Genomic DNA, 143,240 nt, shown 5'->3' on the forward strand with positions numbered 1-143,240 from the left:
AGCGAGCCTCAATCCACTGATGAGAGCACAGGCTAAGGCCGGGTGCAATGGCTTCTGTCTGTAATCCCAGCACTTTGAGAGGCCAACATGGGAGGTTTGCTTGAGGCCAGAAGTTGGAGACCAGCCTGGGCAACATAGCAAGACCCCATCTCTACAAAAGAATAAAAATTTAACTGGGTGTGGTGGCATGCACCTGTGGTTCTAGCTACTTAGGAGGCTGAGGTGGGAGGATCACTTGGAAGCCTAGGAGTTCAAGGCTGCAGTGAGCTATGATCCTGCCACTGTGCTCCAGCTTAGGCAACAGAGTGAGACCCTGTCTCTATTTTAAAAAAAAGAAATCAAAGAAATATAAATTGGAAATGAAAAAATAAACTGTCACTATTTGCAGATAACAAGATCGTGTATGTATAGACAGAGCAAAACCCTGTCTTTCAAAAAAAAAAAAAAAAAAAGAATAGAATACCGACCCCTTGGAGGATACCTAGGCACATTCAGTGATGTGTGCTGGTTGCTAAAATTGATTTTCTATCATGAGAAGAATTCTGTTATGAAAGGAAAACATTGAATAAATGATAGGATTGAGCTACAAGGAACCTACTGCCTCATTTTATATATGAAGAAATTTAGGACCAAAAGGAAGAGTGGCTTGGTGAGGGCCCCACAGCCTAAAAGAGGAGATCCCGCCCGAATATATTTCCCAGCCCCAGGCTTTGCCTTGAGTGGTGCTTTGTCATTGTAGGGGCAAACATACTCTATGACTAGCAAACAGAGTTACTGGGCTTGACTTAAGATGGCAAAGCCAGCCGCCTGCTCCATCCAAATCGGGTCCTGTCTGTAGCACTAAGAGTGTTGGGGGGATGGGAGGAAAAGCTGGAAAGTTTTTGCTGGTTTCTTCTCTGAGTTGGGGAGGGATGCTAGTGGAAGGAAAGCGGTATGAACTCAGGGTACCCAGACACCAAAAGAGAAAAATGCGGCTGTCAACAATGACCACAGCCTTTGAGTCCTGATTACGGCCTTGGTGCTATTTGTGGCGGCCGTCGGGGGCATGGGCACCGCTGAAAACTGCCTCTTGGTACTAGTTTTTTCTGTGAAAAGAGAGTTTCTTGCACTCTCAGCTTGAAGCATTTTAAATTGCCTCTCTTACCCCTTTCCCGGCTTTATGGCAATCTGTGGCGATTGCCTAGATGGTCAGGAGCAGGCTGACAGAACTCCCTAAGAAGCTTGGAGAAAGAGGAGAAGCTATCATCCTAGCTTCTTCATGTGCCACGTTCTGTTCTGAGCACTCTTTTAACCCATTTGTCCTACACAAACCCCCTGAGTAAGTGTCACTATCCCCCCTTTACCCATGAGAAAACCCAAACACGGACCAATAAACCTTGTTCCCAAAGTCGCCTATAGAGGAGCCAGGCTTTGAATACAGGGAGCCTGGCAGCAGAACCCAGGCACTTCACCACCACCCCAGGTCCCTGTCGTAAACAGTTCACTGGGGTCACGTTTATGTGTTAGCCCAGCAGTGGTGTGGCAGCTTTATGTTTTCATTGCAGTGAGTCCGTCAAGGTGGGCATGTCATTATGATGGGTTCCGGCCAGGACGACTCTAGAAAACACGGTGTGGTCCCCTGCCCTGGGCACTGCCAGAGTAGAGAGTTTGCCTTCTTCAGGCCAGACAACCCTTGAGCCCAGCCTAAGTTCTGTCTGCAAGAAGCCACCCGGGTTGACACTCCCTGGGTTGCCCATGAAAAGAAATAAACTAAAACCTCTTGCCCTTTTTCGACAGCACTTATCTGCGGGACTCCAGCTTCGCCTCCAGGCTATTCAGAACCATGTGAACCACCACAGCCTAAGGACGCTGCCGGGCTCGGGCCAGAGCAGTGCTGGCCTGGCAGCCCTCCGCAAGTGGTTGCAGTGCACTCAGTTCAAAATGGCCCAGGTGGAGATCCAGTCCTCGGAAGCAGCCTCTCAATTTTATCCTCTATGAGTGGACTCCTCGGCGCTCAGTGTCAACACTCTGGTTTAGCAATAATGGGTTTAAAAACAAACAATTTGATCCAAGCAGGTTGGGGAACATATTGGTACTGTACATTCTCTTTCTAGTTTAGTAAAAGATGTGCAAAGGCCAGAGAGGGCCGAAAATGAAGCTTTCTTGCTACACATATTTCTGATGACTCCTTGGGCTATCTGATTAAGTGTTTCCTTACATTATTTTTTAAAAACCAAATCATTTTTCTTTAACTAACTTCTATTTTTTTTAAGAAAAAAAAATAGACTGGTGGGTACTCACAGAAAAGTTGTATAAGTCCCCCTGTTGCTATTTTTGATGATAGAGAATAAATAGGGTTTTTGAAACCTTTGTAGTGTTTTTTCTTAAAATCCACTCTTGGCAATGCAATAAAAAAAACCGTCACCATAAGCCAGTGACACCTGACTGAAGCTTTTTGTCATTATCCTGGGAAAAGTGGCAGCTTGCAAGGAACATTACAAAGTGCACTTAGAAATTAGGTGGTTAAACTGTGCCAATTGTTTTCGTTGTTTTATAATATCATTTTCCAAAACTGTCCAGTAAGTTTTATTATTTTTAAACCTAGTTTTTCAACTCATTAGTTCTAGGCTGTACTCTCTTGTAAGCTTTATGATAACCACTTTAGTTTTGTGAATAATAAATTTTATTCTTTTGTTAATACTTGTATACAATTTAATTGAAAACTGTAGCTTGCACACCGGACCAGATGAGTCCCTCACTGGCACAGCGCCCTGCACCTGGAGTAATGTTTCATAAAACGGAATTTTAATAGTGTAAGAGCACCAAGATTTCTCCGCACCTACACCCAGCGTTGGACTGTGCATTCCAAATGAAATTTCTCCTCTTTATCCCTGTAATGCACTGACTAACAGAAGACTTACTACACATTTAAACTGTATATTGACATGCTATTAAATGCATTTTTTATTATCTTTGTGAGCCTGGGGTTTTTTAAAACCAGTTTATAGAGCTAGAGTTTAGTTACTGACAACCATTCCTTCTAAAGTTCTACAGCTTCTGACTTCTCTTAAAACTGAAATTTTGAAGAAGAAAAGGCTTTCTTTCAGGCCGTTTGATGAGAAGAATACACAGTTTGTTTGAAGCCCACCTCTAGGAAGGACTCTGAGAGCAAAAGACCTTTTTTCTTTTTAATGTTCATTATTAAGAGGTTTCCTTTTTCTGCTGGGAGCTCTGAGATCTTAATGCTTCTTAGAGGAAAACAAGCCCTCAGATGTTTAAATGTTCATATGAGTTCTAGAAAGAACGATCTTCAAATCTTCATCCTTATACAAATTGCAGGGGACCATTCAGGCTCAGTATGGAGAGTACAGAAATGATCATTCTTCGTATCTGGCTAAGAAACTCTTCTGAAAGGCCTCTCCTTGGTCAGAACCCTTCTCCGTCGCGGTCATGCTTGGCTGAGCTTCCGTGAACATTTTGTCTCATAGTCAAGTTGTGCATTTGTTTATCTCACTTGTAAACGGTGACAGCTTTGAGCATATGTGCTATCTCTGTCTCCTCATGGTTTGGCACACAGTACATGTTTAATTAATGTCTATCAAATGGAAGGGTTCAGTTAAGCAAGAGGCCTTTCTTGAGCTCCCCATGGGCACCATGAGCTTTGCATGTGACATTTTCTTTTTTTGCGTTTCTTCCTGCAGGAGGAGGAGGCTCAGGCTACTTCCCCTGTGAGGGTTTCTACTGACATCCTCATCTGGGCTCAGCTGCAGGCCTGGCTCTTGGCTAGTCCTGAGCCCACCCTGCCTCAGGCAGCCAGGATCTTAGTGGCCCCATCCTACCAGTAGACAAGGTCCGAAGTTACCCACATCTTCTTCTCCCACTCCCTCTTCTTTGCCCAGTTCTTTGAATGGACTTCCGCCTGAACTTTTCTTTGTGTTTGCATCTTCCCCAAGCTGCAGACGAACGCTTAACCTGGCACTCTTGACTGGTGCCGCCATTTAATGCTTCCAACTGTCTGGACCTGTTTCCTTGACCTAGAGTCTTGGTCACTCCCAGGCAAATCTCTCTCCTTGCTCTTGAGAACCAGGACCCTTTTCCCTGTCAAACTGACCCAAATGCTGTCCCTCCTGGCACCCTGCCACTTCACTGGCTGATGGAAACTAGTGAGCTTCCCCCAGCCTATGCTGCACCCACCATTGCCAGTGTCCTTATCTTCTTCCGCAACCTCATGTCCACCATCCAACAAGTCGGGCTCAGGCACTTCAAAGAAAAAAAGGAAGAGAGGGGACAAAAAGCTTCCAAGAAGTTGGGCTCAGGCACTTAGAAGAAAAAAGGAAGAGAGGAGACTTATGGAAGTTTAGCAAGATTGGCACTAATAATAAGTAGGAAGAGAACCCATTCACCTAAGGCAGAGGAGTCAGCACCCTCAGCTCACAGGTCCAATAGAGCCCACGGCCTGTTTTTGTGAAGTTTTAGTGGAAACAGTCACACTCACAATTAGCATATTGTGTAGGGCTGAGTTTGTGCTACAATAGTAGGCAGAGTTGCGACAGAGACTGTATGGCTCAGAACGCCTAAAATATTTACCATCTGGCCCTTTACAGAAAAAGTGTGCTGACCTCTGACCTATGTAAAGGCCCCTGAAAGGCACTGAGCTGGAGCCAGCCCTTCTGTGGATATATTTTCCTTACCACCTCAGGGGCACTGGGATTTCCATATTAGTGTTTCGTCATCTGTAAAATGGGGACAGTGACACACATTCTACCTCAGAGGGTTGTTGAGATGATGAAAGAATGCAAGAAAAGGGCTTAGGGCAACACGTAGCACGTGGTAAGCACTTGTTAAAAGTTACTGATTATTCCTTTTATTCTTATGTTTAAGCCTGGAGAAGTAAAGCTACTTGCCCAAGGTCATGCAGCTAGTAAGAGGCAGAGCCAGGACTTGACCCAGGATATCCGACCCCCGAGGACTGTGCTCCCAGCCGCTGCCCATATGAACTTCTGCCACAGCACACATCATCCGCAGGTGACGGCCGCAAGTACAGAACAGAGGGCAGGGGGATCTCAGCAAAATTTACCTGATCCAGATTTGACCAGCACTAATTATTGGCGTGGAGAACGGCCACAGTACAGACTGTTTTCCTTTCCACATAGCACCCTACTGGTTTCAGTGTGTGAACAGAATACACTGAGATTCCTGAGGGTGGAATCGGCCCAAATCTCCAAATGTGTAGATTCTATTCTTAATGATTTTTCACAATGGGCATGCCTCTTATGAGTTGGGTGACCTTGGACAAGTTACTAAACCTCCCTGGACCTCTGTTTTTCCTTCTCTGTAATATGGAGCTGTCTACCCATCTTCCTGGGGTAATGGAAAGTTCAAATGGGTGGAGAACTGTGATGGTACTTGGGAAACTGCGCTGGAATCTGTGGATCCCTGGGAAGACTTGCTGCCTCCTAAAGAGCACACAGAGGGACAGCTCACAGCTACAGGCTCATTTGGTTTTTTTTCTTCAGCCAGTGCCTCAGGATTAAGACCTACAATACCCAGGAGAGCCCAAACATGGCAGTAGCCAAGAGCATCCAGTCTCCACTGTGTACCATCTCTTAGCAAGCATGTCATTCAGCCTGATACTGGGATGTTTCCAGCAAATCTCTTCCCGAAGAGTCTCATCAGAGGCCAAGTGGTTCCAGCAGATTCGTCTCTGTTTCCAAGCTACAACAGGCCAAATAAGACTGGATTGGATCAGAGAAGATGGGTCCTCCCATCTCTTTCATGAGCTGGGCATCTGGCATTAATTGGACAATGCAGATCATTTATTATACTTCTTTAATAGAACTGATTGGCAAATATGTATATTGGGAAAATTGGTGTTTTGACAGTAATGGTAGGTTCTTAAGAAGAATGAAGGGAGTGGTTGGAACCCAATGGAATAGTACTGAACCGTGTTTTTGTGGAGTTCGAATGCTTTGAGAGATGGCTGATGTGTTATTAGTAAAAGGCTGGCCAGTTCTTCACTGACAGGAACGAGTGGTGAGCCTCAGGTGAAAGGGATACAAGAGAAACAATAATAGCCACCATTTATTGAGCATCTACTAGATACAAAGCACTCTACATACATGATTTTTATTCCTTAGCCCCTTCCCCTGGGTGAGATAAGCCTTATTATTATCCCCACTTTGCAGGTGAGGCAACTGAGGCCCAGCGGTTAAGTGCCTTATCCAAGATTATGCAGCTAGCAGGAGTAGTGTTAGGACTGAAGGCTGTCTGCCTCCAAAGCAGGGCCTCACTCAATATGTGTTCATTTCTATTCCCTGTTTTTGGGGTCTAGGCTCCTTTGGCTAAAATGTGCCAGAAGCATGGGGTAGAGAAATCTGAGGTTTTTTTTTTCTTTGAGGTGGCTCAATGTTATTGGCATCTCTGTTTATCGCTTCATCTGACATAGGTGTTTTTCCCCTTGCTTTGGGAATTCATGTACATGCAAAAAAAATTTGGATTACAAATTAAATCACATTTAGTTTCCCACTTAATATAGTAGTTTTAGGAGAAACAATAATTATGAGTAGAAGATTGTGATGTTAGGGCCAGGCACGGTGGCTCATGCCTGTAATCCCAGCATTTTGGGAGGCCGAGGCAGGCGGATCACCTGAGGTCAGGAGTTCGAGACCAGCCTGGCCAACATGGTGAAAGCCCGCCTCTGCTAAAAATACAAAAATTAGCCAGGCTTGGTGGTGCATGCCTATAGTCCCAGCTACTCAGGAGGCTGAGGCACAAGAATCGCTTGAACCCAGGAGGCGGAGATTGCAGTGAGCCAAACAAGATCGTTCCACCGCACTCCAGCCTGGGTGACAGAGCAAGACTCTGTCTCAAAAAATAAATAAATAAATAAAGATTGTGATGATAAACTCTGCTAGATTTGGGGCCTATTGAGAGTTTACCCAGCCCTAAGGAAACTTGCCCCTAATTACTTATAATCATAGCGACCAGTAGGAGAGCTTGTCATATATAGCAATTTTGATATAGTAACCTCAGTTAATCTTCACAACAGTGGTGTGAGGCAGACACTTCTATTATTAACCCCATATTAGAAACGGGAAAAGGGAGGCATGGAGAGATTAAATAATTGCAGGAATCATTCAGTAAGAGATAGAGCAAAATTTGAATCTGAGTATTTCTGCCTCCAAAGCCCAGGTTCGAGCTATTACATATTACCAATAGCTAAATGATAGGAAGTCCCTTGTTACTCATCTGACCTCCAAGGTAACCCAGAGTCATTTAGAGCACAAGTTACCAGCTGGCAACCTGCCAGCTGGCAACCTGCCGGCTGGCCCTGGCCCAGAGCATATTTTCTTTGCTGAGCTTGAATTTCTAATTTCTTCTTTTGGTCTGGATACCTCTGGTGTAACATGCAGGCTCCAGCTTTGCTCAGTTCCCGCCACTGACCTCAGCGTCCAAAGCAAGAAGAACAACCCACCAGCCCGTGGGCAGAAATCCTGCCGCCTCTGGGCTGGTTTACAAGGACTGGTGTGCTCATTCATTCACCTGCCTGGCCCTGCAGGGCAGTGGTTTTGCTCTCCACTTTAGACTGGCTCTCCCATTTTATGGGCCAAGAGGGGTGGGATGTTCCCAGCGCCACTCAGCCATGCTCTCTGCTCCATGTGGCCCTTCCTTTCCCTGGCATCACTCCTCTGCCCCCACCTGCCCCTCCATATGCCAACCATCAGCCCTGACCCTGTTTCAGGCCAGGGCTGTTCTCTCCAGCCCACGACCATCCTGGATTCCTCTCACTCAGAGAAGCCGAGGTCAGGTGGTTGGGGCAAGGTGAGCCCCTGGCACCAGTTCTTCCCTGCAGGGTGTGCAGGACCTTTGTGGAAGCCACAGATTTGGCTGTTTTAAGAACAAAGAGCTGGCTTTTTAATTATGCAGCCCAGACAGGCTCCCCGCAGGTGGGTGGAGAAGGGAGCTCCCCAGGGCTGCCTGGCAGACGCCCTGATTTCCACTCCTTGAAGTGGCCACTTGGAGAAGAAAGGAACCAGCAAGCAATCAAGCATGAAGGGCAGAAAAACTCTCCAGGTGAGGACAATCACTCAGCCCAGTGGGGATGCAGGGCGTGGGGGGCTCTGCGGACAGTGGGGTGTGCCCAGGGCCTCCAGCTTGCAGTGCAGAAGCTGGGATCCCATGCTGGGCTCGGGTTGGGGAGGCAGGTGGAGAGGAACCCAGACAGGGCTTTGCAGCCAGGTTGGTTCTGAGGATTGGAGTCTGGACTTTCTTGCTAACTTGCTCTCTGACCACAGGCAAGTCATTTAATCTCACTAAGCTTCAATTTCATCAACTGCAAAATGGAGATGATAATTCCTCTTTCCTGGAAGGAGTGAAGGGAATGATGGCTGTCACGTACCCGGCACAGAGTGGGAATCCCAAACAAGAATGGGAGCTAACCTTGATGAGGCACACCCTACTCGATGCATGCCTGGCTCTGTGTTAAACGCCTTGCAGTCACACAGCCATTTATTCTTCAAATTGTAATGCCGTGTGGCAGCTGGTGTTTTGCTGAAATGAAATCACAGCTTGCAATGGGCATTTGGCTCGCATTCTTCTGAGCGTGGTGCTCCCACGCTGCTGGCTTCGTGTGGTGACTCACGGCTCCCCCCACATCTCTGTGTTTGAATGAGCAACCGGGAAATCCTCCTCCTTATGGCGCGTTCTGCCAGCATTTGGACTTCACACGGTGTGAGCGCATGATTGGGTTTGGAATGGGGATAATATTTTGAAAATAACAAATGGATATGTTCTTTATTCTTCTCCAGGAAACCATGTGCCCCTGTCTAGTTCCATGGATTTCATGGGGCAGGAGGAGGCTGGGATGTAGGGGAAGTTCTGGCAGACAGGACGAGGAGGCAGACAGATCACCTCTTCAGGACCGCAGGGGATTGTCAGCAAGAGAAAAAGGGAGACAAAATCAGGGGGGCGCTAGGAGGCCAGGTGGGCATGTCTTCACCTTCCCTCTTAGGGGTGAGGATATTGTAGAGATGCCCAGTTGAGAAGGGCCCAGGGAGCCCTGGAAGATGGTAGCACATAAACCTCGAAGAGAAGCATCCACAGCCCTCCCTGAACCAGGTGAGTGCGCAGAGTTCAGAAGTCTCCGTGGGCGTTCAGGAACACGTGCAGAGGCCGCAGTCAGGAGGAGGAGGCTGCTTCAAGCCTGGACATTTGCAACTGGAGTGGTGGGAGCAGGGGTCACCCTTCGCCTAGAAAAGCCCAGGCACAGCCCCACAGTCACCTGTCCAGGAAGCAGCCCAGGCCAGCCCCTCTGCAGCAGAGACCTGTGAGAACCCAGAAGATGCCATGCCACCTGAGCCCAGCTCCCCTGCACCAGGCTACAGATATCTGCTCGGGGGTACCTGCGGGTGCTTCTTACAGGGAGCAGGCCCAGGAAGATGCCTCAATGACTGAGGGTCTATCTACAAGACCCAGAGTCACCCAAAAGACTCTGGTCAAACCAGAAGAGGCGGCAATGCCATCAATTTGCGAATTCAGGGTTTTTATTCCTTTCCTCCCTCACACCCAGTGAGGCAGGGACTCTGGACAGTTATATGAAATAAAATGCTATTTTTTCCTTTATGCCTGTGTGTACTGTATAAAATGTATAACCCACTGTTAATTAACAAATATTTCCCATGCCCAGCACATTTGGATGTTTGGAGGGCTGGATATTCGATGACAAATAAGGCCCCTGCTCCCACTGTCTTACATTGAAATGGGAGGAGAAAGGCAGGTACACAGATGGGCAATTGTTCTTAGGGGCTGAGCAGTGCTGTACTGAAAATAAACTCAGGTGATAGAATAGAGAATGATGAGACGCGCTCAAAGAGAGCCACAGGTGGTAATCGGAAAAAGAGCCACTGGAGTTTACCTCTCCCAACTTCACAGATGAGAAATCCGAGGCTCAGAAGGAAAGAGCCTTGCAGAAGTCACATATGAAGTGATTTTGTTAGACCCGCGGGTCCCTGACTGCAGCTCCTGTGTGCTTCCCACGGCAGGGGAGATACTTGGCTATAAATCCAGCTGAAATGGACCATTTAAAATCCAAGGGCATGTCTGGGTTGGAAGAGCCTGGAACTAACTTGTAGCGACACAGAGCTAAGTGTGAATTGCAACTCTGTGCCTTAACTGCTTTTTTTTTTTTTTTTTTTTTACCCCTTGGCAAGCCACTTAACCTCAGTTTACTCATCTGCACAATGGGGGTAATCTTCCTGCCTCCTAGGCTTGCAGGGACTATTAAAGAGATAAAGTACATGAAGCCCTGGCAAGCTGGCCCTGAGTGTCCCTTTATCTCCACACTGTTGTCATTGTCGCTGTGCACATTGTGGGGCCATTGCCACCACCAACCTACCCCTGGAGGGCAGGGGCCTTGTCTTGCTTCCCTCTATATCCCCAGGACACAGCACGTGTCCCCAGTCAACACTAGGATATGATTGAGCAGCCGCTATCTAGGGACTGCCAGGCTCAGGCAGCGGAGGATAACCGACTGGAAACATCCGCCAGAGAGGACAGAGAGTCGGAGCTCTGCATGCAGGGCTGTCTGTGCCGCCCAGGAGAGGGGGCATTCCTCCGGCTCTGTGCATGCGTAGGTTTATGATCCATGTGTGTTCAGCGAGGAGGCTACCTCTGAAGGGGACCTGGATAGCAGATGAGTGGTGGCCAGGCAGAAACTGGAGGGAGAGGTGAGCTGGGCAAGGAGAGCAAAGCCCGGCCAAGGGGTGAGCGTGGGAACACGAGGCCGGCAGTGAGTGCGGTTTGCCGGATGATGGGGCGTGGGGTGGGGTGAGCAGTGAGGAGTGGGGCTGGGGAAGCCTCGGGGCCCAGGGCAGCTAGACTAAAGATGGGTCCACAGCAGCCAGCAGGGTGGGCTTGAGTGCTCAGCTGGGCACGCAGCGGTTGCGTGGAGTGAGGAGAAGCCTGAGGCAGGTAGAGAGAGGGAGTAGAAGTAGGGGATGGTATGGGGAGGGGCTGGGTAAGTGGAGGTGGGTTGGAGAGCAGATGGGAGGGCCCAAGTAGGACCCATCAGATTGAAGGAGCTGGGGACCTCTGAGGTTTCCAGCTGGGGCCTTGGGTGGGGGAAGCTGAACTCTGTGATCAGTGCGGTACCTGGCCGGTAGCAGAACCTCTTAAGGATCTGGGGACTGACTGACTGGATGAACATATGGAGAGCAGAAGGAGCCCCAGAGGAGAGCCCGGAGAGGAGAGGAGGACAGGCTGGGAGTGCAGCTCCACCTGCCCCCACAAGCAGGCCCTCACAGAGCTGGATCTCCCAGACAAAGGCAGCCATAGGTGTCTGGAGCGCAGGCTGTGGACACCACTTGTGCCAGGCACGGAGACAGGGCATCCTCCATGTGTCACAGGACTGGTCAGCCACTTCCTAAGTGGGAGGATGGTAGAGGAACAGGAAGCCAGTGACTCAGTGGGGGCTGTCACGAGCCTGGTGATGTGGGTGAGTCTGCCCAAAGGTGAGGCCACAGCGCGGCCACGTTACTGAGCCAGCTGCCACCCGAAGCCAGCGCAGCAGCTCACTCAGGCTCACAGGACCATCTTCTGTGATGTCACACCATAGTATCACGTGCGGGGAAGGCGGGAGGAAGAGCCTTCCTGCCATCACTCGCTGCCACGCATCCAAGACAGTAATTCTGCCGCCCTGCCAGGTGCTAGGCAGGGATGTCCTGTGGGTCCTGCTGCACCTCCCACCTCACGGGCAGCAGCAGGACCCCAGAGCAGGACATGGAGCTGTAAGGTGGCCAGAGCATAGTTTGTCATGTTGGCCATAGGAGCTGTCACCAGTGGCCAAAGTCCCCAAAGGTGTGAGGTGGAGACACTGGGCTGGCCCCTAGGAGGGCTCTGATGCTGCAACTGTGTGCTGATGGCTCCCGGCACCTGTATGCTCAGCCGATCACCACTTCCCTCTGTCAGGCTGGCCCTGGGTCCCCATTCCCAGGCCCCTGCACAAGCAGGCAGAGCATAGCACATAGGCCTGCCACGCCCTGCTGGCCTCCGAGCTTGCTGCTGAGGACACCTGGGCTGGGCGTGCATAGGAGTGGGTGTGAGGCCTGAGATGTCCCACTGAACCCTCACCTGCTTTCAGGCAGGCTCCAGGAGGGGGCCAGTGGACAGAGGAGCCCTCACTATCACACAGGCTGTTTCATTAAGGACAACAGCGACGGTCATTGTAACGATGGCCATCTTCTACTGCGTGTCTACTGTATGCAGGCCAACGGCAGCTCACAGAATCCCAGGTGCGAGGGGCGCTTGTAACAGGAGTGCCTTTAATAACTCCCATGTTCCCTCCACGTCCCTTATGCCTGGGACACAGGCCTTTCCCTGAATTCCTGCACTGAGCTCTGTCCCTTGGGCTGTGAGCCCAGTTAGGGGGATACACCTGCCCACCAGCTCTGGGCACACAGGGCTCTTAGCTGTCCCCCACTGAGCTAACTCTGAAGCCCCAGGGAACCCAGGCGGGGGTGGTGGGGCCCAGCAGCGCCCCAACAGTGGAGAGAGTCTGGGTTGTGGCCCCTCACTTGTGCCCAGTGGCCAGGCCTTGGAGGCACCAGGCTGGGTTCAACCCCCAGCCCCATCCCTGTTTCCTGGTATGTGCTTGACCTTGGCCATCGTGCTCCATCTCTGACCTGTCTCTCACTCCAAACAGGAGGATGAAGATGCTGCAGGGGCAACTTTTTCTCTCTTCCTACACCCCTCCTGGCCCATCACACTGGAAGCTCTTCCCCACGGCTGCTTCCTGTGAGGCTTGCCTGAGGGTGAGGCTGGAGCAGGGAAAACAAAGCAGCAGGGTGGTGGCGGGAGCCTGAGCCTGGGGGGCCCTGTGCCCTTCGGGCCCCTCTGCGTGGGGGTGCAGGGCAAGCCTCCATTCTCCATGCAACTGGCCAGGTAAGGAGGCTCTGCAGAGCAGCCTGTGGGTGCTGAGGTCTACACATGGGGTGGACATCCAGGAGGCCGACCCTGGCCACTGTCACCCTGCTGGTGTGGCCGGCTGATTCCTGCTCCCAGTGATTCCTGTGAGCACTTGTCAACTTAGGGTGACCTTCTTGTCCCATTTTCCCCAGATATCCCCGGTTTTAGCCCTGAAAGTCCCAGGTTCAGGAGAATCTCTCAGTCCCAGGCAAACTGGGAAGGTTGGTCGCCCTATTCTCAATTAAGTCAAGGGTCAAGGCGGTGGGTGGCAGGATGAGGGACAGAATTGGCCTTTGAAATCCCCATAAATACCGACCTTGAGGCATTGGGATAAAACATACAGAAATATCCCACAGAAGATCCCCAGCCCAGCCCTGGGGTATAGCAGGACCCTAGTGAAGGATCCCCCCATCCCTCAGGCCCGCCTTCTCCTTTCCCCCACCCCACAAACGACAACTGGCAGACATCTCTATATTTTTATTGAAAATAAAAAAGTCATGGTGCTTTCTTCCTCATAAGTGGCATATGGACACCCCCAGTGCTGCCGATCTTGCTTCCGGTACAAAAGTCTCAGCAGGAAGCCAACCTTAATGGCTTGTTGGTGGATAAGACAGCATCGACTTGTACATTTGCCCATTGAGACAACTCCCAGGAGCAACCGTCCTCTCTCCAGTACACGCGGCACGTTGCTAAGAAGGCAGATTTCAGGATATTCACATTCATGCATTACGTATCTCACACTACCTGGGCAGTTTAACTCAAACTTTGTACAGATGCAGAGAGTACAGTAGTTATATTTATATATATATGTAGAGATCTCTTTAAATATACATAGATATATATAATATATATGTTTATATTTTTACACCTATTAGTCTTTCTTCCAAAACTTCCTTTAGAAGCTTCTTAGGAACACCTGAAACCTCTGGGAGATCCTATGATCTGAGTTCCAAAGTTGGGGTCAACTCTGAGACGGCTGGAAAAGATCTATTTGAGACAATGAGAAGGGAAGCGCATTTCATTCTTGACCTCAGGGCTCCGACTAGCCTGAGAATTGGTGTGTGTCTAGAGACTGCCGGCTCATTTTAAATAAAAGTTCTAAGCTCAAATACTAGGCCGGCAGGGTTTTAAGTACCTTATGTCTCGTAAGCTCAAAATCTAGTGGGTCTCCCTTGCTGTGCCATAATACTTATTTTTTGAATGGGCGGTCTTGGGCTTGGGGTGGGTATTAAGTGAATCTTTTTTAAAAAACTAGGCTCTTCCCTTGGTTTTTGCTAACTGGGGTGAGAAGAGATTTTACAAGCCCAACTGAGAGGGAATTTATGTGCAGACCAGAGCCCTGGATGGGTCAGTGGCTCAGGGAAGAGGATACAGGCCCCAAAGTGTGGTGATAGCTCAGCTGATTCCTTGCCAGGGAGCCTCACCTGGGGCTGGAAGATTAGGCTAACTGCCAAATCCAGGCCTCCTAGGTTTAAGCCAAGGTAGGGAATGATGGGACCAGGCGAGTGTGTGCAAAGCTGGGCTGTGCCCAGCCCCTTCAGGCTGCCCACCACTCCATGATCCCTTAGCCAGGAACCTCCCCTCTTGCAGAAGGTGCCCTCTGATCACTCCTGAGCTTCTGAACAGCCCAAGGCATGGGCACTTTCTCATGGTTGCAGCACAGGGTGGTGTGTGCTTAGGGCTAGGGTCCTGCCCAGGGGTCTGCTTAGGGCACAGCTTGGGGGTTCAGCAGGCACCAGAAGGCTGAAGGCAGTAGGGGAGAGTGCCCTGGGGTGGGGTCTGCTGGGTTTCCCCCTTTAACCTGCTGCTGGTCCACACCCTCTGGCCTGTTTGTCACCTGGCTCCGCACCTCAAGAGCACTGTGAAGTACCGGCCAGGTCAGGGGCAGGGGGCGGCACTATGCTGATGCCCAGGTGTCCAGGGGAAGCAAAATTCAAATCTAAACCCCAAACAAGTCCTCAAATAGAAGGAAATGAGAAAAGAAGAAAAACCCTTTATGGGAGGGTATGCCCTGGGCCTGTCCTCAGCCTGCACCTGTCCTCAGCCCACACCTGATGACCTGGGCAGGACGATGACACACAGACGGCTCCGTGGGCACTAGGACTCTGGGACAATGGGCTTTTTAAGGTTTGGCCCAAATGGGGACCGGTTTTCAGGTGTGTCTGTTTTCTCTGGACTTCAAAGTCTCACCTGTAGCTTAAACACCTATCAGAGGAGTACACTGGAGGTTTAGGAGGCAAACCAGGTCTCAGAGGGCTCGACAGTGGAACCATTCAATGCATTGGGTTCCTTCTGAGCCATACGTAGGGGCGGTGGGGAGAGCCAGGGGGCCAGGAGTGTCCCACTCATTTTCCAGGAGATGCAAAATCACCCTGTCTCCGTGGGCTTCCTGATGTGGCCCACAGGGAAGGCTGTCACTTGGGAGACAGGCCAACCGGGCAGGGGTTACCAGCCTGGAGGACCCCTCTCCTCCTGTCCCATTTCATCCCTTGATCCTCCAACCACGCTGGAGGGCTCAGCGCTTCTATAGCATGAGACTGTGGAAACAGACATTGATAGGAAGACACTGGAAGAACACCACCTCCTTCTTGGTGAATGGGGCTCGGGGAAGGGTAAAATGGGGAGATGATGGAGGACTCTGGGAGAGGGCCTGAGTACAACAGTCAGGCCTCAGGGGACTGTGGGGGACATCCAGCGCCTGGCCAGCATCAGCCTGGTACAGCATGCCCACAGTGGATTTGGCACAAGTAGTGGCCTCTGCTGACTAAGGCAGGGCCTGGCTCACATAGATGCATCAGTTCCTATGGGGTCAAGTGTGGGGATGAGTCTGAGGACAGGTGCAGTGGCCTCTGCCCTTGCCCAGTGGCCCTGGGCCGCGGGTTCAGTGAGTCGTTTTGCCCCCGGAAAGCCAGACACTGCCCCCCGAGTGTAAACGCACTCCTGTGTCTGCTCAGGAGGGGATTTTGCAGGCTGGACTCACAGCCCTCCATGGCAGGCAGTCAGGAGCCTAGGGTGTGGGGTGTCAGTGGGGATAGGAAGGAGAAGGTAGGCCCTGAAGATTGACAACAACTGCAGATGGGGCGATGAACAGATGTGTGGGAAGCACCTTTGAAAGGGGATGTCTGTCTGCTGGCTGTGCCGATGGCTTCTGTTGAGAATGTGAACAGAGGAGCAGGCAGGCTTCCTGGGAGGAGAAGAGGTTTTCCGGCAGGGAGTGGGCTCCGGACCATCTTTCTTTTGGCTAAAGGGGGAAGCCTCCCTGCCACAGCAAAAAGACAGATCCCTCTGGCTTCGCCAGTGCGCATGCTTTAGACAGCAGCTGGGGGCAGTCGACAGACCAGACACCAGACAGGGAGGAGGATGTGGAGGGCCTGGGGTGGGGACACTGCCCAGGTGCTGCACGCAGCGTGAGCTGGGCTCAGCCTGGTGTCCGAGCTGCCTGGGCCCACAGGCTGACCAGGGGCAAGCCTGGGAAGACAATGGTTTCTCCTTCGGGAGGCTCAGGGCCTGTGAGGCAATGAAGTCCTGGACAAGCTCAGGGTTAGCTCATGTCCACCTGCTTTCCCACGTCCACCAGTGCCACCAAGGTGTCCCTCTGGCCAGCGGGTCCAGGGTCTGCAGACTCACACCACTGCATTGTTCACGTCTACTCCTTTGTTGCTCTGCGAAGCACTCATGGGATACTCAGCAACGCTGGTGCCATTTTCGTCTTTTCTCAGTGGTTTCCTGAAAGTGGGGGGAGGGGACAGGGAAGGCAAAGGAGGGGGAGGCAGGGACACCATTAGTTATCACTGATGGTGGGGTGTAACCTCCAGCTAGCATCCCTGCTCCATGAGAGTGTCAGAAGGAAGCCAATGGCTCTGTTCTCGGTTAGCATCCTTGGGCTGCTAGTCCTTGTGGGGTTATTCAGAAGCTGGACGTGGTCTTAACTCCGGTGTCATGAAAACCAGGGCACAGTTGAGAGGGAAAGAGGGGAGCTATTAATGATGAAGCAGGGACAGCAGGTATGAGTCCGGGCTGTTCTGGACAAACAAGAAAGTATGTTCCGTCTAGCACGGTCAGGCCTTGACTGATCTCTTCGATCAGGGCACAGACAGTTAACAGAAGTGCTAGGGGTTGAATTCTGCAATCTTCCTCAGTGTCGGCAAAGGCAAATGCAAAATGTGATGAAGCAGATGGTGCTAGCGGTGATGCTGGTGGTAACAGTGGTGGTGGTAGTGGTGATGCTGGTGCTAATGGGGTGGTGGTGGTGGCAGTGGTGATGCTGGTGCTAATGGGGTGGTGGAGGTAGTGGTGATGCTGGTGCTAATGGGGTGGTGGAGGTAGTGGTGATGCTGGTGCTAATGGGGTGGTGGAGGTAGTGGTGATGCTGGTGCTAATGGGGTGGTGGAGGTAGTAAAGGTGATGGTGGCAGCAGTGATGATGCTAATAATGGTGGTGATGATAGTGATGGTTAGGGTAATGGTGGTGGTGATGGTTCGGTTGACAATGGTGGTGATGGTGATACTGGTGATGGAGGTGATGGTGGTGGTGAAGGTCAAAATGCTGGTGGTGATAGTGATGGTGGTTATATGGTGGTGGAGGTGATGTGGTGGTGATGGCAGTGGGGTGGTGATGGTGATAGCGGTAATGATGATGGGGTGATGAAGATGGTGATGATGATAGTGATGGTTAGCGTAATGGTGGTGGTGATGGGTTGACGGTGGTGATGATGGAGGTAATGATGGTAGTGAAGGTTGTATTGGTGGTGGTGATAGTGATAATGATGGTGATAATGATGGTGTTGGTGGTGGTGATGTGGTGGTGGGGATGGCAATGGTGGTGGTGATGGTGATAGTGGTAATGATGTGGGTGGCAATGATAGTGATGGTAATGGCAACGGTGGTAGTGATGATGGTGGTGAATGTCTACACTAAATTAGTACACGCCAGTGGTTCTTGAACACTTTAAATTGAGCCATTTGAAGCTCATTCCAGAGGGCCCCTAACCCCAAAAGCGGTTTTTCCTATGCATATAAGGGATCAGGAAGGCTGGGAGGGAGGCTCTGAGAAGGCTCTTGCTCACTTGCTGGGGCTCTGAAATTACGGTGTACTTTTGGGCCTGGCTGAAGTCTCACTTCCTCCCTCCCTCGAGTTGTTCAGGAGGGCTCTGGCCCCCAGCCTGAGTGTCTGTATCCTCCTGATCTAAGCCACATGCTCTCCGTAGCCCAATTCCATGCCACAATTCTGCTATCTCATCCCCACAAGGCTGTAGCCCAGCCCCCTCCAGGGTTCCCAGAGGTGCCAGGGTTGAGCCTGGATCTGCCCTTGCTGGGAGTTGTCCAGGCTGGACATTTATGGTCATTATCATAGGCCCAGGAGTTGATTGCTTCTGCCTTTTCAAATGTGCCCAGAGCCTCCCCAGAGCCACGGTCAGATGGGCTGGTGCCTGGTGACCAGCTCGATGTCTCTGGGATAAAGCCCTGACTGAGTGAGTTCAGAGGAGGCAGGGTCTGTGAGGGGATCATTAGCAGTTCATGGGAAGAATGATCAGGCCTACTCAGAGACTACACACTGAGCTCAGTCCGGTAGCGAACTGTTCCTTTTTCTCCTGCAGCAGAAGTAGCTCAAAACTTCTGCTAAGCAAGCCAAGTGCACTCACTCCAGGTGGTCAAGCCCAGCCACCGTGGCTTCTTCCAGGAATGCAAGAGGTAAACCCACAATTCCTCCCACAGTGCATCATGATTTGTGCAAAGCACTCTCTGTTACAGAGATTTCCTTGTCCCTTCTCTCAGTGGTCACCTGAAGAAGCTAGGCCTGGAGTAAGAGATTCATTTCATGGGGAAACTGAGGCTTAGAGAGGGCTTAATTTGCCCAAGAGCGCTCATCTGGTTTGCGGTGGGGCCTGGACCACCACCCACTAACACTGCATCTTGGCCAGACATCTATCTTCCCATTATTATTATTGTTACTATTGTTTTGGAGATAGGGTCTTGCTCTATTGCCTAGGCTGAAGTGCAGTGGCATCATCACAGCTCACTGCAACCTTGAACTCCTGAGCTCAAGCAATCCTCCAGCTTTAGCCTCCTGAGTAGCTGGGACTACAGGTGTGTGTCACCAAGCCTGGCTAATTTTTAAATTTTTTGTAGAGACAGGGTCTCGCTATGTTGCCCAGGCTGTTCTTGAACTCCTGGCCTCAAGTGATCCTCCCGTCTCGGCCTCCCAAAGTGCCAGCATCTTCCCATTTAATCAGCATTCCCGGCAGGTATTCCCACGAGCTCTGGGATCTCATCAACTCGGGAAAGCCTTCCTCCACCCTCCTCTTAGAGATTCTGCAGAGTCCTCCAAGAAGACTGTCTCCTTTTGCTTTAACTCAGCATATCCCACACGTGAATCTGAGAACACCATTTATGTAGACGCTAACAGATACTCTCTGGAAACTCTGCGTTTACAGGCCTCAGCTGTGCTACCTTGTTTATGTCGGGATCCATGGGAAATGATGGACTCTGCAGCCAAGCTCTGCCCTGGGCCTTTTGCTCCCTCTGTCCCCTTCAACCCCGTTCCTGTCCTACTCACCCCTTTCCAGGAAGCCTTAAGCAGCTCTGATGTTGCTGGGTGTGCCTGGCTTCTGACTCCATGAAATCTGCATGGCCTGGACAATTTGTGGGGGGGGCATTTTCTTACAGTGAGATCCTGTGCTCCCCAGTGAGGCCGCTGATGGACTCAAGTGGGAGAAATATATCATGAATACATGAGGGGAAGAAAGGACATCAGCATCAGGATTCCAGAAAATATTAACAGGCAGAAAAGAGTCTGGACCTAAGCCCACACTGCATTCTCCTTAATACATATTACATATCGGGCTTACGGCTAAAATAAAAACAATTGCAACAGGTCCAGATCATGGGAGATATGGCTTAAGGGCCTTCTAGGGTGGATAATGAAGAAATGAAGGCGGCATGGAGCTCCCTTAGAAATGACTAAGCCTGGAGGGCTCAAGGTTTCCACCCTTTTTCGGGTAAGGTGAGGAGGTCAGTAGGATTTCTATTGGCAGGAGGCAAGGAGAGAGTTCTAAAGGCTTCCTGCCGTCTGTGAGACCCCTTCGTACTCGCAGGCCCTGGGGAAGAGGTGGCTCAGAAGAGATAAGCAGGAAGTGAGCCTGGCAGGAGGACCCTGGAAGGCAGGGTGAGGAGGGGGCCCAGGGCCTTCACAGCTGCTCAGCCAGTTTCCCAGACAGGAAAGCAGGCAGGGGGGCTTGGCAGGGGCTCAGCACATGTGGCAGGTAAGGGCCCCAGACAGGAGCATTCGGGAGCCGCACATGGTGATGGGGGAGGGTGGCAGCCGAGGGCTCTCCTGACAAGTGGTCATGATCTGCTCCCCTCCTGCCACCGGAGCTGAGTCCCCAACCACTCTCCTGCCTGGACTGCTGCTCCCAAAGCCTTTCTGGGATTCACTGGAGCCCCATGGAAGCTGGGTGTTCCCTAAAGCAGAAGACGGCTCCACCTCTGCACCCCCCCAACTCCACCCTTCCACCAAGCACGGCACTTCAGGGTGACGCTGCGGAAGTGCTAAGAGGCAGATGTCAAGGCTCAGTAAACCCCCACCCCACCATTTTCTGGCCGTGTGACTTCAGGCAAGCTACATAGCCTCTCTATGCCTCAGTTTCTTGTCTTTGAAATGAGCACAATAGTGGTGTCCATTTCATAGGCTTATTGGGAGGATTAAACACGTTAGTCCATGTCAAGCACTTAGACAAGTGTCTGGCATACCGTAAGTACTCCATAAATGTTTGTTAGCTCTCAGTACTGCTGGGGAAAAGCTGTCACCAGGTAGCTGGCCCCACTGGCTGGCAGCAGACAAGGTTCTCCATTCCGCACAGACTTCCTACCTAACGTGTGCCCCGTGGGGCTCCGGAAATGCTAGAGAGAGTTGTTAGGACCCAGCCTGGCTCTGCAGCTCTGTGAGTCAGCTGAGGCTGGTCTCACTAAACCAAGAAGAGGCATTTCCACCCTGGTCCAGGCAGAGATGGCCACAGAGTGCTCCCTAAATGGCATGGTTCCTAGAAACCAAGAGAGAGGTTAGTGAGACTTTCCTTGGCAGCACCCAGGATTCCTGCTTGTAGGAGGGTGGGCTCTGCCACCTTGAGACTTCTTGTCCCCTGCCCTGGGCTTGGAGGGCAGCAGGCCCCCACATTCCCTGCTCGGAGTGCCGTGCGGACAGCTCCAGCCGCACATGCCGGCAGCCACGAGGGGCCCCTGCAGAAACCGTGCCTCCACCAGCATCTCTGGCCTGGGCAAGGAGGGCCAGGACCAGGTACCCCTCCTAGGCCCTGCTGATCACGATGTGACAGACTCCCCCTCAGCCTGTTGCTCTGTGGAGATGGAGGAGATGGAGGCAAAGAACAGCTCTGGAAGCCTGAGAAGGGAGGCTCTCCTCCTGCCTCACGCGCCCCTGGGAGAAGTGAAAGTTAAAGGTCCCAGACTCACCTCTTATGAAGGCATTCACCCCCCCAAATGCCCACCCCTGACACCCTCCCACACCCATACATACACATGAACCTGCATAACACACACAGACACATACACACAGACACATGTACATACGCACAAATCCACACACACACACACTATACACATACACACGTATGCAAACACACACATATATAATATACACATAGACACATGTACACATGCACAAATCCACACACACACATACAATATACACATACACACAGACACATGTACATATGCACAAACCCATACAAATATGTACCTACACACACACATATATGCACACACACACAGGCACATACCCATAAATGTACAAATCCACACACACAAACAATATACACATACACGCAGACACATGTACATATGCACAAATCCACACACAATATACACATACACACGTACCTAAACACACACACACAATATACACATACACACATGTCCCTACACACATATGCACACATACATATGAATACACATATGCATACACATACCTATATACATATATCCCCACACTCATATACACACACACTCAGCGTTCCATGATGAGACTCCTCTGTAGACCTCAGACTTCCCCAAACCTGGGTCAAGAAGCCAAAAAAAGCCTTTCTGAGCCTCGAGGGTGTCACCGTGAGAAGCAGCAGCCCCACATCCAGCCTCCATCACCCAGGGGGTGGGAGACAGGCACGAGGCAGACAAGCGTCCTCACAGCCAGTGGGACCCACTGTCTGGACCATCCCCTGGGATCACCTGTTTGGCCGCCTCCGCTGAGCTGTGGCGGAACTGGCGCCTGTGCATTTCTCATGCTTGCATCCTCCCCTGGGAGCTGTGGGCCGAGGGGAGCAGAGAGGGCTCCGCGGGGGGAGGGCCTTCTCACAGGCGTGACTCTCTCTCCCCTTGAGCACTGCTCTGCAGCCTGGGATTTGTTCTAGGGCAGAGCCCTTCCCAGCCCAGAGGCTGAAGAAAGGATTGCGGGGTCATGCACAGAGCCTTGGACAGGGACCTCCAAGCTAGCCCAGGCCTCGGTGACTGTCCTTCAAGCCTCTGAGATGCCAGAATGGTGCTGGGGGATGGAGATCCCTGCTGGGGATTCTGTGTGCAGAAGCGGCCCAGACGGTGTCCGTCTCACTGGGGGTCTGGGCACCTGCCTCCCTGAAACTCCAGGGACAATGCCTCCCTGCCACCCGCCTCTGTGCTGGGGATGAAGGGGCTGGGGAACACCTCTGGGTAGAAGGGCCTTCGGCTGAGGTCTGGTGGGGGTCCTATACAGAACAGGTGGGCACAAGCAGACACATATGGGCATGCCCTTGGACACCAGCCCCAGGTCACGGAACCTCCCTTCACCTTGTCTTCCTGTCACAAAACCTCCCTTCACTTTGTCTTGCTGTCACAAAAGGCCTTCATTGGTAATGGGAATACACAAAGCCATCTGTTCTTCCTAGAGGCTGGGTTTCCAGGAGACACCTGCCCTGAGCTCCTGGGCTGTCATGCCCCACCAGGGCTCCCCTGCATCCTACGCTGCTCAGCTGTCCTGAGCCAGCCCAGCCCAGCCTGGTCACCATGGGTGCTACAGAAATGCCCGGCACTGCTTCGGGGGCTCCTGAAGCAAACAAGGAGGCTGAGGGGGTGTCTCCCCAAGAGAAGCGGCCCATCCCCCTCCCCCGGACTCTCCAACCTCAGGCACAGGGCGCCTCTCTTCACGGGCAAGATTTGTTCCAGGTGGCTCCACCTCCATGGTCCTGTGGGTTCGGCTCATTTGAGTGTGCAAAACGGACTCATATGGCCCAAGGACACTGGCCTCGACCTGGCACCAGGTTGGTAGTCATCTGACCAGCAGTACACAAATGAACAGACTGCAGCAAATTAGGAGAAGAACTAAGACGGCAAAGAACCAGGCGTCGAGGGAGAGAATAGCGGGAGGCCTGGTAGGCTGACAGGTCAGCGAGGTCCAGAGGGTGAGAAGGATCCTGCCATGCAAGGAGCAGGACAGAGCCGGGATGGAGGCCCGTGCAGCTGGAGAGTCCTGAGTGAGGGCAGAGAGGTGGAGAAAAACACCAGCAGGAGCAGTGGGGCAGGAGCCAGCCCCTGTAGGGTGCAGCTGGCCGGGGCAAGGTGTCTGGGTCTTATCCTGACTGCAGTGGGCGTCACCTGAGGACTTCTTAAATGGGGGTTCCCATTTACCCTCACCCTGCCCCGTGACCTTGACCCAGCGTGTCTGGAGAGATGGGTCCAGAGAGGCACGCATTTCTCGAAGACAAAAGAAAAAGGCCCCAAGAAGCAGGGATCCGTCTGGGTCTCCCATCAGCTGGCCCTGAGCACACCCTCAATCTGCTGAGCATTCTGTCCATGACTGTCCACAGTGCACGGAGGCCTGGGCTCCATGCGCCCCACACCGAGGATGCTGGCAGATGAAGTAGGCTCGTCCCTGCTGCCTGCCTCACACAGCAGGATGGGATTTTATCACCCATCATGGAAGACAGGTCTTTATGGGGGACAAATAAGTCCAAAGAAGCATTTCAGCCCAGGGCAGGTCAGGACCTCGTGCTCCTGCCCCTTGCTGGCCTGACCTCTTCCTGGATGGAGGATGTGGGTGTGATGGTGAGGACACTGCAGCTTCTGGGACTCCAAAGAGCCAAGCCCCAGACAGCCTAGAAGGTGGCAGTGAGGCCCAGGGGAAGGCCAAGGAATCAGAAGATCGAGTCTTGATTCTGGACTAAGCACAGGTGCCAGCTCCTTGAATTCAGTCCAGGTTCCAAAGGATGCAGGACGGTCTCTGAGCCACCAAGGCCATGCATCAATGCTCAGCACTTGCCCTAAAGAGGCCCTTCCTTGGAGTACACTAACTTTGACCTGACTCACAGTACAACCAGGTGTGGTGATTCTGGGTTGGGTTTGGGGCAGTGGGGAGGAGGGAGTGTTGCTACAGGCACACATATGAACAGCGGGGAGAGGTGACAGATGGGAACCGCATTGAGACCCCACCTGGCCAAGAGGCTTTGGCCCATGAGATAACCCCCAGTCTCAGGGCCCCAGGAATGCACCAAGATGCATTCAAGGTGAATTTCTTGCTCCTGGAAGTTTGTGGTGAGTTGAGGGTGGATGGAGCAGTTCCACTCCTGTCCTGATTCCTGGTCCTCACTGCTGGCCTCTGGGCCTGGCCTACCTTATCTTCCCCATGCCCTGACTCTGCAGATCAGCTGAAGGCCAGAGCAGGCAACAAGGGAGAGAGGGCTGGGTTGGCCCCTGGCACAGTAGGTGTGTCCTGCGGGGAGGAAGAAGAGGAGGTAGATGGCGGAGCTGCTGCACCGCATTCACAGCCTGGGAGTGTGTCATGCCCAGGTGGGAGAGAGGCTGTGCCATTCCGAAGCTTGGAGAGGGGACCGCTGAGTCAGGGTACATGCACTTGAGCTAGCGTATGGGGAAGGGAGAGAATGGCATGAGGCCTACTGAAGAAATGGGCGTTGAGAGGGAGGGGGCAGGAATGGCAGGGGTCTGGGAAAACTGAAACTGGTGAAGGGGTGAGGCCCAACACTTAAAATTTGGTGCATGTTATTTACACCAAAAGCAGACTATTTCACTCATCCAGATAGAGGAAAAATGAGTTTACTGCAATTCTAAATAGAGTTTGTCAGTTTAAAAGGTGGACTCTGGCAAGTCTGCGGGAACAAGCCTCCATTCACACCACAGAAACCACCACTGGACAGTTACTATGTGCCAGGCATCGTGCCAGGCACTGTCGGGAGAGAGATGAGTAAGATGAGATGACCCATCCCCACCTACTGTGTGTGCACACAACCACGCATTTGCAAGTGTGTGGGCACATGAACACCAACATATACCTACCTACAGCAGAAAGCAGAATTGTAAATTCAGGGAGATCTATGACTCTAGGAGTTGGACAGGGAAGAGAGAGTTCTATACTCGTCCAGGATGACATCTCAGAGGAGGTGGCATTTGAGTTGGGTATGGAGCAGCAAGGACTCAACTGGAAGAAGTGAGGGGAAGGACACTGACCAGAGAGACCTCTGGGAGTGCTCAATGAGCCAGGAGGAGGGCAGGAAACCTCTGGAACCTGAACCATTTCTCTCCCCACCAAGGCCTCAGTTCCCACATCAGTAAAACAAGGGATTGGCCCTTGACCATGAAGGTTCATTCTGGCTCAGACTCCATAGGAAACTCATTTCCACCCCTCCCTGGTATTCCAGGTGCCCCAGGTAACCAGGTCTTCTCTATACGCCACACATTCAGGAAGAACTAACCTTTCTCTGGGCTATCCCAAAGCTCCAGAAAGAGTGTAAATTCTAAAAAGAAAACTAATTTCACTGATTAACTTTCTATTGAGTCTATGATCCAGGAAAGATCTTGGGAAAAATATCTACGAAATAATCAAGCTAAGGAGATGAGAGACTGGAGTTGGAGAGGGAGGGAGAGAGCTGAGGGTAGCAGGTTCCCAGGGAGGAGCTGTGTTGGGATCATCCAGCTTGGAAGGGTGCTGGAGAGGACGACTGTAGGGTGACAACTGTGCAACAGGCTCAGAGACCCACAGTCCACCTGGGAGAGCAGCATGGAGCCCTCAGGACAAAAATGGAACTGATATATTTGACTGTGTTGAGAGGAGGCATTGTTAACCCCAGGAAAGGAAACAGCATAGTACGCTACGTGGCTCAGCTATGCACAATATGTTCTTTGCTACACTAAGGTAAGCCCTGAATAGGCACAGAATCCCATACTGAACCCCATTCTAGGTGGAGAATGAGAAGAGGGGAAGTATGTTGTATGTCTGTACTGCAAGGGTGCTGGCCTTGGTATCTTCCATAGTGGAAAGTAAATAGATGGTGCTTAAAATGGAAAGAAAATTTAAATAGCAGTATACACATCACTTAGCATATGGAGAGAAACATCAGAAGAAACAGCTAACTGTTGAAAGTGGTTGCCTCTCAACAATGAGACTTGGGGGAAAAGACACGGGGCTGCTGTCTTTCTTAAGAGCCTTGGGAGCACATTTGACATTTTAAACTATAGTACGTATATGTATTCCTTTGATAAAAATTAAAACTAAATTAAAAGGAGGTAATAAATGTGCAATGCTCTAGCCGTACTTTCTAATCATTAAGCTGTCTCAAAAGGCATGCACAACACGCCTGACTCTTTGGAGAGGACGCAACCTTCACTCCTTTCTCCTTCTCTTCCCCATTACCCTGTATTTTTTTTCTCTTCATAGTCCTTAAGATCACCTCATTTATTAATTTGCTGGTGTGTGTGCTTAATCTGCCTCCTCCAGCAGGAGGAGAACAGGGACTGTCTTGTTTCTTCTGCATCCCTTGTGCTTAGTCCCCAGCACACAGTAGGTGCTCAATAAATGGATCAACACTGAACAGTCCTGTGCCAGTCAATGGGTTTTCTAAGGCACCATCAAAAAGACTTGAGCATTCAAAAGTGCTCGTTCTACTGAAAGTGGCTCAACCACAAACAGCTGATGAGGGCCAGAGCCTGGCAATAACTGGTGCTTAGGCACAATCACACACACTCAAGCCCACGTCCAGGAAGCAGCAAGCTTGCTTAAGGTCAGCAATTAACGTCTGCTGGGTCAGCCAAACCATCCTGCAACCATGTATTGGTCTTTTTGCCAATTATACCTGTAAGTGAGAGGGAAATGGCTGTTCAGTGGCTTCATGGGAATTGGGAACAGACCCACACCACAGATGGCCAATGGAGGCAAGGTGTTCTTTCTGTGCCGGCGTGGGCGTGTCTCCGTGGAGGGGGTGGGCATCATCTCCCCTCAACACAGGAGCTCTTCTCTGAGTGAAGGGTGTGGCTGTCAGAGAAGCTGTAAATGCCACCCCAGGAAAACAGCCTCATCCCTGCGAGTGCACAGGCCTGTGGGGCTCCCCTAGCTGGGATCTGAGGTCTACCTGGGCAGCGGGTGCCTTGCCCCTTGGAGCTTTATCTTGATGACTCTCTGTGGTCATTGCTTGTTTTAAGTTTGTCTCCTGCCCTGGATGGACCTTCGTGTTATCTCTGCTCTTCTGCCTCTCCTCTGACTGTGATCCACAATTCTTTGCGGGCAGTCTGGTCTGATTGATGCCCACTTCTTCCTCTGAAAAGGTATGTGCAGCATGGGCAGGGACTGTGCCGGTGGTGCCCACTCCTGTAGCCCAGTGCCTGGCAATTGGTCCTGGCACCTGGCCCAGCCCTGGCGGGCACAGTGATCAGCGTTTATACGCCCAAGTGGCTGAATGCCTGAGTGGCGATGGTCCCCAGTGATCCAGGATGGGGACACAAAAGGCTGCTTGGAGATTGTCATTTCAGAGAGGGAAAACGGAGGCCACAGAGGGAAGCGATACCTGCTGAGCCCGCTGAGTCTGGCGGGGTTGGGGCTGGGAAGGGAACAGGCCTGGGGGCTTGACTCCCAGTTCTGGGCTCTTTTAACAAATCAGGCTGTCCTGCTGTCAGAAACATGTGCCCGTCAGGCCTAGGGGTGGGAGGACACCCGGGTGCCAGGCACGGGGGTACCCAGCACCCAAGGGCTCTGGGGCCTGCTCTCCATGTGGCTGTAGATAAAAAGGCTTGTTTACAACAAGCCTGGGGCAATGAAGCCACCAAAATGCATGTTGCATGGGCTCCCTATGGCTGGGAACCCCCTCTGGAGCTTGGGGTCCTTGACAGCGGACTTGGGGGCCACTGCTCGTGCTCATGCAAATTCAAGTAACACCCTCCCCGCCCAGTCCCTTGGCCTGGCTAATGTACCTCTTTAAGAAACCTCCCACCCCACCTGGCTACCAGGTCTGGGCAAGGTGTCCCTCCTCTGAACACGGTCTACCCAGTGCACAGGTGGGACTTGGTGAAGGTTTGCTGAGTCACAGGAGGAAGCGTTAATTCACCTAATCTGCGTCTAGCAAGTGCTACTGAGACTCTTCCTCCTGCCAAGGTCCAGCCCCCTTTCAGCCAGGCCTTGGACACAGATGTGGGGGCCCTGCGGGGTGCGCCTTCCACAACTGCAACTCAGCCCTCGGTGTCCGCCCATCCCTGCCGAGGCCCGTGTCCCAGCAGCTGACACCCCCAGGTGCCAAGGCATCTCCAGGGTCACCTCCTCCCTGACCTACCCGATTCTAGAAACATCCTCTTGGCAACCCGGCTCTGAAAGGCTGTGTTGGGGCCATTTACAAAGATCTCTTGGAAATCTCTAGGACTCGAGGCTATGAGAGTTAAAAAAAAAAAAAAAAAAAAAGAGTAGGGTTTATCACTAAATTTTCCTTTTAATGGTTTTGCAGTGACATGAGATACTTTTATTTCCTGAGAGAAAAGGCATGTTTCAGATGAATTATTGACCAAAAACAATTGGCCGTGAGCAAGAAATCCTCCACTTCGCTGGAGAGAAATGTGGACAGGCAGCTGGCCTGAGTGAGGATGCTATCTCTTACAGCCCCAGCTGAGGTCAGCGCCTGGGGGGGCAGTGGGAAGCACTTTGCTCTGTAGGCGGGGTTGCAGCTTCTGCTGCCTCCTTCTCTCTCCACCAAGGGGTTAGGCCGCCCTCCCCAGCCTCCTTCTAGGTGGGTTTTGGCAGTATTGGGCTCTATTTCTGCCTTCACCCGCAATGAACACAGTGCCCTCTTGTCATTAAATATCTGTCTGCTGCACCAGGGATGCTCCCTCTGGATTATGAAGACCTCGAGGTCAAAGGGCTGGGTCCTATTCCTCGGTGTCCCCAGGTCTTGGTCCGCAGATGGATGCAGAGCCTGGTGCAGGGCAGCAAAGGGGCTGTGCAGCATAGCGTCGGCTTACATCCCAACTGCCTGCCTCACCGGCTTTCTGCCCTGTGCCCCCGGGAGGCCGACCTTACTGACTGTGTGTCCTGATTCCCCTGCTTCTTGGGTTTGGCCAGTGTGAGGCACCCACGGGAAACCTAAGCATGGACAGCTGCTGGGAGCATTTCTTCCCCCTGCCTGCCTGTATTGGGGCTGCTTCTCTGACAGTTCCAACCGCAGCTCCTGCTAGGCGGCCCTTCTCCTAAGTGCGAGTCTCTCACGAGGTTCCCATGGCACTAGTTTCCCGCTTGCCTGTCTTCCTAGAGGTGCTAACCGCCCATTCCGCAAGTCCCTGAGTGCCTCACCTGCCTCACTTGCTCTCTGGGCCTACCTAAAGCGCTGGAATAATCCTCGCCACCTGCTGGAAGAAGCCCCGTCCATGCCCCAGAGGAGCACCACCCACACCCCTGGAAAAAACCCCGCCCACAGCCCGGAAGAAGCCCCGCCCACACTTCTGGAAGAAGCCCGCCCACACCACAGAGGATCCCCGCCCATGCTTCTGGAAGAAGCCCCGCCCACGCCCTGGTGGAGCCCCGCCCATGCCCCTGGAAGAAGCCCACTATCTGAAGTCTGGTCCACTGAGCCATCTGGGATGAGTTCTGTTTTTTCCAGGGTGCTAACAGATCCAGGAGCCAAGAGCTCAGAGAGAGTGGAAGAGGACAGGCAGGAGGCCCCTCTATAGCTGCTCTGATATGACGCCCCTCACATCCTTCCTGCGAGCCCCCCAGCCCAGCCCAGCCGAGACAAATCCCAGCAGGCTACCGCTGAGCAGCACTGCCCTAGTGAGCTATTAATGTTTGTTCTCTTTCCCTCCTCCGGCAGAAGCAGGTAGCACATTTCTTTAGGGGAGGGCAGGGAGGAAGGCAGAAGTGGCTCAGGTGTCTTTTCTAAGAACACGAGTTTATATTAAACAGATTATTCATGTTGCGCCTCTCCCAGGGGAAGTGGGGCGTGTCTGCAAGGAGACTGGCAGCCATGGCCTGGTGGTGCACACTCTTCCCCCAAAAAGTAGCTACCGAAGCTGATCTTCAGTACTTCCTAGTGTCTAGAGTCACAGGCAAAGTCATCACTCAGTCTGGTGACAAAGGCCTCCCCAGTCAGGCTCACGGCTTCCTCCAGCCTCATCTCCTGCGTCGCAGGGGCTTCCTGGTGTCCGGCTGCTCCCCTCACAGGTGCCTTGACCTAGAATGCCTCCTCTGCTCCGCTGCTTAAAACCCTTCCTCCTCCCATTCCAGCAGGCCCTCAGCTCAAATGCTTTATGGTCCAGATCAGAATGCACCGTGACTCCTCCGGGCAGCCACAGCGGGCTGCCAGCAAACCTCGCACAGCCTCATGGAGCAGCCTGTGGGCACAGCCTGGGTCTTACCTGTTTGCATGCCCACCAAGCCTGGCACAAAGGAGGTGCCTACAAAACACGTGGGAATTGGATTAGCTATGTCCCCTGGGAGACTCCAACCATCCACCTTGGTTTTCTTTCTTCCTTTTTTTTTTTGAGGTGCAGTCTGGCTCTGTCACCCAGTCTGGAGTGCAGTTGTGCGCTCTCAGCTCACTGCAACCTCCACCTCCCGAGTTCAAGAGATTCTCCTTCCTCAGCCTCCCGAGTAGCTGGGATTATAGGCATGTGTCACCATGACCTGCTAATTTTTGTATTTTTAGTAGAGACGGGGTTTCACCATGTTGGTCAGGCTGGTCTCAAACTCCTGACCTCAGGTGATCCACCCGCCTCTGCCTCCCAAAATGCTGGGATTACAGGCGTGAGCCACCACGCCTGGCCCCACCTTGGTTTTCAAGACTAGGCCCCTACCCAGAGTTACAGGGTCTTGGAGCATTGAGCCTTTCTGTCTGTATGTCCTTCTGGCCTCAAAGAAGCACAGACAGACCTCACCAAACCCCGAGTATCCCCTCTCCCGCATCCCTGAGGAAGGGCAGGCAGGAATACCGAGGTCTGTTCTTAGCCCGACACTGGAGTCGAACTCGTCAATAACCCTGAAACACGGTGTGTAGTCAGGGCTGGGCTTCGGAGTCTTTTTGTTCTGGGTTCAATTTCTGACTCCATTGCTCGCCAGTTGTGCCACCCCGGGCAGCTCTCTAATTCCTTAGAACCTCAACCTCCTCTGCAAAATGGAGCTGATTGGGAAAAGGTAGGTGGAGATGAACTAAGAGAATGTTGGTGAGGAGAACCCGGTGTCCGGCTGAGGTATTGCTGATTACAGTTATGCCTGTGTTATTTATCAGTGTTTTTGGAGACTGCCCCACAGCATGTGCATTTTGGGCAGAGGGGGCTCTGAGTTTGGGTTCTCGGCTGGGTGGCAGATGCCCAGGGCATGGCCTGTCCTGTATGGAGCCGCCATGCCCGGACCGTGCCGCCAGGTGTCCTCCCTCCTGTGCCCCGTTACCAGGATGCTCCTGGTCTATTGGCTTTCTGTGGTCCCCCATCCTGTGTGCCTGACTTGTTTTAAGACTTTTACCTTGATATTTTACTTTCTGCTTTTGAATTACTAAAGTAAAATCACATAGAACAACCAACTTAAAGAGTAAACTTAAATATTTTAGATGTTAGGAATGTTCTTAATGTGGGCCCTCTAATTTTGGGAGTCAGCAAATGTTTAAAAAACTTCCTTACAAATATTATATTGTTAACAACTCCTATGACGCTTTGGTGTTTTGCAACATTTTTGTATTTTTCACGTTGCACTGGGCCTGACATATAATTGGTGCTAATCAATTGCTTGTGGAATCAAACTGTCTAAAGTGACAGAGACATTATTTCTGAGATCAACTTTAAAATATTTCGGCAATGAAAAAGATCAAAGGAAAAATAAAATAGATACAGCAAATATAGCAAAGTCTTGATGAACTGTTGAATCAGGGTGAGGGTAGATGGAAGGTCACTGTATATTCTTTCTGCTTCTTATATGCTTAACAACTTTTATAATTTAAAATAATGATACGGGATGTGTGTAGGAGCCCCAAGCCCAGCTGGGGTTCCCTTCGGCTTGGAGCTGGGTGCAGTGGGTGAGCACTCACCTTTTTATGGCTTTGTAACAAATGATGACAAGTACAGTCAGAAACACCAGGGAGGCACAGCATACGGCAATGATGATCACCAGCCCCGACCACCAGCTTTCCTCAGTGGGGCAAGAGGTAGAGTTGGGAGCTGAAAGAGACAGGAGCAGCCTGAGTGTTACCTGGATGAGCTGGTCATGGCCAGTGACAGAGGTGGGACCATCATGGGTGACACCAACAGAGGCGTGGGGAAGTCTCTGGCGGGACCATCGTGGGTGACAGCAGCAGAGGCACGGGGAGGTCACTGGCATCTATCACCTGGATGAAGGCTCCCTGACCTTTCCTGCCATCCCTGCCCCCACCCTGCGGCAGGTGACATCATGGCTGTCCCCCAGCCAGGCTGGCCTCTGAGCGCCTCCATCCCTGCCCCGGCGTGCTCAGAGCAGGGGCTAAGTGCCACGCCCCAGGCCATCCATCCTCCCTCGGCATGAGCTAACTGACAGCAGGGTCAGGTCTAATTTCCCATGAAAAATAACAGAGCATCTCATTCTCTCAGCTGAGGCACTAAATCTGGTTCCTCTGCAGGCGGGGGTGGGGAGCAGGGCTCACAGGGGACGCTGAGGGAGGAAGGAAAGAAAGGGAGGACTGCCAATATCCATTTCTTAAGCTAATTTCTTGCAAGATGCAGACTTTCTCCGTTCTTGGATTCAGCCCGTGGGGTGGGTATTTGCCCCTGTCTCAGTTTGTATGGGGGTGGTCAAAATTTGGAAAAGTGTCATTAACAAGGCACCGGACACTGGTGCTACAGGGCCCTCTCTTAGTTACTCAATCCATGGAGTCCTTGGGGTGAACCCGTCCTCCCTCCCTTGGCACAGGCTGTCTTGGGGTGGACCTGAAGGACTTGTGTCAGTGAGGCCGTTCACTTTCCTCTGAGAAAAGCAAAGACATCACACAGCCTCATCCCAGGGCTTCTGGGAAGACTCAGACACAACTGGAAGGGAGTGCCCAGAATTGCAAAAGGAATGGGAGGGAGAAAGGAAGGAAGTGAGAGGGAAAAGAGAAAAAAGGAGGAAGGGGGATGATGAGAGAGGAAGGAAGGGATGGATGGATGGATAGAGAGACAGTATTAACTTTGGACAGGTCTCCAAGACATGAATATATGCAAAAGAATCAGAAATACACCCCAGACTTGGTGTCCACTCTATAATAGATACTTTGAGGGGTGCAACAGTAAGTGGGGAACCAGGGGATGACTTCCCTAAGGGTAATATGGATGGCTTCATTATTATGATTCTTATCAAAGTGTAATTTACATCTAGTGAAATGCACCCCCCATCTTAAAAGTACCATTCTCTGAGCTTTGACAAATGCATGCACCAGTGGAAGCCGCACCTCCAGCATGACAAAGAATATTTCCAACAGCCCAGAAAGTGTCCCTGTGCCTCTTTCTAATCAATCCCACCCTGGGGGCAACCACTATTCTGATTTCTAAAATCACTGATTAGATTTGCTTGGTTTTGACATTCACATACATGGAATCATGCAATGTGTATTTTTTTTTGTTCCTTTAGTTAGCACAGTGTTTTTGAAATTCATCCATGTTATTGTGTATTTCAGCAGCTCCTTCCTTTATTGCCGAATAGTATTTCTTTATATGAACATATCACAATTTGTTGTTGTTTTTTCTTTCTTTTTTCTTTTCTTTTTTTTTTTTTTTGAGATGGAGTTTCGCTCTTGTTGCCCAGGCTGGAGTGCAGTGGCACGATCTCAGCTCACCGCAACCTCTGCCTCCTGGGTTCAAGCGATTCTCCTGCCTCAGCCTCCCAAGTAGCTGGGATTACAGATATGTGCCACCATGCCCAGCTAATTTTGTATTTTTAGTAGAGACGGGGTTTCTCCATGTTGGTCAGGCTGGTCCCGAACTCCCGACCTCAGGTGATCTGCCCACCTCGGTCTCCCAAAGTGCTGGGATTACAGGCGTGAGCCACCGCGCCTGGCCACAATTTGTTTATCCATTCACCTGATGACCAACACCTAGGTTGTTTCCAGTTCTGACTATCTTGAATAGAACTGCTATAAGCATTTGTGTACAAGTCTTTGTACAGACAGATTTTCCTATTTCTCTTGGATAAATATCTAGGAGTGGAACTGCTGGATTGTGTGGTGTGTGTATGATAAACTTTAGAAGGACATGCCAAGCTGTTTTTCCTGAATGCTTCTACCTTTGTACATTCTGTGCAGCATGAAGAAAGGTGGAAAGAAGAAAGAAGATGGGAAGAAGGGAGCAGTTACTGATTTGTTGCAGCTGGATTAGGAGATCCAGGGAGTCACTATGTGCTTCCCAGTGAACCAGCACCGAAACCCCACAACAAATGCAAGGTGCCCAGGAGTGAGCCTCAGGTGTCACAGAGACCAAGTCGAATCAGAAATTCTTCCGGATGGTGGTTCATGCCTGTAATCCCAGCACTTTGGGAGGCCGAGGAAGGTGGATCACCTGATGTCAGGAGTTTGAGACCAGCCTGACCAACATGGTGAAACCCCGTCTCTACTAAAAATACAAAAATTAGCTGGGCGTGGTGGCAGGCACCTGTAATCCCAGCTACTCAGGAGGCTGAGGCAGAAGAATCACTTGAACCGGGAGGTGGGGGTTGCAGTGAGCTAAGATTGTGCCATTGCACTCCAGCCTGGCTGACAGAGTGAGACTTCAGCTAAAAAAAAAATCAATCAATAAAATAAAATAAAATAAAAAGAAAGAAATGCTTCCTGAGAGATGGCTGATAGGAGGATGCCACTGGGCCTCTCAGTTAGGGCAGGACCAGGCCTTTAGAAACCTCAACACTGAAAAGATACAGAATATAGCATTGAAAATAGGAATGAACTCTAAAATAAGAAAAAGGAGACCCAAGGGGATTCTCATTTTCCCCATGATGAACTTGTTCAATGCTTTCTTGGTGAAATATCAAACAAAAAATCCTTCCCTCCAATTCCTCACTTTGGGGTATCCCTGAGTTGGCTGTGTCTTCCTGGGGTGATGCCCCCACCTTCCCTACACTCTGGGAAGTCAGAAGTCACTGCTGGAGAGTCAGAAATATAGCCAGATCATCCAAGGCTGATCTGTCTACACTGCACCCCTAAGCCTCAAAGGTCTACCTCCTCATTTTCACCACAAAGGGAAGCAATTTTGGTTTCCATGGCTCTACTTCAAGCTGTGACACCTCTGGGAGAGACCCCAGGGCCATGCCTGCCACCAATGGTCCAGGACCACACATGGTCACACCGACACTCCTGTGGCTGAGGAGAGATCTACCGGTGTGTGGTCTCAGCCAGGGGCTGCCGCACCCCCTCCAGTAAGCACTTGGAAATATCGGAGTGGGTGCTGTCTTTGGTTGTTGCAATGTGTGATCCCAGCAGCTATGGATGTTAATGACAATGAACTGGATACTCTCACACAAGGTAGAATTGTCCCTTGAAAAATACCAACAGGGCCCCTGTTGAGAAATTTCATCCACTTGATTGATTATAATCCTCATAGGGAATTTGGCACTAAATTTCACAGTGCCTCTCTTCTTTACATTCTCTGTTAGTTAGGTGGGAATTTTCTTTTGCTATTCCTTTTCAAACATAACTGATACTGAAAGCAGTAAGCCCATGGCTCACAGCATCCTGCACAGGGTCCCCTCTAATATTCTGCAAGAACACTCATCACTGCATGTGTATGAGAAAACCACCCGAGGCAAAAACACTAACGGCTATGAAAAGAGGGAGGCATTTTTTGAAACCTAGTGAAGGCATATATCTTGGATTTTGCTCAGAAAACCAGCTGTTGTGTTCAAAGAATGCATCCTTATTTATCCTTGCTTGAGTCAATTAGAGAATGTTGGAGCTGGAGGAAGTCTAGGAGGTGTTATTTCAGAAAAGAGAATACAATATGGAGTCCCAGGATCAAGAAGCAACTTTCCCAAGGGCCAGGTTGGGACCCTGATCTTTGGGCTACAGTTGGGTCTATCCCTGCCTGAACTTCCCTCCTATGGGGTGTGGCCAGCACCTCTTTCTGGAGGTGCTAAGACAGCTTACATGTGCACAGACTGATGGTTCATATTCGAGAAGATAGCATCATGAAGGTGCTCATTCAGTCATTTGTTCATCCAGCAAACTGAGCACCCTCGGTGCCTGGCACCGTGCTGGGATCTGGGAGTACAAAGATAAATCAGACGTAAACTGTGCTTTTACCAGGGCTGGCGCTAGCCGCCCCATGAATTATTAATTACAAAGCTAAGACCTGATCATCTTGCTCAGGAGTCTCCGGGGGAAGAGGCATGCATGAATTGCTAATACAGAAGGTGAAGGTTATTTCAGGGGTGCGGGTGATGCTTTGTGAGAGACAGGTGGTCAGACAGGGAGGCTGAGACAATCAGAGAGTGCCAAGTTCCAGGACTGAGGCTACCTGGGCTCTCTGCCTCCTCTGTCACCCCCTCTACCTCCCAGCCAAGATTCTGCAAACACAACAGAAAGGCAGGAGCTGTCCTGACATCTCAGGGGTCGCAACACCTTGTCTTCTCCGGGGCTCAGTGAGGCTTTGTCCGCTGCATTCATTTAACAACTCCTGACGCCTGTAAAGATGATGAAGCTGGCAACCAGAGAGAGCAATTGCAAGCTGCCCAGGCTCAGTTTTGCTTCATCAGAGGAGCAGCTGTCTTCTCATTATGAGATGCATCGTTAAAAGCTTTGGACTTCTGTTTCCAGCCAAGATGGAGTAACAGGGGCCAGATCTGCCCTCCTGTCCGAAACATCCAAAAACCACACCAAAGATTTGAAACAGTGGTTTTTAAAAGAGGCAACCAAAGACACTGATTCCCAAGAGACGATGAAGCAAATGAGGTGAGTCCTACTACAGGCCCAGCTCACTGCCTTGAGAGAGTTTCCAAAACAGCAGTGCAGGAAGGGAGAATCCACAGGGCCTGGCCAGCTCCATAAACTGGAGAGATTCAGCTGAGAGTCCAGAGAGTGAACAACACAGATGAGGTCTCTCCCCAGGGGAACTTTGAGAAGAGTAGAAGAAGCCAGTGGTAAGCAAATACACCAATAAATATATAATGGCACATCGTGGCAAGTACTGGGAAATAAATAGAAAAGAGAGGTCCCATGGATGTTTGCAGAAGAAGTAGGTGGGGTGGGTAGCTTTGGATGTGCCCACCTGTATGGGGTCCAGAGAGGCTAAGGAGACCAAGGAGACCAGAAAATTCCCTTGGGCAGGGTGGGGGAGGTGGGCTTGTGGACCCATCCAAGGTCCAATGCATGAAAGAAGTGTGTGGGGTCAGACAAGCCCTCCAGGTACTCTTGGTGGCAAATGCCTCCCCTATCGTCCTCATAGGGTTTTTGTGACTATCAGAGGAGATGATGGAGGCAGGCTTTTGGTGGGTACCAGGAGTAGGAAAGACCTCAGGGCACTACTAGGCACAATGGCGCATAGCTCAGTTATATTCCCCTTTCAGAAGTGGAGAAACTGAGATCACACAGTCAGGGGCCTTGTGACGGTACTCACGGCTAACTCAATACATACTAATGTATGACCCGGGCAAACAGCTGTCCCCGTCAGAGCCAGCTGTTGGAGAGAAGCTGCACACAGGAGGTGCTGGACTGACAGGAGGGAACAGAGCCAGGGGTGAATGAATCAAACAGATAGCGAGTAGGTTGGAAACAATCTCAGTTTTGTGAGATATCTTTAAACAGGAATGCCGTCTGAGCCTAGAAGAGGGGAGTGAGAGCCACGTTCTTGGTTTTAGAATTGCTTCTCCACTGTGAGACGGAGGCTTTATCCGCGCTGCGCCTCTTGACCCTGTGAGTGGCAGCCCACTCGCCCCCATGGCGCCCTGGTTCCGGAGCACAGCCTGAGTACCAGACATTGCTGGTGACACCATGGGCATGCTGGGGGCCACACCATGGGCATGCTGGGGGCCTCTGGGCCTCAGAGGCATCGTTAGATGGCTCTCCTAACTTTCCAAGTCTCTGGGGACTCAAGTCCTGGGCTGCCTGAGTGGCTTCCTGACTGTTCCCCAGGAGCCGAAAGGGCCTGGCGCTTCACTGGCCTTGATTGTAGTCAGGTGGGAGCTGTCACTGCAGTTGCTGTCTCTGCTTCTGGCTTCCTGAGCAGCCCAGCTCCGGGCCCATCAGGCGGGTCACAACCGCTGACAATGCAGTCTAGTGCCACTTGTCTAGGGCCCCCCTGCGCCGTAGAGATCAACCTCCGTCTCCCTCAAGGAGCCAATATCGGTGAATGTGCTTCCCAAGCCTCTGAGGATAAGTTCAGCCTTTGCTGTGGGAAACCGAAGGCAGAAGCACCTGGGCTGGGAGTTGTTTCTCTGTCTTAAAACGCGTGTGGGCCTGGTGACTCGGCCATGGGGAGCAGAGGCGAAAGGAGTCACAGCCCTGCTCCAGGGACAGTCTCATGGCACCGCTGGTCCTCAGAGTGTGCAGGGGTACCCTTTGGCACCGCTCCCTCCCGCCCACCAAAGGGTCTTGAGGAAACTGTCCAGAATGTCACGGAAAAGTGCAAAGGCACGGGACTCGGCGCGCACTGAAAGGGGGCGGGATGCTGAAAAGCACTTAGGAACGTGCGTCCTCTTTGGCCCTGCCTCAGCCAGCTTGCTGAAGCCCCCGCTAGTTTTGTCTGTCTCACAAGGACAGTGTGGGGGCCGGAGCTTTGCTAAAGATTTGTGTGATGCAGAATCTGTTTTGTAGACCCTTTGGACAGAGGCGGAAACTGAGGTTCAGAAAGGGGAGGAGCCTGCCCGAGGCCACACAGGGACCAGACCCAGGTCCTCCGGTCTCTCAGCCTCATTTATGAACTGCCCCACAAGCACCACAAAGGACACGGTTTCTCAGAGGTCTCTTCTGGGCTGACCACCCTTTCCCTGCCTCAGGGCCCCCAGCCCCAAGGTCACTGAGGAAGGAGTGGCGTGGGGGTGGGGCCGGCCACTCTTCTGTGGTGCCTGCCCCCACACAGGGTCCCATTGTCTCAGGGACACAAGGGGCCGCCTCTCAGGCCGCTGCTCTCCATTCCTGGGCACAGGGTGCCCTCGGGGAGGCCTGTGCCAGGGCGTCCACCTCCTATGGTGGCTGGGGGAGGTCTGGAGAGCCAGCCTGGGTGCGGGGCTGCTCACTCACTCCTCACCCCAAAGGTACCAGAGCACGTGGGCTGCACTTGAAAACCACAAATACAAAATCAGACCTTGATGTCTTGGCTAACCTCTGCAACGAGCCCCTGTTTCTACAGAGAAATGAGAAATCTCCTTTGGGGTGGAACTGGATGAACACAGTGCCCTTGTGCGCCTGCAATTCAGGGGCCCCCCACGCCTTCTCTGCCAGTGGGAATTTGGCTCAGGCTTCTGGGTTTAGCATGGAGACCCCCTGTTTCATAAGTCTCCCCAATTCCTCCCTCCAATCACGGATTCCTACAGCAGGAAGCTCCTGGCTGCCCATAACCACAGGTGAGAGGCACCTGTGCCTGGCCCATGCTTAACAGAAAGCCAGGGAGGCGCATCTCCTGGGGGTGCCTCAGTGGCCTGCCTTTTCCAAAACTAAGGGACACACACTTCTCTACTGTGCAGGAGGGAAGCAGTTTGTGGGCACTGCAGCCTAAATGGGGCTCCTGCCCTGCAACGTGTAGCCCGGGGCGGGGGTGGGAGGGGAGTGTCCCAGGGAAGTGATGCTGGCTTGGACTGTTTCGGGGCAGTCTGTCTCTTGCTCACCTCCCCCATACTGCCTCCTGCATGCCAACCATGCCCCTTCCTGCCCCAGGAAGCTGGGCTTTGGTGGCCGGTAGCACTGAGCACGCCTCCCCTCACCCACCACAGACGGGAACAGTGGGCCTGTGGATATGCATAACGCCTTGGTCAGCCTGTGGTGGGTGGTTTGGCAGGAAGTCAGACCTCAATGTGCCACCAGGACGGTCTCAGGGCTCCAGAGCAGCCCAAGCCGCAAGGGTGGGCCAGGCTGGACTCTTTGCTGAGCTTCATGTGGAGAGTTGTCAGAGCCCCGGGTCCCACCCTCACTGCTGTACGAGTGGCCCTGAAAACATCCTCTCTGCCCTCAACCTCTTCTCAGCAACTGCTTTGTGTGTGCAGCGCCTTTCAGGCCCCCAGCCCCAGCCTGGTGGGCCCCCTGTGCTGGAGGCATCCAGCAGGGAGTGGGGCCTCCTTGCCCCGCGCTCCTCAATACCGCTGGGGCAGTGCCTTCCTGCAGGCTCATGCCCCCACCTGGGCATTCCCTCTGCCCTCTGAGTGGCCACATCCTGCGGCTGCTCCCTCCAACCCCCTCTCCACCTTCTCCCTGACTCCAGCCCTGTGCTGGGTCTTGCTGGGTTATCACGGTTGTTCCATCCCCCCACCAGCCCCTCCTTCCTGGGGTATCATATCAGCTGCCCAGTTCAGCACAGTGGTTATCCACACAGGCTTTGAATCAGAAGTACCAGGAGTTAAAATCCAGATCCTGACTTTGGGCAAGTCATTGACTCTGTTAGATTTAATCTCAGTTTCTTCCACTGTAAGTCGGGGGAAGGCAACAGAACCGCCTCCTCAGGGCTGGTGCAAAGACGACGTGAGAGACACGATCAGAGAGCCAGCAGCAGACACCCCTCTGCCGCCGCCCACATCTTTCCCCTTCTCCCTGCAGAACTCTGATTCCCCTCCTATATCCCTCACCCTCCAGAGGGCCTAGGCTTTGGGAGAGGCGGGCTCAGCCTAGGAGGTCGGTTTTCAGGGGTTGCAGCCAGGCCTGGTTGTTTCAGTACTTATGCCCCTAATTGGTTTAGGGGTCATAGAGTTCCAGCAAGGACGGGAGAGGAAAAGTCTGCTGGGGGCTCCTGGGAATGGTTTCCTGGCTCTTAAGGGAGAAGCAGAGGAGGTGGCTTCTCCTCCGACACACTGATGTGTCCTTTACTCCAAAGCTGAGCAGCTTATGGGGGCTGAGGGTGCTGGGGTGCAGGGTTGGGGGGGGTCTCAGTGTGACGCAGGGTGGTGGGGGTCAGTCTCCAGAGGAGACACTGGAGCAAAGACTGGAATTCGGCAGGGGGTTCATCATGCAGGTACCTGGGGGAAGGAATGGCTGGAGTGCAGGCCCTGAGGTGAGTGCAGGCCTGGCAGTTCTGGGGAGCAGAAAGGCGGCCAGTGTGGCCTAGAGGGAGTGGTGAGGGGCGACTAGAAGGAGATGGGACCACACGGGGCCATGGGGAAGCCGTAAGGAGGCCACGGGGAGGACTAAAGAGAGGGTGGTGAATTCTGACCTACAGGTCAGCACAGTCCCTCTGTGTTCAAACTGGGTGTGTGGTGTGGGGGAAGGGCGGGAGGCTGCGGGGCTACTGCCGATAACCTAGCAGCGGAGATGGCGGGGCTCAGACTCAGGGTTCTCAGCAGAGGCGGTGAGGAAAGGTCAGAGTCTGGAAATGCTTTCGAGGTAGATTTCATGGAAATGTGGATGTGGGCAGCAGACACAGAGAGGAGCTAAGGATGACTCCAAGGGTTCGGGGCTGCGCTTGTGGTAGGGGGAAGCTGTCACCAACTGATGGGAAAGATTTCTGGGTCCGTGCAGCTTTGGGACGGGTGAAGTCGGAAATTGTCACACACCACGGGAGACGGTGAGAAAGCAGCTGGGGCCGGACTCTGCATTCAGAATCGAGGGCTGGAGGCAGGCATTTGGCAGGGGTCAGCACCCAGCCCCGAGACTGGAGGGGGTTGTCAAGTGGGACAGGGTAGGCAGAGGGGAGAAGAGGGCCAAGGCCTGGCCCTGGGGCACCTCAACATGAGGAGGTGCAGAGGAAGGTGACAGGGGAGGCTAGTGAGGAAGGTGGCCCAGGCCATCCGGTCCTGCAGCCACGTCAGGAAGGGACGTCCAGGAGGAGGGGAGGTCAACTGTGTCCACCACAGCTGATGGTCAAGTACAGCGAGGCTGGGAGCCAGCCACGGGATGAAGCCACGTAGCAGTTGCTGCTGGCCGCTGAAAAGTGGTTTGGCGGGAGTGGAGGGAGGAAGCCCGATTCGGGGAGTCAAAGAGAGAATGAGAGAGAGGAAATGGAAATGGTGGGGATGCACAACTCGCGGTTCGAGTTTTGCTGCAAAAGGTAGTGGCATCGTGGAGCCGTATCTGGGGGGAGAAGTCATGAGAAGGATTTCAAGGCAGGAGGTGGAGTGTGTGAGTGTGTGAGAGTGCGGGAGAGTGAGTGTGGGGGAGTGTGAGTGTGGGGGAGTATGTGTGTATGAGTGTGTGAGAGTGAGTGTGTGACAGAGTACATGGGAGTGCGTGTGTGTGTAAGTGAGTGTATGAGTGTGTATATGAGTGTGTGAGTGGGGCGTGTGTGGGAGTGCAAGTGTGTGGGAGAGTGTGTGTATGAGTGTGTGAGAGTGTAAGGCAGACTGAGTATGTGGGAGTGATTGTGTGTGTGTGAGAGTGTATGAGTGTGTGTATGAGTGTGTATGAGTGGGGACTGAGTGGGAGAGAGTGTGTGTGTATGAGTGTGTGAGAGTGGGGGACTGAGTGTGTGAGAGTGTGACTGTGTGTGTGTGAGAGCGTATGAGTGTGTGTATAAGTGTGTGAGTGTGAGTGGGGACTGAGTGTGTGGGAGTGTGACTGTGTGAGTGTGTGTGTGTATGTATGTGAGAGTGTGTGAATGTGTATGTGTGTGAGTGCATATGAGTGTGTGAATGTGTATGTGTGTGAACGAGTGTGCATGAGTGTGAGAGACTGAGTGTGTGAGTGCTGATGGCTGTGGCCCAGGAGAGAGGGAAGAGCTGAGCCCAAGGGGGCCTGTGCCCGGTGTGTACGATAAAGTGAGAGCAGGGAGAGGGGGTGAGGGGCCCACAGGGAGCAAGGACAATGCTTGGCCAGATGAGGAAACTGAGATTGAACCCAGACAGTCTGGCCCCAGGGCCAACCTGTGACGGCTGCATAGACACAAAGGAGGCAAGTCCCCGCATGTGACAAACGGCCAGGAAAGACGCTTTGGAGGAGACCGGAAGACTGGAGGGAGCAATGCAGTGTGTGGAAAGGGGCGATGGGGCCACCCTGGGCATCAGGAAAGCCTCTCTGAGGAAGCGACGTTCAAGCTGAGCCCGACAGGGTGCAGGGGCAGTCCTGTGAGAAGGTGCCAGCAAGGGAAGGAACGGGGGACACAGGCAGCGGCACTAGGAGCCTCTCTGCCCCCCTGGCTTGTGGCTGAGACCTTTCCTGAGCCCTGGGTTAGGGGCTCTGTGCCCTTCCATCTATGGCTCCTAATCTGTAGCCTGTGCTCTGCGGGCCACTTGCTCCCCTGGCGTATTTATTTCTGCCTGGTGCTCTGTGCGTGGAGCCCAGTGTGGTGGCAGATTGGCTGCTTATCATCAAGGGCACTGTTCTCAGGCTTGGCTCCTGAGGCAACATTAAAAAAAAAACCCAATACATTATTAATAATTGTCTCCATCATTCCTGTGCCTAATTAGGAAAGGAAAATTATGAATCGGGCTTATGTCTCTTGGTGGGGGCAGCCTCAGCTTTTCCCGGTGCAAGGGAGAGTCTGGGTGGAGGCTGGGGCAGAAGCCGAGAACAGCAGGTCATTGCCTGATAGAATTAATTACGCTTCTGGTAGCGACTGGAGAACACGTCCCCCTTGTTTTTGCCCAAATAGCCCTCTTTGTTAGACTCCTTAAGGCAAGGCCTTGTTACTCAACAGCATCTACTCTCTTTTAGTAGCTGCATTCCACCCTTTTTCTGTCCTGGCCCTTGGTCCCCTCCCTAGATCTGCCAGGCCTTCTGTTCCCACCAGGGCTGCAGACGCACGGCTGCGCAGAAGGTCCACATACTTGCCAGCTTTAGAATAGCCCAGTGCCTTTGAGAAGCGACGAGAGGCGGCCACATTCAGAACTGTGGCCACCCACCCTCGTTGCCTTGATGACTCCTCCTCATTCAGCTGCTAATCCACTCACTGATTCACTCAATACACATCTGTTAAGAGCCCGCCGTGTGCCATGCACCACGCTAGCACTGGGGACAGGATGGACCCTGTCCTCATGACGCTTATAATCTACTGGAAATTGGACATTCATTAAATCATCACCAAGTAAATGCAGACTGATTCCCAGCTCACCGAGACACTTAACTGCATGTGACTTTGGTAACAACAACAGGAAGCTGACAAACAAAAATGAGAATGACTTGACATGGAAAGCCAGTGTGAGTTGACTGAACGTAATGAGCTCATCTTTGCTTGTGAGAGCTCGTGACCTTGGGAAGGGAGAATGCTCCCAATGGTATATATTAAACGCCCAGCAGAGCCCCAGCACCTAGTTGATGCTCAATAGACTGCTTTCTCTCATGGGGGGCACTTAATTAACAGGTGATGAGGCTGAGTGCAGTGGCTCACACCTGTAATCCCAGCACTTTGGGAGGCCAAGGCAGGAGGATAGCTTGAGCCCAGGAGTCTGTGACCAGCCTGGGCAACATAGCAAGACAAAAAGTTAAAAAATTAGCTGGGATAAGTAAGCTGGGTGCAGTGGCTCGTGCCTGTAATCCCAGCACTTTGGGAGGCCTAGGCGGGCAGATCACCCGAGGTCAGGAGTTCGAGACCAGCCTAGCTAATATGATGAAACCCCGTCTCTACTAAAAACACAAAAAAGTAGCCAGGTATGGTGTCACATGCCTGTAGTCCCTGCTACTTGGGAGGCTGAGGCAGGAGAATCAGAATCGCTTGAGCCCGGGAGGCAGAGGTTGCAGTGTGCCGAGATCGTGCCACTGCACCGTAGCCTGGGAGACACAGTGAGACTCCGTCTAAAAAAAAAAAATTTGCTGGGATAGTGAGACAAAAAATGGTGTGACAAAAAATTTTAAAATTATCTGGGCATGGTGCTGCACACCGGTAGTCCCAGCTACTTGGGACTTGCACTGGGAGGCTGAGGCAAGAGGATGGCTTGAGCCCAGGAGTTTGAGGCTGCAGTGAGCTATGATGATGCCACTGCATTCTAGCCTGGGTGACAGAGCAAGACCCTGTCTCAAAACAAACATGATGGGGCCCTCATGAATGCTTCATCAGGTAGAATGTGCTCTGTCTAATTTGTTGTCATCACTTTGCAGAGGGGTTCAGGGTCAATTTAGACCAGTGGTTGACACTGATCTGAAGGCCAAATCTGGTCCACCACCTGTTTTATAAATAAAGTTTTATTGAAACACAGACACACCTATTTGTTTACACCTTGTCCATGGAAGTCTGTATGGCCTGCAGAGCCTAAGATACACTATCTTGCCTTTTACAGAAAGTTTTTTTACCCCTAATTTAGAGGAATCTTAACCTGAGATTCTTAGACGAGCTTAGAAGAGTGGTCTCAAAGTGTCCTGAAATTATACCACAAATTTGTATTTTGCAAGTAAACAATCCACTCCTTCCATATGATTTTTAGAAAGGCCCTTTACCCCAAATGTCACACCAAGGCCTGGGTGGGAGTCTCTGGGCATGGGGCACAGGGCTCCATCTTGCCTGGGAGTTTTCATGGTGATAATGTGGTAAGAAAGCAAAGCACAGCAGAGAGACAGGCACAAATTTGGATCCTGACTTGGCCACACCATACCCACTAAGATACCCCCAGACGAAGCACTTACATTTTACAAGCCTCAGTTTCCCATCGTCAAAGAGTGACAACATTCCCTGGAAGGCTCGGGGGAGCTGCTTCCCACCTGCTGGCCAGGACGCAGAGACTCTGCTCTGGAGGCAGAAAAGTATCACCTGAAGCTACAAGTCTGACTTTCTGGGCACCTGCAGCCCTTCTTCAGGGTCTGCACTAGGGCTGCCAGGGTGGCTATGCACAAGGTGGGGAGCCCAGGAAGTGAAGTCCCATGCCCTGCAGAGCATCCTCCACCAGCAACTGACAGGTGCTAAGTGTGACAGCCTGGCTGGGGACAACTATAGGCTGAAATTGCCTTTGCAGGACTTGGCCTGAGATGGTGCTTTCACTCAGCTTCCCCCCTGCTCCATCCTACCACCTCTGTTGCCTCCTCGGTCTCTCCTGGGGAGCACTTCATTTAAAAATTCTTGCGTTAGGGTCTAAGGACAGGTTCCACATCAGGAACCCCAGACATGAGGTTACCAAGATGCTGAAAGCTCCTGGCCTCCTTCTAAAGCATCAAACAAGAGATGAAATTATATCCCAATGAGATGCATGTGAACTTTCCACATTCTAGATGACTCCTTCCCAGGACCACCCTTTGCTAGTTCTCTGGACAGAGCCTAAGTCCTGTTTAAAAGGGTCCTGTAGGGTTAAACTAAGAATGATTTGAGTCCAAGTTGGGACCAAAAAGGGATGATGACACAGCTGAGAAGAATCACTGCTGCTCAGTTGGTCTTTGTTAAAAAAGGAATAAACCTGAAATGTCTGTGGCTCCAGGACAAAACCATACGTAGTATTGAAGAAAACAATATTCATACTGACAGTCCAGAGCTGTGTTGTCTAATACAGTAGCCATCAGCCACATGTGGCTACTTAAATTTAAATTCCTTAAAATTAGATACATCAAGAATTCAGTTCCTCTGTTGCACTGGCCATATTTTAAGTGCTTAATAGCTACACATGGTTTTGCACAGCACAGACCTAGATCATTTTCAGCATCGCAGAAAGTGTATTGGGCCGTCCAGAGTGTTGGGAGGTGGGATGTTCTGCTTCTTCTCTTTCCAGAAAGACAGCCAGGAGCCGTTTTCTTACCCTACTGAAAGCAAATGGAGACAGCCACCTCCTGCCAGTGCTATCTACTTTCAAAGCACATTTTTCTTAGATTCTTTTATTTGATTCTCAGATCCCTCCCCCTCAAACAGGCAAGGCAGGGATCATTAGAACTATTTATAGATAAGGAAACTGAGGGTTCCGAAGGTCAGAGAAGCAAAGTCACAGAGCTGCGAGTAAAATGACAGTCAGGGCTTGGGAGACCGCAGGAGGGAGACCCCCCCCGCCCCCGGCAAGCCAACGGTCTGCTGAGCTGGAAACATGCCAGGGCATATTCTAACCCCACGCGGGGTCCCTCACTCCCTCTCTCTTTCAGCAGCCACGTGGCTTGGTGAGTGGAACACCTGAATCTAAAAAGTACTAAGTACTCACTATATCTTCCTGAAAATAACAAGCAGAGGGCTGCCCCGGCTCCAGCCTCCTCAATGGGCAGTTGGGCCACTGTGGTGAAACAGGGTCAGGCCCCAGGCCCATGAGAACTCCACCAGTGCAATATCCAACGACAATTTCTGTGACACTGGCTTGTCCAAGGATAGGGCACACCGAGACCTGGGCAGGTTTGGCAGCCAGCTCCTGCCTGGAAATTGAGTTCTCTGTCTGGACAAGCAGCCCAGTCTGAAGATCTGGGGCATACAACCTGGGTTATGGCACTGTCATCGAAGCCCTTTGGACATCTGCAAGTCACTTCACCTCTCTGGACATCAAATGCCCATCTGTCCAATGGGAGTGGTGACCTTGGGCTAGGGCAGGGGTCCTCAACATCGACATCGTGGACAATTTGGACTGGATAGTTCTTTATGGTCGGGGCTGTCCTGTGCACCGTAGGGTGCCTCGCAGCATCCCTGGCCTCTACCCATCACATGCCAGTGGTACCCCTCCCCCAGCTGTGATGACCAGATGTCCCCTGGGAAACTAAGAGAGCCACAGGGCTGGAAGATGCCCAGGGCTCTTTCCTGGCTTCTGCACTTGGTGGAGACTGATGTGTCCAACACAGGGACAGCCAACAGTGCCTGACTCGGCCTCCCAAGTGCACTGCACCAATCCCAGCCAATTGAAGGAGTTAAAGTGGATGGCCTTCCAGCTGGGACATTCTGAGATTCCAAGCCAACTGCCTTCAGGATGACCCCTGGCTACTCAGAGGCTGTGCAGTGGAACTGTCTGTAACAGGGTCCAAGAAGAAGCCAAGGCATTATTTCCAAGGCATCCATAATTCTCTCTGCCAAGTTCAGAGACAATGGGCCTTTGCCACCCACGGTCCAGTTCATTCTAAATCTGAGAACAAGGAACCCATTCACTCTTGGGAGGGGCAGATGGTACAGGGATAGGGGGTGGGCCAACATCTCTTCCAGGAAATGGTGGCCTCTGGCCTTCTCTGATTGCTGGCAGGGATAACACAGAAACTTAGGAGCAGGGAGCAGGCACTGCTTCTATGGCCTTATTTTTCTCTGGTGGAAGCAGGGGGCAAAAACCAATGGATGTTGCTCACTGACCCAGCTAGCACAACCTTGCCATCTTTCCCAGGCAGAAGGCCCAACAACAGAGCTTTCCAAAGGCCACTGGAGACCCACCCTTGCCTAAATGGAGAGATGATGCCGCCCCCTTTGTGGAGAGGACTCCTTTGATAACGGAAGGAAGGTGTAGGTGAGCAGGGCAACTTTGACCTATTCCAGGCAGAACAGCTCCCAGTTAAAGTGCACGCTGCCAAACCCCAGGAAACACGAAATCCCACAATGTGAACCAGGAACAGCCTTTCCTTTCATAACAGATGCTATGATGGCGATTTACACAGAGTCATGGGCACCATTGCTTATGTTCATGCAAAAGGCCACCCCTCTGGGCTGGGCCTGCTGGGCTGTCTCTGAGTCTTCGCTACGGTTTGTTTGTTACTTGCCATCTGCTGGCAAATGAGCAAATGCTTAAGGTTTCAGAAAATTTTATGGAGGAAAATATTTATATTAAAGAATGTTCAATTGCTTAATAAAAATGTGACGATAAGAGTTGCTAAGCACTTGTCATGCACCTTGCCCAGGTGACATCTGATTTAAGTCTCCTGATCCATCAGGAGATGGGGGTGTCACTGTCCCCATTTACTGAAGTGAGAACAAGCTCAATGAAGAGAGGTCAATTGTGGAGTTGGGATTCTGGGACAATCTGACCCCAAAGTCCATCTTCTTTCTATCACGTCCCACTGCAAACCAGGCAGAGACCACTGCTATTAGATTTTTTAGCAGCAGCGCCTTGGTCCAGCATGAGAACAGATTTTAACATTGCCTAGGGGGGCCATGGGGGGCCTTGACTTCTGTCCTCTGGTCCCCGTCTTCTCCAGCCCTCTATCCATCCCTCCCAAGGGCAGACAGCAAGACTAAACTCAACCAAAGAGACTGTGATAGGTGAGCAAGACCAGAGAGGGCAAAGTTGGCCACACCCACACCTTGGATCATAGGAGAGAGGGAAAAGGGAACCAAACTTCTCGGCAAGGGAGAAATGTATATCATTTTCAGGACGAGTTCTTCCCCTTTAATTCCTTACAGTCACGAGCTCCCTGAGCACATTATTTCAAAATCCAGTGGGCATCGAGCCCCTCAAGAACCCAGTCACTGCCATCCACTCTTTATTTTTCATGACAGCCGGCCACACAGGTCACCATAATGGACTGTTCCATCACCTTCCTTTGACAGGGACATGAATGGGGTCTCAGAGGTGAGGGCTGCCTCATACAGACAGGGTGACGCTTCAGAAACCAGCCACATCCACCTGCTTTAGAAAACCAAAGTTACCAGAAGCAAGTGCCACAGCAGCTGAGGCCTTTGGGAAGGCACGGCTGGCTTGGCTCTTCACCAGGAAGTGAGGTGGGGTCTCGAAAGCTCTCTGGGAACTGACATTCCCAATTCTGGACTCTCCTGAACCATAAAATATAACCAATAACCTGGAAGGTTCTAGAAACATCCAGAAGCTGGTCAGTGGGAAAAAAAACCCCAAGGCCTAAGGGTTAGCTCAGGTGCTCCCTCCCCAGAGGCAACCATTGGAAGAGGTAACCGATTCCCATGTATCTTTCAAGATGATATGTGTGTGTATATATATATACGTATCCCAAGTGCGAGCACCCTGCACACACCGGGATGCTATGACTGTGAGATGCAGTGCATTCCACTTGTTACATGTGGCAACGCTTTCACATCGGTGTGATGGGGGCCACCTTTCTTTTTTTTAAGAGCTGAATGGATGTACCACAATTTATCTCACCAGTTCAGGAGAGGCTGTTTTTCAGATGTAGGACTCCAACCCTTTATTGGTAATTTCCTAACCCAAAAGGCAGTTTGATGCCAAAACTAACTGAGTAGGAAAACCAGAGCCGAGGGAATGGGGTTCTTTGTGGTCTTGGTTCATCTCACTTAGTGTGAATGGCCACATATTTCACTAGAGAAATATCGTTGGGCGCTGGACTGCCTGGTGGTGTTACTTCATCTATGGTCTATACATGGTACTACTTTGCTAAAATTTGAAATATTCCAATTTCCACAACACATCCAGACAAGGCATGTACAGACCTTTTCCATTACTTCTGGTAGCTGGGGACATGGAAAACCAGACATGATGGGCTCCTGTGGCCTTGGACCTTGGCCCAAATCCACTGTGGAGACGATTCAGCATCCCTCCCACCTCCCAGAGCCAACCCACAAGGGTAATGAGAACCCAGCATTGTACCCACGAGTGCCTGGCGAGCTGAGGAAGGGCTCTCCATGCACGCCAGAGAGCAGAGATTACTCCAGCACTTCCGTGGCCCCACTCTTCCCCACCCGAAGCTCTTCTCCCACATGCAGCCGCCTCTTCTCTCCTTCTCTCTGTCCCTAGCCCCGTGCTGTCTGCAATCCAGCTTGAGAGCCCTGTGAGATGCCAATTTTTAAAAGACAATAGAGAAATCTGGATTTTTTTTTAAGTCTGGGTCTTGCTATGTTGTCCAGGCTGGTCAACTCCTGGCCTCAAGCGATCCTCCAGCCTTGGCCACCCAAAGCATTGAGATTCCAGGTGTGAGCCACCTTGCCTGGCCTAAAATAAGAAATATCTTTGATGTTAAATACCATTTCTTTTATTTTTTTAAACACTGGGCATGGCTCATTAGTGCAGTATCTAATGGCTGGCACTGCTGGACTTCTGAGGGGCAGTGACCCAGGCCATGGCCTCAGACATGGATTGGTTTTAATCTGTCTTTCTGGGAATAAAGGAGGGAAATGAAGCTGTCATCCTAAAAAATGGAAAGTAAAAAATAAATGCAGCCTTCTTAGGTCCTGGGGCTGTCCTCTGCCTCTCCCTGGCTTGCCCGGGCATCCTACCCGAGGGTGGACAGGAGGAAAGGCCCTACAGCTCCCGGCCCTGAACCCCGCCCCCGCCCCGGCCCTATCTATGCTCTTCCCCACAAATCAATCAGTCCCATGCCTTCAAGTCCCAGCCAGATGCCAACTACTCTCATGTGTACAGCATCGGCCCCAGTACGTCCCCCAGCCCCCTGACTTCCATATCCAGCTGCGACTCAGCGTCTCCACTGGGGTGGTCCACAGGCTGGCTCTGGGTTTCCCTGTCTAAAACCAAACTTCATCCTTCCCCTGCCCCGCTCCTCCCCCAATCCTCCATTCACCCAGCTAGCTGCTCAGTTCAGGAACCTGGGTCTTTTGGATAAGCCTTCCCTTAGCCCTCCCTCTGTTCAATCCGGCAGCAAGTCCCCTTCAAACGTGTCCTCCACAGCAGCCTCCGTGCTAGTCTCTCTGCCTGGCCCCCACGGTACCCAGGGGGTTCTTTGTAAAGTGAAGTGAGATCCTATTACATTCACGCTCAGTGTCTTTCAAAGGCTTCTTACCAGAGGTAGAAGAAAACCCAACCTTTTTATCATGGCCTTTGTGAAATATTTCTCCCATTTGGGTCACTCAGGTCTAAACCCTTGTAGGGAAGAATCTAGAAAGTTTCCAAGCAGTGACAGAACTGTCAGAGCCAGCACACAGTGGGAACACTTCCAAGTGGGGATGGAGAAATTGTGAGACGTGGGTTTAAAAAAAGGAAGGAAGGAAGGAAGGAAAGGAGTCCTCTTACTTAATGGCTGCCCCTCTGATACGGCCGCACTTGAGAACCGTCAGCCACCACCACCAGCTCGAGCTCACACTCCCGCCGATCCGTTCCCTTCTCTATGGACATGTCAGAGCCGGCTAATCCCACAGGGTTTAAGTGGCCCACAGAAAGCATCTCAGATTAGTTGAATAAAAAGATAAACTGCTTTGCTGCTTATAAGGCCCAGAATGTTCTCAGAGATGAGAAAAAAATCCTTCATGTATTTCTGACTGTGAAGGAGTCCAGGGTTCCGGCCTGGGGTGGGGGCTGGAGGGAGGGGGCTTCGCCCAGCAATTGGTCTGTGGTTGTGACAGCTGGCCTCTTCCTTGCGTGGAGTCATTCAAGCTCTCTTGAGTCTGTGCAGTGGGCTGAGCGGTGGGCTTTGTCTTGGTGGGAACATAAGTTTAGTGGAAATGGGGAAAAAAGGAATGAAGGGGGAGGAAACAGAGGGAAATATTTTAAAATCTCAAAAGCAGGAAGATAAACCTGGTAGCTCTTAATGCCATTCGATTCTGCTATGTTTAGGCCAAGAACTTGAAGAGAACCTTGTGTGTGAAGGAGGGGAGCCTCTCCTCATTTCTAAGAGGAACACATGACGGACACTGTTGGTGTCCACCCTCAGGTTCCCTTCGTGGGGAGCTGATGATGCTTTGATGGGGGGCCTAGGAGGCTGCTCTTGGCCTCAAGGTGGAACTTCCTGTGTAAGGCTACTCACTCCAGAGCTCCCGTGGGCTCCCATGGAACATTCCAGCTGAAACCATGCCCTGGCTCGCTCCTTCACTTTCCCGTCCTGCCTCCCTTGCTTCCTTACAGCTTCCTCCTGGGTGCACCCCTGTCTCAGCTCAGCTTACTCGGCTCTGCCACTAGAGAACCAACCAAAGACAGGACGGCCAATGAAGTCTTGACAAACATCAAGTCTTTAAAGACACCGCCTAAATATGAGCAGCTGACCACATAAGATTACAAAAAAGTTCCAGTGAAATATTGACATTTGGCCGGGTGCGGTGGCTCAGGCCTGTAATCCTAGCACTTTGGGAGGCCGAGGCAAGCAGATCACTCGAGGTCAGGAGTTCAAGACCAGCCTGGACAACATGGCAAAACCCCATCTCTACTAAAAATACAAAAATTATTTTTAATTTTTGTATTTAAATGGTGGTGCGCACCTGTAATCCCAGCTACTTGGGAGGCTGAGGCAGGAAAATTGCTTGAACCTGGGAGGTGGAGGTTGCAGTGAGCCAAGATTGTGCCACTGCACTCCAGCTTGGGCAACAGAGCAAGACTCTCAAAAAAAAAAAAAAAAAAAAAAAAAGAAAGAAAGAAATAATTGACATTCAAAAGCAAAGAGTAGAACAAAAGCCCTGATGAAGGACACAGACACTCTTGTCTTCCAGCCACTTAGAATGTCAGTAGCCACCAATGTGGAGTCCCTGGATCAATTCAATGTGCCACCAATTTCGTAAGTGTACCACGAACAAACCATTGTGCAATGGACTCTGTGGGGTGGGTTCAGGGATGACAGGGGCCCACTGTCTACCCTCCAGGGGCCTGCATGTTGGTGGGGTCATCAAAGACCACCAAAGACAATCGGCAATGCTACCTGCCCGCTCTCTGTGGGCTTGGCCTGGGTTTCGAATATTTTGCATCTCTCTGTTGTTGGCAAGTAGTAGGTGTTCAGTAAATGGTTCACAAATGAATCTGGAATAGCCCAAAACTATCATACAGCAGTGAAACAGAACCATCAAAACAGACAGCTGTCGCTTTCCACGATAGCAACGGGGGTCACTGAATTTTCCAAAAATGGAAAGAATCAACTCTCCGCAGGGCAGGAGGTTAGGACTTGAAGTCTGGCTGCTTGGAAAGAAGGCTTGAGGGCAAAGCAGTTTCTCAGCGGGTCTCTATTGGCTTATGGGGAGGAACTATTCTCTGTTGTATGAAACTGTCCCTGCAGTTGCATGACATTTCTCATCCCTGGCTCCTGCCCAGTAAATGCCAGTAGTGCTTACTCCCTAGACACTGTGGCAACCCAAACCTAGACACCCCCATTTCCAAATGCATCCTAGGGGGTGTTTCTACCCCTGACTGAAAACCACTGGTGGGATAAAATCAGCTCAAGGTGAGAAAGGGAAGGAGAGCGAAGGGCGCCGCGGAGGGCAGTCCATGCATATACGTGTGTGCATGTGCGTGTGTGTGTGTGCATGTGTGCATGTGCCTGTGCATGTGTGCGTGTGTGCACGTGTGTGCGCATGTGCATGTGTGTGCACGTGCGTGTGTGCCTGTGCATGTGTGTGCGTGTGTGCGTGTGTGTGCGTGTGCGCGTGTGTGTGCATGTGCGTGTGTGTGTATGTGTATGTGCGTGTGTGTGTATGTGTGCACGTGTGTGCCTGTGCATGTGTGTGCGTGTGTGCGTGTGTGCGTGCATGTGCGTGTGTGTGCGCATGTGTGTATGTGCGTGTGTGTGTCCATGTGCGTGTGGGTGTGTGTGCATGTGCGTGTGTGTGCACATGTGTGTATGTGCGTGTGTGTGTCCATGTGCGTGTGGGTGTGTGTGCATGTGCGTGTGTGTGCGTGTGTCCATGTGCGTGTGTGTGCATGTGCGTGCACGCGCCTGTGCATGTGTGTGCGTGTGTGTGTGCGTGTGTGCATGGGCATGTGTGTGCGTGTGTGCATGTGCGTGTGTGCGTGTGTGCATGTGTATGTGTGTGTGCATGCACGTGGGAGGATTCACGTCAACTTGCAAAAAAGGCAGCATGAGGGAGAGGGCTAGAGAGGGAGAGGAGGGAGAGGAGAAAGAACACCTGTGATGAGAAGCCTCCCTGAGTGTTCCAGGACGCTTTGCATTTCCAGCACAGACAGAGCTTAGAATCTCCTCAGCCCAGCCATTCTCCTGGTGGAATGAGAAGGCAAGTGGCAGCTCTGTCCCCGGGAGCCCCACAGACCAGCGAGAGCAACCAGTGGGGAGGGGGAGGTGTCCCTGGCAGAGGAGCTTCTAGGAAGGACGTGGTGTTCACCACCCTGCCCTGCTTGGCAGAGGCCCCGGCCTGGACATCACAGTCTGGAAGCTTCCCAGACAGGCTGGCCCGAGATACTTGAACCTTTACTGGGCGCCTCCTCCAGGGGCCAAAGGGCAGCACAGATGCCACAGCCAGGTCACAGCCAGTGCTGACAAGCTGCAGGAAGGCCCTTGCCACAGGGCAACAGCCGCCGTCCCCGAGGGCTGCCTGACCATATTTAGACAGGAGCAGACGGAGAGGCAGCATAAATCAAGCCCCACAGCCTGGGCTGCCAGGGGGAACAAAACAAGGCAACGTCTTGGCACAATGTTTGAAATCAGTGGTTGCCACAGTGAGGAACCGAACACAGACACAGACATGAGCGGGGAACTCGGCCTCCTTCCCGTCTCCGTGAGATTCATCGTCCTACCTCGACTAACTCAGCTGCTCAAAAACCTTTAGATCTTCCAGAATCACAGTGATACTCCTCTGCCCATCCACCCTGAGACAGTTCCCACTCCTGTTACCTCCCCTAAGTGGGACTGTACTGAGGTTCCCCAAAACCTCCTATACCACCCGCCTTTGTGAATGCCATTTCTCCTACCTGAAGCATCTCCTCCACCCACCCTTCCACCCCTCCCTACACTGCTCTTCAGAGTCCTAACTTTCTCGGAGGCAGAGTTTAGTGCCACCTCCTCCAGGCAGCCATCCCTGATGGCTCACCGCCCATCTATAGCACTTGGTGCCCATTGAATTCCCTGCTGGCTGACAGCTTCTTATCCCCTCTCCCCTGGCTGGTGAGCTCCACCAGAGCAGGGAGCAGCTCTCACTCATCCCTCGGCTGCCCCACCCAGCACCTGGTACACAGGAGGTGCTCAGTACACACTAGCTGGGTCAATCAATGGCCTTGCTGACAGATGGCCCCAGGGCCACCAAACTCTTAGCAGACACTTGTTAGCATCAATTTCTCATCTTCCTTCACACTACATCTGGCACCTATCACCTCTCTTCCCCTCCATTGCTGCCCCAGTCCAGCCCACCACTTCTATCGCCTTGACAACATCTATAGCTTCTTGACTGGTGTGTTCCCAGCCCTCTTACTACCCCCACCCCAATCTATTCTCCAGTCAAGATGCCAATGATTGTCTTAAGAAGCAAATCTGTAAGTGTCATCCGTATGGTCACAATCTCTTCAACAGTTTTCCATAGCACCTGAAAAAAAAAAAACCCATCTCTGACTGGGCGCAGTGGCTCACGCCTATAATCCCAGAACTTTGGGATGCCAAGGCGGGTGGATCACTTGAGGCTAGGAGTTCAACATCAGTCTGGCCAACATGGCGAAACCCTGTCTCTACTAAAAATACAAAAAAAAAAAAATTAGCTGGGCATGGTGGCACGCACCTGTAATCTCACCTATTCTGGAGGCTGAGGCATGAGAATTGATTGAACCCAGGAGGCAGAAGTTGCAGTGAGCGGAGATTGCACCACTGCAGTCCAGCTTGGGCAACAGAGCGAGACTCTGTCTCAAAAACAAAAACAAAAAACCCACCTCTGTCCTGTGTAAGCTATGGTTTATAAAGCCCTGCATGATTTTGGGACTAACCTCCCCAGTCTCATTTATACCACTGTCCCTCGTGGTCACTGTGCCCAGCTGTATGACCTTCTCTGGGTTTCTCAGACCCGGATGGTCTGGGAAACCACAGGGCCTTTGTATGTGCTGTTCCCTCTGCCTGGAATGCTCTTCCTCGTCTTCATGGGGCTAATTCCTTCTCCTCCTTCCAATATCAGCCAGCTCAAAGAGAGACCTTCCTGGACATGCCTTCTCTATGGAAGGTAGGGCCCTCTCTGTAGTCTCTCTTCCTGCCCCAGAATCATCCCTATATCCCCAGCTCCCCACCCTCTCCCACAGTATCTGGCCCATAGTCGGTGTTCAACAGATGTTCACTGAGTGAATGAATGATTGAACGGACCTCATGACCACCTGCAGTGACCTCCCGCTGGACACCCAGATTCCATTTCTTGGTTCTTAACTATGAAAATTAGAAGAGCTTTGGGCTGTGCACTTTTTTAGCAGAAACCAAGAGTGGCTCTTGCCTCCCAGCATATTTCACCTCTTTCTGATTTTCTGTTTCATTTGTCAGCACTGATTTCCTTAGGAGACCCCTCTCACAGTATTGCTTACAGACTCTCACTGTTGTTCTGTATCCACAGAAACAACCTCCCTCGATGGTCAGAGGGGCCTTGCCCTGGGCCAGGGCTTGGGTGGTAATGTGGAAGCCCAAGAGGCGGCTTGGGGACATGCCAGTCCTGGGACCCTGTGGGAAGCAGGTGGGGCTGGCCCAGCCTTCCCAGCCCAATCCAGCACTTCCTGACAGTGACGAAGCACTCTCGACTTCGCACCAAGAAGCCCTGATGTGATAGAGCTCATCTCCCACCTGGCAGATGCATAAACTATTCCCCTCCCCTTTTAATTGCACCAGTAGCCAGTCATTTACAGGCAGCCTCATCAAATCCCTGCTGGGATTGGAGCTGTTGCTCAGTGGGCTGGCTGGGAGATGAAATCAGATGGCCTCGTCCTGGCTCCAGCACAGCCCCCACCCCCCAATCCCAGGCCCACTCCAGGGAAAAGGGTCCAGCTATCTTCTCTGTGCCCTGTCCTGGTCCCCCGGGACACCACCCATCAGAACCAGGCTGACTCAGAAGTACAGTAGGCTCCCATCTGGAACCCAACCATTCTCATGTCCCCCCTGGTGCCACCTGGTCCTGGTGGCTGTCACCTGTCCCCCAAGTCACTGTGGCAGGCTTGTAATTGGTCTCCCTGCTCCTGCCCTGACCCCCACAGTCTCATCTCAGCACAGAGCCAGAGTGTCCAATGAGGAGTGAGTCAGATCGTTCCTGTCCTCAGCCCTACCTTACACGGGTTCCCCACTTCACACCGAGTCAAGAAACACCCTCCGTGGGCCTGTAGGCCCCACTCCATCTGCTTCTTCCACCCTTGTCTCCTGTCCCTGCGCCCAACTTCACTCCAGCCACACAGGCCTCTTGCTGCTCCTCCACCCCAGGCCTCAGCCCTGGCTGTCCTCTCTGCTGGGACAGTCTCCTCAGGTGCCAGCCTGCATTGGTCCTCAACTCCGCCAACCTCCACTCAGATGCCACCCTCTCTTCAGATTGCCACCTGGCCCGACCCCAGCTTGTTCTGCTGCATGCTTTCTTTTTCCCATAGCACTTGCTGCCTCCAGCACACTGGCTAGCTCGCGGGGCGAGCATATCCATGGCTTTCTGATCCCTCTGCCCCCTGCCAGCATATGAGCTCAGGATCTATTTTGTTCCATAGTGTATTGCAGGCTCCTAGGATACAGAAATGCTCAAGAAATGTTTGATTGAATAAAAGTCTGCCCCCCCAGCATTGCCCCCTTCCTCCCGAGCCTCAGCTTCCAGCATCCTGGGGACTCTGCCTCTAAACCCCCCATCAGCACACACACCTTTGACAGCACTGGGGTTCCCTGGTCATCTCTGGCCACACCCATGCTGCTCCCTGACCTTTGCTCATGCCATTGCCCACCCTGGGAGGCTAGCTCACCCTTCTGAGGCTGAGCTCATCTCTCCCCACCTTCCAGGCCTGCAGTGAGCTCTGCCTCCTCCCTGAAGCCTCCCTGGACTATTGAAGCTCACACCACCGATTGTCTTCCATAGCCCCCAGCCGAAGCAGCCATTTGTTTCAGAGCTGGCTGCTCCCTCCTCCTTCCTTCCACTCCACTCTGCAGCTTGCAGGCGCCAGGCCTAGAGGAGGGTCGAGGGAGGAGCGGGTAAAGGGGTAGTGGGGGTGGGGGTGGGGTGGATCCGTGCCCCATCTGCTAATCAGTGAGCACTTCCAGTCCTCAGCTCCTTCCCTTGGCTCACAAGGTCCAAGCACAGTTTTTGGCTCTTCTCCTTCCCTCTGGGCCTCTGCTGGCTCAGTCCCCACTGTCTCTTCTCCCGCCCCATGTTCTCCCCAGTGATCTCTGATGGCTTTGGAGCCATAGCACTGGTGCCTCCACCCCACATCCTTAGGGCTAGCCCGGGCCTCTGCCCTCAACTGCAGAGGCACCAGCCAATGCCTCCTCTGCTGTCTCATGGCACCTCCAACGCCTTGTGACAAAGCCTGGGACTCGGGATCTCCGTGTGTCACATTCTTCCTCAGAGAGAGGCATCCGATCAGACACTGGCACCCAGCGGTCCTCCTCCCTCATCCCATGTCTGGTCCGTCACTTAGTCCTGAAGGTTCTCAAACTCCCACCTTTCTAACCCCCCAGCCACTGCCTGGCCCAAGCCGCCGTTCCCTGCGTGGAGACTGCGTCCAGAATCTGCAGGCTGCCGGGCTCAGCCCATCCTCACCCCTCTGGCTCATCTCTCAGAGGGCAGACCAAGCTCTCTGGCCTCTAACCTGCAGGTCCCTCTGTGGAAGCACCGCCTGTCTTCCCCTCCCTGACCCCCACCTTCAGCTGAAGAATCGTCTCCCATCCTAGCCCAGCCAGCACCTCCTCCAGGACCCCTGCCCTGGTTGGACACCTCTCCTCTCAGTCAACCCCTCCCTGGGGATTGTTTAGCCTGCAATTCCTGCATGTTCTGCCCCCCCGCCCCGAAAGCTGTCCACAGGCATCTCAAACTCCATATGAGAAAAAACAGAACCCTAATCTTCCCCCGTGAACTCTCCCTGCGGGTTCACCACGTCTTCTCCACTGCGTCATCCTCAGTCTGTGACCACAATGTAGTGCTTGGCACACTCAGTGCTCTATAAATATTTGTTGAATGAATAAATGTTTGTGAGTGATTTACTGCTCCTTAAATATATAATTTAGGTCTCCCTATGATAGGAGAACCCTTGCTGAAATGCTGATGCACTTTTTTGAGCAGGAGAGAGAGGTGTGGACTCCTAGCTAGAGCTGCAGAGGGGAGAGAGGCATCCAGGGTGAGCAGGTGTCAGGTCACCCATGGCAGTCACAGCGGAAAAAGGCGATCGCCCGTAGCAGATGCTGCTGGTGCCTTCCAGCCACATATCTCTGCCTAGGAAAGTGACTCTCACGTTTCCTGGACCAGCTCTTAACTGTTCCTGGTGGGAGGCAGTGCATATATGCCCTGGCTCCTGCAAGATGGGGTAACTCTCAGGCATGTATGCACCATTTCCCAGAGCTCCTGGGGGAATTGAGCTGGGGTTATTGGCTTGACATAACACCCTTTACTGGCTACTGTACCTTCCCTGTTGAGTCCACCCCACCCCCCTTTTGGTGTTTTCTGGGATCACCTCTTAAATAAGCACTAGTACTTAAATCCTTGTCTCAGCATCTGTTCCTGGAGAAACGAAAACCGAGACATGGCCCCAAATGCTCCCAGGCAAATGGCAGACTCTTACAAAATGTAAGCTCCCTCCCTACTTCCTTTCTCTTCCAGAGTTGATCTTTCATCATTGTCATCCAGCCATGCATGCATTCATTTATGCAAACACTCAGCATGCACTTTCCATGTGTCCAGCCCTGTGCTGCCGCTGAGGACACAGAGGCATAAACAGTTCCTGTCCTCAGGGATCGGATCAGACACTTAATAGGTCAGACTGGTTGCTTTGTCCTGGACACAAGTGGGGCATCCTAGATGAATTTCATAATAACACGAGCTAACTAACCTTGGCAGAGTGGCCACCCTGTACTGGACACTATTGTAAGCACTGAACATATTATTCCTTTTGACCCTCTCATCAGCCCGAGGAGGAAAAGGAGGTCTACACGAGGGCAAAGCTCCTTTCTGAGGCCACACAGCTACAGCATGGCACCTGGGTTCCAAATCACTCGAATTTGGGGAAAGAAAGTGCAGGTGTTAGCTGCTGAATCAGGACCGTGGGAATAAGCTTACAAGTGAAAGTATCCTTGCTTCAAATTATGTCCCTTAGACATTCTTCCTCTCCCTCGTAATGATCAGTCACTTTGGGGAAACCAAGTCAACACTGAAGATCTCCAATCCTACCACCCCCAGTTCTCAGGACCCTCGTGCTCCATCCCTGCAGCCCCCTAAAGGCCAGCTGAAAGTTCTCTTCCCCAGAAATTATGCCTTCTAAGTAATTTATTTTACTTGATGATTTTCTAATTTGCCTTAATCGATAATATATAAAATGAGGGTAGTGACCTAAAACTGAACCCAACATGAAGCTGCTAAGAAAAGAAGAAGCCAAAAGTCCCTTGCACACAGGGCCACACATTTTTCTCCACCTTTCCAGGTAGCATCCAAGAGGGAGCCAGGCCACTTACACAAGGCACAGTGGCTGTAGATTTTTTTAAAGACCAGTTTTTCAGAAGATGCTCATCTACTCTTGACACTAAGGTAGTAAACCAGTGCCTCCTCATGGTTCAATGAAATGAACAGGTCCTCAAAGCACCCTTGCCTGAGACATGGCTCAGGGCATCTATTGTGCTTGGGTAACAGCAGAGACAAAGAAAACAAGACCCAGATTCCAAAGACCTGGGTCTGGGTCCCAGAGCCTTCCCTTGGTGGTGGCCTTGAGCAAGTCATTTGGCCCTTCTGAGTGTGAGTCGCCTCAGGGTCAGGTGTGCTGGGAGAGATGGATGATTGGATGACAAGAAGCCAGCCTCTAGCCTCCAGGAGCCAGCATCAGGTGATACCCAAGGAATTCTTGGTTCCCCTCAAGGCCAGCATCTCTCCCACCCAAGTGAGTTTGCCACTGCCCGCTGCAGACACATCCATGATTTCAACCACGGGACAGAGCTGGGTGCAGCAATGGCAGGAGCCTCAATCTAGTCATCACTGCATCCTGGGGCCTCACATGCAGCATGACACAGAGAATTCAACAAACCTTTGATAAACAAATTGCAGATGCTCCTCAGCCCTGAAGGTGAATGAATCCACTTATATCCCCACACCCAGCAAAGACCCCTTGCAGACATCCACTTTAATATTTTCCCATGAACAGCAAAACCAAAACAATCAAAACCAGTGACTGGGTTTCATGCCCTCAGTGTGCATGGCCAAGTCAAGTTCTGCAACTCAAGAAGAAGAAATGAAGAAGGAAAATAAGATACAAGCTGATTAACTGATAAGGACCATATCTTCTTTATTTTCATCTCTACCCAGTGCCTGGGACACAGCGGAAGGATTGAATGAAGGAATGAACAAATGAACAAATGACACGGCATCAAGTCCTGGAGCCCACTGATGGGCAGAGTGGCCTACAAGACTTGAACCAACCTCATGTCGCCATGACCAACATCTGCAATAATTGACAAGATCCTTTGGGCAGAGAAAGTTGTGCCAAAGAGAGAGGAAGGCCTTGAAGGGGGTGGGCAGACCAAGAAGGTGATACTGATCAGAAATCGCAAACATCACAACAGCTACATTTATTAAGAACGATGTATGCCAAGCCCTGGGCTAACTAACTAATATCTCTATCTCAGTGAATATTCAAAACAACCCTACTGAGTAAGTGGTGGGCTGACTCCCATTTTACAGATCAGGAAGTTGAGGTTAGTCAAGTTAAGAGGCTTTCCCAAGGTCACAAGGTTCTAACTAGGTGAGTCTCACTGTGGACCCTGCTGCTGGAGAGAGGAGGAGCAGGGAAAGGGATGGGAAGTTAGAGAATGCCCTGCACTATCAGGTCCCAGAGCCCAGAACCAGGGGGTGGGGCCCTGGTCAGGAGCAAAGGGTTGGCTGACCCTTCAGCAAACTCATGCCAAGGTGAATGTCAACTCACTGTTCCTGCATCACAGCCGATGCTGGGAATCGCAGAACAACGCCATCCTGAGACCAGAGTTCCAGGGGTGCTGGAGCTAGCCCTTGAGCCCAAAGGTGGGGACTTTTAGCCAGGATCACACTCTCCATCCTGCAGAATCTCCTGCCATTATGGCGCCACACCCTCCGAGCACCTGCCTCATGCTAGGCGGCAGGCTGACCCTACACACCCACCCCCCCTCCATTCTGCCTGGAGACAGCGAGGAAGGAGTCATCATCCCCACTAGGAGATCAGAAAACTGAAGCTTGGACTGCCGTGCTCACCTGCCTCTGAACACTCAGGTTCATATGAAATGTCCAGAACAGGCAAATCCATGGAGGCAGGTGGAAGATCAGTGGTTGCAGGGGATGGTAGGTATGGGTTTCTTTTAGGGGTGAGGAATATGATCTGGAATGAGACGGTGGTGATGATTGCAAACACTGTGAATATACTAAAGACCTTTTACATTGTATGTTTTTAAATGGTCAAAATGGTGAATTCTACGTTGTACGAATTTTACCTCAACAACAAAAAAATCTTTTTTTTAAAAAAAGCACCCAGGAAGCTTATGCCGGGCCTGGATGCGGCCTCTTGAAGAGACATGTGTCCCTCTTTCCACCTCAATGTTCAGTCCAGACTCCACATAAGGCAAAGAATTCCTGGAGGGCAGGATTGAGTTTGGCCTAAACCCTGCAAACATATTAGTGGCCGTGTTGGCAGCAGGGGGCCACGGAGAAGGTGCACTGTCGTCCCCACCTCTTTGCCTGCAACTCCCCCAGTCTTTTGGGTCTAAGTTCCATCACACCTCACCTGTTCCTATTTTGATACAGGTCGCTTTGTGCCACTGGTTTTAGCCAAAGGTCTCAACCTTGATTCATGCGAGTATCACCTGGGGCAGCTTTAAACTCCCATCTAGGGTGGGCCTGGGTATCAGGTATTTTTAAAGCCCCCAGGTGTTGTCAACATGCAACCAGGGCTCAAGTGTCCAACTAGAGGCAGGGGTCCGAGGGCAGGGCTGTGTTGAATTCACCTTTGTAGTCCCAGAACCTGCCATGGCACAACCTTGGTAAATGTTCAATAAATCAATAAGTAAAGGTTTGTTGAGTAAATTAAAATATGTATAAACTTGCACGCTTTGATTATGTGCTGGACACAAATAAATAAACAGAAGACTGAAACAATTCCTTTTACTGCATTGGGAGAGGAAAATTCAGTACTTAAAAAAGATATGATCCCCCTTTTTTTTTTTTGAGATGGAGTCTCACTCTGTCGCCCAGGCTGGAGTGCAGTGGTGCGATCTTGGCTCACTGCGACCTCCATCTCCATGGTTCAAGTGATTCTCCTGCCTCAGACTCCCGAGTAGCTGAGATTACAGGTGTGCACCACCACAACCGGCTAAAGATCACTTTTTTAAAAGGCCAGCGATTCTAGAGGCTCTTACGGATCTCAAGCTCGCCTGGAGATAGGAGTCATGTTCATACCTGCATTGTGCTTTGTACAGAGGGGAGTTGCAAGGCAGAGTCAGCCCATTTTATGGATGAGGGAGCTGAGGCCAGTTTGGATAAGAACTTTGCTCAAGCAAGGGTTATATAGTGACGACAGATCTCATTTACTGTGAGTGGACGATGTTCCAGGGCTGGGCCAGGACCTCTCATGTGTGATTTGCACAACCCACTTTGGAGGACGGGAAAACTGAAGCTCAGAGAGGCTGAGTGACCAGCACACATCTGGAAAGAGAGAGCCTGGCCTGGCCTCCAGGCCCTCCTCCTTGCAGACCAGGCAAGCAGATCACAGGGCAGCAAAAGATGAACATTCAACACCCCGAGGCCGGAATCAATGGCAACAGTGAGCTGGGCATGAACACAGCCCTTGAAGCAGGAGACATTCAAAGTGACATGGCCCGTGTTTGATGCCCACAGTCCCTCGTCACAGGCTCACACTGCGTCCAGCCAAGGGCTAGGGCAGCGGCATTCATGAGGTTTCATAAGGAGCCTGTCACCTGCAGGGAAGGCGGGTCACGGGGACTGGCTTCACTTGCTGTGCCTGTCGCTCAGCTTTTCGGCCCAGAAGGCCTGGACCTCCTCTTTTGTTAGTCGGAAACGCATCACAACTTGGAGGAAACTCTGGTTTGCACCAGCAGCAGGGACTTCATTTTATGATGATGAAGCCTAGTTAAACCTTGGATTCTTGCGAATGTCCCAGAGCCTGGGTCCTTCTGATGGCAGTAGCTAAAACACCCTGACGGTGGGGGCGGGGAAATTGAGCCACCGCCTTCCTGGCACCACCTGAGTCTGCTTCATCATCCCATTCATGAGATCACAGATGTCAGGAGGACCAAGGAGAGGGAGCGCCGAGTGACATCTGGTGGCTTCTTCCATGCAGTCATTCCTCAAAACCTAGTAGCATTCTTGCTTCTGCTCTCCCCCTACAACCACAGCCATCACTGAATGAGTCCCTGCTGCAGAATGATCTTAACTCAGACCAGGGCATGACACCTCCTCCTGCTTCCATCCCGGATCCAGCCTACCACCATCATCTCTCCCTGCACCGTCACTCGCCTGTCCCATGGCAACAGCCTCCTCACTGGGCTCCCAGCCTCCACTCTTCCCCTTCCTTCCATTCTCCAGAGTCAGTCTTTGTAAAGTGCACATGAGGGCATGCCACACCCCCTACTCAAAACCCACTGGCTTCTGGCTGCACTTCAGATAAAATCCAAACTCCTTCTCTAGCCTCCACAGCCCTGTGCGGTCCGGGCACTGCCTCCCTGTGGGCTCACCTCCTGCAGTCCTCCCTCGTAGCAGGCAGCAGCCACACTGGCCCTTTACACACCCCGAGTGCTTCTCCACACGAGGACCTTGCACATGCTGTTCCCTCTGATGAGAAAGCTCCTCCCCTAGATCTTCCTCCACCAGCCAGTCCCTTTCGGTCAGCTCTCAGCTTAAATGCCATGTCGGGTCCACATAACCTAGGCAGCCACCCAGTTACTTCTATCAAATCGGATGATTTTGTCTCTTTGTAGCACTTTATCTTCCATTTTTCCTGTGATAGTTTTGGTTTGTTTATTTCCTATACCACCATCCCATGTCCCCTCCCGTGTACACACAGAGCTATCGATCTACAAGCTCTGTGACTGCAGGGCCCTTCTGTTCTGTCCACCACTAGATTCCCAGCACCTAGTACCTAGTGCCTGGCGTATAGTACATATTCAAAAATATCTGTAAGATAAGTGAATTAGTAGCTACCGAGGACTCATGACATGCCAGGTAGGTGCTAAAGATCTGGGGCTATCACTGAAGACCCAGCAGACACTGGACAATTGTGTACGTCTAACAAAGGATCAAGCATTGGTCAAGTCATTAATTACATATTTAAAAGGTGGAATAACTGCTACAAAGGAAAATAAATTCAAAGTGAGTGCATGTATGTGTGTGTGTGCATGTATGTGTGTGTGTGCATGTATGTGTGTGTGTGTGCATGGATGTGTGTGTGCATGGATGTGTGTACATGTGCGTGTGTGTGCATGTACGTGTGTGTGCATGTGTGTGTGCATGTGCATGTGTGTGTGCACGTGTGTGTGTGTGTGCATGTATGTGTGTATGCATGTGGATGCAGGGCGATATGGTTTCCAAATATAAGCAACTCCTCTTACACTGCTCCATCAGGGGTGGTGTCTAATTCCCCACTGTTTGAATATGAGCCAGCCCTGGTTGCTTGATTCTAAAAAACAGAATGCAGTGGAAGTGATGCTGGGTGACTTCTTCAACTGCAACATCAAAAGGGATACAGCTCCCATCAGCCTCTCAGCCTTCACATTCAGCCACCATGTTGTAAGGAAGCCCAGTTCACGAGGCGGCATCACATGGAGTGTTAGAGTGAACAGCTCCAGCTGAGGACCCAATCTACAGCCAACATTGACCACCAGACACAGGAGAGGAAGCCTTTATGGTGGCCCCAGCCCTGGCTGACAGACTATCGGTGCATGAAAGACCCCAAGCAGGGACCTCCAGGTGGAGCCAGTCAACTCCTGTAGCAGCAAGAGAAAGAAAATATGTTGGTGTTGTAGCTTTTGGAGTAGTTTGTTCTGCAGCCGTAAATGACCAGAACAGGGACTGGTGTGACATTTGTGGAAGTCAGGGAAGGTCTTCCTGAAGAAAGAAAGGGAATCTGAGCTGAGATCAGCATGAGTTAGGTTCCACTTCGAGGAGGAGGCTGGTGGACAGAAGGACTATATATGCAAAGGCTCCAAGACAGGAAGGAGTGAGGCCCAGGGAAGGAAAGGAAAGGGGGGTCCCTGAAGCTGCCTCTCAGGAGTGGAGGAAAGATTTAGGCAGAGGCTACAGCAGGAAGTAATTAGATAGCCTTGAATAACCTCCCTTCCTCTCCAGCTGGGCAGCCTAGAATAAGTAAATCACCCTCTCTGAACCTCTAAGCTCCTCATAAAAATTGGCAATAATACCACCTATTACAAAGAAGGGTTTGAAGATTAAATGAGATGAGGAGAGTAGAGCTTCTCTCCAACAGTACCGGAAACTAAGTATTCGTTTCTTTCTAGTGTCCTGGGTGAGTAAAAAGGAAGCATCTTAGAACTTCCACAGTCCCATTTGTCTCTTTCTCTGTTGTAACTTGGCCTTTGGCACATAGGAGAGGAACTAGGTGACCCTATTCCTGGCTCCATCACTGTTGTGTGACCTTTGAGGAGTCACTTAACCTCCTTCCCATCTTTCCAAGAACAAAATAAATGCCCCAATAAAATCTCTATCAGTGCTTTGAACTCCTTCAAGACAGGCACTATGGAAATGCAGGCTCACGCCTCTGTTCTGCCACAGCTATTTTTGGCCCCATCAGCCTTGGAAGCAGGTCTCACAGAGGGCGTGTGTGTGCTTTGCTTGAGGGCTGGTACACCTCTCCTTCCGTGGCCTCCGCCATCTGAGTCACAGGCGGGGACGGGCAGCCCATGGCTGACATTTACAAAGCAAGCCAGGTCCTGGGCTCTGGTGGCTGCTGAAGGCTTTTTGTTCAGGCCACAAGCAGGCCTCTAGCTCTGCCAGGGTTCATGCCCACCCAAGCCTTCCAGAAATACCTTCACCAGGGGCACTCCGTTGACACTGAGGATCACATGCCTGGCAAGGGCTGCCCCAGAAGAGACACAGGTGGGACTCTGAAAATCTTTTCTTTCCTGTTGAAGATCCAGGAGAGTCTACACCTCCTTCAAGAGCCCATCTCATCCTCAGAGTGTCTAATCTGATGCTCCTATCTCAGCAGAGAGATGCTGGAACCCTGCAGAAGCAACTCCCAATCTGAAGGTTAGTGACCTATTCTCATTTCTACTGCTTGCTTTAGAATTATTTATGAGCTGCCATTTATTGCGTGTTAACTGGGTTCCAGGCTCTGTGCTGTGTTAGTTTTAGGGCATCAAATCCTTCCAACTACCCATGTGCAGCAGGTGGGGTTGTTAACTCCATTCCACACATTTGGAAATTGGGGCTCCAAGCAGTTAAGGATTCCTTGCCCAAATCACTTAGCTAATGAACAAGGGTTGGACCTCAGGTCTAGAGGGCAGGAAGCCAGGCTCTGAGCCACCGCGCTACATAACACCACTTTTGAGCACAAAGTTTCTGCCCAGGACGGCCTGGATAATTTCTAACCTTCATGACAATTCCTCTGCAGGTAGGAATCATATGAGAAAACTGAGGCTCTGAGAGGATGTGACATGGCCAGAGTCTGAGCTAGGAGTGAAAGGGCTGGGGCTGGCCCCAGAGCCCCTTGCTGAGATTGTCATTCTCTAGGGCACAGGTTCTCAAAGTGCGCTCCTACGACCGACAGTGTCAGCATCACCTGAGAACGGAACTGAAATGGAGGTCCTCGCGCCCCACCCCAGACCTACCGAGTCAGGAATTCTGGGGTTGAGCTCCAGTGATCTGTGACTAAACAAGCTCTCCAGGCGTTTCTGATACAAGCTCAAGTTGGAGAACCCCTGGTCGAGTGCCCAGACTCAAAGTGAGGGTTGTGGGCAGAGCCTGAAAAACCCAAGGGAAGAAAGTGGAGATGTTGCTTGAGAACCTTCTGCTTCACTAGATCCCTTTCCATGCTCTTTCTCCAATAGCAGGTAGGGCGCAGGGTAGGGCTGCTGGGAGCAGGGCACAGATCTGGGCCCGCCACAGAGGAATAGGAGGCCACGCTGCCCTCTCCAGCAATGAAGTGGGGGAGGGAAGTCAGGACTCTCAAAAGATTCATGGTGGCTGGGCACAGTGGCTCACGCCCGTAATCCCAGCACTTTGGGAGGCTGAGGCAGGCAGATCACCTGAGGTCGGGAGTTTGAGACCAGCCTGATCAACATGGTGAAATCCTGTCTCTAATAAAAATACAAAACTTAGCCACGTGTGGCGGCTCACGCCTGTAATCCCAGCTGCTCGGGAGGCTGAGGCAGGAGAATCACTTGAACCCAGGAGGCAGAGACTGCAGTGAGCCGAAATCACGCCACTGCACTTCAGCCTGGGCGACAGAGAGAGACTCCGTCCCAAAAAAAAAAGAAAAAAAAACGTAGCAAATTAGAACAAAACAAACACCCCCAAAATAAACATAACAAAAAACCACTTGAAAAACCACTCTTGCCGTTGCCAAAAGAAGGGTGGCCCAGCAGTAGGGTGACCCGCTGTTCCAGTTTGTCCAGGACTGAGGGGTTTCCTGGGGCACAGGACTTTTGGGGCTAAAACCTAGAGAGGCCTGGGCCAGCCAGGACAAGCGGGTCACCCCGAGGCGCAGGGCAGCAGCAGGTGCTGTCTGGATGAAGAGCATCGCCAGCCTGGCCATGTGAAGGACGCCCTGCAAACGTTCCTGGTCATTACTTCTAGGGGGCACTTCACAGGCCTGCACGAATAGGTGTTTCTCTCTCCCCTCTTTTTCCCTTTATCCCAGACACACACACCAAAGCTCAACACAACTGTGGTTCAACGTCACTTCAGCAGGGAGCCTCCTGCCTGATCCTTGGGCTGCTAATTCTGGGTGTCTGCTTTGGGCCGCTCCCTCTCCTTCATGGCCGGTCCAGCCTCCCTCTGCTCCCAGCTGTCCCATTCACCTGGGAATTCTCTCAAGTCTTCCCAAATCTGTCCTCCCTGCCCCTTTTGGAATTATGTATCCCCTTCCCAATAGTACCTCTTTATCTCCTAAGTCTGGCTTGCACTCACAGGCTGCTCTTCATCAGAACGCTTTCCACAGGATGATTACAGCAATGGATACCTGTCTAGTTTTCAAAAATACTTCTCACTTTCAGGAACCCTCAAGTCAACCCCATGGGGTGGGTGTAGCCCATGACCTATTTTATAGAGGAAGAAACTGAGGCTTAGGTTAACCGGCTCTCTTAAAATCACGAAGAGGAAAGAGCAGGGCTAGCACGCCAACATAGGCTAAAGAAAGGCTCATGGAATCGGCCTCTTATGCCAAGTCCTTGTTCTTTCATGACCTGGGCCCTGCTGATGTGGACAAGTCCCTGTGTGGCTCCGTATCCCTCAGGGTGCCCAACGCAGGGATGGACCTAGAACAGGTGCCTGGCAAATGCTCGCGAAGTGAATGAGAGGCCCTTGTGAGTGGCAAGAATGCAAAGGACATCAGATGAGCAAATGGGACAAGGACTGGCACATGCCTTGAGCCAGTGAATCCAGAGAGATGGCAGGAAGGGACACTCCTGTGAACACCTTCTGCAAATGACAGTCCACTGGACCATGAACTCCATGAGGGCAGGAGCTGTCTGCTGCTCACTGCTGGCTCCCGGGCCCTGGCACCATGCCCCACATTTGGAGCTCAGTGGACATCTGTTGAGTGAGAGCTCAGGCTCCACAGCATTGAAGCCTTGTGCCCTCTGGGAGACACGAATTCCTTCAGGGTTATATAGCAGGCACTTGTTTTTTTTGTTTTTGTTTTTGCTGTTGTTGTTGTTTTTGAGGCAGAGTTACGCTCTTATTGCCCAGGCTGGAGTGCAATGGCGCAATCTTGGCTCACCGCAACCTCCGCCTCCGTATTTTATGATTGGCAGAAGTTGTGGGTGTGGCCATAGCTCTGACATTTATTGGGCACTACTTGTGTGCAGGGTTCTGGGCTGAGCTCAAGGAGGACCAAGAGAATGAATAAATCACATTCTCCACCACTGGTCTAATCCACATTACATGCCTGAGGCACTCCATGGCTATGGTAGACATTCCCTGCCCTCCTGGCCTTGTAAGCCATGTTATTATTTTTGGGTTATAGCCCTTCTATTCGGATTCTCCTTTGGGAAACCACCTCTCCCTGAGTCTCTATCCACACATCCCAACTTCAGGGGTGGTCACGTGGCCCGGCCTGACCAACCAGCATATTCTATCCCATAAGCCACCATGATTGGTCCACAGGTGGGCACATGACCCAAGCTAGTCCAGCGAAAGTCAGCCTCAGGACTTCCCTCGGACTATTGGGAAACAGAAGGTCTCTTCCTAGGGAGATTACTGACTGTAAGGATGATGGAATGCTGGAGCCTGGAGCTACAGGAACTGAGCCAGCCTGAGAGAAAAGGCAACCCGGGAGAAATCAGGAGAGAGCGACAGAGACAGAGACAGAAATCCAATACCGTCATCATTTGAGACCATGGATTCAGCAGATCTGCTGCCTGGATATCCTGATACATGAGCCCACAAGCTAACATCTTTCTCCCTAGTTTTTGTATTGCTTAAACCACTTCAAGATGTGTGTTTGCTACTTGAAACTGAAAAAGTCCTGCCATACAGAGCTCTCCTCTCTTACTCTCCTCTCCCAAGAAGCACCTTTAGTCCCAAAACTCAACATGAGTTCTCTCCTCTGTACTCAACCAAGCACTCTCCTCTAGCCTCCTCCCATCTCCGTAGCCCCCAGCCTGGTTTCAGGCCCTCTTGGATGGTCTGGGGTCTGAATGATCTCAAGAGACCCCCACCTGACTCCAGTCTGCCAGCTCAACCCCAATCCACTCCAATCCAACCCACGTTGTCAAAACAGTTGATCTTTCTGAAACAGACAATATAGGCTCATGTCACTTCCCCACTTAACACCTTTGTAGGCTCATCACTGCCCAGAGCAGTTTCCTAAAGCACTGGGTCCATGTCCCTGCAGTTATGAGAGCTGATTTCAGATGGTGTAAGGACCCAACACTCAAACACATTAAAACCTGTAATAAGAAACTTAAGCTCCTTTTGATTCACTTACAGACTTTCCAGTTACTTTACAGAGAAGGTCTCAGCACTGTGCCACCATGGCTTTGACATCTCTCTACCACTTACTTCTCTCCCTTTTTAACAAAGAGAGAAAGTCTCAAGCTCAGAATCTTCCAGAGAAAGATGGAATTTTAAAAGCTTGGTTTGCTTCCACTGCATTTATTATTATGGTCACTTTCCATTTATGCAAGTGGTACTAGTTTCTCATTTAGAGTAGTTTTGTAAAGTTAAGGAAATTAATTTGTATACACACAAAATTGAGTTTATTTAAAGAAAAAAATAAGGCAAATAAGAGATGGTACTTTGATATGCGTGAATGTAGATCATTGTTTGGCAAACAATGACCCATAGGATGAAATGCGATCTGCTCAGCTAGGCACACAGACCCTTCTAGGTCCTCCTCCTTGGCCACCCTTTCAAGCCACTGAAGGGCTTGTGACTCTCAAGAGGAGTCTCACAGAGCCATACCTCCAAGCCTTTGTCCATGTGCTTCCTTCTGCCTGGATGCCCTTGTCCCCCAACCTGCTTAGCAACCTGGAACAACCCCATTCATTCTTTTTTTTTGAGATGGAGTCTCACTCTGTGGCCCAGGCTGGAGTGCAGTGGCGCGATCTTGGCTCACTGCAACCTCCGCCTCCGGGGTTCAAGCAATTCTCCTGCCTCAGCCTCCAGAGTAGCTGGAATTACAGGCGCCTGCCACCACGCCTGGCTAATTTTTGTATTTTTAGTAGAGACGGGGTTTCACCATGTTGGCCAGGCTGGTCTCGAACTCCTGACCTCATGATCCACCCACCTCAGCCTCCCAAAGTGCTGGGATTACAGGCATGAGCCACCATGCCCAGCCAATTCCATTTATTCTTAAAGACCCCTGTCAATGCTAGTTACTGGGGCTACTGTTTTGCTTAACTATTCAGGTATTTCCAGTGTACCTGGCAAACCATTTCTGTGTTCTCTCAGGCCACTCTTTGTGGGTTGCTGACAAGATGGCCTTCCCTGCAAGGGCTGAGATTCCAGAAGGCCAGGACGGTCCTTCTCCTCTGTCTGATACAGATGCTCAGTGAGCACAAGATGACCTGAAGGGACCCTAGCTGGGAGATGTGGATCATCAAATACAAACCACTGGGAGACTACGTGCCATGGGGCCCAAAATGTGGGAGAGTGAGGAATTCTAAAGGAAGGGAGAGGAGTGATCTCCAAGGGTAGGTGCAGGCCCAGGGATTCTTTCAGGAGAGAGGAAGCCAGTGAGCATCCCGGGATAGAAGGATCTGGCAGAGGCCTGGAGCAGAGGGCCTGGCAGGCCTAGGTTCTCAACTGTAACTTGCATTTGAATCACCTCAGAACTTGTAATTGGGACGATTCCCAAGTCCCACCCCAAAAACTCTGGCTCAGTGGGTTTGAAGTGGGCCCATGAAGATGCATTTTAAAACAAATGCTTTGGGTTATGCTGAAGCAGGTCATTTGAGGGCCAGGCTTTGAGAAGCAACGGGCCACAGAGTGTCAGGGAAGGATGGAGATATATAGAGGCCTCACAGTCAAAATGCAGAAGTTCACACAAATTGCAAAGATCCTCCAGAACATTGCATCACTGACTGGGGACCAAGAGGCTGGAAACGCAGCCTACCAGAGAACAAGCTTTGTGCCAAGGTTATTGAAGATACATCCCAAATAATTCCATGGAGATGTGTTTAATGAGGTAGATACGGACATGATCATGGGCATCCTATAGGCGGGAACTTGAATGAACCATGTGAAATACAGAACCTCCTTTGGAGAGACCTTATCAAGTAGCAATTGTAAACAGGGAACTTTACCATGTAGAGGTCAGGGCTGAGGCCATTTCTGGCTAAAGAAACGCTCCTTTGTTTGAACAACAGCACAATCAAATTGTTCAGAGATGAAATCGTCCAAGGCAAGCAAGTCACAGAGAGGTTTTAGCAGAATTTGGTGCACATAGCTGAATGGCATCTTGTAACTTTGCTCCCAGAGCACTGACTTTGGTTGTACCCTAACTGCCTCCTTAAATGTAAATTATAATAGAGAAATAGAACTGTGTGTTGGGGGAGGGTGGCTATTTAAGACCAGTCCCCAGCAGCTGCCCCCTTTAAAGATCTGGCCTTCGGAACAATCCAGGCCAAGTCACTCATCAAATGGAGATTGACTTTTATCTGATTAACTGATGGAGAAACATCCTTCTCCATCTTGCAGGAGCATGCTGTGGGAAAGACGTTTTGCAGACTGGAGGGGAAAGTTGGGCCTTGGCTTCCCTCCTGCTTGGCCAGTGGAAAATTACCAAGGAGGCAGGGCTGCCCTCGGCCATGCTCAGTGGATCTTCGTGGGCCCAGGAAAACACAAAGAGAAACCCGAAAATGGAGTGAGCCATTACTTACCTGGGGCAGAGAGGAGTCTGGGAGGCGGCGGGGGTGGGGGCGGCGGGGGCAGCGGGGGAGGGGGCCGGCACTGGCAGACGTGTCGGCAGCTGTCAGTCACTTTGGAGCAGGACTTCTGGGGCTCACCGTGCGTCACCTGTACACATGGGCACATGTACCCAAGAGAGAGAGAAGACCATAAGGCAACTAGAAGCTGAAACAAGCCCAGGCCACCCCGTCCCCTGCCAGGCTGGGACTTGGGATTCCTTTCCAAGACCAAGGCAGGAAGAATCAACAGAAGTCGGATTGGTTCAAAGGGGACAATGTTGTTGGCGGCTGGCCTGGCTGGTTGGAGACCAAGGTTTTCTTCCTAGCTTTGCCAGGGACCCTGGGCAAGTGACCTGGATGTGAATGAGAAGTAGGCAAGAACTTGAAGGTTAACTGGTAGAACTTCCCCACTGTACAAATGAGTAAACTGAGGCCCAGGCAGAAGTAGCTGCCCAAGGGTCTCACACTTGGAGAGTGAGACCCTTTGCTTCGTTTGTAATCTAAGCCCAACCGCTTCTCCTGTCTTCCTTGCTACAGCCCAAGGCCAAGCCCTGGCCTTCTCTCCAGCCCTCACTCCTGATGGCCTTGTCATGTCTACTCTGGGGCAAGGCCCCCCTCTCTTGGGGAGAAACCTCACCCAGAGAGGCCTCTGCTCCTGTGTCCCACGTGACCAAAGGGAGCAGAGCAACCTGCTTGATGCTCTCCACTCCGTATCCAGGTGGTCTTGTGGGAAGGGCACCCCTTCAAACCACCTCCATCCCCCCAGCAAGGACCCAGATGCCAACCCACCCCTCGTGGGATCATGTGGCCTACAAGGTCTGCAAAGGGCGATCCCTGACAACCTCTCTGGCCCCACTTCGTCCCATGCTCTCTCCCCATCTCTCTGCCCTCATTCTCTCCTTTCAGTTCCAGGCTCCTGGCCTCTGCAATTGCTGCTCCAGTGGTGGTAATGTTCTCCCATCCCTACCCTGCTGTGCCCCTGACTCAGCTTGGCGATGACCTCACAGACGTGTCTCTGACCTCTTTATCCAGCCAGATCCTTTTGTATGGGCTCTCCTGGCACCAGGTTCCCCTCTAGGGGCAGAAAGCTACATTTGGATGTTACCTGGTTCATACCTATGTTCACCATGGCACTGTGAGCTCGCTGAGGGCAGAGCAGGCCTTGTTCGTTCTCTCTCACTATCGTAAATCACCACTTAAGGGAATGCCCACCATTTGATAAATCTTTGGTGAATGAATGAATGAATATGAAAAACTGGGCCACAATCCACGCCTCTTGAACCTTGGCCTGGTGTTTTTCCAGCACCAATCTCAGCTTCCTCATCTGTCAACGAGAAGGGTAGCCGGAGTGAGCTGGGCTCCACCAGCAGTTCCCAGCCCTGGCTGTACATTGGAATCTCCCTGGTGGTTTTTAAAAATACCCATGCCTGAGCCACACCGATTAAATCAGAATTTTGCAGGTGGAGCTGGGCCTGGGGATTTTGTTTAAGCTTCCCACGTTAAACTTCTTATGCAGAGCCAGCATGGGAACTAGGTAGATGGATTAGACTGACTGCCAGTGTCCCACGCTATACAGAGTGCCATAAATCCAAGAGTCTGGTGTTTCATGCCTGTCTCAGGGAACAAGCTGGTTTAAAAGCACAAAGAGTTGCCAGTCACCCTCCACCTCCTCGACAGCCACGGTTGATTTCTCTGTCATCTCTGAGCCACTGGAAACCAGAACTCCACTTTCCCTGCAACTAGCCATGTGTGGCCTGCCTTTGAATGCTGATCCAGCCCCTCTGTCACGTGGCAGGGAGAGCCCCCGGGGCTGGGAGGCTCCCATTGCACCTGGAAGATGTGGAGAAGTAATGTGGGTAATGTCCTCTGGGGTGGCAGCAGGAAGTGAGCTGATTTATAGCCCCGGCTTAATATCTACCAGGCTAAGAGGCTCCTGCTCATCACCTTTTAATGTTTTTAAAAGGCCATTGACTGCGTTTCAAACCCTGGAAGGCAATCTTCTCTCCCACTGGGAAGAGCATACCGTCTGATGGTGGCCTCTGCTCAATTATTTTACAGAAATGATTAACTCCTTACATGTCAGTGGGAAATCCACCGGCTTCTAGACCGGTGCCATTGTTAGACGTCCCATCATTGAGCCTGTGCCCCTCTAGATTCTGACCTTCTGAGACCCTGGGGTTTGCTGAAAGCTTCATTCTCCTAATAGCTGGCCTCTGAGACCACTTCTCCAATGCACTCTACCAAGTGTGTGAGCTTCAAGCAATACCATTGCCAGTGTAATTATTTTCTCAATCTCCAAGGTGCAATTTATGAGAGAGAGTTCAAGAGGAGCACGTTTGTTTAACCTGGCCCAACACAATGACCTATTTTTGTGAGAGGATATGAAGGCACAGATGTATAAGGGTGTTTAATGTGATGAAGTTCTAGGCAGAAAAATCGGGGCCAAATTTCAAGGCTGCAGGAGGAAGTGAAGGAGCACACTGCATTTAAAAAATTGATAGTTCTTGCCTGGAATCCCAGCACTTTGGGAGGCCAAGGCGGGCAGATCACCTGAGGTCAGGAGTTCGAGACCAGCCTGGCCAACATGGTGAAACCCTGTCTCCACAAAAAAAAATGCAAAAATTAGCCAGGGTGGTGCACGCCTTTAGTCCCATCTACTCAGGACGCTGAGGCAGAGAATGACTTGAACCTGGAGGTCAAGGCTGCAGAGAGCCAAGATCATGCCACTGCACTCCAGCCTAGGCGACAGAGCAAAACTCCATTCTCAAAAAGTAATAAGGCCGGGCGCGGTGGCTCACGCCTGTAATCCCAGCACTTTGGGAGGCCGAGGCGGGCGGATCACAAGGTCAGGAGATCGAGACCATCCTGGCTAACACAGTGAAACCCTGTCTTTACTAAAAATACAGAAAAATTAGCGGGGCATGGTGGCGGGCCCCTGTAGTCCCAGCTACTCGGCAGGCTGAGGCAGGAGAATGGCGTGAACACGGGAGGCGGAGCTTGCAGTAAGCTGAGATCATGCCACTGCACTCCAGCCTGGGCAACAGAGCAAGACTCTGTCTCAAAAATACATACATACATACATACATACATACATACATACATACATACATAAAATTGATAGCTCTGGCCAGGTGCGGAGGCTGACACCGGTAATCCCAACACTTTGGGAGACTGAGGCGGGCGGATCATTTGAGCCCAGGGGTTCAACATCAGCCTGGGCAATAGAGTGAGACCTCATCTCTACAATTTTTTTTTTTGATTAGCTGGCCATGGTGGCACACACCTATAGACCCAGCTACTCCAGAGGCTGAGGTGGGAGGATTGCTTAAGCCCAGGAGGTTGAAGCTGCAGTGAGCTATTACAGTGCACCACACTCCAGCCTGGGCAACAGAGCGAGAACCTGTTTCAAAACAAAACAAAACAAAAAAAATCAATGGTTCTCAGTCTCTTATATAAGGGCCTCTCTGAAATGTGAGCAGGCACAATTGCTTAGCCAACTGTTCTCACAAAAGGATCACGTTTGGTCCGTCCTTATGCCTGATGGCTAAGCCCCCACTGCAGTGTCCTGATAGTTTGGTCCAGTCCAAGCCTGTGGCGTCTGAGCCTGCCTCGACTCTGGGTTACTCAGACCCCACATCCACTTGCTAGCCTCTCTGCATCCTTCAAACCCATCTCTTGAACAGCCTTCTTGGGTGTTCATGCAAGAACAGGACTGAGATTTCTCTCTCCCCTTTTTTTGAGACAGGGTTTCGCTATGTTGACCAGACTGGTCTCAAATTTCTGGGCTCAAGCAGTCCTCCTTCTTGGGCAAAACCATCCTAAACCCTCCCTCACCCCAAATTAGACTCACCTGCTCAGTGCTGCTGCTTTATTCTGCAAACACTTCTGTCTGGGACATTTCCGTGCTATTTTGTAATGTGTGTTTCTCTACATTAAGTTGTGCGTGTCTTAGGGCGGGCAGGTAGATGAGTACTTTATTAATCCTGAATAATCATGATTTTCTGAGCCCTACTATGTGTCCGTCATGGGTTCATGCTCCCATTTTGCCCTGGGCATAACCGGGAGAGATAGGTGATATTATCCACTCTTAACAGGTGGCCTGAAGGCTCAGCGAAGCTAAATGATGTACCAAAGTTGCCCAAGCCCCAGCATTCAGTTGGAGCTCAGTGAAAAGGTGCAAAGCCCACCAGTGGAGAAACACAGGATCTGTCCCATTCCCCAGTGCTGGTTCCACTTGGAGTTTCTGTTGATTGGCAGTGTCGTATTTAGACCAATAGAGAGGAAGCCTCGGGTGTCTGAAGCTTGTCTCAACACCTGGCGTTTGGTTTCTATCCTGGGGAATTTCAAAAGGAGAAGGAACTTTCCCCTGAAGTAACATGCTCTTAGCTGGACTTCGTTAAGAAAGAGCAGAGGCCCAGAAAGGTTAGTGACTTGCCTAAAGCCCACAGAACGCAGGCTGGTATCAGTACTTCCTGGGACCACTGCTTATTCCCGTTTCACCACCATCTGCCTTCCAGGCCCTATTCTGCAGCCAGAATCCTGTAAATGCTGTAGTCTTGAGAGTGGGCTGAGGCACAGGTATGTCCTGGAGTCTCCTGGATTTGGTACCTGTAGCAGAGGTCTGAGGGACACAGTGTTCCCGCATCAGTTCCCTCTTCTCCAACCACCATCCTGCTCCTGGCCAATCAGTGTCCTACCACCGTCCTACTCCTGGCCAATCAGTGTCCTACCACCGTCCTACTCCGGGCCAATCAGTGTCCTACCACTGTCCTACTCCTGGCCAATCAGTGCAGTTTTGGGTCCAGCAGACGTTGCCTCCTAAATCATTCTTGAATCCATCTACTCCTCTGTTTCCTTTGCTGCCACCTGAACCAGGCCACCATCAGGTCTCCAGTGGGCAGTACCTGCCTCTCATCTAGGGTTGCCAGATAAAATATAAGACACCCTATTACATCTGAATTTCAGATAAACAACAAATGATTTTAAAGTATATCCCCAATATTATATGGGAGAGATGCTAGAAAAACAATTTGTAGTTCATTTGAAATTAAAAGTTAACTGGATGTCCTGTATTTTATTTGCTAAATCTGGCCACCCTCCTCTTACCTACCTCTTTGCCCCTGCCTTACCTCCTCCCTGCATCCATCCTTCATGCAGGAATTGGACTGAGATTTCTCTCTCTCTCTCTTTTTTTGAGACATGGTTTCGCTATGTCGTCCAGGCTGGTGTCGAATTCCTGGGCTCAAGCAATCCCCCTGCCTTGGCCGCCCAAAGTATTGGGATTACAGGTGTGAGCCACTGCAACCAGCCTGGACTGAGATTTCTAAAATACCAACCTGAGATTGTGTCATCTGTTACTTAAAATCCTTTACTTAAAACGACATCCATAGCCCTCAGGATCAAGTCCAAACTTCAGGACACTATGTTAGTGGCTTACAAGGGTGGCCTTACCTGGTGCTTCTTTCCCCTGGGTCTTCCAAAGTCCCTCTCTCCTCTGGCCTTGGGCTGTTCCCTCTGCCTGGACACCTCACCCTCATTTGCATCCTAACTTCTCATCCTTCATGTCTCAGCTGAAGCACCACACCCTTGAGGCTTCTATGATTCTTGCCCCGGGTCCAAACTGTTTGCTCTTGCTGAGCTCTCTTGATGATAATTACTTGTTTAATTAGCTCTACATTGTCAAACTATCAGTGCCACGAGGGAAGAGGCCACTAAGCCCCTTGCACTTAACAAAGGGCCTGGCATACAGTAGGTGCCCAATAAATGCTGCCGAATGAATCATCAAAGCTGCAGAGACTAACCACAGAAGGGGTTCAACATCACTTGGGTCTGGGGTGGCTCCTCATCAGCACACAGAGACCCATAAGGCCAGATAAGAGGCTGTCTCTCTAACTATTGCTTTAGGAGGGCAGCCACAAAGATGATGGCTTCTGGCATCTTTCATGGAGACAGGCCAGCACCACGGTAACTTGATGAGACACACTCCTGTCACACCTAATAAATTTGCCAGCCTGTCATCCTTTTCCCTTGCAAAAAAAAAAAAAAAAAAGAATCATCTGGAAGTGAACTTAGAAGAACCCTAAATCACAAAAGCTCAAAATCTCAATTCCAGACACACAAAAGAACAGGGGGAAAGGCTAAGGAATGCTCCCACCAACCTTTCTGGCAATTTAAATGTCGTCTGACTTTAATGATTAAGTTTCTTATCAACTAACAGCAGCCAGAGGCTTAAGGCTGATTGCAAGGTAAGAACCTGGTGCTTTGGGGGACCCCAGGTCTCTTGCCTCATCGACGATCCCATTAATCACAGGACTTTGTTATGTTGGCCTTGTCCTTCCTAATGTTCTTCTGGCAAAATGCTCATGGAAGGGCAGATAGCTCTTGAGTTTGCTTTCCAGATTAGAGAAACTCCTATGACATGACAGATTTTATTTTCCCCACTTAAAGAGAAACACATGGCTTCGTGCATTTCCATTTTTCCTCTTCTCTCCTACGTTCCCTTGGATTTAGCTCTTTTGCTTAAAGCCAGATCCATTCATTCCAAAACCCCTTTCCCTTGATTTCTCTGTCCCTATCATTTGTAAATTAATTTTTCCAGAGCCTCAAGCCAAGATTTTACCCATTCTACTTGTCTGGAGGGTTCCTTTTTAAATTGATTTTTATGAAAATTGATTTGTATTGAGTAAGAGCATCTGAAATACACCCACACACCCACACACACACACCCCTGCACACACACACACACACACACACACACTTGCTTGTGTAAGTACTGCCTGGCTGAAGGACACTTAAAAAACTGAACTGCTTTCACAAAATTATTTCTTCTGGGAGGAGTGCAGGGTGCTTGTGGGTCTTCTGTTTAGATCCTACTAGCTCACACAGTAGAATTCTAGTCTTGGAGACTGACAACCTCACTATGTTGCTTCCCACCCCAGCTGAAGGTGTCTTATGGAAGAGAGAAAACTGTAAACAAATGAATCTAAAAACTAAGTGAACTCAATATCTGAGGTTCAGCTAAAAGTTGAACAAGGGAAGCTGGTCCCAAGCCACTGAAGTGTTTAGAAGTGACAAAATCATGTTTCCTGAGGAGGCACAGCTGAGTTTAATAACTGCTGTTTCACACGTTAGACAAAGCTGTCAATTCCAAAAGGACAAGAATTGTGAGTGAGATGGAGGCAAGCCAGAGAAGAGAGCAGAAGATGGGGCCTGGGAGTGGGGGGTGCTGAGCAGCGTCTGACCCTGGCTCTCGATGGGCAGTCACCCAGGCCATCATCCAGGCAGGACTGACTGAGCAAGCTCTCGGCAGGGCCCCATCATTTGGGGCAGCTCATGGACCGTGGTAGACTGGCAAGTGGTCTTGCCCCCATCCCTTTTTTTCTTGGTCTGTCACCCCTACTAGTACAGAGCAACCATGTGAATGGTCCCCAAACCCCAAAATGCCATCAGGAGAACATGAGGCTACAAATACCCCAGAGTGGATCCTCAATGCCCAAAACAATGAAAATGTCCTCCAGAGCCTGCAGAAAAAATGTCAAACAGACCACGCAGTGATCAACAGAGTACCTGGTCAGCCAGGCAGAAGAACGGCATTACTATTACTCCTGTCAACAATGGCAGCAACCACTACCGGTTAGTTTCATCATGGACCTGGCACTGCACTTAGTAATCCTTACATGCATTTATCTCATCAAGTACTTATAACAGTACAGTCAGGAAGAAGAAACTAACTCTCAGAGAGGGTAAGTGGGTTGCCTAAAGCCTCCCAGCTGGTGAGGGACGGAGCTGAAGCTCAAATTTCGCAGCTGACGTCAAAGTCCACCTTGTCACCATGTCACCAGTGACCATGCACATTCTGGGGGGGACTAGGGACCACCCCATTGAACCCCCTCTCTGACCCTAAGAGGTAACTCCAGTTAGTGGCTGCCTGGCCTCTGCCCTCGGATTTAAGGGACCCAGGGTGAGAGATTCAACCCTGGGCAGTCCTGACAGATGGGCCACCACGCATTATCTGTCTACATCCTCAACTCTGATACCTACAAGAAACACGGCTGCCTTCCGTGTTGAAAACCAGTTTAAGAAAGCTAATTTGAAGTTCATCAGTGGTTCTGGTGGGAAAGAAATAATATCTATCCTTGGGATCATTTTTCTTTGTAAGTTTGCTTCTTTGCTGAATTTCTGCCCTAGAATGTTATCATCGGAAGGTATTCTCTGAGCCCCTTTCCATTCCAAGGCCAGCCCGGTCCTGCAGGCTTTAGGCCACAATCGAAGCCTCTCTTTGGAGTTTCCTATCTTTTCAGGGGTAGGGTATAGGGGACCGTAGCAGCTTTTCTTTTCCCAAGCTCTTCCGAGAACCAATCAGTGGGGTGGCTGCAAGAAGCCAGGGTCTCAGGAGGGAAGGGACAGCTCGCCCCTCACCCAGAAGGCCCTCCCAGCCAGTGCGCAGCCGGCGCGTCTCACCTGCACGAAGCCCCAGAGCGGGTGGAGCGCGCAGTGCAGCAGCAGCGAGGACCAGCAGCAGCCACGGCGCAGCACCAAGTCCCGGAGGAGCATCTCGGCCAGCGGCGCCCGCTCCTGGGGCGAACTGTCAGGAGAGCAAGGCTCGGGTCAGGCTGACACCGCGCAGGCACTTTCGCCGCCGCGCACCAACACACCTCCCAGCCCGGGTCGGACGGGCACGCCCCGCACCCAGGGGCACCCTAGTAAACCAAGCCTGCACTTACACTCCAGCCTACACCTTCACTGACTCTTCGTGAATCCCAGAATTCACACTCTTTTCTCATGCACATCCCCAGAACCCCGCGTGTACACTTTAGCTCCGCGCCCAGCTCCAGAATACTGCGTGCATACCTTGGCCCCATGCACACCTCCAGAAACAGCCAAGCACACTTACTGCGCCCCGTTAACCCCCATACAACTCACTCTCACTGTGAGCACACTTCAAACCCGGCGGGCACTACTCACCTGCGCGCACACCCACAGAAACAGCCGTGCACACCCACTGATCCCCGTGCGCACCCACCGACTCCTGCCTGCACCCTCGCTGACCGTGCATGCACGGCCCCAAGAAATCTTACGCTGCGGGCACCCTCACTGCCCTGCCGGCCTCATTGCGCACACTGCAACATAGGCACCTCCGTGCGCTGCCCCTTTGCACGCCTCCGCCCAGCCCCGATCTCCCGCTCCCGGGCGTGGGTTCCCCCACGCCTCCATCTCCGCCCGCACCCTTCCAACGCCTCACGCTACCTTGCCTGGCGGCGGCCCCAGCCGATCCTTGGCTCGGGGGAAAGAGGTCCGCGTTACCCCCGCGGCGGCTCTGTTTCCCAGCCGCCGGACAGCCCCCATTTAAAGCCAGCCGCCTCCCCAGTCCCCCGCCCTCTAGGCGGGGCCTCGGTCCTCACCTTGGCGGCTGCGCGGGCGCCCGGGGGCTTCACATGCCGGGGAGGAGCGCCCGGCGCTGGAGCAAAAGTTTGCGCGCCGGTTGGGCCTCCCGGGCCGCTGAGCAGAGGACCAGGAGCGGCGTCCTCGCACGGGGCGCAGGGCGCGGTGGCTCCGGACTGCGCCTAGCCGCGCGCGGGGCGGGAGGGGCGGCACCCCGCTCCCAGGGCCCGGGCTGGCCGCCGAGGCGGAGGCAGAGGGAGGGGAAAGTCTCCTCCAAGCCTCCTGGAGCCGGCCGCGCGAGCCCTCCCCGGGACCGCGTTGGCTCCCCGCCTTTCCTGGTGGCGCCGCGCGGCTGCCCGGGGCAGTGGGGTGCCCGAGCTCTCTGCTACCCTCACGCCGGCCCGCGAGAGGCAGCAGCTGGAGGCGCCGGCAGGGAGCTCCCGCTGGGGCAGCAAAGCCGTGGGTGGAGGCGAAATAAATAATGCACGAAAAAGGAAAACAGACGTGAGCCGAGCCAGAGCCTCTCCCGCCTCCCGCCCGGGGCTGCGCTCCCGCCCGCGCTTCCCCCTCCGCCGCCGCCGCCGCCAGCGCCGCTGCAGTGATTCCTCGTCTCCATCTAGCGAGGCTATTGTGTATTGGGCGCTTAATTATTTATTCACCCTGGAGGCCGAGGATTCCCACTTCCATGGGGTTTTTGCCCTTGCCTGCGCTTCCCCAAGCCTCTCCCGAGGCTGCGGAAAGGTGGCGAGGACTGACTTGAGACCCTTTTTTGCTCTCCATCCTTGAGGACTCTCCCCGCCGCACTCCCCGCAGGCTCTCCCGGGCGCCCGGGCTGAAAGGTGCAGGCCGCCCCTCTCCCGGCCATGGGCCTTGTCGTCTCCTTTGTAGTCCCAGCAGCAGAAACTCTTGCAACACTGGGCTGCGGCTGGGAAGGAGTTGTGACGGCCCTGGGGAGAACATTTCTACCACTGCTTTTCCTCAACCATCTGCAAACTCCTCTGTTTGAGGCAAGGTTATCAACAAGTCGGTTCTTCGGGAAGTAGCCTGGTTACATCTCTTTCAGACAAGCTGTTCCTAGCAGCATTACAGGCATGGCGCGGCCACTCTGCTCTTGTGGTGGAAGCACTTTGTAAGCGCTTTGACTGATGGGGGGCGCCTTCCAGAAGGCCCTCAAGGCCTGGACAATCCTATTTTTAGGTTGGATGAGAGAACCAGGGGCTTAAGACACAGAGCTGAGGGTCAGATACTACAGCGCATGCATGGAAGAGACATTTACTGAGCACCTTTTCCCAGTATTTGGACACCCATAAGCCACTCATGTAAACACATACTATAAACGCTGGTTTGCAGAGTATAAACTGCCTTGCAAGCCAGCTTTCAGAACAATGTCTTAGCGGCCTCCTTCATGCCAGAGCGCCGCCCCGAGGCTCTTTGCCACATAAATGCTGCAGATTGCACCTCAACCAGCAAGATGTGGGGACAAATGTGAATGAGACCTTGTTCCTTCCCCCCTAAGAATTCAGGGGCCTGTCAGGGAGATGGATAAAACCAACCATTCCGCTGTGCACTGGCATGTCACACCCAGCTGCCCTGAGAAAGGGGAAGACTGAGGAATGGAGGGCGGGTTGAGTAAAGGCTCCTAGGAGAGGGTGACTTCCTGGGAGTAGGGGAACATCTCAGGCATTGGTAACCCTTTGTGCAAAGAAATGGAGACATTTATTCAATCCTTCATTTCTTCATTCCATATGTAGCCTCCATGGGCACCTGCTAGGGGCCAGACAGAACTCTGGATGCTGGGTAGAAAAGGGAACAAGAGGATATCTCACTGGGAGTGGGATAGGATGGAGGGAGGATGGGAAGAAGATGAAGGGGTAGGGACTTCCTAGGTGACTCATCTACAGTTTGGAGAAATGGAGCAGCTATTGGTCAGCTGAGGTCAAAATAACACTGGATATTTTAATGCCTGTCCAGCTAAAACAAGTCGTGGTATTTTGCTCAGCACAATCTTTACATTTGACAGCAGCTCCTGATGTTTATACACGGAGCTCGATGCCATTGACAAATGTTATTTACACCACATTTTAATTCAGGTCTCACAACTCTGTGATGTAAGTGTAATTGCCCTGTGTGAACAGTTCAGAGACCTTTGTGCCTGAGCCAGAATCACACATCGGCTCACTGGGGGTTCAGAAATACTAACCCCCAACTAGAGGCTCACAACGTTGGGAGAACTTAGGTAAGTTTTGTGCATTGGAAAACCTGCATTGTCTAATCTGGTCTTCAATATTGCTGTAGTGGACCTAATCTATGCACCTCTCGAGGGTCACCTGGTGTAGATCGCCTGATTCTGTCACTGTTCGGGGTGCCACTTGTAGCCTGCACAGACCTAAGGGGACTGAACAAAGTGGGGCAAACGTGGGAATAAAAGACGAGATAAAAGAGTATATTTGGAAGAAGGGGTCAGGGGGCGCCTTGCCTCTAGTGGACAAGGGCCCTGAGTTTTACACAGCCTTCCGTATTTATTAGGCAAAAGAGATAGCGAGAAAGGGGAGGGGGTGTGTTTGTCCAGTAATTGTCAGTTGGTTCACAGCAGGCTTGTGAGGCTGCATCCTTTGAACAATAGGTGCTAGATTTCCCAGTAGATAACTTCAAGGAGCCCGGCACCAAGGAGTGATGTCCCTCAGCAAACCTTTTGGTGGCAGGGCTGTGTGAGTTTGCCCTCATCCTGCATTCAGGATAAACAGTTTGCTGTTTGATCATATAGCCTCCAGCAGAATGATGAGTTGGTTACATCCCACGGGACTTCGGCTCCCTGCAACCTGGCCCCACATCCTGCTGACTCCCCCTGTCACCTCCCTTAGGGTGAAGACCAGGCTCTGTCACAGGCCTCTCATGCCATGAGCTGCCTAGGGAGGACATGGATCTTCTTATCCTTTTCAATCAGTTGGTAACCCACACCATGGCCACATGAGGTCTGCCTACAGGGGCCAGATACATCTACTCAGAAATACAGGGGAGTTAAAGCTTGGGACACATTTTGACCAATGAAGGACAAGAGATGGAAGGGACACAGCATATGGAGTGCAGTGGTTCCATTTGGCCTGTCGGGAGATGTCTAGCAGGTGCAATTGAGCAACTGGCTGTGTTTACTTCTGAGGATGTGACCAGCTCAATAAGGTACAACCTGGTGGCACTCATCTATAGTCCTAGCTACTTGGGTGACTGAGGCAGGAGGATCCCTTGAGCCCAGGAGTTCAAGAACAGCCTGGGCAACATCACGAGACCCTATCTCACAAAAATGCAGAACTTTCTATTAGCTTCCCTCCTGCCCTGCTTCCCTTTTTCCCTTGTGTCTGTTGCCCTAGGATTTAATCCCTCAATAAAGTATTAGCAAGCAGCATTGTTGCTTAATACTCTGTCTCCTAAGGAACAGGGACAGTTGCTACCACAAATGGTCCTAAAAAGTAGACCTTTAGGATGGGATGTTGGATTTGTCTTCTATCTATAATAGGGTCTCCACTGCTGGGCCATAGCTGGCATACAGTGATATTACAATTTCTAAAACTTCACCTGCGGCTAATTGGAATGAGATGCAGGTAGAAAATAAGGCTTTATGAGATCAAATGGCCATTGCATTTGGGGTTAAGTGGCTTTTTCTGATGGTATCGGAGGTATTGCAAGGAGAAAATGATAGACGCAGGGAAGTTATCTACCAGCATAAGACATGCTTTGAAATGAAAACTTTAAGGACACTCCTGACATCTAAAAGACAGATTGCAATGAAAATTAAGCTTGGGGGCTCATTATAAGGGTGGCAGAGCTGAAAAGGAGACTAAATGTGCAGTCACGTAGATGTCTTATGTCCAAGTCAGAGCTCTAATAAAGAAAGGATTGGAGCTGGTGACCTGGAATGGAAACTTTTGGGTAAACAAACCTGAAAATCTGGACCCTGATCTCCTTGAATCCTCTGTCAGGTAGAAGCAACTCTCTTCCACTTGTTAGAACAGAACAGCTCTTCTTGGCCTGGGGATGACAATGGCCTCATTGAAGCAGGAACCTTGCAAGATAGTACTTGCTTTAATGACAACAGCCTACAGTAAATACGCGAGATGCCAGAACATTTTTTCGGCACAATAAGAAGAAAAGGACCAGAAGGCTCAGAGGTGTGAATATTAGAATCATAAGACCTGAGAATCCACCACTAGCCTATGTTCCCTGGGATGGCCCAGAGAATCTTCCCTTCACTGAAACAGAAAAAAGAAGTCCTAATGAGCCCATCAGCACCTTTGAGAAGTTCAGTGGTGGCTCTCTTCTGAAGCCTGGATTCGATCATGGGAGATGGTGGGGAAATGGACTTTCTTGGATCAATGGCAATCAGTGTAATGGCAAAGGCCAGGTGGCATAATGTCATGCCAGACAAAGTGGGCATAATTACCATAATGGGCAGCAAGGCCAGAGTGGCAACCAGGGTGCCTGCAGCCATAGGAATCTATGTTTTTTGTTTGTTTGTTTGTTTGTTTAGAGACGGAGTCTCGCTCTTTCGCCCAGGCCAGACTGCAGTGGCGCTGTCTCAGCTCACTGCAAGCTCCGCCTCCCAGGTTCATGCCATTCTCCTGCCTCAGCCTCCCGAGTAGCTGGGACTACAGGCGCCTGCCACCGCGCCTGGCTAATTTTTTGTATTTTTAGTAGAGACGGGGTTTCACCGTGTTAGCCAAGATGGTCTCGATCTCCTGACCTCGTGATCCACCCACCTCGGCCTCCCAAAGTGCTGGGATTACAGGCGTGAGCCACCGCGCCCAGCCAGGAATCTATGTTAATGGCTGACAGATCATGATGTAATTGGGGGGGCGGGGAGAAAAATGGGGAGCTAACAGGGGTGTTGCTTGACTTGTATAAACTTTTAAAATAAAGAGTGTAAGAGCAGAAAGATGACATGTACTGCAATGGAAATTATCTAAGGTTGTTCATAGTCCAGAGCCTATGGTTAAAGGGGAGGCTGGATTTCTGAGGCGTTAGGTCGGCCATGAACACTGGCAACCCAGCATGTGATAAAAGTGGTATGTATAGGACCAGGCTCGAGCAGGTCTAGAAGGAACAGGAAAATTGCCGAAACAGCTGGTCCAGATTTTCATGTCACCCGCCTCTGTTGAAGCTCTTCCTCAACATATATGTTTAGCCCCAAATGGGAGTTCCATGTGATAGTCTGATGGAGGAGGAAAGCACCAGGGCCTCTTTTGCACCCAGGTCAACATGGTGTATTGGTGCTAGTTGGGAATAGACGACTGCTGTGTTACCTCCCATTCAAGGGAAGGAGAGGTGGCCCAAAGTGCAGACATACACTCTCCTGTGCGGGGTAAAAGGCTGGGCTAATCATTTAGGGACATGGAAAGAACAAAATGAAAAGCCAGGGACATGGAGATCAAGTAAACAGTAAATGATGAATTCATGAGACTGAGCACAAAGAGTATGGGGCTTTCTGCCTCGTGTTTGTCTCTCCAGAGAGCATCTGTTGCCAAGGAGGCTCCTACAGTCAGCCAGACAGGATGACCCAGCCCCTCTTTGGCCATCCTAGGGCTTCCCTGAGTGATGAGATGGTCTACTGAAGGCTCAGCTGTGACATCAGCTTAGAGACAACAGCTGGTGGGGTTGGGGCACTGCTCTCCTGGATACAGTGTGAGTCAATAGATGTGTCTCTGATAATTAGAATATACAAGTCTAGGAACAAAGGAGCGGAAGTAGGATAGGGTCCTCTGTCCGACTGCCAGCAAGAAACCTGCAGAATCTGTGCTTCTTTTTCCTGCAAACTTAGACTTAGAAGAGTCAGAGGCCCTGGCTTATACAGAGTAAAACTTCCACTAATGAACACAGTAAGGGTTCCACTAAACTGGAAGCTGTGACTGTGACCTGGGCGCCTTGGGCTCCTCTTGCCAGTGGAGCAGCAGAGAAAGGAGGATTTGCTATACTGATGCGCAATAGTACTTCATTACCATGAGGAACAAGGGCTGGTGTTACATAGTGGGTGCAGGGAAGAGTATGTCTTGTGCTCTGGATTGAAGTGTTTCCCCCAAAATGCATCGCTGAAGTCCTACCCCCAACGTTAGGGGTTATTTAGAAATATTAGGGATGTTTAGAGAGGGAGTCTTTAGGGGGTATTAAGGTTAAATGAGGTCATAAGCTTGGTGCCCTATCCACTAGGACTGTTGTCCCTCTAAGAAGAGGAAGAGAGACCAGAGCTATCTCCTCTCTCTGGGTACCCAGAGGAAAAGCCATGTGAGGACAAAGTGGCTGCCCACAAGCCAGCAGGAGAATCCTTACCAGAAACTGGCCCTGCTGAACCTTGATCTAGAACGCCCAGCCTCCAGAACTGTGAGAAAATTAATTTCTGTTGGTTAAGCCACCCAGCTTGGGGTGTTTTGTTACAGCAGCCTGAGCTGACAAATACATCTGGTCGTCTGGGATTTGTTGGAGATTCTCTGCTCAGAGATAGCCATGAACAGGCAATTACAACATCCGAAGACCCTCCAGGTTAGAACCCCAGACCCACTGAAGAGCTGGCCATAGAAATCTAGAATGGGGCTGGGCATGGTGGCTCACACCTGTAATCCCAGCACTTTGGGAGGCCGAGGCGGGCGGATCACCTGAGGTCGGGAGTTCAAGACCAGCCTGACCAACATGGAGCAACACTGTCTCTACTAAAAATACAAAATTAGCTGGGCGTGGTGGCACATGCCTCTAATCCCAGCTACTTGGGAGGATGAGGCAGTAGAATTGCTTGAACCCTGGAGGTGGAGGTTGCGGTAAGCCAAGATCACGCCATTGCACTCCACCCTGGGCAACAAGAGCAAAACTCCGTCTAAAAAAAAAAAAAGAAAGAAATCTAGAATGGAAGGTCGGAGTGCGTGGAAGATGATGAGTGTCAATTATGGCCCTAGGACCAGCGACAGCAGTGGGACTCTAGCTTCCTTTGCTATTCTTTTTGTGCCTTTTTAGGAAGTTGCAATTGATCACTTCAAAAATTGGACTTGCACCTTCACTCTCAAAATGATGGCATTTTGTTCTCAAGTTAGATCCAAATATCACAGGAGGATGGGGTGGGGGACTCTGAAAAGCACAAGGGGTGGACTGTACTGGGCCCCATCTATACATTTCCTGAGTTTACTTGGCCTTATGTGCCTCCGCTTCTGCTCAATGGAGAGGGCAGCCAGTGCCACCACTGTCCCGTCTCCTAACACCACTGTCTTTTGCAGCCTGCCCCAGGTAAGAGCTGAGCTTCAGCCCAGCCTCTATCATGTACACCACGAAAGGGGCCACGGCAGCAGTGGGGGCCAGGCCCAGATGACTGGAGTCATGGAGAACCTGCAGAATCTGTGCTTATCCCTGCAACCTCAGATTTAGAACAGTCAGACGTCCTGGCTTGTAGAGAGTACAACACTCACTAATGAACACAGTAAGGATTCCACTCTACTGGAAGCTATGACTCTGACCCGAACATCACAGGATCCTGACCTAGGACCTGCCACCAATCGTATACTCAGAGGATTGAGTATACTCCCCACACCATGGGGAGGGTGCCTGGCTTGCCCAGTAACTGCCAGTGGGGACCAAGGACCATGACCTGAAAGTGGAGGAGGGTTAACTTCCTGTGGGATGAACTTTGATCAATGACAGGATCTGAAAAGATCTGGTGGATTATTTATCTCCCTTTCTCCATCCGTACGGCTTACTGACATATGTCTTGTGTGACCGAACAACTGGCTATGTTCCCTGGCAAAACTGTGGCCACTGCAGCACCACACGTGATGTGTTTTCCTTCCTTCCCTGCCTTCTGTCCTAATTTCCCCTGCTCTTTCTAACCTGGGATTGCACCCCTAAAATGTGCCGCTACATGAGCTTTGCTTCAGGCCCCCTTTTCTAGGGAACCCAGGCTTAGACAGGTTCTTAGAGGTTTCCTGGGCTCCAGAGGCTATGGCCACATGCATCAAATGCAGTGGAACACCGTGGCAACCAGGGTATTTTATGCCCGAAACATCTGTATAACTGTGATAATTGAAAGGGGAGGCTCCTTAAGAATCCAGATGGTTTTCCTTGGCCTCCACTTTTCCGTGAATACAGGTGGGTTCTAGGTGGGGAGAGTTTCATGCTGGTCGGGAGCATGGACTCTTGAGTCAGACTGCTTGGTTCTCACTAACTATACAATCTTCAGGGAATTTCCTAAACTTTGAGGCCTGACTCTTTTCCCCTTTCTATTAGGGATTAGAATAGTATTTATTAGATATAATTAGATCACAGAGTTCCTGGAAGGATTAGCTGAGATATTTCATATAAACACTTAGCCTGGCGCAATATAACTGCTCACAGAAAAAAAAAAAAAGTCTATCTGTAAATATTTTGAAGGATAGAGGGGCAAAGATGCCTCTTTTTTACAAGAGTACTAATTGGCAACAAGGATCTTAATGAGCAAAACACAAAGAAAATGAGTAGTAGAGGAACACATTACTTATTATTAAACCTTAAAATTATGAAGGCTGATTTTTTTAAATGCTGCAAATAAACATAGAGTTATTTTAAAAGATATTGGTATTATCCAATTTGTTCATTACCTGAACTTGAATTAAAGTTACTTGTCAGTTCCGCATTTTGTAGGTCAGCTGTGAGTCTGTCCAGAGAGGATATTCTCCTTATTGACCAGGTGTGGGGGAGGGGGAACCCCAAGTCTCTTCTAGGATTCATCCAAGACGTCACTTGTCCTTCTGAGGTTTGTCCCTCACCTCCATCAGTATTCTAAGAGCTGAGCAGGATTCATTACCTGGGGTTGTGTGGATAGATCTTCCTTGCCCCAAACTGTGAGTTAGTTCTTTCCCCAAGAATACTTTGGTCCAAATCTCTGAAGCTAGATGTTTGGACAGGGAGGTGGGGGGCAGCAGAAGTCAGAAAGAAGCCCAGATTTTTAACTTCCCTTTAAAACCATCCGTGTCTCCTCTGTCTTGTCATCCTTCCTGAAACCCTAAAAAAAGGACCAACATTTTGAAAAAACTTAGCAAGTCTGGGCTTGCTTCATGGCCACAGCCTGGTCGTTGCCATCTTCCTACGTCAAAAGAGAATCCAGACAGATCCGATCCAACAGAGCATTTGGTGGAACTGCTTGGCTAGCCGCTCCTTTGGCCAGAACAGACAAGTCCAAATGCCAGCCCAGCCGGGAAAGCCAGCTCTGTCTCCTCGATTCCGCTGAGCACCAACACATGCTGGGTCACGCAGAAGCTGTGGGAGGAAGGAGATGGGTCCAGCTCCCCAAGACCTCACCTTCTAATGGAGGAAGGAGAAACACACCTAACCCAGAAAATGCAAATAGGGCCTTTTCTCTTTCTTGCTGAAAACTCCCCAGAAGTCCCAGCCTGGGCAACATGGCGAGACCTCGTCTCTACAAAAAATAAAAATAAAAAGTTAGCCAGGTGCAGTGATGTGTGCTTGGGAGGCAGAGGCAGGAGGATAGCTTGAGCCTGGGAGTTCAAGGCTGCAGTGAGCTACAGTCATGCTTGTACTCCAGCCTGGGTGACAGAATGAGACCCTGTCTCAAAAAAATTAAATTTAATTTAAAAAAAAATCTTCCTGGACGACTCTGTAACACAGCACAGGAGCACCCAACCCTGGCAGTCCGCCCATTGCCCCATCTACCTTGACCTGCAGTTCCCCGCTGGCACCTTACCGTTTCCCACCTCCCTGCCCTTGCTCCCCTCCCTAGATCCCCTTCCCCTCTTGTCATCTTGGCTAATTGCCACACAGCCATCCCAGACTCCCTTCTCTGGATCCTCCCCACCCCTCCATCATGGCACCTTATCACACTGGACTCTGTTATGACAGCATAACATATTGTTGGCAGGGAGGTGGCAGGCTGTGGTGTTAGTAGAAAGAACTCCGATTCAGATGTCGCTTGAATCTGGGTCCAATCTGGGATGTTCCCTTAACCTCTCTGAGACTCAGTGTCCCTGACTGTAAAATGAAGATGCTGATATGCACCTTGCTGGGCTGTAGTGGGGAATATTAGAAGTATGTCAAGCTTTGAGCCCAGCAGGTCGGGGGAAATCTCATCCACTTTATCTAATTGCACTTCTGTCTCCTTTCCTAACTGTGAGAGCCTTGGGGTAGGGGCTTCTTAAATTTCTCTTTGAGTTCAGACATCTGGCAGCACCCAACGTGTAATAGGAGCTCCGTAAAGAATTGTGAGCGACTGCTAAAGCGTTATTAAATGAATAAGCCCAGTGCTACCGGACCTCTAGGGAAGAGTCCCCCACACCTCTCTAACCCCGCCTGCTCCATATCTGCTATTACTCCTCCTCTAGACTCCTTGCTATTTCTGAAACCCTCAAGCCCGAGTCTGCCTTGAGGCCTCAGCCTGGGTGTTCCCTCCTCCTCCAAAGCTTTTCCCCACAGATCAGCAGGGCCCCCTCCCTCCCTCTTTCAAGCCTTGGCTCACATGTCACTTTTTCAACAAGATCCACCCTGACCATTCTATTTAAAATCTCAGCCCCCACCACTGGCCCCCTTCTCCTTACTTTCTTTTATTTTTCTCTCTAGTACTTATTGCTTCCCAATTACACACTTAATTTTACTCATTTCCTTTGGTTATTATGTGTCTGCCCTCACTAGAATGTAAGCTCTATGAGGGCAGGGGCTTCAGGCCCCTTTGTTCATTGCCTGCAGAGGACGCTTTGCATTCCACGGCACATGCCCTCCACCCACCTCGGTTTTGGTGGCAGCCATGATGGGCAGTTCCTCTGGCATCCCCCACCCTAACCTCCTGCCGTGGCTTCTCTGCTCTTCTGCCTGAGAGCTGAGGAAACCCGCTTAGCAGGCGAAAGCAGAAATGTAGGAGGTGACACGTCCAGAGTGGTCTGAACAATAGGGCGGGATTGAGGGGCAGTTCTATGCCTCACTCTACACAGTTATTTGGGGGTCCTCCAAAGGGGACTGAGGTCCCATCATCCACAGCAGTAACTGGCTCCTTAACACAAACTGACCTGGCCTCCCCTGCCCTGGCTTCTTCTCCCTTCTTCCTGCTTCTGGGCTCACCTCCCAAACAAATCATCTACACCAAAGTCCTTGTCTCATGCTCTGCTGTTGGGAGAACCCAAACAAAAAGGCCAACCACCATACTCCAGGAGCCTAGGGCAGCACCTGACCTACGGTGACCGCCTGGTACATATTTGTTGAAGGAATGAATGGAAATAGGGTAATTTACAAAGTTCTACATTTTGTGTCTTGCCTTATGATTACATGTTTGAGTGGCTTTTTCATCATAGGGAGACCTTGCCCAACTCTGTGTCTTTTTGTTTACAATAGGATTTTCACAGAATGGCCTCTTCCTGGAAACCTGTCTGGCTCTGAGCTTTGTAGATATTTCAGGGAATGAGGGTTTTGCCATTTACTTTAGTCAGAAATGTCAGAAGCTTCCAGGAGCTTGAAGATCTGCTGCTCACACCGGCACTGAGCAGCCCAGCACACAGCTGTTCTTTGTAACTTTTCCAGGAGCACGCCTTTCTCAGCGCCTGATGTAGAAGGATTCACTTAGCCGGACAGTCCCTGATTTATGGTTGCGATAACTTTGCTTATTTAGGCACTCAACAAACATGGAGAGAATGCAGATTCTGTGCCAGGCTGTGGGTACTGGGAATCAGAATTGCCTGAAACAGGGGCCCTGCCCTTTCTTCACTAGCTCCAGTCCAGTGGGGAAGACAGAGAAGGAAAGAGCTGCTTATAATATGTATGGTGTGGGACAGAAGTGAGCACAGGCAGCAAGCACACCGGAAGAGCCCGATGCTTTCAGTGTCCTGGCGCGATTGTACTTCCTGCTTGAAGTTGACCAAACTTCAAGCAGGAGTAGGGAGGCCGATGTTGACCAAAGTTCAGCAGGAGTAGGGAGGCTGATGATTTAACACATTTTGCAGTTGTCACCTCCTGCCTTTGCACGTGCAGTTTCCTCTGTCTGGAAGACTTTGCCATCTGCCTTCTTGGCAAAGTCCTAGTCATCCTTCAAATCCAGCTCATATCACTCTGCCCAGGAAGCACCCCCTCCCCTAGCCAACCCCATCTCCTCTGCTCTGTGAGCAGTCTATGTCTAGGCACTTCTACAGCTGCCTTTTTCAGCCTCCTGTGTGATTATGAAATCAATGAGGAATTGGGAGGCTGATGATTTAAGAGAAAAATATGTTGACTCTGGCATCAAACAGAGCTGGGTTTGAGTTACTCCTAGTACTGTTATTTCCTAGCTGTGTTCTTGGACACACCTGGAGGACAGAACAGGAAAATACAAGAGATGAGGCTGCAGGAGGGAAAGACTCCACCGTAGTGGGCCTTGTGAGCCATCCTCAGAAGACATTTGGAATGATCCTGGGGGCAGAGGAGAGGCACCGAGCAGGTTTAAGCAAGAGAGTGGCATTGAGTATTTGTGTAAAGACCATTCTGGCAGTGTTGGGGAGGAGGGGTAGGGCGAAGCGGGTGTGATAGATAGAAGGCAGATGCGCTGAGTGCTGGCTGAGAGACTGGACTTGGAGTCACATGGTCTAGGTTTGAATGACAGCTTCTGTCTAGGCATATGATCTTGGGCAATCCACTTAAATCCCCTGGACCTCAGTTTCTTCATTTGTAAGATGGGAATAATAATGTTACTTACTTTGCCTGGGAAGATCACAAGAGAACATAAATAGGAATGGGTTTTGTAAACTTTAAAATACCATGTAAATACCAGACATGATCCATAATGCCTAGAGGCTTAAACATGGTAGAAGTTTATTTCTCTCTCTGGTAAAAGGAAGTCTGGGGCTGGTGGGGTGCTCCACAGAACAGGAGTCAGGCTCTTTCTAGCTTGTCGATCTGCCATCCTCACCACATAGGGGTCTTTACACCTCATGGTCCAACATAGCTGCTCAAACTCCAGCCATCATATCCACATTCCAGCTGGCAGAAAAAAGGAACAGAGAAAGGAAGGTCCATTCCTTCCTTTAAGAGCACTTTCTGCAAGTCTGAAATGACACTTTTGCTCACATCCTATTGGCCTGGGCATAATCACACGAGGACACCAAGCTACAAGGGAGGCCGTGAAACACATTTCTTATTCAGGGCAACCATGTCTCCAGCTTAAAATCAGAGGTCCCATTCCTAATGAATTACAGATATGGATGCTGGGGACAACCAGACATCTAGCAATTTCTGTTGCATCTTTTAATGATTCGCACTGTGGAGCTTCAGTAATACTCCAAACAGAGACACTTGCCTCCTTAGGGGGAGTTTTAAAAGGCCCCTCCTGTTGACAAAATCATGATGAGCGAAGACAGAGAGCAGCCTAGTGGAGCTTAGGTGAGACAGTCAGGGTCTGAGGGCCCCACAGCAGCAGCTGGCCATGGTGGATCACTGGGAGAGAAGCAAAGGCTTTATACCAGCCTTCTGATGAGGACACAGAGCTCTGAGAGACGGGGGAAGAAACCTCTAATCAAGAAGCAGCCATCCCATGCAGACGGTGTGGGACCAGATGACTCGGGACACACAAGGATGTCTCCCTGGAAGACCAGAACCTTTCTCTCAGCCTCTCTGCAGATCCTTTGTGGATGGAACAGAAGGCTGGGACCAGACACCCCTAGACCTCCCCTGCACCCATGGTCCATACCTGAGCATAGAGAATGTTTTTAAAGAGCCCCAGAGTAAATAATTCCATCTATGTACGTTTATTTCCAGGTTCTAAGAATGCATAGGTCCTACCAGGAGATAGAATTAAGATGCTGATACCTAGAGTAAGTAAATCAGCTGATAATAATGACTAATATTTATTGGCTGTTTACTAAGCACCACGCTCTGTTCTAAAGATATAACACTATTAACTCCTTAAATCTTCATGGTAACCTTAGAAGGAAACTGTGATGATTGCCACCATTTTATAGATGAGGAAACAGGCCAAGGGAAGTGAGGCGGCGTGGCAGGCCCAGTGTTTGCCCCCTTGCTGCATCCACCCCTTTGCCATGTGACTTGGCGCTGCCCCTTCCTGTGCCTCGATTCTGGGCCCCTGGGCCCTGTGTTAGACCAATGGCATGTTGGTGGGTGTGATGCACACAGAGCTGGGGAGTGCTTGGGAGCTGGGTTTGCTTGCTTTTGCTTCTCTGTCCACGGCCATGTGAAGAATGTGCCCCAGCCAGCCTGCCAGAGGTGAAAGACACATGGAACGGGGTGGAGTTGTTTAGGTCATCCCAGCTGAGGCCACCCTAGCTCGGCCAAGCACCAGCAGAACCTCAGACCTGTGGGCGAGCCCAGGCAAAATCAGCAAAGCTGCTGAACCAACCCGCAACACCCTGCAGGTGCATGAGCAAGCCCACCTGGACCAGCAGAGCCTGCCTAGACCAAGGGGATCCCACCGACTTGTGAGCTAAGTAAATACGTCTCTTCATATACCACTGCAGTTTTGCAGCATGGTTGAAGCAGTAGATCACAGATGCAAGAGATGACATCACCTTCCAGCTAATCGTTGGTGCTCCATGATCTCAACCCGGGCAGTCTGACTGCAGAACCCACACCGTTAGACACTATTCTATGTTAGGAGTTGGCGACCTATGACCTGCAGGCCAAATCTAGCTTACCACCAGTTTTTATATAGCCCATAGCTAAGAAGGGCTACGACAGATGAATATTCTTTAGTTTGATGATGGCGAACATTACCTTTAAACCACAATTAGGCAAAATGCTATCCCATAAAAAAGAATTCCATCCTTCTCATTAGTAGACCTATATAATAAAATATTGTACTTAGTTATTATGTTTTAAATTTCATCAATAATAATTTATGGAAATTTGTTCTGTCTTGTTATGTAAGTGTCTACATAATATCCTTGATTCTGCCTCTTGGCCTGCACAGCCTAAAATACTTACTATCTGGTCCTCTGCAGAACAAGTATGCTGACTCCTGCTCTTTTTGATGGGATATTTCATCTTTGAATTTTGTCCTCAAGCCAAGCAATGGAAGGAATCAGACTGTTAAGAGCTGGAAAGGCCCTCGGAGTTCTTCTAAACCAAACTCAGAAGCAGAATTCGACAATTCGACCCCAGGCCATTGGTCCCTTGGCCTCCAGCTCTTCTGTTGCTCTCTAGAGAGTCTGATAACAGCTGGATCTGTCTAAAGGCCTCCAAATCTTCAACTGGAGGGTTCTTGGATCCAAAGGCCTCCTCCTCTAGTCTCCCTTCCAAGAGCTCTCACTCATGTGAACGTGGATGATTCACCAAGTCTTTCTCCAGCTCTACCCCAAGCCATCTCATATGAATCTGTGCCGTGTGCCTCTGTGATAATTAAAAAATCTGAGCGTTTAAGACGATTTGTATTGGAGACGATGGAGAAATTCTCTCCTGAAGAGTTTCACAATCTGGCCTCATTAGAAAGGAGAAATGGAATGGGAGAATTAAAGAGAAAACTCATCTCTTCCCTGAGTGTGTTAATGAGCTGAGCCGCAGGAGGCCATGTGTAAGTCAGGCTGCAGGCAGCTGTAAATTAAATTTATTACGCGTCAAGGGATTCTAATAAACATTACTTAAAAATAGCAATAGACAGTCATTTGTATTATGTCATGTGACCTGGTTATGGCGACACTTTTGTGCCTCTGCTATTAATCAGAGTTAGTTTGGGAGGCAGTTGGTAAATTCTTCTAGAGCTACCGACACCTTCCACTTAATTAAGATTGCTCTGGAAAAAAGCAGGGTGAGTCAAAAATAGTCATAGTGTATATCATTGTACCCTAGAGCCCCTCCTTGCTCATTAAGCGATGTTTATTAGACTTTCCAAGGGGGAAAAACCTAAAAGAAAAGTGTCACTTTGTTTAATAAAATCTCAGACCCTGGAAGGTGAGCACTGGAGGGCAATTTCTTAACGGGGAAGTTATCTCTGAGCACCTTCTGGGAGAAGTGGCGTTAATCACTGCTGGCCCCACTCCAGCCTCACGGGGGCGCTGCTTGCTCCATACTCCTGTGGCCCCAGGGTGGACCAAGGTGCTTTCCCTTAGACCCTGTTAACATAGAATGGAATCTCATTCACAGTGCTCAGAATTAGCTTTGCAACCACCAAATCTGAGCATGTCGTTCCCTCATTTAAACTCTCCTGGTTTCTTGCAGTCTGTGATCTAACCTCTGCCTGCTCTTACAGCTGTGTTCCCACTCCCCAACTGTCCACATGCACCCCTGACTCACCATAGAAGGAGATGCATTCTTCTTGGTGAGACCTTGGGATTTGGAATCAGACCTAAGTTTGAATCATGGTCCTGTCATTTGTTAGCTGGGCAACCACAGGCAAATAATTGAACTTCTCGCCTCCATTTTCTTATCTGCAGAATGGGGTTAGTTATCTCTGCCCCAAAAGGTTGCTATGAGGATTACATGAAATGATCCATGTGAGGTCTGGGCACTTGGAAAAATTCTTCAGAAATGTTGTTTATTTTTATTTTTTAGAGACAGGGTCTCACTATGTTGCCTAGGCTGCTCTGGAACTCTTGGGCCCAAGAGATCCTCCTGTCTTGGCCTCCCAAAGTACTGGGATTACAGGCATGAACCACTGCACCTGGCCTAGAAATGTCAAAAAAGCAAAAAAAAAAAAAAAAAAAAAAAACACAAATAAACAAACAAACACCAAATCCCGAAAGTTAGCTGGGCATGGTGGTGTGCACTTGTAATCTCAACTACTCCGGAGGCCGAGGGGGAAGATCACGGCTGCAATGAGCCTGGATCGTGCCACTGCACTCCAGCCTGGGAAAGAGTGAGACCCTGTTTCAAAAAAAAAAAAAAAGGAAAAAGAAAACAACAACAAAAAGCTGTAGCAATAGTGCCTTAGCAGCATTGTTTCATTTTATTTCTTTCAAGCACTTCCCTTGGCCAAACCAACCTTACCCCTTGTTTCCTCTCCTTAATGAGTTTTCCTCCTTCGCATCTCTCAGTCCAAGCATCAACTATCTGAGAAGACTTCCTGGATCCCTGTCTCATTTAGAGTCCCCTCTTCTGGGCTCCCGTCCTGTTCCATCCTGGGACACCGTGCTCTTGCCCTCATCAATGCTCCCTAATTGCCGATGCCTTTGTCTGGGACCGCTAGGCAGGAAGCTCAAGGTTTTTGAAGGCTGAGATCATGTCTGGTTTACCTTTGCTTCCCAGTGTCTGCTGCATATGAAGCGCTCAAAAGTGTCTGTTGAATAAAAGAAACAGCAGAGCATGGCATGAATCTAGAAAATGAGGCCTACGAGCAAGGTGGCTGAAGCTCACCATCTTAGTTTCGGTCCCCCTGAAAGTAGAGCCTGAGGCAAGACATTGGGTGAAGGAAGTTTATTCTGAAGGTGACAGAACAGGGAGAGAGACAGGCAAGGAGAAAAAAGGCAAGAACGAGTGCTTTCTTGAGCTGGTTATTGCTGTGGGCAGCTGGGCTTCAGTTACTCTGGGTGCCCCCAAGGAACTCTGGGAGGGGAGCCTAAGGCATGGATTCACTGACTGCCATGCCATTGCTAGGGGTTGTTGACCCCTCTGCACTCTGGGCTGTCCTACGTGTGGGCCAAGCCTGCAGCAGGCAGGGAAGCCAAGATGTGGCTGGTCCTGGAGATGGGACTCTGCCCGCAGGCTTGGGAGCTGTCTGCTACAGCTGCAGCTGACCTCAGAGGTGGCTGAAGGATGTCAGGCAGGCCCTAAAAGCGCCAGTGACATTTACTCATTTCCAGTTTGTGTTCCACTCCAGGTGCCTTTTGTGTCAACCTCAGCCTTACTTCATGTGGTAAGCACTTTTGTGGGGTCCCCCCAGTTTAGGAGAGTATGGTTGGACGTCTGGATGCCTCTAAAATCTGAAACTTAGAGACGGATGTGGCCTCTTCTCTTTGGCCACCAATTCCACTTCCACCTTGGGAATGTTGCCTATGGGAACCAGCCTCCAAGATGGCCCCAGTGATTTTTGCCTCCTGGTATTCATGCACTTGTGTAGTCTCCTCCTACACTGAGTCAGGGCTTGCCTGTGTCGCCAACAGAATATGGTGGAAGTAACAGTGTCTGACTTCTAAGGCTAAGTCATAGGAGGTATTGCATCTTGGCCTCTTGGAGATCTTACTCTGGGGGAAGCCAGCTGCCATGCCATGATAGCACACAGGCAGCTCCATGGAGAAGTCCCTGTGGAGGAAACCCAAGACTCCCTGGGCCAACAGCCAATGCTGACTTGCCAGCCATGTGAGTGGCCTGTCTTAGCTGACAGCCCCAGTAGATGTCTGCCTGCACCTTCATGAGAGGCTCCAAGCAAGAACTGCTCCACTGAGCCCTTCCCTGATTCCTGACCCACAGAATCCATGAGCATAACAAATGGCTGTTTCATGCTACTATATTTTGATTTGCAGCCATAGTAACTAGAACACCCTATGCTTCTTGGAGGACCTCAGCTTCTCTCTAAAGGAATATGGCTTTTCTTATGTGGCTTTGACAAGTAACCATGATTCAACATGGACCTTCCCAACTACAGCAAGAGACATACCCGTGAAGTTTCCACGTGATCCCACCTTTTATAAAGGCTCAGAGGACAGTGTGAAGAGGTGAACTGGGGAAGCGGCTCAAGATGCTGGCAGTCACCAAGCCAATTAAAGTAAATGATTGATCAGTTATTGGGTGGAGTTCATCACTGCGAGTGGTCACATAGAGAATTCATATCCTAACCTATGTGGGCTTGGCCATGAGGCTGACTGGGAACTCAGTCATGGACTTGAGGAAGGGGAGGAAACCCAAGCTGCACTGGCCTGCTGGGCTGGCTCCCAAAGGGCGGGTCCCACAATCCACACCAGGCAGCCAGGTATTATTAGAATGAACCTGGAGCTGGTGTGGGCAGTGTTGGTGCCCAAGAGAATCTAGCTTGGTAGGTAGACCTGGTGACTGGCAGCCTCAGCTCTGGAGGGCAGGCTGGATGCGGTCCTAGGTTCCATCCTTGAGGGATACAGTATTTAGTTGTCTGAGTGAGGGCTCACAGTCTCTACCAGTGGACCGGTTTTCTAGGACTAAATCTTAATTTCCCCAAACTAGTATAGGGATCTCGCCATACAAAATGACATATACCTATGAAAAATGATCCAAATAGGGCCTGACTCATGGTGAACTCTTAATAAGGGTTAGCAGTGATGGTGATGAGGAGGAGGAGGAAGAGAAGGAAAAGGAGGAAGTGGGGGAGACCAGGCCAGTGCAATGAGGTTGGGGAGGAAGGCCCATGCAGCTCCCGGGTGCCATGCTCCAGGGCACACCATTCCTGGCCTGGGCAATAAGTGCAGTCATAGCTTCCACCTGCCAGTGGGTCTGCCTTGGCCGGGACTGGCTGAGCATCTGGGATGCAGCCCCCTTTCCTGGGAAGGTGACTGTTGTGGGGGGGAGAGCTGGAAGCTGGGACTCCCACTCTCATGCATTATGAGAATGGATGGGACAAGGAACAAAGAAGCCCAGAATTTACATCCAAGGAAGGGCTGACTCAGGATGAAACAGGCTGTGAGCATGGAGGATGGACAGAGAGTAAGGCCTGGATCAAAATGAAATTTTCCTAGGGGAGGAGAGCAAGAGGAGAGAGAGGGCTTAGATGACCAATGAAGTTCAAATGACAAGTCTGGTCTTAAATCCCTGCTCTTTTCAGAGGAAGAGAGTCAGTGTCTTTTTTTAATTTTTATTTATTTATTTTTTGTTGTTAACAGAGTCTTAGTCTGTCACCCAGCCTGGAATGCAGTGGCATGAACACTGCTCTGCCTCTCAGGCTCAAGCCATCCTCCTGCCTCAGCCCCGTAAGTAGCACACCACCATGCCTGGCAAATTTTTGTACTTTTTGTAGAGACGAAGTTGTGCCATGTTGCTCAGGCTGGTCTCGAACTCCTGAGCTCAAGTGATCCTTCCACCTCGGCCTCCCAAAGCATTGGGATTTCAAGTGTGAGCCACCGCTCCCAGCTGGGGTGCTATGACTCAGCATGGTGGAAGCCTGATCCCTGGCAAATCAATTGTAGCTGGACTTATCTTGAATATTCCAGATCGACATACCCAACCAGCTAAGAGTCAGCATTTTATCATGGAGAATTCCAAGAAAAGTTTCAAGGGTTCTCTAACACTTCTCCAGCTCTGAAGAGAACAGATCTTGAGCTCTCCTTTTCCAAAGTGTTTTATTTTGCTTTCCCGGGGGCAGTGGTGTCAAGGCTAGGGTTCCAAGTGGCTGCATGATCTGAGGCCTTTGTGGGTTCTTACACTGGGAGCTGCTCCCGATCTGCACACCTGCCTCAGCTGATGGTGGGGTGGCACTCTGGAAGTGAAGGTATGTCAGCAACAAGGTGGGTGGGAAGCAACTCACAGGTCCAGCCCAGGCAGAAGAGGCAATGCATGGTTTTGTATTGTGGGATCTGGCCAGCAGCCTGCAATGCAATAGGGCTCTCTCTTTGTTCCCAGGTGGATTGGCAGGTCGAGAAATAATAGACACACACAAGATAGTGAAAGCTGAGTCCAGGAGGGTCACCACCTTCTTGTCCTGCAGTGCCGCCAATGCACTGTATATGCCAGCATTTATTATTAAGTTTAGTGAGGGCAGGGGTAGATTAGTAGGGATTTAGGGTCGTTTGATTATGAGGTGAGATGGTCACATGGGGATGAAGTAATCCTTTAACATAACATCTGTATGCAGAAGTACAGTATACAGAGATAAGAATTTACGATATAGTGTGTGCATCAGTAATTTCTAACAGAGCCTTAAAACAGAAACACAAGTCTTTCCATAACCTATGATCAGCAAGATATTAATCAGCAGTAACAGTTGCAGTAAAAGCTGGTTACAAACAATCCATAGAAACAGGACGTGAAGCTAGACAACCAGTTAGACTAGAAATTCTCAGAAGGGAGTATGCCTTAACCCTAAAGAGGCCTAGAAGAGCAGTGGCAAGATGAGGGCGTTTATAGCCCTATCTTATCCATTTGAATGGGTGCCCCTCATGCGTCCATTTATAGGCTCTTCACAAGGGTCGCATTCCATTCCCAGAGCTATGAACATCTGCTTTTCTGGGATAGGAATCTTGGTGATGTGAAACCTCCCTGACTGCACGTCCATTCATAGGCTCTCTGCAGGGGGAAGCACATCACATGCTGTTGGCTCATTCTAGCAGCCCAACCTGGCATTGTGTTTACACAATCCTGCATGCAATTTTGTATTTACAATAGTCAGGAGCATTTCATCTTTTATTCTGTAGCAATAGTTTCAGGGGGTCTCCCTACAGTTTTGGAGACAGTGAGACTGGTATCCTGGCTCTATAAATGCATAGCTCATATGATAGTCATTCATTCCTTAATTAGACAAATGTTTCTTGGCCTGCCGAGTGCCTGGCTTTGTGGTGGGCAATGGGAATAATAAAAACAACAGCATTTGTTGAACCCTTATGTACCATGCATTTTATTGAGCCCTTGTGCCATGCATTTTACATTTACTAATTCATTTAAACGTATGGAACCAAGCAAGACATGGGTTGCTCACAGTGTAGATGGAAGGTCAGGGCAGAAAACAGGCAAGGACAATGCAGTGTGTACAGCTTCAGGGTGGGATCTGTGGTATGAATGTACTCCCTAAAATTCACATGCTAGAAACTAAATCCCAAATGCAACAATGTGGGGAGGTGGGGCCTCATGGGAGGTGTTTAGATCGTGAGGGCTCTGTCCTCATGAATGGATTAATGCCACTATAAAAAGGGCTTGTGGGAGTGAGTTCTTTTTCTCTTCTGCTCTTCTGCCATATGAAGACACAGTGTTCCTCCCCTCTGGAGGATGTGGCATTCAAGGCGCCATCTTGGAAGCAGAGAATATACACTCTTTAGACACCAGATGCTGATGCCTTGATCTTGGACTTCCCAGCCTTCAGAACTGTGAGAAAAAAAAAGTTTCTGTTCTTATTAATTACCCAGTCCCAGATATTCTGTTACAGCAACACAAAAAGAACTAAGACCTGGGGTTAAAGACAAGGGAGCTGTGAGGCTCAGGAGGTCCCCTGAGTCAGCTCAAGGGGTGCAGCAGGCCAGGAAGATGATATCTCACCTCAACCAAATGGTAACCAGGAGTGAACCAGGCAAAGAAGGAGGCAGAGGATGGACACAGGTCTGGGGACAAGGGACAGCAGGTCCATTTGGAAGCTGCAGGTTACTGACCCTCTCAGGGGCTCAGGTCCTTTATCTGTGAACTGGCACTAATATTTACCCCACAGCATTGTTTTGAGTACTGAAAGGAGATAATGTATGTCAGTGGCTGATGTGTGGTCTGGCTCCCTCTGGCCCTCAACAAGTGACATCTGTCATTACAACTGTGGTGTGGACCCACCTCACTTCCTCCCAGATCTCCTTGATCACCCCACCCCCTTACCCATCCAGCACCTGTTAAGGTCACTCTATCACATGTAGTCATGTCCTATTTAAAAGAGCCATGAGATCCTTGGTGTGACAGATGGGGTCAGGACACCCATCCATGGAGGCAGAGAGCAGAGCTGAGTGCCATGAACAGTCAGCCAAAGAGTGTACTGAGCAAAGAATCAGCAAGACTGGGCATTTTCCTACCATTGATGTGACTGTGGGTAAGTCCATCAGCTCCCTGAGCCTCCCTTTCCTCCCTTGTCAAATGAGAATGACAATACCTGTCTTTCAGGGTTGATGAGGATTAAATGGGATAGCATGCTTAATGCCTGGAATGTCATAATCCTGCGATACACTAGTTTTTGCCTTTATCAGAATGATCCTCATCACCCTCACCATGACCAATATCTGCCTCAGAAGTTCACTGGAAAGAACGGTAAACTAGGATTTGAATACCTGAGTTACAGGGGAATGAGAGGGTTGAGAACAATTTCAGATATGACAGCACTGGATGAGGAGAGAAGTCTAATGGCCACACAGGGTGTGCATGATCTCACGGCAGGAATGGTGACTAATAATGAGACATTGATGCTGTGAAAATCAAATGTCAGTCGCTTATTAGGAGCAAAGCACAACTGCATTCACACAAGGCCTAATACAAGCAATGCTTAATGCAGCATAAGCTTTAATTATGGTTTTACAGGGCTAGAGGCACAGGGGACTCCAGGTTTGCCGGTGAAACTCTACCAGGTTACAGACTGTAATAAATTGCACTGTCTGTGCGATTCAGAGAAGGGTAGCTTCAGCTGTATGCAGTAAATGTGCATTCGGGACCTACTATGAGCCAGAGACACAGAGCTGAATATAACATGCCCCGGCTTTGTAGGACACATAGTCTAGCAGGGAAGAGTAGGAGTAAGATAGCACAATAATGTAGGGTTGAGAGGGAAGCCCAAGGTGTGGAGGGTCGCAGAAAAGGGGCAACCAACTCTAGATGGAGTTATCAGAAAGAGCTTCCTGTGGGAGGCATGTTTCATGATCGTAAGTTCAAAAGCCAGTAGCAGCTACCTTTCAGTAAGCACCTACTATGAACAGGCTGTTCATGTGCATTATCTTGTTTGATGTCTATAAAAATCCTGCAAGGTAGTTGCCATTATCCCTGTAATATATGAGGGGAAATGATCCAAAGATGTTAATTTGCCTAAGGTCACACAAGTAAAGGGCAGAGAAGCTGGGATTTGAAGCTCTGTGTACTCCATAGTTAAGTAAAAAAGAGTCAAAAAGAGAAGACCCAGAAATGACCCACATGTTGGAGTGTTGAAGTAGGTAGACAAGAACATAAACAAGCTATTACATATATTTTCAAGGACTTAAAGGAAAAGATGGTCGTATGGAGTAAACAGATGAGGAATCTCAGCAGAGAAATGGAAACAAAAAATCACGTTGTGATGGATAATAGATATATTTTGGTTTTCATCCATGATTCCTGGCTCTAAGCTCTTGTAAGCCTTGTTATTTCCTAAGTGACTACAGCAGTAAAAATATTTTTTGTTGAAATATTTGGTCTTTGTCCTTGGTTCCTGAAGTACCTCCTGAATGATAAAGGTGAAAGATAATCTTTTGTTATTTTCTATTTTTTTTAAAAAACACCCGTGCTTATGTCAATGACATGATTTTTGGAAAACCCCTAGAAAACACAAGATGGGGGAACTGGTTGCAAGAGAAATGGCCATGTGCCCAGAGAGGTGTAATTTTTAGTTCCATCCCCCAACCTCTGGGGAGGGGAGAGGGGGCTGAAAATTAAGTCGATCACCAGTGGTCAATGATTCGATCAATCATGCCTATGTAATGAAGTCTCCATAAAACCCAAAAGGACAGGGATTGGAGAGGTTGTGAATAGCCAAATGCATGGGAGCTTACACATTCATGTGCCAGGAGGGTGCACCCCAACTCCATGATGACAGAAGCTTCTGCACTCAGGATCCATGCAGACCTCACCCTGTGTATTTTCTCTTCTTGCTGTTTATCTGTATATTTAAAAATACCCTTTGTAAATAACGTGGTAAACATAAGTATGTATTTCCCTGAGTTCTGTGAGCTCTAGCAAATTAATTTAACCCAAAGAAGGGGTTATGAGAATCCAGATTTATACCTGGTCAGTCAGAAGCACTGGCAAAAATAACCTGGGGCTTGTGATTGTCACTGGAAGTGTGAAGGGGTGGAACAGTCTTGGGGACTTGAGCACTCAACCTATGGGATCTGATGCTATCTCCAGGTAGATAGTGTTGGAATTAAACTAGAAAACACCAGGCTGGTGTTTCCTGCAGAATTCATCGCTTATTTGGTAGGTGGGGAAACATCCTCCAACATTTGGTCACAGAAGTATTCTGTGTTGTGTGAGAGCAGAGGAAAAACAGTTTGTGTGTTTTTTACTTTCTCATATGAATATTTTAGAACTGAAAAATATAAGAAATGAAATACATTCACTGGATGGGCTTAAGATCAGTTTGAAGGAGTCGATGATCTTGCAAAAGATCTTCAGAAATTATCCTATGTGAAGAAGGGAGAAAATAATTTTAAACAGAGCAATATCTCAGTGACCTCTGATCCAGTATCAAGTAGTATAATATACCTGTTGTCTTAGTTCATTTTTGCTACTATTACAGAATACATAGACTGGGTAGTTTATCATTTATTTCTCATGGCTCTGGAGTCTGGGAAGTATAAGAATGAGGGGCTGGGATCTGGTGAGGGGCTTTTTGCTGTGCTATTCCACGGCAGAAGGTGGAAGGGTAAGAGAGTGTAACTGCCCAATGGGTTCATCTTGCCTGCTGCCCAGATAGAGCTGATTTAGCAAGACAGAAGAATTGCAATAGAGAAAGAGTTTAATTCACTTAGAGCTGGCTAAATGGGAGACTGGGGGTTTATTATTACTCAAATTAGCCTTTCTGAAAATTTGGAGGCTAGGGTTTTTCAAAAGTAGTTTGGTGGGCAAGGGGCTAGGGAATGGGTGCTGCTGATTGGTTGAAGATGCAATCATAGGGGTGTGAAAAACAGTCCTCATGTGCTGAGTCCACTTCCAGTTGGGGGCCATAGGACCAGTTGAGTCAAGAATCGTGGGTCTGGGTGGGGCCATCTAGTTGTCAGAAATGCAAAAGCCTGACATCTCAAAAGGCCAAGCTTAGGTTCTACAATAGTGACGTTCTTTACAGGAGTAATTGGGGAAGTCGCAAATCTTGTGCCCTCCAGAATAGTGTCTGCATTATTATTATACATAACTACGAATTCAGGCCGCTCTCATCCTCCTAACCTGGTGGCCTTTCATTAGTTTCCCAAAGGCAGTTTAATTTTTAGGAAAAGGCTGTTATTAAAACGATTAAACTATTCTAAAACTACTAAAACTATAAAACAAATTTCTCCTAAAGTTACCTTGACTCACACCCGGGACCTAAGGGCACTTTGGAGGCTAAAGGTAAGACATTAGGTCAGATCTCTTTCACTGTCATAATTTTCTCATTGTTATAATTTTTGCAAAGGCAGCTTCAAGAGTGTGTACACATGTGAGAGAGCAAGGGAGAAAGAGAGAGCAAGAGGAATGCTTTTATAAAACAAATCTATTCTCAGAATAACGAACCCACTCCCTCAATAATGACATTAATTTATTCTTGAGGGAAGAGCTTCTTAAAGGTCTTACCTCTCAATACAATTATGTTGGGGATTAAGTTTCCAACACATGAACTTCGGGGGATATATTCAAATCTTAACAGCTACACATAGAATCTCAGAAAGAATGGAGAAAGAAAATAGGACAGAAAAATATTTGAAGAAATAATGGCTTAAAATTTCCCAAATTTGGTGAAAAACATTTGTCAATAGATCCAACAAGCTCAGCAAACCCTAGAAAACTGTACCTAAAAACGTCACAGTCAAACTAATGAGAAGCATGAAGAATGAGATATACAGTAGTATAAAATTAATTATAAGTGGATTGTAATGAGTTAAGGGTGTATATTAGAATCTCTAGAATAACCAATAAAAATAATAAAAGAAGTATAGCTTAAAAACGCAATAGACGAAATTAAATAGAATACTAAAAAGCCAATTAATGTAAAGCAGGACAAGAGAAATAGAAAAACCAACAAACAAAAACCTGAGACAAATAGAAAAAAAAACAGCAAGACTGTAGGCTGAAACCCAACAATAACAATAATTATACTAAATGTAAATGGATTAAACACATCAATTAAAAAGCAGAGATTGTCAGACTAGATAAAACAGCAAGAGCCAACTATATCCTGTCTATAAAAGGTGCCATTTAACTATAAAGATACCTACTCATTTACTTTTAACTAAGATATGAAGTATACAAATACTAAACAAAGGAAAGCTGAAATGTGACTGTATTAACATTGAACAAAATAGACTTCAGAACAAAGCCTATCAGGGCAAAAGAGGGACATTTCAAATGATAAAGAGAAAGTCATAACAATAATAAATGTGTTGGCATACAGTAACAGACTTCAAAGTGCATGAAGCAAAAATGGACAGAACTAAAAGAGAAGCAGACACATTCACAATCAGAGTTGGAGATTTTAATTCTTGTTTCTTAGTAACTGATAGTACAAAAAGACTTTGATCTGTGGCACTGGGGAACTTGGGCCTCTTGGAATGAACATGAAATGAATAAACTATTATCATGACCCGTGTTTGTGGCAAACACTGTGCCAAATTTTCCTATCGGTAAGCATTCTTACCATGATCCTGTGTTATTTCATTTGGTCTTGTCTCATAGTTAATAGTGTCCCTATTCCACTTGAGGAAACTGAGCCTAAGAGAAACAAGGCAATTTGCCCCTGTTGCACAGCTGGGGGTGGGGGTGATAGAGATTAGACAGGAACCAATATCTTTGTTTTGTGTTCTTTCCACCACCCCTGATGCCCTGGGGCATATAGCATTCACTTCTCTTCACCGCTCTTACAATAGCCTCCAGTGGTCGTAGGGCAGGGATTTATTAATAAAATTTTTAGGCAGAAGCCCAGAAACATTAAGAAACTAATAACCAAAGTGGTCAGACTAGAAACCCTGCTGATGCCCTGGTTCATCTTCCTTTTCAAAAGAACTTCTTTTTGTCTTTCTCTTTTTTATTCCTCAATGACTCGGCCCATAAACCATTATGTGCCAGGCGCTAAGAAGCCCAGCTTGGGGTCCTCCTGGTGGAAGAGATGTTCTTGTTCATTCCCTGCCATCTCCCTGTCCTGCTCCTTGCTGCTCCCCAGTGCACATATATTCTTAATTTCAATTTTCTCTGTTCAAAATCTGGGCATTTTTATTAAGCAGGATCTATATACAAAACAAAGAAAGAACTACTGCTCCCATCACCAGAGACCAAAGAAAGTATAACAAAGTGCGGAATATAAAGTCCCAAGAGAAATTCCTTTTCAGCCCACACTTAGCCAGATGCTATATCTCCACTCAAATTCTCACACACGTGCAACACACACATGCCTTGCACAAAATGCTCAACATATGCTCATAGACACAATCTCTTGCATGCTTGTTACACACAGGCCTCCACATTTGGCAAACACCCAGGGGCATGCCTGCACACAAACACACACACACACACACACACACACACACACACACGTATGTTCATACCCTCGAATGAGGGAAATATAGCCAGGATTTCTTCCAGCTTCAGAAAGACTGTGGGCTCACTTGACTTCTACTCAACGAATTTTTGATGATGCCTTCACCAGCAGGAAAATAATGAATTATTTATCAAATTATTCAATAATTAATAAAAGTCATCACAAAAGGCTGGGCTCAGATTTAGCTCTGCATAATTCCTCACTGCCACCCGCATATGCATACGTGTGTGTGTACATATGTAAGAAATAGAGAGGCAGAGGTGACAGCTTAAAGGAAGCCTCCTATTTAAATTAGCTTTAAAATACGCTGCTCCTGGCCCTGACTCCGTTTCTTGGCTTTTTGTTTCTTCACGCTATTGCCACCGTCAGGAAAACAAAGGGCCACAAAATTCCTCTCTGCAAGCTCATTACCCGCTTTGTTCCTGATGAACTTTGTGCGCGCGGTACCTCTGAGATTTATCCCAGAGACTCTTTAAATGTGCCACCAAAGAAAAATCTATAATAAGAGAAAAGACAGATAGCTAATACACTATAAAAAAGGTTCACTCCAATGAGTCAAAGAAATGGAAAAGTTGTAATCACAACAAGGAGATACTACCCTTTGCTTTCAAATTAGGATGGATTTGAAAAAATTCTCACATGGCAGCATTCTGGGGATGGTGCTTCCAGACGAAAACCCTCTCTCGTGGGTAGCTGGGGCGGCATAGGTTGGAACTACTGTTTTTGGGACACGATTTGACAATATGCTTGCAATATTTGTCATTAGTCTTTCAAATGTTCATATCTCTGAATCTACACCTGCTTCCAGGACTCGATTCTGAAAAAATAGCAAATACTTTTACTCAATATAAAGCTCAATAGAAAAAGGCTTGATGTGCAAAGATGTTCAGCATTGTTTACAGGAGGGACAGCTTGACTACACTGAGGCCTGGGATCCACAGCCTGACCACATGGGTGCCTCTGCTGCCCTCAAACCCTCTCACACTTCACTTTGTTCTCTATGTTGACAATTTCACCCTTTTCCTTCTGTCTCTGAACTTCCATGTGTTTTCCCTGCTTCCCTCTCTCTGCTGGTAACTCTGCCGGAGTCAAATACCAAGTGGACGGAAATTCCCTCGTTGTCTCAGCCTCAAAGCAACCAGCCAACCCACTCTGTGCCTAAACTCTTTGCCTTCCCTCCTATTACAGCAAGGAAAGTGTCCCTGTTATGTACTGGGTGCCCGTCCCTTGTCTCAGCTATCAAGGACTTTGCAATTATCTCCACTCTCCTAACTCTTTGCTCCCTCCCTTTCTCCTGGATCATTCCCAGGAGGACACAAAAATGTTCTAGCATCTCCAAACTTTAAAACGTCCTCCCCTGACCTCATATAGGGAGCACTCCATTTCTTTGCTACTCTTCAGGGCCAAAAATTCTGAATGCTCAACTGAGCTTTCTTTAAGTCTAGATTCACTGTCTTTGGTGCTTTAATTCAGTACCTCCTCCCACCGCCACCAACTCACTCCAGCCAAGCGTTGCACCCAGCATTTCGCTGAGCTGCAGGTGACCACAGCTGGTTGTTTCCCCCTTCTTGAAGTACCTTCTCCTTTTGGCCCTTCCTACTCCTCCGGCCTCCTCTCCCAGCCTCCTGATGCTGCTCTTCCTCTGCACAGCCTCTGCATGGCATCTCGGTCCCAGGATTCTCCTTGATCTTCATGCCTGGGCCCTACCTCATCTAACTCCTTGCCTTCTGTGGTGACCCCCACCCAGGCTCATGACCTTAGGCACCATCCCTATGCCAGTGACACCCAGATGGACATCTCCTCTCAACCCTAGCTCCAGGCTTGGTTATTCCCCCAGCTGCCCGGTGTTTCTAGAATGGATGTTGAGTGTCTCAAAGTTCCCATGGCAGAAGGAGCCTTTTTGATTACCATCCTCTCCCTGGATCTAATTGTGTCTGTGATAATGGCACTGTCCACCCAGTTGCTTACGTAAAGCACTAGAAATTACTCTAGATTCCTCTTGCCCTTTTCCCTATTCCCTTATTCTCTGTCTCCGCCAACAGGAGGAGCCACGGCCCTCCCCTCCAGCATGCAGTGTGTGCCTGGGATGGCTGCTGTCCCCTCTCCACCAGCATCACTCTGGTCCTCATCCTGTGCCTGGACCACGGCCACAACCTCCCGCCTGGGCCTCCTGTCCTCTACAGTTGAATCCTCCTTATGTGGTAGCCAGTGTAATCTTTAAACAGTGGAAGTCAAATCCAGTAACTCTCTCCAACACCTCACCGGCACTTGGACCAGTATCCAGGCCCCTTGACCAGCACAGGAAGCTCCTATGATGCCCCCCGCCTGCCCCTGCAAACTCAGCACACAGACTTTTGCTGTTACAGGAACCTGCCAAGTGGGTCCCCACTTCAGGACCTTCGCACTGGCCTTTCCCTTGCTCTGGAATGGTCAGACGGCTGCCTCCTTCTGCTCATCACCTCCCAGTTTAACTTTCCCCTCCCCAAGAGGCCTTTCCTGATCTGACCACCCCACTCGAAGTAAACACCAAGTCACTGTTGATCACTTCACCCTATTTTTGTGACTTTTTAAAACTTTACAGTACTGAATTTCAGATGTAGTCCTCTCTAATATTTTTCTTTATTTTCTTTTAGAGACAGGGTCTCACTCTGTCTCCCAGGCTACAGTGCAGTGGTGCAGTTATGGCCACCGTAGCCTCTACCTCCCAGGCTTAGGTGATCCTCCCACCTCAGTCTCCTGAGTAGCTAGAACTAGGGGCACACACCACCACACATTTTTTGTAGAGATGGGGTTTTGCCCTGGTATTGAACTCCTGGGCTCAAGTGATCTTCCTGTCTCAGCCTCCCAAAGTGCTGGGATTACAGGCATGAGCCACTGCGCTGGGCCTGATATTTTTCTCATTTTTCTCTCTTTCTCTCAATCTCTCCATCATCCACCTACCATTTTATTTTTGAACATAAACTTTACGAGAGCTTTGTCTGCTTTGTTTGCTGCTGTATACAGAACAATGCTGGCCTGTTATTTTACGAGTGTCATTTAGTTCCTCTTTTGAAATTATTATTCTACATTATTTTACATATATAATGATATATTTACATATTTTACATATAATGTTTCTATATTATTAACAGCTTAAAAAGGCAATTGAAAGTCAACAGTGGAGAAAAATTTCTCTGAGCATACGTTTTCTTTCCAGGATAATATCTGACACAAAAGTAGACCAAATGAAATTCAGAGCAACATCAAATCATGGCCAAGAGCATAAGCCCTGTGGTTACAATCAAGTCCCTCTTCTGCCCTTACTAGCTGTGTGACCTTGGATAAGTTACTTAGCTTCTCTGGGCCTCAGTCTCTTTATCTGTGACTTAAACCAAACAATAGCCCTTGCTTTATAATTTTTTTTATTTTTATTTTTTTGAGACGGAGTCTCGCTCTGTTGCCCAGGCTGGAGTGCAGTGGTGCGATCTCAGCTCAGTGCAACCTCCGCCTCCCAGGTTCACGCCATTCTCCTGCCTCAGCCTCCCACATAGCTGGGACTACAGGCGCCTGCCACCACGCCCGGCTAATTTTTTGTATTTTTAGTAGAGATGGGGTTTCACTGTGTTAGCCAGGACAGTCTCCATCTCCTGACCTCTTGCTCTGCCCACCTCGGCCTCCCAAAGTGCTGGGATTACAGGCGTGAGCCACCACGCCCGGCCTAGCCCTTGCTTTAAGGGATTGTTCTAATGACTGAAAGACATAATTCAGAACCCCCTTAGCACAGTACCTGTCACATAATAGGGCTCCATAAATGTTAGCTTTCTCTCTTAATGGTGAATTGAGGTAACTTTTCGAGGCATCCAGATAGTGAGTTGCTTTAACTAGAGCAGTTTTTCAGAAACTAAATCCATAAGTTAGCTTATGTTATAGAAAATATAACAGCTGCACGTTATAGAAAATAGCTCAAAGAGACTCAGATGAATTGGACATTGATTCGTGTCTTCATTCATTCCACAAATCTCTGGCAGGTGCTGAAGGCATGCCAGGCCCTTGGTATGACTAAGGGGAGCACAGATCCAGTGCTGCGCTCAGGGAACTTGCAGCCTGGCCTTGGAAGGACAGAGACTCCCGGCTCAAGCCTCTGCCCTCCTGGAGGTCCGTCAGCCCTCCCAGCCCCTGCACCTTGGCTCAGGCTGTGCTTGCTATGTTGAAAGCCCCCTGCCCATCTCATGAGAGAAATCCTGTCCCCAAAGCTCAGCTGCTAGAGCTCTTCCCTGGTCCCCATCTCCCTGCCCCACCTCCCAGCTCCACCTCCTGCAGCTGGAACTGCTCTTTGTTTCCTGGGAGTGCTCATTGCCCTGCATCTGCTTCTCTGTCACGGCTGCGCATACACTGTATTGGAGCTATTTATGTAGGTATCTGAGCTCCCCAGACACTTCTTGAGGCTGGGAATCTGCCTCATTCACTTCTATAGCCTCAACACTGCAGCACCACAGCTGGTGAAAACTTTGCACATAGTAGGTGCTCAACAAATATTAGAATTACCTGTGGGGAGCAGAGAGGACACAGATCTGCCCAGGGGCAAGGGAACATCACCCCATTGAACAGAAGTGAAGAGATGGTATCTTTGATCACCTGATGAGCTATGCCTGTTCTGCCCATAATTCCAACTCTGTTACAGAGCATCATTTGTATACCAGCCCCTGTGCTAGGCACTTTATATACATCATTTTGTTTTATCCTCCCAACATCTGGCAAGTATTCTTTTTTTCATTTTATGGTGAGGAAACTGATATGATTTTTTTGTGTCCCCACCCAAATCTCATCTTGGATTTAGCTCCCATAATCCCCACAGGTCATGGGAGGGACTCAGTAGGAGGTAATTGAATTATGGGGGAGGGTCTTTCCCATGCTATTCTCATGACAGTGAATAAGTCTCATGAGATTTGATGGTTTTATAAAGGGGAGTTCCCCTACACAAGTCCTCTTGCCTGCCGCCATGTAAGATGTGACTTTGCTTCTCATTTGCCTTCTGCCATGATTGTGAGGCCTCCCTAGCCATATGGAACTGTGAGTCAATTAAATCTCTTTCCTTTATAAATTACCCAGTCTTGGGTATGTCTTTATTAGCAGCATGAGAACAGTCTAATACAGAAACTATGGCTCTGACTGGTAGAATGACTTGTCCCAAGTCACCAGTGAGTAAGAACCGGGACCTGAAATAAACTGTCTTACTCCATCATGTCAGGCACTGTGTGTGCAAATGAGGTTTTGTTTTTAATGAGGTGCAATTCACACAACATAACATTAACCATTTTAAAGTAACAATTTGGTGATATTTAGTATATTTACAATGTGTGTAACCACCACCTCTATCTAGTTCCAAAATATTTTCATTACTCCAGAATAAAACCTTGTACGCATTCTCTCCTAGCCCCAGCTGTTAGTAACCCAAATTGCTTTCTACCTCTATGAATTTACCTATTCTGGACATTTCATATAAATGGAATCATACAATAATGACCTTTTATGTGTGGACTCCTTCAGTTTACTTTCTAGTTTCATACACATTGTAGCATGTATGAGCACTTCATTCCTTTTTATGGGTGAATAATATGCCCTTGTGTGGCTACACCACATATTGTTTATCCATGAATCTGTCAATGAATACTTGTGTTGCTTCCACCTTCTGGCTACTATGAATAAGGCTGCTATGAATGTGTGCATACTTGTATTTGTCTGAGCCTCTATTTTCAATTATTTTGTGTATACACCTCAGAATTGAATTGCTGGGTCATGTGGAATTCTGTAATATGATTAACTTTTTGAGGAACCTGCACCATTTCACATTACCACCAGCAATGCACTAGGGTTTCAATTTTTCCATATCCTCACAAACTTGTCAAATGATGTTTTATTATTTTTTTAATAAAAAATTTTAAATATTTATGGCCAGGCACAGTAGCTCATACCTGTAATCCCAGCACTTTGAGGGGTCGAGGTAGGCGGATCATGAGGTCAGGAGATCGAGACCAGCCTGGCCAACATGTTGAAACCCCGTCTCTACTAAAAATACAAAAATTAGCCAGGATTGGTGGCGGGTGCCTGTAATCTCAGCTACTCAGGAGGCTGAGGGAGGAGAATCTCTTGAACCTGGGAGGCAGAGGTTGCAGTGAGCCAAGATCGCACCACTGCACTCCAGACTGGGCAACAGAGCGAAACTCCATCTCAAAATAAATTTTTAAAAAATATTTACTAGAGATAGGGTTTTGCCATGTTGCCCAGGCTGGTCTGGAACTCTTGAGCTCAGGCAATCTGTCCTCCTAAAATTCCCAAAGTGCTGGGATCTGTAGGCATAAGCCACCACGCCTGGCCCACATGAAGTTTTATTCATGATCTCGTTTAGTCTCTCAACAACCTGGTGCGGTGGATGTCATTAACCCACCTTACAGAGCAAGAGAAGTGAACTTGGAAAAGGGACGAATTGCCCAAGGTCACTCAGCTGAGAAAGGGCAGATTCCAACCCAGACCCTCCAGGATCCCAGAGCTCTCTCACACCACCCCCAGCCCGTTTCTCGAGAAAGCCCTGTTGTAAAGCCAGCTCTTTCCTAGTGTGGTCAGACTCCCGCCATTTGGGATGTCAAGTGCACCCACACAGCCCTTGCCTTTCAGATCGATGTTCCTGGCGGGGCTGAGCTGCTGGGGCTGGGGCAGTGGACAGGGAGAGATCAGCATGCAGGCTTAGGCCAGGGTGATCCATCCTCCAACCCAGGGGCTTCTCTGGGGTGGTTTGGGAAGGAAACCCACTAGGGTGGAGGGGCAGTGACATCCACGCAGAGCAGGCAAGGCCCTCGGGTGGGCTTTGAACTGGTGGTGAACTGTCCCACTCAGATTGGGAGACCTCCTTATGCGCAGCAGGCCACTGGGATACTTGTCTCCTGGAGGGAGGGAGCCTTGCAGATCTGGGGTTTTTAAGAGCCTGGGGCCTGGGGAACCTTAATAAGAGTAACTGTGTAGGGAGCACCCACTGTGCTGGGCACACCCACTGTGCTCAGGACCCTGGCACTGTGCCGGCTGCTTCCTGCCCATTGTCTGATTCCATCCTCCGGAGAATGAATGAGGTGAGATCGTGCTCCCCATCTCCCATGTGGGAAAATGGGCTCAGGGAGGGGGTAGGTTTCTCAGGGTCCCACAGTAAGTGCCATGATGGAGATTTGAACCCACGCAGCTTTCCGACCTCCCCTGGACAGCACGGCTTCCCCCGGACCCGGCTCCCTCATCACCTCCCCTTGTTCCTGCAGCTCTGAGTTTTCCTCAGAACCCTGAGTTGTGTGCCCAGGAAGCCAGCAGCCACAGGCGCGCCCTGAAGGCAGGGGGCCGTCAGTCTCCAGCCCTGGCCCACGGGTTCCGTGGCTGTCTTCCTGCCTCTGCTCTCCACGGCCGCCCCAGCCGGGGGACTCTCCCTGCCGGGACCCAACGACTACTCTGAGGAGCTGCCATCTGGCCTAAACCTTGCGCCCTGACTTTTCTTTGAGGGGTCTGCCTCCAGGGAGATGTGGGGGCAGTAGCGACCCCAGGGACCGTCTCCCTCCTGGCTGTGGAGGGCTGTGACCCCACAGCTCGGGGTGTGGGTGTGCTGCTGTGTGTGGTTAAGGGGTCATCAGGCTTTCGGGTTGAGTTGACGCTGCTCCCAGGGAGCCCCAGCAGGGGAGAGGGAGCTGGGGCTTGGCCTCAGACCTGCGTGGATTCCAATCCAGCCTCTGCCACGTGCCAGCCGGGTGATCGCAGGGCACGTGCTTTTGCCACGTTTGTCGTCTCACGGGGCTGCTGGGAGGATGAAGTGGGGGTGACGCCGGCCCCTCTGTGCTCCCACTTCCATCTGCTTGTCAGGCCCTCCTGCCACCCCGCGGGGGTCAGGGCTGATTACTCAGTCTTGCTGGTGGGGAAACTGAGGCGTGGAGCGGATATGGAACCCGCCCGCGGTCTGGGAGACGCAACGTGCTGCTGGACTCCATGGCTGGCTTCTTGATCCGCTGCCCTGGTACACAGCAGGTGCTCAGAAGAGGATGGGGTGGGGGGCGGAAAGGAGCCTCCCGGGTGTCCGCCCCAGCGGACTGCGCCTCCCAACCAGGCTAGGTGCCTGCAGGGGCGCCTGGACGCTTGGAGGCGGTGGGCAGCGCAGGGACCACTCCTCCAGGCTCCGCTGTACGCCACCTGCAGGCTGCTGCTGCGGGACCCTGTGGAGCCAGGCAGCTCCTGACTCAGCCCGCGCGGCCCGGGCTGCGTGAGAACTCCCCAAGGGGCCTCCCGACCCCAGGAGGGGGGCGCCCGCGGGGGCGAGGCTGTCACGCAGCCACTTCCAGGGGGTGGTGGAGTGGGGACGTGGGTGAGGCCTCTGCCTGGGAGCCCGCGATGCTGCCATCACGTAGGGGCGAGGGCGCTTGCAGCTTCAGATGGGGGGTGCACCCTCTGGAGTCTGAAAAGCAGTTCTTCTAGCTTCAGAGACAGGAACCAACTGATCCTCTGGTCATCTTCAGGGAGCAGTTTCTATTGCGTCTTGCATACCTCCTAGAACAGGAGTATCACCACCTGTTCTGCTTGGGGCCAGCCCTGGAATTTAGAAGTTCTTTTTTGGATAAAGTCAGAGACTTCCTCTCTATGACTTCTCTCTCTCAGGTTTAGTTCTGCCCTTGGGAGCCACTGGCTTTTTATTTTATTTATTATTATTATTATTATTATTATTATTATTTCACTGTAAGAAGGTGGAGTTCTACTATGGAGACAGACCTGCCTTCAAATTCTGGCTTTCTTCCTTAACAGCACTCTGATGGACCCCATCCATGGGGTCTCATGTCTCTCAGCCTCCACCTCGTCACTTATAAAATGGGGATGAGAAGGACTCCTCCTTGTGTTGGTCATGAGTGAGTGAGAAGATGAAAAACCCCTAGTGCAGAGTTTGGCACATAGTAGGTGCTCAAGAAATAGTGACTATTGTTCACATTGATTCTAATTTCTTTCCCACATAACAATCCCTTAAAGTATTTACAGTTCTCCAGTGCCCCCTAAATCTACTCCCCCGGTTAGATGCCCTCCCCTCAACATGCCTGGTTTCTGGAGCTTCCATTTTCCTGTTTTTCTCCTCTGGAAAGACTCATTTTGTTCATGTCCTTCATTCATTCATCCCACAAACATATGTGAATACCTGACATGCGCTAGTGCCACCAAGAAGAAAATGACACCGAGCCAGGCGCTGTGGAGCGTGCCTGTAATCCCAGCTACTCTGGAGGCTGAGCGGGGTGGGGAATCACTTGAGCCCAAGAGTTTGAGACCAGCCTGGGCAATAGAGCAAGACCTCATCCTCTGCATCCCCCAAAAAGAAGAAAATGACACAGACCCTGCTCACTGTCTAGAAAGGAAAATTGACATCAAAAATTGAAAGACAATATCTAGAGTGTAAAACAACAGAGTCCAGAAGCATAGCTAGAAGCGGGATGATGGATCTAGAGAAACATGGCCAGGTGCTTGATCTCAAGGCGCCTACAAGGAAGTGAGCTGGTCTGCAATGTTCCCCACGGTGACCACAGAGCAGGGGCTCCAAATGTGGCATGAACGTCTAATGGAGCACTAACCAGGCAACAATAAAGAAAAGATCTAGACCGGGCACGATGGCTCACGCCTGTAATCCCAGCACTTTGAGAAGCTGAGGTGGACGGATCACGAGGTCAGGAGATCGAGACCATCCTGGCTAACACAGTGAAACCCCGTCTCTACTAAAAATACAAAAAAATTAGCCGGGCGTGGTGGCAGGTGCCTGTAGTCCCAGCTACTCGGGAGGCTGAGGCAGGAGAATAGCGTGAACCCGGGAGGCGGAGTTTGCAGTGAGCCAAGATCGCGCCACCACACTCCAGCCTGGGCTACAGAGTGAGACTCTGTCTCAAAAGGAAAAAAAAGAAAAGAAAATATCTAGAGAACTTAAAGAAAGAGGTGTTAATTTCAGAGATGTCTACAGCCCTGAAATGGATCTGGTTCTGTGTATAACCTGGAGCTACACACAGAATCCATCAATTTTGTTCTGCAGCTTTCCAGTGTGAACCCAGGTGGTCACATTGCAAGACTCCTCAGCCATCTCAGCCCCAGCTTGCTTATTCTATAGCTGAGGAAACAGAGGCCAAGTCGGGGCCAGGCGCTGAAGCTCACTTAAGTCAGCTGAAATAAGAAGGGGCCAGTCACTCTGAGGACACAATGCTGTCTCATGGCACCAGGACAGCTTGACAACATGATGGATGGATAGGAGATCGAAGAGGGCAGAGTCAGGACAACCAGACTTGACTGGGGAAGAGGTGGGGACTCCACACTCTTTGGAAGTATGGAGAAGAAAATGACACAAAACCAGGTGCTGTAGCGCATGCCTGTAATTCCAGGTACTCAGGAGGCTGAGGCAGGCAGACCACTTGAGCCTAAGAGTTTGAGACTAGGAACTGAAGTCCTTTCTCTGCACCTCCCTTGAAGACCAGCTTACTAGGCTCCATATACATGGCGGGAAGCTGGCAGCCACAGCACCATGCTCACATTTCACGGGGCTAGCCACCAACGAGAGGCAAAATAACTCCTTTTCAGTATCAACTACAAATTCCTAAGGAAGAAGCTGATTGGCTCAGCTTCATTCAAGTGCCCCCCCAGGCCCAGCCAACCATGGCCAGAGGCAATAAGTTGCTTGGAATGAAACTATAATTTTAGCAGACACATTCATCATCAAGCTCTTACTATGTGCTAGACAAAGGCATTTTGTCAACTGCATCCTCCCAACAAGCCTGTGATATAGGTAAGATTCTCCTCCCCATTTTACAGGTGAGGAAACTGAGGCTTGGGCAGGTTAAGTTACTAATCCAGAGATGTAAAGCTAGAAGATGGGAATTTGAGGCTGAGCAGCCTGACTTCAGAGCTCACACTCTTAGCTGTCACTGTGGACTGCCTCCATGGCTGCAGTCCATTGCAACCACACAGAGGGGAGCAAGGAGGAAGTTTCCAGAAAAAAAGGGGGCCAGGAAGACAGGTGCATTAGTCGGGGTTCTCTAGATGGACAGAACTAATAGGATAGAGAGAGATATATATATATAAAGGGGAGTTTATTAAGCATTAACTCACATGATCGCAAGGTCCCACAATAGGCTGTCTGCAAGCTGAGGAGCAAGGAGAGCCAGTCTGAGTCCCAAAACTGAAGGACTTGGAGTCCAATGTTCGAGGGCAGGAAGCATCCAGCACGGGAGAAAGACGTAGCCTGGGAGGCTAGGCCAGTCTAGTCTTTTCATGTTTTTCTGCCTGCTTTATATTCTAGCTGAGCTGGCAGCTGATTAGATTGTGCCCACCCACATTAAGGGTGGGTCTGCCTTTCCCAGCCCACTGACTCAAATGTTAATCTCCTTTGGCAACACCCTCACAGACACACCCAGGATCAATGTTTTGCATCCTTCAATCCAATCAAGTTGACACTCAGTATTAACCATCACAACAGGCCAGTAGTTAACCACTAACGCCACTCAGGGGATTAATTACTTTATTTTAATTTACACTCATATGGCACTCGATGTGGCCATGCACTGGTCTAACAACCCAAAAGATAAGTGCTATTACCATCTACCATATAGATGAGGAAACTGAGGCATGGAGATGTTAGGGCACTCAATGCAGCCGGGGCAGAGCTGGAATCAGATTGCAGGTCTCTTTAACTGAGCACTGGAATCCCTTTCCCTGCCATCAGGTTGTCTGTTAGGAGTGTGTGTGCGTGTGCACATGTGCATCATATGTGTGCATATGTGTAGGCATCTCAGTCACAACTATGGTGCTCAGCCCCATGTGAGGTTTCTTGGCAATTCCCTGCCCACTCGCCTGAGCCTACCCCTCCTACTCCTTCTGAGTTTGCTTTACTTTTTCATTAGCATGGCCTTGGGCTTTGAAAGCAAATTTCATTACAAAAATGACAGCTGGCAGCCCTCACGCATTCCTTTTTGCTTTGAAATGGATGATCCAGGGCTGTGACTAAGAGGGACCCTGTTAGCCTTGGTGTATGCACATGAGCAAGGCAGGTCCTGGCTCAGAGGGCATCCACACCCCTATCCCCAGTTTGGGTGCTGAAACCCCTGGCTAGGGCTCAGTTCTAAGTCTTGACATTGCTCCTAACTTCTGGGCCAACACTGAGTTGTGTTCACTCCAGAGCTAAACTGGAAGATGCCATTTTGGATTTTATTATATCCCGATTCTGAGTCACAGCCCCAAAAGGCCTGGTTAGGGGGTTGTTCAGTCAGGAACTGTGATTTGCCTTCTTGCTGACAGTTGCAAACTTTATCGCTTTGGTCAAGTCAGCTCACCTTCCTGAACCTCTGTTTGCTGATCTGGGAAAAGGGAAGAAGAATAATAACTCCTTCTGGGGATCCTCAAAGGGCTCAAAGGAGAAAAGGCTGTGAAGGCGTGTGCTGCTGCAAAGAATAGCTGGCTATTAACATTACTGCCACCTCAGTCAAGTTTTCCAGGGGGACAGGGGGGTCATCAGCAGGGATGGTCCATGTGGCAGGCAGGTCAGGGTTGAGCCTGTACCAATGCCTCCCACAGGGAAGATTTGTCATGCCGTCACCTGAGCCCTGTAGTCCCTGTGTGCAGCTTCGGGAGTGAGGGACACTGCCTTCATTGTCAGTGCAGTAATCAGTAATAACAGAAAGGTTCCTGGTGGTCCCACAGCTCCGCCCAGCAGGTGGGTTTATTCCCCATCAATGTCCCCCTGAATTTCTCCCCTTGGCCTGTCAGTGGGCTTCCCTGGCCACAGTCTTTTGTTGGTCATGTAACAAAGATGGATTTCAGGGACCACAAAATATCGATTAAGTCACATCTCTAAATTACTCTGCTGTCTTCTACAAAACATTGATGATGGCTTTTAAGGGCAAGCGCCTGCAAACAGAGAGCTTTCCACTTCAGAGAATGGGCTTCATTCCCCTTTTAAACTCAGGGGTCAGCCTCTCATGTTGCTCAACAAATGTTGGATGCATGATGGATGGATGATGAAGGATGATGGATGAATGGATGGATGGATGGATAGATGGGTGGATAGATGGATGAATGGGTGGATGGAGGGATAGATGGATGGATGGTGGATGGATGGATAGATGGATGGATGGATAGATGGATGGATGGATGGATGACGAAGGATGATGGGTGGATGGATGGATGGAGGGATGGATGAATGGATGGATGGAAGGATGGATGGATGGATGGTGGATGGATGGATAGATGGATGGATGGAAAGAGGGAGGTGGGGAGTGAGGGAGGAAAGGAGGGACAAAAGGAAGGAGAGAAAGATGATGAATGGATAGATGGAGGAAGGGAGGGATAAAAGGATGGATAGATGAAGATTCAATTCATGAAAGAGTACAGGTTCTGTTTTTCTTTGTCCTGGTCTTCAGGAAGAAACATCACTTTTTTAAGTGTGCAAATATTGACTTAACAGATGTTTTTTGAGCATCTGCTATATGCTGGGTAAATGGGAGCATAGCAATAAATGAGACACCATTCCTGCCTTCAAGGAGCTTACTACAATCTTGTGGAAAAGAGGTTCAAAGAGACAGAGAATTACAGTACAGTCCACCAAATTTAATTATAGAGGAGGACACATAATAGGTGGTCCCAGTTGCTCATTAGAGACACTGATCCAGCTGGAGGGGCATCAGAGAAGGCTTCCTGGAGGAAGGGGAATCTACTGAAACTCATGAAGGGGTTTACAGATTGAAGCTTCACAAATTGTCTTGACTCAGCACTTAACATCTATATCCATTCTTGATTATATATTTTTAAATCATGTTCTTGCTCTTTATTGTTTGTTTCTCTGTATTTTATGAAGATGTTGATTCCCTTGGGACTTCTGTAGAGAATAAACTTGACCATTTTCTTTAACTACAATATCCCCCACTCCCCTGCACGCTGGCCTGAGAGTTGAGAAATCTGCTTTACGTTCCAACTCTACCATTGACCTGCTGTGGCCTTGGGCAAGGGGCTCTGCCTGCATGGGCTGGAGTTTCCTCATCTATAAAATGACTCAGTGAGCTCTAAAGTCATTTCCACTTGCAGTGAAGCCTTGCAATGTGAAGCTGGTTAGTAAATGCAAGCAAGATCTGCCGCAGGGTTGCCAGTCGTTCTCACTCTGACTGGCAAGACAGCCTTTCTCCAAGTCACAATGGGCCTTTCTAATCCCATAATCAACACAATGCTTTATATGGCCTCAGGCTTGTGGCTCTACAGGGATGAACCAGGCCAGGGTGACAGGGACCCTTTCTTCCAACTGCCTTCAGGCAGCATTGAGATGTAAAAATCCTGTAGTGTAGAGTAGGGAAAAGTCCATATGCACAGGTTCCACTGCTAATTTTGCTTTGACCCTGCAGAAACTCCTACACATTCCTTACACACGGCCCAGACATCACCTCCACTGGGAAGCCTTCCAGGATCACCTCTTGTCCACCCACGTAGCCACCCCCAGCATCAGTCCCTTCTCTGCCTCCACCCATTGCAGGCTGACCTCCAGCCTGGCACTGTCACCCTCATCCACTCTCAGCCCCGTGGGTGCCTGGGCTGTTTCTTCTTTAACTCTATGTGCCCAGAGTCTGGCAGGAGCACCAGGATCTAACAGGGGCTTAGTAAAGTGGTGGAGTGGTTGAAAGAACAAATGAACAAATGACCGAATTAATTAAATGATGACTCCTTTGCCCCTCTAACTGGAAATCTATGCTGGATGCCCCTCTCTGAGCCTCACTTTCTTTGTGTGTATAGGATTTGACTGGATGGTCCAAGATCTTTAGTTTTAATATTCTGTAGTTTTGGCCAGGCATGGTGGCTCACACCTATAATCCCAGCACTTTGAGAGGCTAAGGCAGACAGATCACCTGAGGTCAGGAGTTCGAGATCATCCTGGCCAACATGGTGAAACCCTGTCTCTACTAAAAATACAAAAATTAGCCAGGCATGGTGGCATGTGCCTGTAATCCCAGCTACTCGGGAGGCTGAGGCAGGAGAATCACTTGAACCCGGGAGGCAGAGGTTGCAGTGAGCCGAGATTGCGCCACTGCACTCCAGCCTGGGCGACAGAGTGACACTCCATCTCAAAAAAAAAAAAAAAAAAAAAAAATCTATAGTTTGATTTAAATTTGTCAGGCTGGGATATCCCTAACCCCTGGCTATGTGCATCACCCCTCCTGTCACCCCCTCCATCCCCTCACACAGATACCAGCTGCCCGGTATTTGGTGTCCCTGGCCTCTTGGGTTTAGTGAGGTAATTGTCACCGTGACTGTATTCTTTATTTCCCAGATGTCAGAATGCATATCTGTGTGGGTGTGAAGGGGGAGCAGGTTCCTGGGGAAGCCATCAGCTCTTCATGGGGAGAGACTTCTTTTTCCTTGTGTCTTACTTGGCTCCGTGCCTTGCTCCAGGTGGCCCTCACACCCTAGGCCTTGGGTCGGGCTCTGGAACAAGTGAAGACTGATAGGGGTTGGGAAGGGGAGTAGTCCCAAATGGCTCCAAGAAAACCAGGAGAGGCTTCCTGGAGGAGGCAGCATTTGAGATTGGTCTTAAGGGAGGGAGGGAGGCCTGGAATTCATGGGTGGGGAGTATGCAGGTACTTCTTTAGGTACTGGGGAGCCACAGCAGACTTTTTGAACTGAGAAATGACGTGACCACAGCTGCAGTTTGGAAAGACCCATCTGGCATCAAGGTGAGGGCAGGCAGGAGCCAGCCTGCAGGAGGAGGAAACAGCAGCTGGGGAGCTGTTGCAGGGGGTTTAAGTGAAAAGCCGCGAGTGATAAGTACGATTTTTTTTCCTCATTGTTTTTTTTTAAGCCAATCTTGCCTGGCTCCCACAGGACCCATTGCTTAATAACTCCTGAGTTGAGGTTTGACAGGTGGATGCTAGGCTCGTACCCTTTCCTTGTTCTGCCAAGACCCAGCCTATTTCAGCAGAAAGGCAGTCAGTGCCAGGAGCTCTGGGGATATTGGACACCCGCCAAGGCCAGGGACTGCCGGGCTGCAGCGTGTGCCTTGTGGATCTGGATTTCATTTCGACACAAACCCCAGATCATGCTGCTAAGGCTTGGACCCCACACCCATCTCTCTGTTTGTTGTCTCTGAGGAAACAGGAAGACTTTATGGTCCTGATGACGTGTTGACCATGAGGAGGGGGGCATCTTCAGGAATCCCATGCCCAGATGGGATCTGTAATTGGACAGCTCTTGCCCAGGGAATGTCCAAACCAACCACCAGTTCATCCTCAGCTGAAAGAAGAAGCCCTCCTCCACTGTCTTTCAGCCAACAGCTCCCTTGGAACTTTGGGGGAACTTAGGAAAGGACAAGAGAAGAATCCTGGGGCAAAGAATAATATAATGTCTTGCCCATGGTCAGTAACTTTTAGGAGACATCACTCCCAGAAAGCTTCCCAAAGCCCGCTGAGGACATCCTTATCCAGCAGCCTGAACTTCCAGGCCTTGCCAGCCCTTTCTTCCTTCTTTCAAAATAACTTATCCCAACAGGTTGCCTGTGCCTCTGTTTTAACCCAGATGCAGACTTGCTTGCTTCTGCTGCCATGGGGGCCTGTGCGGGGCCCACCCTGTGTTGCCACATTGGATCTTTTCACAGCTATCTCAGGAAGCAGATGAGGAGGTTGAGGCTTGAAGCAGTGCAGTGACTCTCCTGGGGCGTCTGGTGCCCTTAGAGAGGAGAGCTGGGGCTTGTGACTCGGGGGGCAGGATTCTTCCAGTCCTGTCCCTGCTATTTTCCTCCTTTCTGCTCCAGGAACTAGCGTGGAACAGCTGATCTCTTTTTGTGGAGGAATTGAAATGCCAATTGTTTAACAAAGCTAAGGAATTCTTTCCAGGGATCGCTCTTCTGCCCTGGAGGCTGCCGTAACTCCGCACTGCCCTGGTGATTGTGAAGTCCTCAGCCTGGTCTTTTGGAGCCTTCAGGTAAGGTATCCCCTTCCCACACACATGCCTGGCTTCCTGTCCCACCAGCCATGCCCTGTCTGTCTGTCACAGGCCTGTACAAATGCCCCTTCCTCCGGGACACTTTCAGAACCATTCCTGACAAAGCGATTTCCTTCTTGAATACCATTCCTATGCCGTTAAGGTGAAGAATGCACTAAGCACACGCCACAGCCTTCTGCATGTTTCCTACAAGGCAGACGGGATGCGGATAAGAAAGGGGGCGCAGAGAGTGAAAACGGTGAGCCAGAGTAGAGCCATCTTTGTCCCAAACACCTCAGGACTCTGTGCCATGCAGCCAGCCCCCTGCCTTGCCTGGACTTCTGTTTCTCATCCTACTCTTCTGGCTTTAGGCTTATGACCTGAGTCTCTCACCTAGCCTCTTCCTTACCCGGGTGCCTTGTAATATACACCAGCTACTATGCTTTCCTCATATGATGCCATTTCATCTTCACAATAACCATAGGGTGGTAGATATCCCTAGTCCCATTTAACAGATGGGGAAACTGAGGCTCAGACAGGCCATTTGACTTGTCTATGGTGACTTGCCCAAAATCGCATAGCTAGAAGGACAGAACAAGGATTCATTCATTCATTCATTCATTCATTCATATTTACTGAGTGCCTGATATGTGTTGAACAAAACACATTTGGTCCCTGCTGTCCTGAAACTGATCCAGAGCCTGGACTTGGACCCTGCAGGGGAGCGCAGGGGTCCAACCTGAGGCTGGGAGACAAAGGGACCATGTACCTCCTCGAGCGTGACTCTGGCTTCTTCCAGTGAAATATGGAGATTCATGTTTTCTTTCTGTGTCGTGGACACTCAATCCATCTCGTTTTCTGGCATTCAGGGCCACCAGTGGCTTGGGCTGCAATCCGATGGAGTCATCCTTCCTTCTGTTTGATCTTTAAAATGAGAGCCGAAGGGCTGTTGATCACTTTCATGAGCTGCAGGAGATGATGGCAGCCTGATGGGGCTGTAATTTCCCAAGCTCCTGTCTTCTCTCCACTCCTGCAAATTGATGGGACAGGGCTATTTGCCTTCGGGGACTGCAGGCTGTCATCCCGGTCATGCATCCCCAGTCGGCTCCTGGTTGATTTCCTCTCAGCCTCTCCAGTCAGAGCCCGCAGGGGCAGGAGCAGGTCCATAGAGGAAGCCAGTCTGGTGCCAGCCATGCAAAAAACCTCTGTGTGTGCTGGCATTACTGTGGCCCGAGGTGGGGGATCCCAGAGGAACACACTGGGCTCTCTGAGGGTTAATGCCTGGAGCAGAGGGAGACAGTGTCGGGAAGACTTGGGAGGGGATGTCACTGTGGTCCAGAAACTACTTTGCAGCTTTGCTGGAGGTGGGGAGAGAAATGAAGGATCACATCAGCAGTGAGTTTATGATGAGTCACACACTGTGCTAGCCCTTTCCAGATGGCATCTCATTTCACCTCCATAATGACCGTATGAAGAAGACATTCCTGACTTCGTTTTACAGACAAGGAAACTGAGACAGAGGTCAAGCACCTTGCCCAACATCACATAGTCATTAAGCAGCAGGGCTGAGATTTAGACCCTGAGCTGAGATTCAGCCCATGATCCTTCCACTGTACTGGTAAGGTGGTCCAGAAGCTTGGGGCTAATTCACACATATCAAAGTCCCAAGAGACTGATGTACAAATGGGAAAGTTGGGTTATTGGTTTATGGAACTGATCTACTTTCTCCAGGACCTAGAATATTCCTGGCCATCATGTTTAAGTCATCCATTGGTTTTCACTAGGCACAAAAACAGAGGGAGCAAAGTTACGCATTCTTGGGAATTATTTCACTGAGGCTGCAAAAAAGCCTGGTGAATTCTCCCAATCCCCATGCATGAGGTTGTGTGCCTGAGGGCCCTGTAGTGGGTGGGTGGGTGGCTTTTGCCAGCTGCTGGAGGAACACTGATAAATCTCACTACCTTGGCTTCCTTTTTTTCTTCTTCTATAGATTCCTTCTAGAACTCCATCCTGGTTATCAGTTGCTATACAGCAAAATAACCCAAAACTTGGTGACGCAAAATACCCATCATTGTTGCATGCACAAATTCTGTGGATCAGGAATTAGGGCACAGAGGAGATGGTTTGTCTCCATGATGTCTGGGGCCTCATGTAGGAAGACCCAAAGGGTGGGGAACTCAAATGGCTGTGATCTAGAATCATCTGGAAGCTTCTTCACTCATGCATCTTGTGCCTGGGCTGGGACACCTATTGGGATCTCTCTCTCTTTCTACGGGTCTCAGGGCCTCCATGTGGTATCACCACATGGTCTCACCAGCACTGTGACTTCGGGCTTCAGGATATTTTGGCAATTAATGATGGCTCAGGGGTCCCGGAGCAAACACAGTGAAAGATGCATGGCCTTCTCTGAGCCAGCCTCCAAAATCACATGGTGTCACTTCTGCCCTACTGGATGGGATTAAAGCCATGCAAGTCCACCCAGATTCCAGGTGACAGAACATGGGCCCTGTATTAGTCTGTTCTCATGCAGCTATGAAGAAATACCTGAGACTGGGTAATTTATAAAGAAAAGAGGTTTAATTGACTCACAGTCCTGCATGGCTGGGGAGGCCTCAGGGAACTTACAATCATGGCAGAAGCAGAAGCAATCGTGTCCTTCTTCACATGGTGGCAGGAGAGAGAAGTGCAGAGTGAAAGAGTGAAGAGGGGAAAAGCCCTTATAAAACCATCAGATCTCCTAAGAGCTCACTCACTATCATTAGAACAGCATGGGGGAACTGCCCCCATGATCTAATCACCTCCCATAAGGTCCCCCCAACAACATGTGGGGATTACAATTTGGATTACAATTCAAGATGAGATTTTGGGTGCAGACACAGCCAAACCATATCAGGCCCATCTCTTGAAGGGAAGAATGTCAAGGAATTTGCAGCCATGTTTCAAAACCTCTGCAATTACCTGCATCATTTGCACACTTTCTTCAGAAGAAACACAGCTGGACTTGTTCCTATGTGAATTTCTTTTTCAAGACCCAGCCTACCTTTCAAGATGATAGTTAATAAAAAAAAAAAGTATCAATTATCAGACAGTTACTTTGGCCTAGCGACTGCACTAACTGCGTCACATGAGGAATGTGCTATGTCTTAGTCCATTCAAGCTCCTATAAGAAAATAACTTAAACTGGGTGGCTTGTAAACAACAAAAGTTTGTTTCTCACAGTTCTGAAGGCTGAGAAGTCCAAGATCAATGTGCCAGTAGATTTGATGTCGGGTGAGGGTCCCACTTTTGGGTTCGTAGACAGTGTCTTCTTACGGTGTCCTCACATGGCAGCAGGAGCAAGGCAGTTCTCCAGGGTCTCTTTCATAAAGGCACAAATATCATTCATAAGGGCTCCACCTCTATGACTTAATCACCTCCCAAAGGTCCCACCTCCTAATACCGTCACCTTATGGGGTGAAGATTTCAACATAGGAGTGTCTAGGGGACACAAACATGTGATAGCGCAGGCTATCACATGCGCTCATATTCCCCATTTTACAGGCGGGAAGTCAAGGCTTCCAGCAGGTCAATAGGTTGCCCCAATCGCTCAGCAAGGAAATGTCAGAGGGAAGAGCAATACTCAGAGCTCCTCATCTCCAGAGCCTACACCCTTAATGCCCTGTGCCTTGCCCCACCATGCTGCCTGTGAGTCTGCTGTGCCTGGTTTTATTGGCAGGACCTGGCTGTTTCCCACAAGTCCTCCAACATCACTCAAGCTCCTGAATCTGTTAGAAGTTGGTTCCTCCCATTCTTACTCCCAGAAGGAAATCTTGTCTCCATATTCTAGGGATACTCTCCTCTAGGGATGGTTATAACTGATATACATTTGGCAGCTTACTAGATTAGATGGTTTCACTATAAAAATGCATTATGGGGCCGGGCACAGTGACTCACGCCTGTAATTCCAGCACTTTGGAAGACCAAGGCGGGTGGGTCACTTGAGGTCAGGAATTCAAGACCAGCCTGGCTAACATGATGAAACCCCGTCTCTACGAAAAATATAAAAATTAGCTGGGCGTTGTGGCATGTGCCTGTAATCCCAGCTACGTGGGAGACTGAGGCAGGAGAATCACTTGAACCCAGGAGGCAGAGGTTGGAGTAGGCCAAGATAGCACCGCTGTACTCCAGCCTGGGTGACAGAGCGAGATTCGGTCTCAAAAAAATAAAAAATAAAAAAAAAGCATTATGAAGCTGCAGTAATTAAAATTGAGAGCAACTCAAATTTATTTTCAGCTGAGAACTGAATAAACAAACTGTGATAGAGTCATATAATGAAATATTACTCAATGATAAAAAAATATGAAATGGTGGTACTCACAACAGCATGGGTGAACCTCAGATGCATTATGCTGAGAAAAACAAACCTGACTCAAAAGCCTATATACCATAAACATACTGTAGGATTCCATTTATATAACATTCTGGAAAAGGTAAAACTAGAGACAGAAAAAAAATCAGGACCTGCTGGTGGGAGTCAGCTACCAAAGAACTTGATAGACACAGTGGAATATTATTCAGCCGTAAAAGGAAGGGAATTCTGTCACATGTGACAACATGCATGAGCCTCGAAGACACTATGCTAAGGGAAATTAGACAGTCACAAAAGATAAATCGTGAATGATCTCATTTACATGAGGTCTCTAAAGTAGTCAAATTCATAGAAACAGAAAGTAAAATGATAGTTTCCAGGGAGGTGGGGTGAGGGGGAGAAACGGAGTGGTTTAATGACATAGTTTCAGGTCTGTAAGATAGAAGGTTCTGGAGATCTGTTGCACAACACTGTGAATATTTTTAACACTACTGAACTGTATTGTTTGAAAATCAAAAAGGTGGCATATTTAATGGTATGTGTTTTTTAAAAATCACAGTTTAAAATAAAAAAAAATTGAAAAGAAAGACATGACAGAGTGTTTTTGTGGTGATGGAACTATTCTATATCTTGGTTATGGTGGTTTTCCAACTGTACGTGTTTGTCAAATTCGACTGGGCCACTAAGGCAGGAGAGTTTTGCTGTGAGTAAATTATACCTTGATAAAAGTGAATTTTAAAAAAGCAAAACCAGAAATGATCTGGTACAGGAATAGTCCACTCAAGCAGAAATGTGTATTTCTCGAGTACTTGCTACGTGCCGGACACCATTCTAGGCACTAGTAGAACCAAGGCAACTTTCATGGAGTTTACATTTTTGTGAGAATGTAATAAAATGCAACGATCATACAGACTAACGGAATGAAAGAGATACTGGAGAAATAGACACACACACACACACACACACACACACACACACACACATATCCATATCTATCTCTATATCTATCCATCTATCTATCTAAATAGCCATCTATCCATCCATATCAGTTTAATAGAGGATAGAGGTGGCATCACAAATTATAGATGAAAGCAGGGCACGGTAGCTCACGCCTGTAGTCTCACCACTTTGAGAGGCTGAGACAGGTGGATCATCTGAGGTCAGGGGGTTCGAAACCAGCCTGGCCAACATGGCGAAACCCCGTCTCTACTAAAATATGAAATTAGCTGGGCATGGTGGTGCATGCCTGTAATCTCAGCTACTTGGGAAGCTGAGACAGGAGAATCTCATGAACCTGGAAGGTGGAGGTTGCAGTGAGTCGAGAACGTGCCATTGCACTCTAGTCAGGGCAACAAGAGCGAAACTCCGTCTCAATAAATAAATAAACACATATTATAGAAGAAAAACAGATTATTCCATTATTTCTAACTTTATGCTATATCCCCAAATAAATTCCACATAAAGATTACGATATGAAAAAAAAACCTTTGTGTTGAAAATGTAAAAAACATAAAGAATAAAGAACATATAAATATTTACGTAATCTTGGCCTGGGGAAGAGCTTTCTAAGTATAAAATCAAAGGCAAATGCATAGAAGAAAAGATTTATCGATTTGACCACATATAAATTGAGCCACCTGACATCAGAAGCACTATAAATAAAACTAAATGTCAAACCACTACGAGAAAATATTATTTGCAGCATGTATTGTAGAACAAGGTTAATATCCTTAATGCATAGTGTTATGAATTGAGAAGAAAAAGGCAAATAGCGTAATAAAAATGGTCAAAGGACATACAATCTGACATTTTAATTATTTTAGTTTTGTATTTCAACAATTCACAAAACAAGTAATAAATATAGTGGCCAAAAACATAAGACATGTATCCGACATCACTAAAAATCAAAGAAATGCAAAGCAAATCAAAGTATAATTTTTTCCTATCAAACTGAGAACAAAATTTGAAATCATAACCTTCAGTGTCATTGAGATTTAGGAACTGGCATTTCCATGGCCTGCTGGCGTCAGTGTAAGTTGATCGAGCCTTTCTGGAAGACAATGGAAGAATGCATATCAAAAGCCTTCAGGACAGTTGTTTATTTGTTGCCTCTCATCTTCATACCTCCTGCCCACACCATTTCTGTTCTGTAACGCCGGGGCTAGAAGTCTGCAAACTTCATTTTCCAGATACCTTGCTGGCTTCCAGTTGGCTAATGGGAGACAATGGTGGAGACTGAATGGTGAGAGGAAGGGAGAAGGGACTCTCTTTTGATTTCTGACCGAGGTCTGCATCCCTCCAGCAGCAGCCATGCAACCTGCACCCCAAGCACCAGGCATGTGGTAGTGCCTCAGAGGTCAGTGTCCTCCTCTCAGACGTCTGAGCATGGCTGTAGGCGCCCCCTGAGAGTTCCAAGCACAGATCTTGCAGTGTCCTGCCCCGGAGGTCTGAGCATGAGCCTTAGGGAGCCTCCTCCTTCACATGCCTGAGTTCTGGACGCGCCATGTCTTTTTTTCTTTTTTCCCCCAAACCTGGGAATGGCAGCTGCTTCTTGCAATTATTAATCTCTGGGTTACCTCTTCATCTTTTGCTTTCTATCTTGTCTCTTCTCTCTCTCCGTCTCTCACCCAGGCTGGAGTGTAGTGATGTGATCTCAGCTCACTGCAGCCTCGGCCTCCCAGGCTCAGGTGATCCTCTCACCTCAGCCTCCTGAGTAGCTGGGACTACAGGCACGTGCCACCACACCCGACTAATTTTTTTTTTAATTATTATTATTTTTAGTAGAAACTGGGTTTTGCCATGTTGCCCAGGCTGGTCTCAAACTCCTGGACTCAAGCAATTCTCCTGCTTTGGCCTCCCAGAGTTCTGGGATTACAGGTGTGAGCCACCACACACAGCCTACTTTGCATCTTCTCAACACCTGCACAGTCAATTCCGTATATTAAATCCTCTCTTTTTGAAAAGTCCTCTGATTCTCCTTTTCCTGGCCAAATTCTGGCTAATGATATAGTCTGTATCTAGAAATTCTACTTCTAGGAACTTATTTTAAGAAAACAATCATAGATGTGTTAAAAAAAAGTGACCTAATTTATTAATAGCAAAAATGTCAACCAAAAAACCCTAAAAGCCTGACAATGTGAGTAAATTTTGGGTTCGTGTCCCCCAAATGGATATGTTGAAGTTCTAACCTCTAAAGCTTCAGAATGTGAACTTATTTGGAATTACAGTCACTGCAGACATAATTACTTAAGATGAGGTTGTACTAGAGTAGCGTAGAACCTTAATCCAATATGACTACTGTCCTTATAAGAATTGAAGAAGGCCAGGCACAGTGGCTCATGTCTGAAATCCCAGCACTTTGGGAGGCCAAGGCAGGAGGATTGCTTGAGACCAGGAGCTTCAGACCAGCCTGGGCAACATAGCAAAACCCCATCTCGACAAAAACACAAAAATTAGCCAGGCATCATGGTGTGTTCCTGTAATCCCAGCTACTCAGGAGGTTGAGATGGGAGGATCACCTGAGCCTAGGAGGTTGAGGCTACAGTGAGCCGTGATGGTGCCACTGCACTCCAGCCTGAGTGACAGAGTGAGACCCAGTCTCCCCTCCCCCTCATCCCCCAAAAAAGAAAAAAAAAAAAGAATTGGAGAAGAAACATGGAGACACACAGAGAAGACAGTCACGGGATGATAGAGGCAGAGACTGAAATTATGCCGCCATGAGCCAAGGATGGCCGGCAACCCCAGAAGCTAGGGAAGTGACATGCTTGGAACAGATTCTCCCTTTGAGCCCCCAAGGAGGAACCAATCCTTGATTTTGAACTGCTGGCCTCCAGAACTGCAAGAAAATGCATTTTTTTTTCTGTTGTAAGCCACCCAGTTTGCAGTATTTTGTTACGGCAGCCCTAGAAAACTGATACAATGAGATGGGTTAAATAAATTATCATATAGTCACACGATGGAAAATATAGCAATGATGACAATATAAAACAATATTGTAGAAAAATGTATGATAATATCAAACGATGTTCATGATGTGTTATGGTAAAAAATAAGACTTTACACAAATTGAGCCCATTTTTGTAAAAAAAAAAAAACAAAACACCTATATGATGAACAACAACGCAACAAACCTGAAAGCTTACACCTAAAATAACAACAATAGTTACATGGGCAGGCGGGAAGTATTGTGAGTGATTTCTATTTTCTTTCTTTTGATTATCTTTGTTTCTAAATTTTGTACACCGAGCAAGGCTCATTTTTGAACATGGCTTTTTAAAAAAGTGCTTTTAGTCTTAGCATTTTTTCTGATTCTTGCAAGGACCTTATGAGGGACTCAGCAGTTCTTGTTACACTTAATGTGCTATGGAGAAACTGAACCCCACAGAGAGGGGTCAGGGAAAGGTACTTCTTTCCCATGCCATGATCAGAAGTTGAAAGAGAACTTGTTCAAATAAGAGTGGCAGCATTCCTTTCTCTCCTTGAGACCAAGCTCCATCCAGGACGTCTGGAGAGCAAACTGAGTACATGTGAGTATCTATGATAAATTATCAAAGATGTCATTGGAGAAACCAAATAAATCTCTTGGTTATTTTTAGCACCCTCTGTTTCCACTGACTAACTCTACAGGACCTTATAACTATTTTGTTATTTATTTATAATTTATTTTACATTTATGTTTTATTTTTATAAGATTTTCAAACATACAAAAGTAGAGAGAAGAGTAAGCTGCCCTGAGCCCAGCACCCAGCTTCAACAACCATCAAAATTTTGCCATGCCAGCTTTATTCCTACCCTCCCCTCAGTTTCCCCTAGAGTATTTCAAAGCAAATTGCAAACTTTATGTCATTGCCCTCATAAATACTTCCATGTGCATCTCAAAAAAGAGGGGAGTGTGTGGATATTTTCTTATTTAAACTCAATGTTATTATCACATCTAACAAAATTAATGATAATTCCCTAATATGGTCTGGTACTGAGTCCATAGTCAAATTTCTACTGGGGCCTTATTTGGGCTCACCTCATTGTCATAAACATTCAGCATTAAACCATGAAGGGGGTGGTGCTTCCCAAATCTCTGAGAGGTTTGCCTTGCTGACATTGCTCCCTCCTGGGGTGCAGGATTGAGTGATGGGTTTATGATTGGAGAAAGGGCAGGTAGAAAATGGATGCTGCACAATTTGTAGAAAGCGAACTTCAAAAGAATGCTCTAGCTCTGCTGTGTGACTTGAGCATGCTACTTATACTCTCTGTGCTGCTATTTCTGCTTCTATGAAGTGTGGAAAATAACCAAAGCCAGTGATTTACCTGTTTATCCGCAGGCCCTTTTCCTGCCTTTCCCCATCATGTCTAGAGGGCAGCTCGAGGACAAGAGCTACGCCCAGAGGATAGCCCTGGGAAGGGATGTGGAAGATTGGGGTTCTCACTGATGTTGTTGGTCCTCTGAGCTTACTGACCCTGGGACCACCTGCCTTGGACTTCCTGTTTTGAGGTGCAAATATGTTCTCCAATGAAAAGAGTCAAAATCTGTAAAATGTTGGGTTTATTCTGAGCCAAATATGAGTGACTGGGGCCCAAGACACAGAGTTAAGAAGTCCTGACAACATTTGCCCAAGGTGGTTGGGTTACAGCTTGATTTTATACATTTTAGGGGGACAGAAATTACAGGCAGATGTCAATCAATGCATGTAAGGTGTACATTGGTTCAGTTCAGAAAAGCAGGACAACTTGAAGCAGAGTGGGCAGAGACGGTGGGCTTCCAGGCAGATTCCAGGTGGATTCAAAGATTTCCTGATTGGCAACTGGTTGAAGAAGTTGTTATTTAAAGACCTGGAATAAACAGAAAGGAGTGTCTGGGTTGATATAAGGGGTTGTGGAGAAAAGGTTTTTATTATGTAGATGAAGCCTCCAGGTAGCAGGCTTCAGAGAGAAATAAATGGTAAATGTGTCTTATCAGACTTTAAAATGTGTCAGACTCTCAGTTAAATCTCTCCCAGATCAGGAAAAGACCTGGAAAGGGAAGGAGATTCTCTAAAGAATGTAGATTTTCTGCATAACAGACAGCTTTGTAAAGCTATTTTAAAATATGTCAAAGAAATACCTTTTGGGGTAAAATACTTTGATTTTTTTCAGGGGCTGCTATTTGTCATGTGATGCTATACTAGAGCCAGGTTGGAATTTGGTATCTTTTTGGTACAAGGAGACTGTTTTTTCAGCCTTAAGATCTCTGTTTTAATGTTAATGCTGATCAGTTGTGCCTGAATTCCAAAAGGAGGAGGGTATAATAAGGTATGTCTGACCCCCACTTCCCATCATGGCCTAAACTAGTTTTTCAGGTTTATTTTGGAATGCACTTGTCCAAGAGGAGGGGTCCATTCAGTCATTTGGTGGGCTTAGAATTTTATTTTGGTTGGCAGTTCACAGTTTAGCTAATCCAATGGAGGGCTTGGGTTATTACTTGCAGCCAAAGGCATTTGATGCATTCATTGAGGTAAGAGACTTTCAAACTCCATTAAGGTGGCATCAAGGGGCTTAACCAGTAAGAAGGTCTCCCCTTCTCCCTTTCCCTAGACTTCATATTCATGTTTATATCAGCAGTCTGTGTGAGACTGAAGAAAGGGTGCTTTTGCTTACAAACAGCAGCAATGCAGCTTGAGAGCCATTGACAGGAGACAAGCAGGTGCCACCTCTAGGAGTGAAGAGCATCCGGGGCAGTATGGGGAGGTGGAAAAGTGACTTCTCACACAGGCGTGGCCAGACTGTCACTCAAAGAATCTCTGGCACTTTGGGAGGCCGAGGCGGGCAGATTACTTGAGGTCAGGAGTTCAAGACAAGCCTTGCCAAAATGGTGAAACCCTGTCTCTACTAAAAATTAACTGGGGGTGGTGGCGGGTGCCTGTAATCTCAGCTACTCTGGAGGCTGAGGCAGGAGAATTGCTTGAACCTGGGAGGCGAAGGCTGCAGTAAGCTGCGATCGTGCCACTGCACTCCAGCCTGGGCAACAAATCAAGACTTTGTCTCAAAAACAAAACAAAACAAAACAAAAAAACCTCTGGCATCTCCTCTTGTGAAGCCTGGGGTTGACACAGGGCCTATGGTGGTAATTTTATGTGTCAACTTGGCTGGGCCATGGTGCCCAGATAGTTGGCCGAACATTATTCTGGATATTTCTGGGAGGGTGTTTTTGGGTGAGATTTACATTTAAATGGGTGGACTTTGAATAAAGCAGACTGCCCTCCCTAATGTGCATGTTTTGGGGAGTGCGGAGGGGCATTTGATCAGCTAAAGGCCTGAGTAGCACAAAAGACTGACGGCCCCTAAGCAAGAGGGAATCCAGTAGCTGACAGCCTTTGGACTTGAACTGCAGCCTTGGCTTTTCTTGGGTCTCCAGCCTTCCATCCCACCCTGCAGATTTTGGACTAGATAGCCTCTGTAATCAGATGAGCTAATTCCTTAAAATACGCCAGTTTATATACACATCCTATCAATTCTCTTCTCCTCTTCTTCTTTTTGAGACAGGGTCTTGCGCTGTTGTCCAAGCTGGAATGCAGTGGTATGATAATGGCTCACAGCAGCCTCAAACTCCCAGGCTCAAGCAATTCTCCCGCCTAAGCCTCCTAAGTAGCTGGGACCACAGATGTGTGCCACCATGCCCAAATAATTTTTAAGAATTTTTTGTAGAGACAAAAGTCTGGCCATGTTGCCCAGGCTGGTCTCGAACTCCTGGCCTCAAGCTATTCTCCAGCCTTGGCTTCCCAAAGTGTTAGGATTACAGGCGTAAGGGACCATGCCTGGCCTGCTTCTGTTTTTCTGAAGAACCCTGACTAATACAGTGCCTATACTTGTAAAATTAAGTTGTTGTGATTCCATGGGTAAATCAAGGCAAAGACAGGCCCTGGCCCCTGAAATTATCAGAGTCAACTATGTTACAAACCTAACTTGGGTCCACCTTCCCAATGCGGATTCACAGAGAGAGAAAGTGAGGCATTGCAGGATGCCAAGCAAGGAGAATCAGGCAGCTAAAGCTCAGGACCTGAACTCTCCTATGGCTTACCTGGAAGGGGTTTTAAAGGTGGGGAGGCAGCAGCTACCCGCAAAGTCATATATCAGTACCTGGAGGCCTTATATTGGTTTCACCTGAAAAGGTGGGACATCCTAAAGCAGGGACCCACAGGTCATAGGTGGACTGAAAGATTTTCTGATTTGCAGTTGGTTCAGGGGGAGAAATTTTGTCTAAAAACTTGGGGTCAGCATAAAGAAATGTTGAGCCCTGGCCTGTGCATGTGACTTCCTCCAGCTCCCTAAGGAAGAAATTTAGAACAAAGAACAGCAGTCAGGGTTCAGTCCTCAGCTCCCCCTTGTCTGAGGTCTATGTGCCATCAGACAGTGGTTTCCATTTGGTGGGGGTCTGGGTTTCTGAGAAACAACTCAGGGACATAAGTTAAGATGTTATCTTGGCCGGCTGCAGTGGCTCACACCTGTAATCTCAGCACTTTGGGAGATCAAGGCGGGCAGCATCGCTTGAGCTCAGGAGTTTGAGATCAGCCTGGGCAACATGGCAAAACCCCGTCTCTTCTAAAAATACAAAAATCAACTGGGCATGATGCCGCATGCCTGTAATCCCAGCTACTTGGGGAGCTGATGTTAGAGAATTGCTTGAACCTGGGAGGCGGAGGTTGCAGTGAGCTGAGATCACACCACTGCACTCCAGCCTGGGTGACAGAGAGAGACTCTGTCTCAAAAAAGAAAAAAAAAAAAAAAGTTATCTTTAGTTTCCATAAGAAACTCTACTTGGTTTCCATAGGAAACCACCAAATATTTTGTGGTTCTAACTTTCTTGGGTATTATTTTAAACTATTATTACCTTCTTGCTTATCAGGTTGCTCATTCACTTTTCAGGGCTAGTGAGGTGCCTGGAATTTTCCTTGACGGAACTCAAGATTTTCCTTTATTTCAATGCTTAGGGTGGGGCAGGACTCTCGGGGGGGTCCCTGCTCTGTTTCAGCCAGGAGAGTACTTGGGGCTTGTCCTGGCTCTTCCCACTGGGCCACCTTGGTGTTTCCCGGAGGAAGGTGCTGGACAGCCAGCAGCCATCACCCAGGCATTGTGGGTATCTGGGGCCTGCAGGAGCCGTGTGCCTGAGGATTTTCCTTGCCCAGAAACAGGGGACATGCAGGGTGAGGCTCCTCACCAAACCCCGACCAACTCTACTTTATGACCTGCTCCAACAGTGTTCTCTGACCATTTTACAGAAGGAAAGACTGAGGCTCAGAGAGCTTCTGCGTTATTCAAGGACACACAGCTGCTACGTGGCAGAGCTGGTGCAGAGTCCAGGTGTGTTGGCATCTAAAGATGATGTTTCCACTGTAAGTGCTGCCCCTAGGTATCTGGCTTTGTCAGTCTGGAGCAATTGCTTTAATTGGAGAGTTTAAGACAGCAACAATAACAACAACAGCAACCGATAATTCATTGAGAAAAACTGAACTGCTATAAGAATTAAATGTATCGTTGTTTATATATGCTTTGAGAAAGAGCCCTCTTGTGTGTGAACATGATGTAGCAAATTACAAAGTCATAACTGATGCAAAGTAGTAACTAAAGTATGATTCTGTGGCTCACCATGAATTTCTTAACCAGAGTTCATTAGCACATTTATTATACATTCATTCCATGAGTATTTACAGAGTACCAACTGTATACTAGACCCCATGCTAGACGCTGGGATTGCAAAGATAAAAGCACAATTCTTGCTTTCAAATAGGCCTTATGGTGGGAAGACAGATCTGTGAGCAGATAATCCTGGCAGGGTGTGATATACATGAAGAGTAGTGTGGACCTATAGGACAGCCTCATTTTATGGCTTTTGTGGAGTTTATCATTAATAGCAATATTTTTTCCTCTCAAAAGTGTCCTGGTTTGGTTGTTAATTATATGGTCACTTTAACAATGAGAGAAGCATGAACCAAGTCCAGTGGCAAAAAAAAAAAGGCAACGATTATTTTCATGTCCTCCTGTGAGTTTTCACCCAACCCTGGGCTGGGCTGGCCCATGCAAATGCCGGAGAAGCCACCGTCTGACAAATGAGACTTCATC

General features: G+C 49.6%; 2 protein-coding genes across 4 annotated transcripts in view; one reads left to right on the plus strand and one right to left on the minus strand.

Moving 5' to 3' along the window:
* UNC79 (unc-79 homolog, NALCN channel complex subunit) overlaps positions 1-5,188 on the plus strand; it is a 279,575-nt gene extending 274,387 nt beyond the window's left edge. The window contains exons 52-53 of the mRNA XM_054447451.2: positions 1,777-3,829; positions 4,861-5,188. Of these exons, the coding sequence (XP_054303426.2) occupies positions 1,777-1,977 (201 nt within the window). The 3' untranslated portion in view covers positions 1,978-3,829; positions 4,861-5,188. The remainder of the gene's footprint in view (positions 1-1,776; positions 3,830-4,860) is intronic.
* Positions 5,189-15,677: 10,489 nt separating this feature from the next.
* On the minus strand, positions 15,678-84,188 carry PRIMA1 (proline rich membrane anchor 1). Of its 3 annotated transcripts, none has more exons than XM_054447508.2 (5): positions 83,832-84,188; positions 82,891-83,014; positions 74,404-74,539; positions 32,257-32,386; positions 15,678-16,665 (listed from the first exon to the last, which is right to left on the minus strand). In XM_054447508.2, the coding sequence occupies exons 2-5, from the start codon at positions 82,981-82,983 to the stop codon at positions 16,563-16,565; spliced, it is 462 nt and encodes a 153-aa protein (XP_054303483.1). In that variant the 5' UTR covers positions 82,984-83,014; positions 83,832-84,188; the 3' UTR covers positions 15,678-16,562. The 3 variants fall into 3 exon arrangements, with proteins under 3 accessions (XP_054303483.1, XP_063508100.1, XP_063508101.1); XM_063652030.1 differs by lacking the exon at positions 83,832-84,188 and adding an exon at positions 83,677-83,738; XM_063652031.1 differs by lacking the exon at positions 15,678-16,665 and adding an exon at positions 30,528-30,634.
* Between the last annotated feature and the right edge of the window lie 59,052 nt (positions 84,189-143,240).

This window comes from Pongo pygmaeus, chromosome 15 (genome assembly GCF_028885625.2).
Source record: "Pongo pygmaeus isolate AG05252 chromosome 15, NHGRI_mPonPyg2-v2.0_pri, whole genome shotgun sequence".
Classification (NCBI taxonomy): Eukaryota; Metazoa; Chordata; class Mammalia; order Primates; family Hominidae; genus Pongo; species Pongo pygmaeus.

Bases quoted from the DNA above. Each gene is read 5' to 3' on its own strand.
- PRIMA1 (XM_054447508.2), bottom strand. From the start codon at position 82,983: ATGCTCCTCCGGGACTTGGTGCTGCGCCGTGGCTGCTGCTGGTCCTCG. The intron at 74,540-82,890 runs GTGAGACGCGCC...CCATGTGTACAG, and splicing joins CGCTCTGGGGCTTCGTGCAG to GTGACGCACGGTGAGCCCCA. The intron at 16,666-32,256 runs GTGAGTGCTCAC...CCCCACTTTCAG, and splicing joins TGTTACAAAGCCATAAAAAG to GAAACCACTGAGAAAAGACG.